Genomic DNA, 135293 nt, shown 5'->3' on the forward strand with positions numbered 1-135293 from the left:
TGGGGGAGTATAGGGGCTAGAATTAACCAGTGATTCAGTTTATTTGACTTACTAGCCATCTGACCATTGATATTTGTATTTTTTCTTCAACCTGTTTTCACAAATTATGTAGTTTTTCTAGAAATTGGTCGTTGAATCTAAATTTTCAAATACACTGAAAAAAGTTGATCATAACATATTCTCACTGTCATTTTAGTATTGATAGCGTCTGTACCTTTGTTCCTTTCATTCAGTTTTAATTTTGCTTGTTTGTGCCTTTTCTCTTTTTTATCCCCCTTGATGAAATTTTTCATTCTTCAATTAATCTTTCCTAAGAACCAGCTTGTGACTTTTCCAGTATTCTCTGTTACATCTTCATTTCCTATTGCACAGGCCTTCCTGGTGGCTCAGGGGTTAAAGACACAGCTCTGTCAAGCTATTGCCAGCCACTGCGGCATGAGTTCGATCCCCGGCCAGGGAGCTGACTCACATGGTGCAGCAGACCTCTCCTGTCTTGCCCACTGCTCCCCTCAGCAGTGCATTTCAGTTGATCTGCCTGTTCTGCTCCCCACTCTGTCTCTGGTGAATCCTCTCACTACGCGCAACTCTGGCCTGTACCTCCGTTCTTATATGCATAGATAAATAAAAATAAATCTTCTATTGTATTATTTTCTGTTCTTCTCTCTATTATTTTCTCCCATGTATATTCTTAGCACTTCCCCACCTATCTGTTGTCTATGTCTACTTTGCTAATTTGAAAACTTATTACTTCATTAGAAAGCATTTAAGGCCATAATTTCCCCTCAAACTTTTACACATGGTATTTTGATCTAATGAACTCCGTATATTTTTTAATTTCAATTATATTTCTTCTTTGACCCATGAGTTACTTAGAAGGATGTTTCTTACTTTTGGAGCACATGACGTTTCTAGTCATCTTTTGTTACTGATTTCTGGCTCGATTTCATCGTGGCCGGAACATGCATTTGTTGGCTATGAAAACACTTAACAGTGGGTCGACATTTTCTGTGAGGAAATTTTGCAAACATTCCATGTGTGCTTAAAAGAATGTGTATTCTTTCCTTATTGGGCATGTTTGTCATTCTTGTACATAGCCAAGTTTAGAACTGTTCTATTTCCTGGTAAATAGAACTTTTACATTGTGATGTCGCGACTCCCTTGACTTCTAAAAATATTTTTTTTTTGCTTTAACATCTTGTTTGTCTGATATTATTATAACTATCCTCCCTTTATTTTATTAGTATTTTCCTGGTAAAATCTTTTTCCAACCTTTTACTTTCATATTCTCATGTGTCAGTTGGGGGAAAAAACCCACCTTTTTTTTTCATCTAATTTGGCAATGTTTGTCTTTTAAATAGGACAGATTACAGACGTTGTGTTTTATTTTATTTATTTTTTGTTTAAGATTTATTTATTTATGCACACAAGAACAGTGGTATGGCTGGGGCGGGGGGGCGGGGTGCGTGGTGTTGGTGGTGGTGGTGAGAAGATTCACCAGAGACAGAGCGGGGAATAGAACAGGCAGACTAACAAAATACACTGCTGAGGGGAGCAGCGGGCAAGACAGGAGAGGTCTGCTGTGCCATGTGGGTAGCTCCCTGACCGGGGATCGAACGCAGGCCATAGCAGTGAGAGCTCTGAGACTTTAACCCCTGTGCCACCAGGGAGGCCCCTCTGTTGTCTATTCTTACCTAACTTTATGCTAATCCTGACAAGTAAGGTGTTTAGCTGATCTTGCTAATCTGGCCATAATACCTGCCTCCTGTTTTCAGTAGATACTGGTTTCCCAGTGTGTTCCTCACACCAGGACTTTTACCCTTGGTGAGAGGCCCCTACCTGACTGTACATTTAACTTGACCAGCAGGAACTCTGGGCACCAAGACAGTAGCCCCCCCCCCCCACCCGAGAACAAGGAGGGCTGGGGATCCCACAGTGAAGATGTGTTTGTAGCAAAATAACTCTGATTTTACTGATCTGAGAGAGTGTGTCGTCCATCTTCACCCTTCCCAGGCCGCGGGGACCCCGTTCTGGGCTGGCACAAAGGGCATCGCTCCGCTGTCCTCTTCTATTGAGAAACCAGCGTTAACCCTGGCTTGATGTCCTGTAGGTAGAGAGCTGCTCTTTTCAGATGCTTTGAAGACCCTCTCATTGTCTGCTGTTCTCTGTTTTCCAGGTATATTTTTGCTTCTCCTTTCTATTTTCTATCTCATTCCTTTTATTTTTATTTATTCGTGCCATGAATGCATTCTTGGGGTTGGTCGGGCTTCCGAGGCCAGCAGCATATTTCAGCTGAGTTCCCAGTGGAAATAATCTTACTGTTGCTCTTCTTTCTTTTGATGTTTTCGTTCAGCTCCCATGCACATGTTTTCAACTCAACTGTTTGGTGGGACATTCGGACGCAGAGCAGTGGAAGGCTCTGTGCAGCGAACATCCCTGCCACTGCCTCGGTTCTGCCACTGTCATTTCACTGGACTTATTCCTCTTATTTTTTTCTACCCCTCCACCCCTGCCCCCAGTCTAATTTTTTATGCATTGAAGGTAAGCTGCAGATGCCAGATCTCTGGCCCAGGTACATCAGCCCTGCACTGCCCTTTGGTTATATGGACCCATGAATGAGGGGGGCTTTCCAGAGCCAGGAGAGATGGGGCAGGGGCGAGGAAGGCTTTCATTTCTGTCTAGCAGGAAGTCTCCTGGTTCCAGTGAAGTGTCCCAGTTAGCAGGCTGGTTAGCCTGGGCTAGGAGCAGCGACAGGAAGGCCTCACAATACACCTTACAATCACCCCTGCTGCCGGCTTCCTGCCTGGACCTCAATGCCAGGCAGTTCCAGGAAAGTTCCAGCTGCCAGGCTATACCTCCCGCCCTTCCCTTTGTATTCTAATCAAGAGGCGGCAGCCTGCCATGGAGATGGGCCTCTGGTGCAGGGGACTCCTGAGAGCACAACACACCCTTGCTTCCCTTCCACCTCCCTCCCTGGACTCTCATTCCTTCCTTCTGGGTCTGCTCTCTTAGTTCCCCCTTGTTAGGCCAAAAGTGGGGAGTGCATTTATGTTGCTAAGTACTCTTTACTGGTTTGGCATAATTCCCGAGAAAAACGCCTGGTAGTCATTTTATTTGTGTGACATTTATTTTTAAATAAATGGGACATTTATAAAGCTTTATTTATTTATGCATACAAGAACTGGGGTGCAGGCCAGAGGTACGGGGTGTGTGTGAGAGGATTCACCAGAGAAAGTGGGGAGCAGAACAGGCAGACTGACTGAAATACACTGCTGAGGGAAGCAGCAGGCGAGTCAGGAGAGGTCTGCTGTGTCATGTGCGTTGCTCCCTGGCCGGGGATGGAACCCACACTGCAGCAGCTGCAGACAGTTTCATAGTTTGCATCTTAACCCCTTGCGCCTCCAGGGAGGCCCTGTTTTGCATTTTTGATGAGTATGAATGGAACTGCGGTTGTCATTCTTGTACATAACTCTGAATGGGTACTGACAGTCTTTTCTCTGGGGTTGAATGGGGGTCCCCAAAAGATAGGTTTCACACACTAAACCTCAGAACCTGTCACTCAGCCTTATTTGGCAAATGGGTCTGTGCTATTATAAGTCAAGGATATGGAGATGATCTTGCCTTGAATGACAGAGATTAGAGAGGTGGGACCTCCTTCCAGAGTGTCACAGGAGGAGGCCCTGGCAGGGTGGTGCCAGCGACAAGCACAGGACTCACAGGATGCTGCAGCCCCACAGGCTGGAAGTGAAGGCAGGATTCTCCCCAGAGCCTCTAGGAGGGTGCTCTGCTCTGCCAATACCTCGGGGATGTCCAGCTTCCAGGACTCTGAGACAATGAACTTCTGTTGTTTTAAACCACCAAGTTCACGGTCATTTTTTTTTTAATTTAAAGATTTAGTTTTATTTATTTATGCATACAAGAACTGGGGTACAGGCCAGAGGTGTGGGGGGGTGGTGGTGAGAGGATTCACCAAAGACAGTGTGGGGAGCAGAACAGGTGGATCCACTGAAATACACTGCTGAGGGGAGCAGCAGGCGAGGCAGGAGAGGTCTGCTGTGCCGAGTTGTTCACCTCCCTGGCTGGGGATGGAACTCAGGCCACAGTGGCTGGAGATAGCTTCATAGTGCTGAGACTTTAACCCCTGTGCCACCAGGGAGGTCTGCATGGTCATTTTTTATGGCAGCCCCAGGAAATTTATCTAGGTGTCATTGTGGTTGTAACTTTGTGAATGCCATTTCGTATTTGCTTATACCACATATAACACTCAAACTGAAATTTTTGAAAACCATTTTGAGGGCAGGTTTTCTCAAACCAGACTCTTTCCTACTATTTCTGAGAACAAGTGGTGGTCCCAGAGGGCTTGTGGGCACCTCCGTGGAGACCTCAGCCACCTGCTCCTGTTCCACCTGACAGCTGGGCCCCTGTGCCTGCTCCTCCTCTCTCGGCCCGGCAGGGGCCAGGCTACTTGTTTCTTATTAAAATTAGCCACATTAAATATTCTAAAATGTTTTTAAATAAAAGCAACAAATATGCACAGTTCCAATACACAAAGCAGAAAAATAAACAAAACCCACCCTATTTGGGGGACTCTCCTCCCTGGCCTGACTGTGGAACAAAATAAAATCATTTCACTTCAATCCTCCTTGGTTGGTCTCTTTGGAAACAAGCACTTGTCATTTTAAGAATGTATCTGACAAATGATGTGGAAAAACTCCCAGAGCTAAACAAAACCAATATGGCGCCAGGACAAGCATCCTAGAATTCTTAGACTTCTCCTAGCTCCATTTCCCCAGCTTCTTGGAACATGTGGTTGCTGAGATCAGCATCTATAGATGCTCCTTCAACCTCCCCAGCCCAGAATCCTACCATCTCCCCAGCCCAGAATCCTACCACCTCCCCACCCCAGAATCCTACCACCTCCCCACCCCAGGATCCCACCGCCTCCCCAGCCCAGGATCATATAAAGACAGCTGAGACACTGACTGGGCACTCACTGTTTACCTCTGTTATCTCAGTAGATTCTCTCAAGCCGCTAAGGTGGGTGCTACCATTTCCCACACTTTACAGATGAGGGACTGTGAGCTTGGTTGCAGGGCTGTGTCTATCTATCCATGGCTTAATTCCATTTTCTAGAAGAGCAGCCAAGAATGTGTGTGTCAGTGGGAGGGAAGACGGCCTAGAAAATCATCGATGTTTATCAAGAGGCTCCCCATCGGCCCTGCTGAAATGAAGCCTCCAGTATCTAGAAGTTTCCTGGCAGAGTTCCCAGTCTGGGTGCAATATGGGCTGGAAGTTCCATCAAGCTTTATAAAATCCCTCCCAAACAGTTCTTTTCTACAGGAAACATTACATGTGGTGCTGACAAGTCCTTGCAGAAAGGAGCCCACTAAGTCAGAAGAAGGCAATTCTTTTTTTTTTAAATATTTATTTATTTATGCATACAAGAACTGGGGTGCAGGCCAGCGGTGCGGGGGGTGAAAGGGACAGAGTGAGGGACAGAGTGGGGACAGAGTGGGGAGCAGAACAGGCAGACTAACTGAAATATACTGCTGAGGGGAGCAGCAGGCAAGACAGGAGAGGTCTGCTGTGCCATGTGGGTAGCTCCCTGGCCGGGGATTGAACCTTGTACTGCAGAGGCTGTGGATAGCTTTATAGTGCCGTGCTTAACCCCTTGCGCCACCAGGGAGCCCCCAAGAAGGCTATTCTTGAGGTTTGGAGAAACAGATCAGGCCAACTTCCTTAGCCGGTGTCTTGGGCCACTCCTTACAGTTCTGAGGATGGGAGTAAAATATAAAAAATGAGAAGACAAGACAAAAAAAAAAAGGTGCTGGGGGCTGGGGAGGAACCTGAGAAGAAGGAAGAAACCCTGGGGCCCAGTCTTCAGGGCTCTGATTGACTAAATGCCGAAATCCCTGCCCTGTCCTGGTTTAGGTGCTGGGCCCTTGGGAACCCAGGTGCATGGAGCTCCCTCTCAACCTCCACAGCCCCAGGTTGCAGGTTGAAGGACTGGCTGTGTTTGCTCAGAGAACAGCAGTACCGACACTTGGCCCCAAGGTGCCGAGACACAGCAGCAAATCCCAAGACCAGAGCCCCTGACAGCATGGCGTGTGCAGGGAAGGTGGAGGGTGGCCGGGAGGGGGCTGTCCACTTGCCCTGCGGACGTCCGGTGAGCACCTGGGATGGCCTCTGTTTCGTAGACACAGAGCTCAGCTCGGAGCTCAATCCATCCAAGAGAGAAAACTCTCACGATGACGCGCACAAAGTACTGAAGAGGGGGACATCAGAGAAGCGGGGACTTCCCAGGGTGAAGAGTGTGGGAAGGGAATTATTAAAATCAGACACCCCTGGGGAGAAACCTTCCGCAAACAGACAGCGTGGGTGAGATGTGGGAAGAAGTCAACACTTACCAGAACCATGTAGACACCCTCAGAGAAGCAACCAGAGGTCACACTTCCCTGCAGGCACAGGCACGGGCAGCCAGGAAATCTTAAAGTATCTGGGGAGTTGAGAGAGCATATTATTGCTTATCACCTGCCAGGGCGCGCACAAGCCCACGCTCAGCGCCCACGCTCAGCGCCCACGCTCAGCGCCCACGCGCGAGGTCTGGTGGGCTGCATCCGGGCAGCAGCTCTGGTGTGGCAGCGCCACGGGAAGGAAGTCTCTGTGGGCAGGCTCATGACCCTGTCCCTCCTGGAATGCAGGGAGGCAGAAAGAAGGGAATCAGAGGCAGGTGGTTGTCAACCCCTGGAGCTTTCAGGAGGTGCAGCCTGCGGGCCGCATGTGGGCTGTCTCCGGGCAGCCCTGTTCTGGTGGAGATTTTACTTCCATTCACCCTTTCTTCCACTCAGTCCTTCCTGTCCTCCAAGGACTTTGGAGTCTTCTCCCAGCCTTAACACCAGGCGTGAGCATATTCAGAAATCTGACCGCGGTGGTGGAAATTAGAAAAGATAAAGAGAACATGGACTGGGCCTCTCTGGTGGTGGAAGGGGTTAAGATGCAGCACTATGAAACTATCTGCAGCCTCTGCAGCATTAGCTCAAGTTCGATCCCCAGCCAGGGAGCTACCCACATGGCACAGCAGACCTCTCCTGACTCACCCGCTGCTCCCATCGGCAGTGTATTTCAGTCAGTCTGCCTGTTCTGTTCCCCACTCTGACTCTGGTGAATCCTCTCACCACCACTGCACCCCCCAACACCTGTGGCTTGTACCCCTGCTCTTGTATGCATAAATAAATAAATCTTTAAAAAAAATGTCCATCAACTAACCAATAACTAAGTAGTGGTGCTTATCCACACTTTACTTCCCTCGTGGAATACGACGTGATAAGAAAAATGAAAATATTTCAGCTATACACAAATAAGGTGGATGATTTGCACACATAAGGAAATGCTAAATGAAAAAAGCCAAATACAAATGCACTTAGAGTGTGTGATTCCCCTTATAGGAAGCTCTGAAACAGGTACAACTAAACTAGGGTGTTTGGAAATATGTGTTCAAGTAGGAAACTCTACAGAAAAGCCAGGGAAGAGGTTCTCACGGACGGCAGGACAGAGCTTGTCTTTGGAAGGTGGGGGGAGGCCTTGTGGGCTAGGAGCTTGTGGCCGTGAGTGTGTTGTTCTTCACACACACAAAGCGCTTTTAAAAGATATGAAATGCCAAAGGAAGGACAGCTATCAAAAGCAATGAGTGAATGTGACAAGAAAGATGATTTTTCAAAGATCTGCCTGGTGTGATGACCACACAATTTGGATGAGCCTGGGATGACAGAGCGTTGTCTGATGGAGTTCAGGTGATGGGGTTCAGTGGTGTGCGTTTTACCACAACTTTAAAATCACCTAAGGGCCTCCCTGGTGGTACAAGGGGTTAAGTCTCAGCACTATCAGGCTAACACCAGCCACTGCAGCATGAGTTCGATCCCCGGCCAGAGAGCTACCCACAGGATGCAGCAGACCTCTCCTGTCTGGCCCGCTGCTCCCCTCGGCAGTGTATTTCAGTAGATCCGCCTGTTCTGCTCCCCACTCTGTCTCTGGTGAATCCTCTCACCCCTTCCACCTCCTCTCACTTCTGGCCTATACCCCAGCTGTTGTATGCACAAATAAATAAAATAAATATTGAATAACTAAATAAATAAAATTACCTAAGCACACAGACAGCGACTGACCTTAACATACCTAGGGCCTGGGGGTATTCTGGAGATCTCAGTAAACACAGCTGTTGGTTCTGATGGAGTTCAGGTGATGGGGTTCAGTGTGTGGGGTTCTCAGGTTCCTCTGAGAAGGAATCCAACAGATGTTCCCATTCATCAGCACACAGCCAGTTTATTGAGGAAAAGGAAAAAGAAAGAGATGCCTGCGTAGACACAGGAGGGCAGTCTTAAAGAATAACTGCTGGGGCCTCCCTGGTGGCACAAGGGGTTAAGCACCGAACTATGAAGCAATCCGCAGCCTCTGCAGCATGAGTTCGATCCCCTGCCAGCCAGGGAGCAACCCGCATGGTGCAGCAGACCTCTCCTGTCTCGCCCGCTGCTCCTCTCAGCAGTGTATTTCAGAAGATCTGCCTGTTCTGTTCCCTACTCTGTCTCTGGTGGGTCCTCTCACCCCGCCACACCTCTGGCCTGTACCCCAGCTCTTGTATGCATAAATAAATAAATCTTTAAAAAAAAAAAAAAGAATAAGAACTGCTTTTCCAGGGCAAGGCTGTACTTTCATAATGTTTTTTGATGGAATTATTGTGGAAAGTTTCCCTTTGGGGTCAAATTGGGTTGCTCTTCTAAGACCCATAATCCTCTCTGCCCCACCTCTGGCTGATAATTTTTTCTGATCCCACCTTAGATACCTGGAAACTTCCATAGCCAGGTTTAGTACAAGTTTCATTAATCACCCCTACCCCCACCTCTGGTGTCTGTCCTTGTGAGACCTTCCGTCCTAAACTTTTCTACTCTAAGATTCCATCAACCCCAGGAACATTCAGGGCGGCTCTGTTCATCAGAGCAGAAACCTGGAAACATCCAGTGGACAGGAAAAACGGGTTCAGAAGTGGTGGTGTGTCCTCCTGATAATGCACAGCTGCAGAAGCCGGTGGGGTCTGACTACCTGCACCTTAGGGAGGAACTCAGAAGTAAGGGAGAGTGAGAAATGCAAGTCATAGGAGATACAAGATAGGATCCCATTTTCTTTTTCTTTTTTTTTAAAGATTTATTTATTTAGTTTTTATGCAAGCACTGGGTACAGTCAGAAGCGCGGGAGGGTGAGAGAATTCACCAGAGCCAGAGCGGGGAGCAGAGCAGGCAGAAGGACCGAAGTACACTGCTGAGGGGAGCAGCGGGAGAGGTCTGCGCGCCATGTGGGACCCTCGCCCAGCGGCCAGGGATTGAACTGGCATTATGGAGGCTGCGGGCAGCTTCGCAACCCAGTGCTCAACCGCTGCACCGCAGGGGAGGCCCAGGATCCCATTTTCTGAAGCTCAGAAGCAAGTAAAACTGAAAAATACATTGTGTAGGGAGCCATACCAATGGTATAAAAAAAAAAAACTATGAAAAATATGATCTTGTGCTGGGCAGCCACATGCAAAAAATGAAATTAGACCACTGTCTCACACCATACATGAAAATCAGCTCCAAATAGATCAAAGACTTGAATGTAAGACCTGAACCTATGAAATACATAGAAGAAAACATAGGCAGAACATTCCATGACATAAGCTTCAGAAACATCCTTGAGGACTCATCCCTAGAAGCAAGGAAAACAAAGGAGATGATAAACAGCTGGGACGACATCAAAATAAAAAGCTTCTGTGCAACAAAAGAGACAGCAAGCAAAACAAAGAGATACTCTACTGCACGGGAGAAAATATTTGCACACCAGACAACTGATAAGGGACTGATATCAAAGATCTACAAAGAGCGCGCACAACTCAACAAGAGCAAAGCAAACAACCCAGTTAAGAAATGGGCAGAAGGGCCAAAAGCCAATTCTCCAAAGAAGACATGCAAATGGCCAACATGCACATGAAAAAATGTTCAACATCCCTTATAATCAGGGTGCTACCACATCACACCCCTGAGAATGGCCCATATTAAACAAACAAACAAACAGGGCCTCCCTGGTGGCTCAAAGGGCTAAGCACCGCACTATGAAGCAATACCCAGCCTCTGTAGCACGAGTTCTATCCCCGGCCAGCCAGAAAGAAAACCGCATGGCATGGAAGACCTCTCCTGGCTCACCCACTGCTCCCCTCAGCAGTGTATTTCAGTCAGTCTGCCTGTTCTGTTCCCTACTCAGTTTCTGATGTATCCTCTCAACCCCACATCTCTGGCCTGTACCCCAGCTGTTGTATGCATAAATAAATAAATCTTAAAAAAAAAACAAACCAGAAACACCAAGTGCTGGCGTGGATGTTGGGGGGTGGGGAAAGAGCCTCTTACACTGCTAGTGGGAATGCAAACTGGTCCAGCCACTATGGAAAGCTGTGTAGAGGACCCTCAAAACACCAAATGGAGCTACTCTGTGACCCAGCAATTACACTTCTAGGAATCTACCCAGACATAAAGAAATTAATTTGAAAGGAAGACTGCACTATGTTTATGCAATATACTCGCAATGGCCAAGATAGGAAACAATCCAAATGCCCCAAAGCAGATGACTGGACCCAGAAGATGGGGTCTGTATACACAATGGAATACTACTCAGCCATCAAAAAAGATAAACTCATGCCATTTGCAGCAACATGGATGGAGCTAGAAGGGAAATAATGCTCAGTGAAATTATGCTCAGTGAAATAAGTCATCTGAAAGATAAACATCAGATGGTGTCACTTATAGGTGGAATACAGAAAATGGATCAAAGGATCAGAAGAAGCTGACATAGACCTGAGGCACACAGCAGTGGAGAGGGAGGGAGAGAGGTCATAACGGGGGAGAGAAGAGCACAAGGGACCTTTGATGCATCATGGGTGCTATGGTGGTGGGAGAACTATAAGGTCTACACCTGAGGGGAGAAATCACATACTGTCCAAAAATTAATAATGATGTAAGGAAATAAATTAATTTTAAAAATATGAGGGAATGATAACTGTCAAATGAGGGGCCATGAAGACTCCTGGAAGGGAGGCAGTGGCCCGATGTGGGAGGGGCCTAGGCAGGTTTGGGGGGGTTACCAGTGATATGCTGGTTCTCACATTGAGTGAGGTGTTGGGTTCATTTTACTGTTATTCTTTGTAACTAAAGGCGTAAAGACATCCAATTATTATGTAATAAAAATGGAAAAGTAGAGGAAAATGCCAGACCCGGCATGGGGAGAACCAGCTTTTGCAGACCAGGTCACGGAGATGAGGATGTCCACAGCGACGTGGTGCTGTCAGCAGAATTGGAGGGCAGCTAGAAACTGGGCCATCTTGGAGGTCGTGAGAACCTCCGAGAAGGAAGAGGGTCTTTAGAACCAGGTGCTTGTTTCTAAGAGCAGGCCAGGAGGATGTAGACTGGAAAACGTCTCATATTTGGTCACCTGGGGGTGACAGCCAGCAATTCTAGGAGAGTCATAGAGATAGAAGCCACCTTGCAGCTGGCTGCCGGCCAACAGAGACACGCGCTAGTTGGGGTGCAGGGTGAGAACAGCCCCTTCCTCAACCGGGCTGTCTAGAAAGAAGGGCAAGATGGCCCCTCATCAGGTCCTTTGTGGTCTGAGCACCCCACCCCCACTCTGTCCTTTCTTCCAGGAACAGCTGGCCAGCGGGGAACTCGACTCCAGCTGAACAAGCTATTCTGGCCTGCAAGGTCGTGACTCTCTGGCCCAGCCAGCGCTCCTGGGGGAGGGAAGGCCCTCCTCTGCTGCTCTTACCCTGGAAATCTGAACCCTGGGCACACAGACGGAGGAGGAAGCCATAAGGTAAGGTGTTGAGGTGCTTGAGAGGGACTCTGGGCTCTGGGCCTGCCTGTAGGGTCTTTCCCAAACCAGGGCCCTCCTTCCCTACTCCCTGGGCAGCTGGGTGCCTGGGAACCCTGGCTGTGTTCTCTGTGAGGACAGGCAGACTCGGCTCCTGTCTCCCCAGACCTGGTGGCCTTCATTATCTCAGTCGCCTCAGCACAAGGGGCCTGGCTCTCTCCCAGCTGAGAGAAGGCTGCCAGGCCTGCCGCCCTCCCTTTGTTTGTTTTGGGAGGGGCAATTGCTGAGCAAACAGGGAGTGAAATCCTGGGTTCTGCCTCTTCACCACTTGTCAGCCGTTACCCAGGCCTCAGGCCTCTGGGCACACTCAGGCCTGGTCCTTTCCTGGTCCTGCCTGCGGAAGGAAGCTGTGGTGACGGGTGTTTAGCAAACCCAGCACTTGGCATTGGTGCATGCTCAGAGAAAATACCCCCTAGTCCAGGGGCTGGGACACACGTTCATTGTGCACCTACTGTGTGCCAGTCCCTGTGCTCCTGGATGCTGCGAGCCACCACAGGATGTTGGTACAAGACTGTCCGGTTTCCAGAAGGGGAATCTGAGACTGGGATTATGAAGGGGGTGTTGGTAGAAGTAGGAATCCCTCCCAGACTTCTCTGTCCCCTGCAGTACGCTCTGAACCTCCATGTCTCTCAGTGGAGTGGCGAAGGAAGGTGGTGAGGGGCAGGCCTTGGTTGGGGTACGCTCTTCACCTCTCTTTTTTCTCTCCCAGAGACCACGCTGTTGTCCAAGACCCCCAGCCCAGCAAGCAGCAGCCTCCCCATGGCTGATCTACTGCCCCTGTTGCCTTGGGCGCCTCCCTTGGCTCAGGAGGGTGCTCAGGACTCGCCTGTGCCCCCAGCCCAGTGGCAGAACCAGCAGCTGCAGGGTGGTGGGGCTGAGGGCCTGGTTCCTGAGCCCTGGAGGCTCCTGGAAGTGCCCTCTATTCACATAACGCCATCCAGTGATGGGGAGTCACCCCCTTGCACCCCAACTCCCCGGCGCTTGCAGCGACTGAGGACCTCCGACCTGGAGAGCTCATCCTGGGACAGGTCAGATCTGGGGGGCGGGATGGGAAAGGAAGGGGTTCTCTGTCAGGACTCAGGCTTGAGGGTGGGTTCCCTGTGGCTGTCATTGTCCAGGTGGGGGAAGGAGAGTTAGCGCAGAGGCTGAGCCCCAGGGGCGCTTGCTGGGAGCTGCTCATAGAGCCTGGAGGTGGACACTCCCTTCCATCTGCTCAGTGTTTTTCAAACTGGGGGGCATGCCCCACTTAAGGGCCATGATTCCAATGCATTGCAATCAGCACTTTTGCTCCCCACGCAGTAAAAGGATAGAGCTGGCAGTAACTGTGTATGAGACACAGGAAGTAAGTGTGGTTTCTGCACCATTTGCGACATTGCATGTATGTCCACGTGTGAACTGGGAGCCAGTGTGAAAGGTATTTCCTGTTGCAGCTCACGGGCAAAAAAAAATTAAACTGCAAAGAAACACTCCTTCTGGCACAAGGAGACAGGAACTGGGAGGTTCAAGGCTCCGGGGAAAAGAGGAAAGAACTCCACTGGCCCTGAATAGAAATATCCACTGTGGCTTCTGCCAACAATGGACCCTCCCTGAGAGCTAAAGTTTATGAAGCCCAGCGCTGTGAGCATGGAGAAACCTCAGAAACAATGAGGGCCAAAGCAAGTTGCAAAATGATACAGTAAGAGCCTAAGTCTGTTATCTTTTCTAAAAGATCTGGGACAATGGGCTGTATGGATGGATGCGTCCTGATACAGAGAGGGGAAGAATACACGGGGGCTTCAGGCACTGTAGTGAGTACCTTGGGGATAGAGACAAGAGGAACGAGGGCCTTTAGCTGTCACCGTAATCTTTTCTTTCTTTCTTTCTTTTTTTTAAAGATTTATTTATTTATTTATACAAGCACTGGGTACAGTTAGAAGCGCGGGAGGGTGAGAGAATTCTCCAGAGCCAGAGCGGGGAGCAGAGCAGTCAGACTGACGAAATACACTGCTGAGGGGAGCAGCGGGCGGCAGGAGAGGTCTGCGCGCCATGTGGGACTCTCGCTGGTGGCCGGGATTGAACTGGCGCTGCAGAGGCTGTGGGCAGCTTCGCAGCCCAGCGCTCAACCGTTGTGCCACCAGGGGAGGCCTTCTTTCTTTCTTTTTTTTTTTTTACAATTTAAATCTTTTTTTTTTTAAAGATTAATCCATTTATGTACACAAGAGCTGGGGTACAGGCCAGAGGCTTGGGGGGGTGGTGTGTGTGAGAGGATTCACCAGAGACAGAATGGGGAACAGAACAGACAGATTGTCTGAAATACACTGCTGAGGGGAGCAACAGGAGAGGTCTGTTGCACCATGTGGGTAGCTCCCTGGCCGGCCGGGGATCGAACTCATGCTGCAGTGGCCGTGGATAGCTTCATAGGTAGCATTTCAACCCCTCCCCACCAGGGAGACCCCATAATCTTTTATTTCTTAAAAAAAAAAAAAGAATATGAAGTAAAAATGGTAAAATGTCCATGTCTGCTATATATGGGGGCGGGGATACAGAGGACTGTTACAATTTCTTGTTTGAAATAAGTATTCCCTAATTAAAAGTTTTAATATATTTCAAAAATAGAAAGATAGAACTAGAGAAAAGCGAGGCAGAGGGAGATGGAAGAGGCGGGTGTTTCTGAGATCCTCAGCCACAGGAATAAGTAGGGGGATTGAGGATAGAACTTCCTTGCAGTGGGAATAGCAAGTGCAAAGGCCTGGGGCAGGAATGTACCTGGTGAGTTAGAAAATCAGGAGAGTTTGTGTGTGTGTGTGTGTGTGTGTGTGTGTGTGTGTGTTAGAGGAAGTGAGCCAAGGGGAGATGCAGAAGGAAAGTGAGAGTGAGGCCTTGGGCACCAAGGTGGGGACTTTGCTTTATTTTATTTTATTTATTTTATTTATTTATATTTAAAGAACAGGTTTATTAGAGAAAGAGGCAGAAGAATAAAGGACGCTTGCATAGACACAAGCTATACACTTTGCTTTTATAGTTGGTTTGAGGTGCCTCCTGGGGAGGGCTCTGAGCCAGGAGGTTTCAGAGTCCTCCTGGCCACTGTGGGGAGCAGGTTATGTGTGTCGGGGGAGGTTGCTGGAGTAGGGAGCAGGGAGACCAAGAAGGAGGCGGTTGTGATGTCCAGGAGGGCTAGATGGAGCTTGGATCCTCTTGGGTGGGACAGTGGAGGGAAGAAGAGTTTAGATTCTGGATAGATTTTGTGGGTCGAGCCCCACAAAATGAGGGCACAAGGGACAGAGAAGGGTTAGGAAAGACAGAAGTTTTAGGCCTTCCATTCACCAAAATTCATCAAAATGGAGAAATCCAGTGGAGTTTTTTTTGAGGGGGGTGGGGAGTAGAGGATGGGAGGGTCCTGGCGAGGGGTGGATGGTGGTCCCTGAGCAGGGCGCCTGTGCCCAGGAGCTGGGGTACACCTCACATTTCTGTGGTGGGGGCAGACTCTGATGCTGGCTATGGCATCAGAGACCTGTGGTGCCCAGGTCTGCAGCCTTCTGCCCGGTGACCTGGAGAGCTCAGGGCCATCCTTGAGGCTGGCTGCCCTGCTCCCCTGCTCCCCTGCTCCCCGCTCCTCCACAGGTAAGTGCTCACTACAGAGCTGTGGGGTTCTCAGGACTGTGGTGATTTCCCCAAGGCCACAGCAGATGCCTGCCCAGGAGTCTGAGTCCCAACCTGGTGTGGTGGGGGGCATGGGACTGCAAGGGGTCTCCCCAACATAGGGGGCTCAGGGACTGGGAGGGGGAGGTGGTGGCCCAGGGGCCCGCGCCCCTTAACCAAGTCCTCAGTTCACACGAGCCCCACATCTCTCTCCCCAGCCTCCATCCCACCCCAGTTACAGCTCCTCCCCGTAACGCTCGCTCTCTCCCCCCCCTTTCCTCCCCCTGCACCCCCAAGTCCCTCAGTCTCTGACTGCCCCGTCTCTGAGTCCTTTGAGCCTCAGTCTGTCCCCGCAGCCCCTCCCAGGTCGTGCCCCCCCCACCTCCCCGGAGCAGCCCCCCAGAAGCCGCCTCCCGCCCCCCACTGTCGGCCTCCGCAGCCGCCCGGAGCCCGCCTCCCTCTAGGCCTCCCGGCCGGCCGGTCCCTCCCGCGGCTTCCCGGCGGGTTGGGGGGCGGCGCCGTGACGCGGCGGGGCGGGGGCGGGGGTTGCGCTGACGCGCCGCGGCCTCCGGCGGCTGCGGCCTTTGTGCGGGCGGCGGGGCGGGCGCGGGCGCGGGCGCGGGCGCGGCGGGGGCCGAAGACGGCGAGGCGGGTGCCCGGCGGGGACCGCCAGCTCAGCCCAGCCCCGCTCGGCCGGGCCCGGCCCTGCCCGGCGTCTGGGCGCGCCCGCCGCGCCGCATCCATGTTCGAGTAAGGACCGGGCGGCGGCGGGCGGGGGCGCGGGGCGCGCGTCGGGGCACGCGGGCTCGGCGCGGGGGGCGCGGCGGGCGCCGGGGCGGGGAGCTGTGCTCTTGGGGCGGCAGGGGCCGCCGGGGGGCCGGGGCCGGGGCGCCCTCCGGGCTGAGCGCGGCTCGCGGGGACGCCCCCTGCAGGACGGGCCCGGGCGGCGAAGGGCCCGCCGGGGGGCGGGGACGGGGTCGGGGCCCGCGTGCACCGCGGCCTGCGGGGAGGGACCCCGGCCTGGAGGCGCGGGCGGGCTGCGGGGCGGCCCCGGGGCGCCGGGCCTGGGCTGGAGGCCGCGGGAGGAGACCAGCCCCGCCGGCGCCTCGCAGGCCGCGGAGCCCGGGGCGCGCCCACCCGCAGCCCCTCCGGGCCGCCCTGTGTGTGCCCGCGAATTTCAGGGCGTCCTGGGGGGCCGGGGGCTTCTGCGGACTCTGTGCCCGGGGGAGGGCGCGGAATGGACGCCTCCTGCGTGTCCGGGCGGGCTCGCCGGCGCCTTCTCCATTGTGAATTGTGGGTGTCTTGGGGCGTCTGCGTGTCAGTGGTCCAGTGTGCAGGGGCTTCCAGCCCCCTTTGGGGTGTGTGTGTGTGTGTCTTAGTCTTATCCCGAATTCCATCTGTGGCTCCATGCGCTCCTGTAACTTCCCTGTGTCTGTTGTGAATGCCGGGCGTGCCTGGCGCTGGTGGTGTGTGGCTGCTGGGAGCTCTGCTTGTGTGTGTGGACCCCGTCTCACCCTGCCTGGGGCTGTGTGTGAATATAAACGACCTGTGTGTGTCTGACTGTTCCTTCCGCGTGTGTGCTTGTGTCTAGTGTGCAACAGCTGTGATCCTCTCGATTCCAGCTGTCACTCTGTCCCTGTACGTGACCTGCGCCTGCAGTTGTGACTTGGTGGTGTGTGTACACGTGTCCGGCTGTGTATACCTGCAGTTTAGCTCAGCACCGCTGTTCGCTCTGTGTGCAAACGTCAGTTGCCTGTATGTGTCCACTGTTGGATGTCTCGGGCTTCTGTGTGTGCAGCGGGACCTCTGGGGCTTTGTGTGTGTGAAGAAGCAGAGAGAGAGAGCGAGAGAGAGAGCGAGAGAGCGAGAGAGCGAGAGAGCGAGAGAGAGCGAGAGAGAGAGAGAGAGAGAGAGAGAGAGAGAGAGAGAGAGAGAGAGAACGCAAGGGCCCTGTGGCTCTCTGTGGGCCTGAGACCCTCCTCCTCCCTGAGATCTTGGGTGTACTCTTGACTTGGAGCTGACATGGCTCCCCCTTTGCAGTTAGAAGGTGTGTGCCACACATGGTTCCGGTGCCTGATCACTTTTTTCCGGGTGCCCGCAACCCCGGGGGCTGTTCCTCTACGCCTGTGTCGTGGCAGGGCTTGTTCACCCCCACTGGCTGGCACCTGTCCCGACCACTTTACCGCAGGCGTTTGCTTTGTCTTCCGCCAGATGGTGAAGGCCACGAGAGCAGAGCTGACCCCTGTGACTTAATTTCCCTTGGCTGTGTGTGTGTTCGCTGGGGTCTCCTGTGGCTGTTTTGTCACTCCGTGGCTCTCTAACACGGGGTCTGTTCCTTGCTGACACCTCCCCTCGGAGACTTTGAGTGTGGCCAGTGTGAATGTCATTTTGCTAGGACTTTCGGTGGGTTTTCTGGGTTCCTGTGGCCTCCTGCAGCCTCTCTTGTGCCGGTTTGCACACTTGCGTGTGTGTGCGTAACTGGGACCGTTTGTGTGACTGTGTCACTTGTACTGCTCTGGGTGAGTGTGAGTGCAGTTACGCTGGAGCTGTGTGGCCCTTTGTGTGGCTGTCATATACCTGTGGTTACAGCCATGTGTCAGTGTGTGTGTGAGAGGAAATGGATAGAGGCTTCTTGCAAATATGGGGAAATACAATTTGCTGGTGACACTGTCTGCGTGTGACAAGTTTCCTGTTTATGCACCCCTGTCTGTACACCTACCCTTCCCGTTAGGCTCAGGAAGCTGGAGGTGGGGTATCTACGATGGCAAAACCCCATTCTTTTCCGGATACCTACCCCCTGTGATGGTCCTCCCTTCCCTTGGATTAGGCGGCCTCAGGCCTGTGCCCGCCCTTGAGTGCTTCCTCTTTGTCCTGACAGAGAGCAAGAACTGGGGTGCGGGACTTGCCTGGTATGGGTGTGGGATCTTGGTGAAGTACCCTGCCTCGAGACCTGCAGGTGCAGAGAACAGGGCAAGAAGATGAGATGGGGGGATGGGGTCACCCCGTACTGCAGAACCCTTCCTAGCTTGTCAGTGCCCTAAGTGAGCCCACACTCTGGCCCAGCCCCCCAGGCCTGGGGTGGGCTTGTGCTTCCTGTTAGCCTTCCTTAGCCCTGCAAGCTTAGTCCAGACTGAACTCACTGTTCCTGCACCAAACACCCCCACCACATACACACACACCACCCTCACCCTCTGCCAGATCTGTCCTTTGTCCTTGGGCTCAGCTCATGTGCCCTGCTTGCCACCCAGTCCCCCAGCCCATCTTTATCTCTGTGGTCCTCAAATTTGAACATGCATCACAGTCTGCTGGCCCTCCTCCCAGTTTTGTAATCAGGAGGGTTCCAGGATCTGCATTTCTGACAACCTCCAAGTGCTGGTTTAGAACACCAGCCAGGCCTGAGCGCACTGTCCTCCCTGGCAGGGCTTGTTCTGGGTTGTCTGGTTCCCCAACCGGGACACCAGGCCCTGGGCAGGGTATGTCTGTTTCACGCACTTCTGTGTCCCCAGTGCCCGGCGCTCAGTGTGTGCTTGGAGAATGGAGGACTGGAGTCTGGGGTCACTGTGGGCCCCAAATGCCAGGCACAGGTGTTGTCCGGTACCTGTTGGGCCCGAGATGCTCCAGGATGGTGATGGCTCCATTTTAGTCTGACGGCTCCTACTAATCAAAGTGGGCCCCCTTCTGCCGTGCTGGGATTTATGCTGGACCCTCAGCTTCTCTGTCAGAAGGCCCAGCGGGTGGATACTCTTGTTATTCCCATTATGCAAAAGAACTGAGGCACAGGAAGGCTAGACACTTGCCCAAGGTCATACAGGAGGAGGTGGCAGCTGTCTCAGCCCCTGAGCAGGTCTGTTCTAGGTTGAGGAGGAGGTGTAGCAGGGAACAAAACCTCCTGGGGGGGGGGAATAAGAAACGGGAAAATACCGACTCTCGGGTGGGGGGAGCACTGGGGAGGACAACCAGGAGGGGATCTGGTGGTGTAAGTAGGGAGGTGAGGGAAGGCATCTTGGAGGCGTGTCCATTGACCAGAGAGACCTGAAGGAGGTGAGGGAGGCTGAGGATTTCTGGGAGGAAGAGTGTTTGGGGCAGAGGGAACAGCCAAAGTAGAGCTGGAGGGAGTGGCCGGAGGGGCCTGCCTGGGCTTTTAGCTGGAGTGAGGTGCAGCCATGGAGGGCCCTGACCTGTGTGGGGAGCTGAGGGAGGAGGGAGCAGGCAGCTTCAGCTAGTCCAGGGGGTGTGGCATGGTCCCGAGTCATCTGTTTTATTTACTTGTTTGACTGCACAAATTCATTTTGCCATATGACTTGAATACCTTCCCTGGGCGCTGTCCTGAGCATCACTCGGGGACACAGCAGTGATGGAGACACACTGGGGCTTGTCACTGGGCACTCTCCATCCACGGGGGTTGGGGGGTGGGGGTGGGAGTTGGGGGGAGGGGGCTGTCATCAGACAGCTGCGGCCCAGAGCCGTCAGGGCTGGAAGGGGAAGCAGAGGTAGAGGGTGAGGATGGGCTGTAGCTGCAGGCTGTGGGGACCCACAGAAGGGAGGCATGGCTGGGTGGGAGGGGACCTGCAAGTGTGCAAGCGAGCGTCCTGGAGGAGGCATAGAAATGCACTAGGGAAGGGAGGGAAAAGATGACTGAGAAAGAGGGAACAGCATGTGCTAAAGCTTGAAGGCATGAGAGAAGTTTGAGAGCCCCTCCAGCTTGTGGGAGCCCACCCACCCAGAACAAACCAGGTCCCCTGCCCATCCTGAGTTGAAGCGTCCACGCCTCCTCGCAGGCGCGGGGTGCTGCTCTGCACCTGCGAGTCCTCCTCGGCCCGTGGAGTGGACGGCGCGCATGCGCAGGGCTGTTTGCGGAGTAACCGGGTGGATGCTGGGCTCGGCTGCCGGACTTTCCTGATTCAGAGTCAACAGTGACCTTTTGAAGTTCCCGACGCTTTGCCCACGGCCCTTTACAATGTGCACATGGTCCTTTGTGCGTTTCTTGTTCAGTGTGGCCGCCCCGCGGGTAGGCTGACCCCCAGCAGGAGCAGATCTGGGGTGTCTGCCGCCCCACTGCAGCAGCGTGGGTTATCCCGTGGCCAGCAGCGTGGACTGAGCGCACACGCAGGCCAGGCACCTCTGTGGGTGCCGAGACGCACGGCAGCCGAGCCCCCCTGAGCCCACAGTGGCAAGCTGGACAAGCAGACAGGGTGGGCCGGGGTAGCTCAGGGCTGGGTCAGCAGAGAGGAGGAGCCTGGGAGCCTGGAATGTGACAGGACTTCCCGACAGAGGCCGTGAGGCGTGAATGCAGAGGTGACCTGTAGGGCCCAAGGAGGCCCGGGTGGCGGAGCGGCAGGCACAGGGGAGGGCACAAGGTCTGAGAGGCGACAGGGGCCATTGGAGGGCTCTGGGTGCCAAGGTGAGCACTTTGCTGCCAGTGGGGGAGGGCTCATCAGGACAGCCTGCCCTGACTCAGGGTCACGGGCCCAGAGTGGGGAGCAGGGCTTCAGGGAGGCCGCTACTGCTGTGGACAGGGGTGAGGCTGTCCGGCGCTGCACCAGGGGGCCAGGGCTCAAGGAATGATCTTGGAGGTGGAGCAGGCGGGACTTGCCAATGGTAGGAAGCAAGAGGTGACGAAAAGGATGAAGGAAATGGTCAGGTTTTGAGCTCAAGCAACCGAGGGGCAAGTAGCCGCTCAATAAACAGTTATTGTCTGAATGAATTGCTCATTTTAAAAACAGCAGGCGCTCTGAGTGTGCGCAGCTCTGTGAGGCTTGCTCCGTGGTATTGATCCTTTTAACCCTCCCACCCCCGGGTGAGGGTCCGCCCATGTCGCCTCTGGTAACAGGTGATGTCCTGAGGCTCCAGTGTTAGGGCGCCTGCTCTGCGTCAACCTGTGAGGTAGTGGAGAAGGCTAGGTGGGGTAATGGGCTGATGGGTGGGCCTCCCAGAACAGGTTGTCCCCACTTGGCCTGCCTTCCCCATAACCAGCACCCCTCTCTCCCCCCCCAGCACCACGCCCCACTCTGGCCGGAGCACACCAAGCAGCTCCCCATCTCTCCGCAAGCGGCTGCAGCTCTTGCCCCCCAGCCGCCCGCCGCCTGAACCGGAACCGGGCACCATGGTGGAGAAGGGGTCAGATAACTCCTCAGAAAAAGGTGGGGTGCCCGGGACCCCCAGCACCCAGAGCCTGGGCAGCCGGAACTTCATCCGCAACAGCAAGGTTGGTGCAAGCCCTGGTGGGGAGAGGGGCGGGAGGCCTGAGGGTCTGGGGTCTTGTCTGACTCCACTCCTTTCTCTTGCAGAAGATGCAGAGCTGGTACAGCGTAAGTGTCTGGGCAGAGGGGCTCGCTGGGGGGCGGAGGGGGTGGACAGGTGCTGCGGTCTGCAGACCCAGGGTCACATCCTGTGCTGTGTGACCTTGAGTGAGTCGCTCAGCCTCTCTGGGCCTTTCCTTACACAACTGAAGGGAACATTCCCAAGGAGTCAGTGATGCTGGTGGGCACTTGTGCAGGGCCTGCCAGGGTAGGACTCAGGAAACGGCAGCTCTTGGCTGGATCCTGCCATGTTGTGGGTAGTGGAGGCTGGAAGTGCAACCTCAGAGAACCCCCCTGGGCTGAAGAGACTGAGGGACATCTGGGAGCTCTGTGGGGCAGAATTCGGGGTGCAAACCCCCACCCAGGTTCTCACCTCCCAAACACATCCCCAGATGCTGAGCCCCACATACAAACAGCGCAACGAGGACTTCCGGAAACTGTTCAGCAAACTCCCCGAAGCCGAACGCCTCATCGTGGGTGAGTGCTCGCCCCAGCCCGGCCCGCTGGCCTTGAGCTCCGGCCAGGCCAGCTGGTGACCGCTGTCTGCCGTCTCTCCCGCCGCCTCAGATTACTCCTGTGCCTTGCAGCGCGAGATCCTCCTCCAGGGCCGCCTCTATCTCTCCGAGAACTGGATCTGCTTCTACAGCAACATCTTCCGCTGGGAGACGACCGTGAGCTGGAGGGGGTGAGGAAGGGCTGGGGTGGCAGGGCCTGGGCCCTCCTGACCTGCCTTTTGTCCTCAGATTTCCATCCAGTTGAAGGAAGTGACGTGTCTGAAGAAGGAAAAGACAGCCAAGCTGATCCCCAACGCCATCCAGATCTGCACAGAGAGCGAGAAGGTGGGTGTGAGGAGGAAGCCGGGCTGTCCGCCTCCCTTCTCTGGTCTTGCGGCCCCTGCCTGGCCCAGGCTCCCCTCGCCTCTGACCTGGGCCCCCACAGCTTGCAGTCTGGCTCCTGACACAGATGCTCAGGGGTAGTATTAATAGTAAAAGTCTTCCCTCCCACGGACCTATCATCTCGGGAGCCCTGTCTCCTTGGAAACCTTCCCTGACACCCCATTCTTGTCCTCGTGATTGTCACATCATGGTCCCAAGATGGCTGCCTCACGTTAGTGGCCCTGACAGGAGGGGAGTAGGAAATGTTAGGAGAGGGCTTCACCGCAGGCTTCCTCTGTGCTTGGTTGGTCCAAAGGACACCACCCCTAACAGGCCAAGGAGACTGGGAGGGCGCCTGTGTGCTCTGCCCACCCTGACCACTGTGGGCGGACTCCGCGCAGGGGTGCACCTGTGTCCCACACTGGACTGTGAACTCTGGGCCCCTCCAGGGCCCGGGCCAGCTCCTCATCATGGTCCCCCGCCATCCAGCGCAGGGCTGGACAGGATAGGCCTTGTGCCGTGAGTGAAGTGATGAACAAAAGCCTGTGTGAGGATGGAGATTCAGGGGTGCAGTGTGGACGGCGCTGGAGCTCCCCTGCCCTCCATCCCCTGACACCCCTCTCTCCTACAGCATTTCTTCACCTCCTTTGGGGCCCGGGACCGCTGCTTCCTCCTCATCTTCCGCCTTTGGCAGAACGCACTGCTGGAAAAGGTAGGACTGGATGAGGCCTGGTCAGGAGGGTGGGGGACCGTGTTGCCAGGGGTGCCAGAACTTGGGGACATGGAGTACTCTGGCCCGTTGTACCTCAGCTTCTTTCCTGGGCTCCACATGGGGGCTGCACGGCTCCGGGGCAGGCCCCGCCCGAAGTAAGCGTGTATACACAGGCCCCTCCCCATTGTCTGCTCGTTGAAAATGCCCTGAAAATGAGGCGGGGTTTTTGTGTGTGTGGCAGCAGAACCTGACCAGGCAGAGATGCTCTTGGGGGTCTCTGCACTGTCGGACGGAACTTTCTGCTATGAGGGACATAGCTTCCATCTTTGGTTCCGATATGGTAGCCGCTGACCACAGGCCTATTAAGGACCTGAAAAGGGACTAGTGGGACAAGATCTGCCTTTTAAATTCAATTTCATTTGTATTATTTTAAATGGAAACGGCACGTATGCTTGTATAATACAGGTCTCCAGCTCTCAATGTGCCTGTGTTTCAGGACAAAAAAACTTAGATATCCTTGTAAGCCAATATGAAGTTATAATCTAGAACATATGGGTGACTCTCAAATGTCACCGTTTCAGGAACCTTTCACCCTCTGAAATAATTTGCAAGCGCCAAAGAGCTTTTGTCTGAGTGCGTTATGTTTTCCAATATTTGCTATCTTAGAGATTGAAGCTGGGAAAATTTCAAACACAAGAATACACGAGCACATTCCATTAAGCAGAACAGCGACTGCATTACTGTCACGGAGTCTCTGGAAAACTCCACTGTACACTGTGAAAACAAGGTCACACCACTAGTCATATGTTTTTTTAAAGATTTATTTATTTATGCACACAAGAACTGGGTACAGGCCAGAGGTGCGGGGAGTGAGAGGATTCACCAGAGACAGAGTGGGGAACAGAACAGGCAGACTGACTGAAATGCACTGCTGAGGGGAGCAGCGGGTGAGTCAGCCGCGCCCTGTGGGTAGCTCCCTGGCCAGGGATTGAACTCGTGCTGCTATTGGCCGCGGGTTGTCTCATAGGCTGCGTCTCAACCCCTTGAGCTACCATGGAGCTACCACTAGTAATATTTTTCAAACGCATGCAATGATTTGACCTCATGGACCCCCAAAAGGATATAGGGACCTCCAGATATCCTTGCACCAGACTTTGTTCATACTCTGCACCAGATACTAAAGAGAATCTCGTTCTCATTGGCATCACAGCAGACAGCATGGGCGCTGTATTATCTTTCTTCAATCCCATTTGCTCTTCTTTTAAATCTCAGGTAGGAATCCATAAACTTCTTCATTTTAAACCATGCCCTACCGGGGATCTAAGAGAAGACCGGTGGGATTCAAGAAAGAGAATACAGTGCCCATACTGTCTGCTGTGATGCCAGTAATAACTAGATTCTATGCAGTATCTTTGAGACTCTTAGCACAATCTCATCGACTTTCCGCATCGGCCCTGCTTGGGCCCTCCCGGAATATCCATTTGGGTTGAGTTTATAGGGATGCATTTGGCTGCAAGTAGTGGTGACCCCAAGCAAGTAGTGGTAACCCAGCATTCAGAATTATTGCATAAGGAAGGAATAGTGGCTAACATTTATAGTGCCCCAGGGTGCCAGGCACGGTTCTGAGCATCCCTGAATGATCTTGTATGATGCTGACGAGGCAGTCTGGTTCTTTTTTCCACCAAGGAGCCGTGGAAGGAAAGACTTCCACATGACCATGGGCTTTTATGTGGCAGAGCTGGGTCTGCCCCATTGCAGTCAGGTTCTGGAGCCCACTGGGCCGCTGGCACACACTGATACACATATAACCAGAGGTCCTGGGTGGGTTTGAGGGTCTCCCTGGTTCATCGAGGACCCATGCTCTTGTCCACCCCTCTGCACATTGGTGTTTTGTCCACCTGCTGGTGGCCGCCTGGTTGCTAGATGGCGGCTGTAGACCCAGGTATCCTGCCCACGCATAGGTATATCCCGAACTTGAAGGAGGAAAGAAAGCAGGCATTCCTCTATCAGGGAGGGAGACGCTTTAATAAACTCCTCTTTGCATTTCTACATTGAGAACTGGGTCACGTGATCACCCTTGGTTACAAGGGCAGCTGGGTATGTGGCAAAGGAAAAATGAATCAGTGTAAACCAGTGTAAACCATCCCTCGGGTTGGGGAAGGTTTTTACCCTAAACAAACCAGGGTTCTGTTGGTGGGAGATGCTGGTGGGGGGGGACAGAGGTTGGGCGGGTGTTACACAGTGTCTGCTGGCCTTGAGCGCCTCAGAAGACCAAAGCCTGCTCCTCCAGGGCCGCCCTGTCCCCCTGGGGCCCCTCCTGCAGTGGCCATCCTCAGCGTGGTGCGGGAGCCTGAGGGTGGGACAGTGCAGCTGGGGTCTCCAAGGAGGGGGTGACAGGGGAGAGTCCAAAGCTGAGTGCTGGGGCTGGACTGCCAGCACCACCTCTGAGGAGCTGAGGGGCCTGGGGTGAGTCACTGAACCCCATGGGTCAGGTGGAGACCACCCTCACTTCATAGCGCCCAGAACTGGGCTTAGTATAAGAGCTCACATGGGCCTCCCCGGTGGCGCAGCAGTTGAGCGCTGGGTTGCGAAGCTGCCCGCAGCCTCTGCAGCGCTGGTTCGATCCCCGGCTGCTCCCCGGCCTCCGGAGGAGGGTCCCACATGGCGCGCAGACCTCTCCTGCCGCCCGCTGCTCCCCGCAGCAGTGTACTTCGGTCCTTCTGCCTGCTCTGCTCCCCGCTCTGGCTCTGGTGAATTCTCTCACCCTCCTGTGCTTCCGACTGTACCCAGTGCTTGTATAAATAAATAAAAATAAATCTTTAAAAAAAAAGAATAAGAGCTCAGGAATGCTAGTGCTTAGCAGCAGGGCAGTGCAGTGGTTAGCACCAGGGACTTGACCAGCCCCACCTTAGCTCTGGCCCTTCCTGACCAGGAACCTTGGGCAGGCCCCCACCCTTCTGGGCCTCAGTATCATTGTCTTAAAATGGTGAGGACGTTTACAGAATTGCTTGGGTGCCTGGGTGCCTTGCGCAGAGGGGCGGAGGGGTGCCTGGCCCCTTAGTGGGTGGCAGTGGCTGCTCTTCCCAGTGCTCTTACTACCATTGGAACTATTGCAATGTCCTCTGCCAGCCGCTCTGACTGTCGGTAGCAGAAAACTCAGGGCTGCTGAGGGTTTGCATCCCAGTTCCCTCTGGTCACCTGTGTCCCTCCCTGGGCCTCCTAATCTCTGTGCAAATGGAAACATTTGCCCTTACCTGGGGCGGGGGTGGGGGGAGCGCAGTGTCCTGAGCTTTGGGTGAAGTCTGAGGGCACCTGGCCAGACCAGGGTGGAGACTGTGATGCCCTCTAGTGGACGCCGGGGGCCCTGCTGAGACAGGGCTGGTGGGGACAGGGCCTGGGCAGGAAGGGCTTGGCCCCTGTGGCATGGAGTTAACCCCAAGTCCTGCCTGCCCAGACGCTGAGTCCCCGCGAGCTCTGGCACCTGGTGCATCAGTGCTACGGCTCAGAGCTGGGCCTCACCAGCGAGGACGAGGACTATGTCTGCCCCTTGCAGCTGAACGGCCTGGGGTGAGTTGGAGGTTGACGGCTGGTGCTTGGGGCTGGGGTAGATGTGAGGGGCCGTTTGCTAAGCTGCTGGAGTCCTGGGTGGACTGAGGTGGGTGTCAAAGTCCGGGAGACCAGGAGAGCCTGTATCTTGCAGGGCTACAGGGGTTGGGCTTTCTCCCTTTCTCACAGGACCCCCAAGGAAGTGGGCGATGTGATTGCCCTGAGTGACATCGCCCCCCCGGGAGCAACTGACCGCAGCCAGGAGCCCAGTCCCGTGGGGTCACGTCGTGGCCGCATCACCCCCAACCTTTCAAGGGCCAGCAGCGATGCAGACCATGGGGTGAGCTGGAGAGGGGATGAGCCGGAAGGGTCCTGATGGGAAGAGACAGAGGGAGGTGGGCTGGTGTCAGGAGATGGAGAGGTTGACAGATGGGGGGCAGGGGAGCCAAGGGGGAGAGGGACCGAGAAGGGGTGGGGTGGGGGAGGTAGGAGGTAGCGATAAGGGGTGGGGATGGAAAGGTGGGCCAGGAAAATAGCGTCAGGTAGGGGAAGAAACAGGCAAAGAGGGGGACAAATGGGTGAGAGGAGAGGCAAGAGACGACCGGATTGGTGCATGGGTGCATGGGTGGGAGATGACAGGCATGGACAGGACTGACAGATGGACAGGACAGGCACAAGAGAGGTTGTGGGCCAGGCACCTGAGACACAGCCTGGTAGGGCCTGAGAGGAAGCCGGACCTGCGTGGGCTCAGGGCCCCCTGGGGCTCAGCATTGCTCACGGGAGCCCCCGGCATTGGTTTTCTAGCCTCAAATCCTGTGGCAGTGTGGCCCGGGGACCCCAGGCTGGGAGGGGGTGTGGTGGGGCAAAGCTGGACTGAGCTGCTTGCTGCAGGCAGAGGAGGACAAAGAGGAGCAGACAGACAGCCAGCCGGACGCCTCCTCCAGCCAGACAGTGACCCCAGTGGCTGAACCCCCGAGCTCAGAGCCCACCCCGTCGGACGGGCCCGCCTCCCTGGGCCCCTTGGACCTGCTGCCCAGCGAAGAGCTGCTGACGGACACGAGTAATTCCTCCTCGTCCACCGGGGAGGAAGGTGAGTCAGGGCGGGGCTGCTTGGTGGGCTTCGGCAGGGGCCTTGGCTGGCACAGGACGAAAATACTCAAGGCAGGCGGGCCGGGGTGGGGCCCAGTGGTGCTGCTGGAAATCTGCGCGCCTCCCGCTCTACTCCGGACCCCGAAGCCGAGCTGCCGGGGTTCAGATCCTGCCACGCTGTGTCACTTGGGAAAGTTACTTAATCTCCCGAGCCTCATCTGGTCAGCAAGAATAATACGCCTCCTTGGGCCGTCACAGAGGCGAGATGAGTTTATATATGTATGGTGCTTGGTCCGTTAGTCAGTGTTAGCTGTTTTCCTTATCTCCCCCCGCCCCTTCCCATTTCTTCATTCTCAGGTGGCTTCAATTTTTTTTAAAGATTTGTTTTTCTTTATTTATGCATACAAGAATTGGGGTGTGGGCCAGAGGTGCTGGGGGTGAGAGGATTCACGAGAGACAGAGTGGGGAGCAGAACAGGCAGACTGACGAAATACACTGCTGAGGGCTGTAGCGGGCGAGACAGGAGAGGTCTGCTGTGCCATGTGGGTAGCTCCCTGGTGGGGGATCAAACTGGTGCTGCAGTGGCTGCAGATGGCTTCATAGTGCTGAGCCTCCTTGTGCTATCAGGGAGGACCGGCTTCAATTTTTGTTGCGATAGTTCCAGCCCTTCTCCCTGCCCCCAACCCAGCCAACTCTAGGGTCGGCTCTGACTGGTCCTGTTTGGAGAACGAGCCCCCTTGAGCCAGTCACTGCTGCTGAGTGGCCGGGCCTGGGTCACACACCCCTCTGAACCTGTCAGCGTCCACGCCTACCTGGGAGATGTGCCTGGCCATGCACCCTAAGGCCCGGGAGTGGGGAGAGCGGTTGCCCGGCGGTGCATCCAGGGGCTGCCCTGGGGAGGAGAGGTGCGGGCGGCCACCCACTGCCCTCTGTCTTCCAGCTGACCTGGCTGCCCTGCTTCCCGACCTCTCTGGCCGGCTCCTCATCAACTCCGTCTTCCACGTGGGCGCCGAGCGGCTCCAGCAGATGCTGTTCTCCGACTCACCCTTCCTGCAGGGCTTCCTGCAGCAGTGCAAGTTCACAGGTCGGGAGCAGAGGTCACCAGTGCAAGGGAGGTGGGCGATGGGGAGGGGGGAGCCAGTTGGGTGCTGATGAGGTATGGGGGTTCAGTGCAGCCCCAGGAGGGAGCCCAGAGTGCTGAGCCTCTCAGCGGCTATGCATCTCTGCTCTGGTTTCTTCCTCCATTAAGTGGGGGTGTCATAAGAGTTCCTACTTTATCAGGGCCTCATGCGGACTAAATGAGTTAGTGCCAGAGAAGCACTTAGAACACCGGCATTTAGTAAAGGTGAGGTAGTGATCACACTCTGAGCACCCACTCTGTCAGGCCAGTGCAAAGGCCGGGACAGGTGGGCTCCAGAGTCCAGTGAGGACGGGAAGTGGCCACACATCAGTAGCACACAGCACAGGAGCGTTGTGAGTTAAGGGGTGGAGGACCCTGAATGTCAGAGGGGAGGCTGGAATGAGGGGTGTCAGGAAGGATGTGAAATGGAAACAGACAGCCCTGGGGAGCCACAGAGTGTTCGAGGCAGCTGCAGGACAGGGTCAGACTTGGCTTTAAGAAGATAGCCCCGAACCAGGGGTAGAGACAGGCCAGTTGCCCAGGGGAGGCTAGAGAGTAGCAGGCGAGGATGGGCTCACACAGGGCTGTGCCTAGGTGCCCCCTGTGAGCAGATGGGGAGGGGCGCAGCCCACCCAAAAGGGTGAGTCTGCTACAGCCTGTGAGCAAGGCTCCGGGGGCTGGTCTCCCTACTCTGCCCTTCTCACCCCCAGACGTCACATTGAGCCCCTGGAGTGGGGACAGCAAGTGCCACCAGCGCCGCGTGCTCACCTACACCATTCCCATCAGCAACCCGCTGGGCCCCAAGAGCGCCTCCGTGGTGGAGACACAGGTAGGCCCGGTGGGTTGGGCAGCTGGGTGGCCGGGGTGGCCGGGACAGCCCTGACTGCCCCCTCCTGTCCCACAGACGCTCTTCCGACGGGGCCCGCAGGCAGGCGGGTGTGTGGTGGACTCCGAGGTGCTGACGCAGGGCATCCCCTACCAGGACTACTTCTACACCGCCCACCGCTACTGCATCCTGGGCCTGGCCCGCAACAAGGCCCGGCTCCGGTGAGCAGCCCCCCGGCCCTCCACTGGACGCTCTGGGGGCCCCAGACCCTGCCCCACACTCCGCTTCCAACACCCCACTCTCCCCACCGTGTCGGTGGCCCCCAGCAGAGGAGACGCGTGGGTTGTGGCAGCTTGGGGCGGCCTGAGTGGTTTGGCCTAAGCCGCTGGAAGGACAGAGCTGCTGTTGTTCTGCTTGGGGAAGGTGGGGGCAGTAGGTTTGGGGGCAATCAGGAGCTCAGTCTGGGATGTGTTAAGCTGTCGCCCCAGCCACAGGCGAAGGGGTGCAGGTCTGCTTGGGGGAGGCATGGGCTCGAGTGGCCGTGCTAGGATCAGGTGTGGGCAGACACGCCCCTGTGCAGTGGGGGCGAGTCAGGAGGCGAGTGGGGTTCCCAGGGAAGCCGTAGGGGGCATTTCTTGTCTGTGGGTGACCAGGGGCCCTGCCCGCATGGGGGGAGGTAAGCGCCCCTGGGAGCGTGGGGCAGCAAGGCTGGGTCAGGCCTCACCCCCGCACGTTGCCCCGCCCCAGGGTGTCCTCGGAGATCCGCTACCGGAAGCAGCCCTGGAGCCTGGTGAAGTCGCTCATCGAGAAGAACTCGTGGAGTGGCATCGAGGACTACTTCCACCACCTGGGTAGGCCGAGCCCGGCCCGCGGGCAGGGGGGCCGGTTGCGGGCAGGCGTGCAGAGCCCTCTGTGTCCACAGAGCGGGAGCTCGCCAAGGCCGAGAAGCTGTCTCTGGAGGAAGGCGGGAAGGAGGCCCGGGGGCTGCTGTCAGGCCTGCGGAGGCGGAAGCGGCCCCTGAGCTGGCGGGGCCACGGGGACGGACCCCAGCACCCGGACCCCGACCCCTGCGCCCGGGCCGGCCTGCACACCTCAGGTGCGCCCCCTGGGACCTGGTGGGGTGGGCCGAGGAGCCTGGTGGGCTGGGCCGGGCGGGGCTGGGCTAAGGTAGCTGACTCGAGTCACGTCCCCACAGGTTCCCTCAGCTCCCGATTTGCAGAACCGTCTGTGGACCAGAGCCCTGGGGCGGGCATCCCGGGCGCCCTGGTCCTCATCAGCATCGTGTGAGTAAGGGCGCTGGGCGTGGGGTCACACAGGCCGGGAGCTGCGTGCTGGCTGTGTGACCTTGGGCAAGCGCTTAGCCTCTCTGGGCCTCTGCTTAAGTGGGAGCGTGGACTCACCTCCTAGCAAGGGTAGAGGAGCCGATGTTGGGAGGTGCCGGTGGGGTTCCTCAAGGCACACGGCTCAGGAGAAGCCTTCCCTTTGGGAGAGCAGGGGCCTTCCATGGTGGTCGCCTGGGGAGCTTCTGGAGCTCAGAGGAGGCAGGGAGGGCTTTCTGGAGGAGTAGGCTCCCAAAGGCTGTGGAATTAGATGAACCAGGAGAGGCAGACAATGAAGTTGTGCCATTTATACATTTCACTGTGGCCAGCCATATGCTGGGCGATGGCGGGGGACCACGGTAGTGACTAACTCCCCTGGGGGCAGGCAGACCTGACCCCAGACCCGAGTGAAGGGCAACACAGGCCGGCAGGGCAGGGCCTGGATGAGGAGGCACAGGCAGAGGGGACAGGGATGGGAGCAGGGAAACTTTGGGAAACCGGTAAGAGCAGAGCCCTCCCGAGCTGGGGCCCCATAGGGCTCAGGTGTGAGACGCACAGTGGCCGAGGTGCTAGAGGCACAACACCCGAAATGAGATCTGTGCTTCTGCAGACCCTGGGGGGTGAGGGTCACACCCCCAAGCGCTGAGCCTCCCTGGGCCTTAGCCCCCAGCGACAGCAGTGCAGGGGAGGGTGTGACGTTTTCTGCTTGGAGCTGCGGGGGGTCAAGGAGGGCGGGGGCCTGGGCCGGGCTGGATGGCACTCATGTCTTTGTCTCTCCTCCCTGCCTCCTCAGGATCTGTGTGAGGTAGGGTTCTGCATCCTACGCCTCCCCTCGCCTCCTGGGGTCTCTCCCCCAGCTGCAGTTCCTTCTCCCCACTCCCTGCCCCTGGCTGGCCCAGGGCAGTGGCCAGCGTGGGGGTTGAGGCAGAGGTGTCAGACAGGCCTGGGCGCCCAGGCATGCCTCTTACCCTCTCTGAGCCTTAGTTTCCCCCTCTGGAAAGGGGGGTAATCATGGTGCCCCTTCAAGGTGGGTGCAAACGTGTGGGAGCGTCCAGGTCCTAGACATCTGACCTCTGCTCCCTGACTTCTGCCCATCGCCCCCAGCCTCATCGTCCTCATCGCCCTCAACATCCTCCTCTTTTACCGCCTCTGGTCGCTGGAGAGGACGGCCCACACTTTCGAGTCCTGGCACAGTCTGGCCCTGGCCAAGGGGTGAGTGGTGGCATGAGGGGGTTGGAAGCTTGGGGCGTTCAGGGGAGGCCCAGGCTCCACTCAGGCCCTGCCTCCCCTACAGCAAGTTCCCCCAGACGGCCACAGAATGGGCAGAGATCCTGGCCCTGCAGAAACAGTTCCACAGCGTGGAGGTGCACAAGTGGCGGCAGATCCTGCGGGCGTCCGTGGAGCTTCTGGACGAGGTATGGTTGCCAGGCCCTGTCTCATCCCAACTTGCAGCAGATACATCTGGGTCTCCATTTCCCCCTCTGTAAAATGAGGAGGACATAATCTTCCTCCCGGGGTTGCTAGAAAAATCAGTGGGGTAGAAGAAAATGTCTTGGCTATCATTCTGGGGAACAAAAGAACCCAGTGGTATCTGACAGCTTCAGGCATGGCTGGATCCAGCTGCTCAGCAGTAGTAAGAATTGGTCTCTAATGTTATGTTCACTCTGCACCCCTTAGCACTAGACTTGTTTTAGGGGCATTCTCTGCCCCAGCAAAAGCAAGGGGGTACCTGAAACTCTAGGCTGACATCCAAAGCAAAGAACTCATTCTCACTGGTGGCTGGGGTCACATGCCTGAACCGGTCACTGTGGCCAGGGTAGGCAAGGCTTGGTTCTTGTATCCCTCTCTCCTTTGGAGTGGTGAAGGGGTGACGTGGTCTAAGGGTAGAGAAGAGGTTCTTCAAAGGATATTGGGGTCTCTTCTCCAGAAGAGGGTTGCCCCACATCCCCCCTGTAGTTCATGTGCAGCATCTCTTTAGAGGATTTGAGTTCTGGTGAGTGACCCTGTGCTGACCTTGACTTCCTCCTCTGAGACTGCAGTAATGATTGGTGTTACCTCAAAGACTATCGTGAGGATTGAGTTGACATTTGAAGAGCGCCAGGCTCTTAAACACCTTATATGTGTTTGCCGTTACTAATGTGAGTGTGGGGTCAAGCACATAGTAGGTGCTCAACAAACAGGCCACCCTCACAAGGTGGTGGGTGGGTCAGTAAAGAGACCAGGTGCTGGGTAAATGCTCATTCAGGGAGGGCGTGTGGGAAGCTGGCAGGAGGGGGTTCTGGCTTCAGCTGGTTCCCAAGGGTCTCAGAATTCAGGGTGTGGGTGATGGAAGTTGTGTCTGGTCACTGCATCACTGTGCCACCTTTTGAGGCCTGTTGTGCTCTGAAATCATGCTGAGAAGGAGGTGCTCACTCTGGGAAGGGTGGAGGGGATGATGCCAGAACCTCGTTGCTCCCTGTCCCGAGTTGGATCCGGGAGATTGTCCTTGCTGTCCGGTGGCCACGGCTGCTGAGCTGACTTGGCGAATCAGTGCCCACGGCAGACGGAGCCAGGCGGGTCTAAATGCTAAACCACGAATAGGTTTGTCCCTCATAGTCAGCCTATGAGGGGGTGCTCTAATTACACCCCCACCTGATGGGCACCTGGGTCGGAGAAGGTCAGACATCCCCAAGGCCCACAACAGGGAGTAAGGGCAGCCAAAGTGCTTCCCGTCTGCTGGGGCCTAGGTTTGCCCTCAGGTACCTGAAAATCCTGCCAAGCAGGCTTGTCACTGACCCATCTTTCAGCTGAGGGTAGTTAGGGACTTGCCCCAGGTTACCCTGCGGGGGCAGGACTGACCCCAGGCCTCCGGGCGCCCCTCCCCCGCTACCTGTGTGAAGATGAACTGGCTGCAGGTGGCTCTGCTCCTGTCACAGGGTGACCTGAGCAAGTGGTGTGACCTCTCCCAGTTTCTCGGCCCCCCAGCACTCATCCTGCCCTGCCCACCTCTCCCTGCAGATGAAGTTCTCGCTCGAGAAGCTGCATCAAGGCATCGCTGTCTCAGACCCTCCCTTTGACTCCCAGCCACGACCCGACGACAGCTTCTCCTGAGGACGCCTGGCCACACAGCCGTCCCCCCAGATGGACACAGAGCCTCGGCGGCCACTGCTGGCACGGTGTGAGCGCCGGGAGGCCCTGACACCCCTCGCAGGGGCCCTCGTGGGGCCACGCAGACATGGGGACCACAGAACTAGATGCACTTTAGACCAGCGTGCGCCAGTCCAGCTGCCATTGTCTGCCCTGCCAGGGAGCTGGCCTGGCCATCAGCAGGCCCCGCTAACTTATTTTGCCCAGCTAGGGCTGTGGGGGGGGTGCCTCCCGGGGTGCACGATTCCCTCAGCTTGGGATTTAATGTATTATATTTATTTGGGGAATAGAAAACCCCAATAAAAATTCGGAATAACTGGCTGTGCCTGCAGGGCCCGGAGAGCGGGTGGGGTCCTTGGCAGGCAGGGGGCTCTGTCCCTTTTCTGGGGCTGTGGCACTGAGGCAGCTGGAGCTCCCCAGCACTCTCCACAAGCCTCAGATCAGCAGGCAGGGTCTGGTGGGGGCCTCTGAGGGCTCATCCTTCCCCAGATATTTTGCAGTCATATGCTTGGTTACCACTCTGAACTCCAGTTTCCTCTTCTCTACAGCGGGGGCAAGAGTAGCACCTGCTTCCCCGGGTTGTTAAAAAGAGTCATTCTCAAACTTTAGCTGCATCAGGAGCACCCAGGTGTCCCAGGCCCCGTGTCGAGACCTGGGTTCATTTAATCCTCCCAGCGTCTCCGGGAGATGGAAGCAGAGATGCCGAGGCCGGTGGGCTCCTGGTGTGTCTGCGTTTCTACGCAAGGTCCTCACCTCTTCGGGCCCCCAGCAGGCCTTTCCGTGTGCAGGCCATCTGTAGCCTTGAGTTTCAGGTGAGGGCACGGGCTTAGGGGCACATCCTTCCGCCCCTGGTAGAACCCAGACCTGCCTCACTCAACCCCGTGTGAGTGAGGGGTGGAGAGAGACCTTTGAGATATCACAGCCCGGCTGTGAGAATCTTCATTGATGAATTACCCACCTCCAGCCTCAGTCTTCCATGCCTGTAAAATGGGCATGGCCATAACACGCACATGAGTTCACATGGATCGTGGGCTCTTAACAGCGCCAGGTGCTCAGCGAACATCAGCTTGTAGGCCTGTCAGTATCTGCTCCTGCCCAGTGCCCGGTGCCTGTCCTCGGTGCCCCCATCTGCCACCCTGGCCAGAGGGGGGGTGGGGGGGTGGCTTGCAACTGCAAGAAGGTTATTTTCTGCAGGGGAATTTCACAGCCCAGAGGTGCTGGCACAGAGACCCGGACCACAAAGGTGTCCGGTGTCCCTGCTTCCTGTCCCTCTGGCCCCGACCAGCCTCACATCCTGGTGCCTCTTGCCTGGAAGCGCTGGCCCGTGGGGATTCTGGGACTTCACCCAGAACTGGTGGCTTGGATCTGAGCAGGGACCCCCAGCCAAAAGGCCCACTCCTACACTGGTGCTGACAGCCCCCAACCCCCCCCCCCACACTAGCCTCCCACCCCCACCTCTCCATGTGGCAGGATTCCAGGCCCACCGCAGGCCAGCTACAGACCCCAGGCGCAGAGTGACTGGCCCAACCTGTTTCCTCTTCTCTAAAATGGGGATAATAATAGAAGTTGCTGCAAATGTTTGGGGAGCAGGAAGTGGGGTCAGCTTAGCGAAGGGAGAATGGGCTTTTTTTTTTTTTAATGATTGAATAGCTACACGGTGCCAGGTGTAGTTCAAGGTGCTGGAGACAGAGGTGCACAGGCCTGTGTGCACCAGGGGAGCTTATATTCCAGGGTTGGGGGGACGGGCAGTGGATGAAGAAACTATATAAAGGAAGAGTCTATAACGTCAGGTAGTGGCAACTGCTATGGGAAAAAAAAAAAAACCCAACTGAGTAAAGGAGGCCAACGAAGGGGGCGGGGTGCTGGACATCATTTCCTTGAATGGACAGACCCGATGAAGGTGACATTGGAGCCAAGAGCTGCTGGAGGTGAGGGAGTCAACCCCTTTGGTCACCTGGGGGAAGAATGGTCCAGACTGAACAGCCAGGCCAAGGTCCTGGGCCAGGAAAAAGCCTGATGACACTGGGAACAGCGGGGGGCCTGGATTGCCAGGGTGGAGAGGGGAGGAGTGGACCATGACATCTGAGACAAAGAGGAGAGAGGGGTCACGAAGGGGCCACCTCCTAAAATGCATCCCCAACCGCACAGTGCAACCTCTGGGGTTTGGAGCCAGGGCGCAGGGTGGGGTCTGGAGTATTAGGGACAGCCCTAGCCCTCACCCCATGCCCACCTGCCTTTCAGCACAGTGACCTCCAGGCCTGCGATGCCAGGGATCCGCGGGGCGGTCACCTGGGCGTCCCAGCCAAGTGTCCCGGGTCCCCTGAGGATGACCTCCACCACCTGGAGTCGGAAGTCCTGCCCCCAAGCCGCCCTCTTAAGTCCTCTGGTGACTCGGGGGGTGACCTTTTGCAGACGCCGACGGTCCCCAGACTCGAGCGGCGAGGGACGCCCGGCCCATCCGCCCCCGGCCCGGAGCCGCGGTCCCTGCGCCACCGGGAGAGGCCGGCGCGGCGGGCGCCTCCCGGGCCGCTGCGGCAAAGGCTGGGCGGCCGCGCCCTCCCCCCGCGGTGATTCATCCCGCCCCCTCCCGCTCCCTCCTCCCGCCCGGCGGCCGCCGCAGCAGTGCGCAGGAGACCGCGGCCCGCGCCAGCGCCGAGCGGAGCCGGGCCGGGGTCGGGGCACCTGGCGGATGCGCCCGGCGGCGCGCGCCCGCGGAGCAGCCCCAGCAGCGGCCGCCGCCCGCGCGGCGGGGATGCCCGGACGCCGGGCCCCGGGGCTGGGCCCCCGGCGGTAACCGGAGCGGGGGGGCCGCGCCCCCCCTCCGCCCCCCCTCGCCGGTCCCAGAGCCGCAGCTGCTGCGCCCGCGCGCTCCCGGGGACATTCTACCCGCCGCCGGGGCCCGCCGCCGCTCGCCCCGCTCTTAATACCGGCGGCCGGGAGGGGGCGCAGCGCGCCGGCGGCCATGGGGACGCTGCTGGCCTTCGTGGTCGGCGCGGCACTGGGTGAGTGCGCGGGGGGCGCGCGGCGGGGGCGCCCCGGGGCACTGGCCGGGCGCCGGGGTTCGCGCTCCGGTGCCGGGACGGCCGGGCCGCGGCCGCCCCGGGCCCACCCCCGGCCCGGCCAAGTCCGCTTCCGAAGTTGCGCGCGGGGCGCGGCGCGGGGCCGGGCAGGGCGGCGGCGGCGCGGGTGGCCGGGGCGGGCGGGGGCCCGGCTGGCGCGGCTCCGCGGCTGCGGGCGCCCGGCCGGGGGCGAGGAAGCGCGGAGTCAGCTGCTCCCGGAGCCCCGCAGGCTGCAATGTGACACCCACAGCCGCGGGAGGGGGTGGGGGAAGGCGGCGCGCGGCGCCGGGGCCGGGAGCCCGGGAGAGCCGGAGACCCGAGGGAAGGGGCGAGGGACGCCGGGGCGCCCCGTGCTCCCGAGTGCTCCCCGGGAGGTGGCCGTCCAGGGGGAGGCAGGGGCGCGCCAGAGCCAGGGAGAGAGGCCCGAGGAGTTCCCGGCCCGAGCGGTGGGGAGGGAGAAACTTGAGAGACCGAGGGGCGCAGGGCGGCGCGGGCGAGGTGAGTTTACCAAGGGCCGGGGGAGGTGGGCAGGGACCCGCGGACGGCGGAGATAATGGCGCGGGGACCGGGAACCGGCTCTGGAGAGGGACAGAGACAGCAGGGGACGCCCAGCCTTCCAGACCAGGAGGGAGGCGCAGACACGAGGGAGCCCCAGAGCCGGAGCTAGGGCAGCGCGTCGGCCGGTGAGCGGTGAGCGCCCGGGCAGGAGGGGGGAGGCAGGCAAGAATGTGGAGGAGGGACCCAAAGGGACTGAAATCCAGTGGGGGTGCCAAGGCCCTGAGGCGGGAAAGGTGAGTTTGGGGTGCTGGTAGGAGGTAGGATCAAGCAGGAGCCGAGGGCCAGGGCGTGGAGACAAGTTGGGGAGGGGGTGATGACACAGGAACTTGTGGGACTGGGGAGCAGAGCTGGAGTGGGGCTCCAGCCCCCACCTTCCCCCTCTGAGATCTGGCCTTCCCCCCCACTCCTCCTGTGGCTGGCGGAGCAAGGAAGTGGGAATGGCTGCTCCCTTGAACTTCCCCTGCCTCTGGGGTCCTCGCCCCACGCTTAGATGTGTGTCGCTTGGGCAAGTGACCCAAGAAAGGGTGTTGGGGGGACAAAGACACTGGGTTGCTGATGACACTGATACCCTATGATTTGGGGCCTCCTGGGGGTCCAGCCCCCTCCTGGGGCCTGGCATAACTTAGAAAAGTTAAGGAAACTGAGGCTCCGCGTGACCGCCGAGGGGGGGCCGCAAGGGCCAGGGCCAGGCAGGGATCCCCTTTTGCCCATTTGTGATCACGATCTAGGGGAAGCAGATGGCTTCTGGGGAGCCGACCGCCAGCAGGCCTGGCACCGCCTGGGGCGACGGGTGCCCCTGCCGGGGCTGAGCCTGCCGTCCCCACAGTGTCCTCCGCCTGGGGAGGCTGCGTGGAGGTGGACTCGGACACCGAGGCCGTGTACGGCATGACCTTCAAAATCCTGTGCATCTCCTGCAAGCGCCGCAGCGAGACCACCGCCGAGACCTTCACCGAGTGGACCTTCCGCCAGAAGGGCACGGAGGAGTTCGTCAAGGTGAGGGGGTGCCTGGCAGGGGTCCCCAGGGGGTGTGTTTGTCTGTAATAATGTGCCGCTCTCCGTGACCTGGATTCAAATTCCAGCTCCCCCCTGACCAGCCGGAGGCTGGGGCCGGTCACTGAGCCTCTCTGAGCCTCAGTTTCCTCCTCTGTAAAGATGGGGTGGCGATGGTCCCCCGTTCGTAGGCTTGTTCGAGGCTTGACTGAGCTGAGGCACCTGGCACGTGGCTGGCACAGCATAAATGTCATTGGAATTGTTTCATGCCAACAGAAATGCCTCGGGTGGCCATCAGGGAGAAGCCAGCTCCTCCTTTGTAGGGGGGGTGCTTGCATAGGAGGGGACACCGCCCACTTTCAGGGTCCGCTGGAGAACTGAGGTCTCAGGCTATCTCTGTCCTTCCACGAGGAGCGTGTCTGGGGCCAGAGAGGAATTGCAGAGAATGGGGGCCAGGAGGCGTGAATGTGTGTGTGTGTGTGTGTGTGTGAGTGTGTGAGGCCCAGGCGTGATCCCAGCCCCTCTGTGTCCTCCCTGCCTGAGGTCGGGGTACCCTAGCCCGTATGTGTCCCTCTATCCTTCTGCGTGTCCCGGCGAGGGACAGAGCAGGGGTGCAGGTGCGGCAGGGGGCCTGGGTGCTGAGCCCGGCTGCTGCCCCCAGATCCTGCGCTATGAGAACGAGGTGCTACAGCTGGAGGAAGACGAGCGCTTCGAGGGCCGCGTGGTGTGGAATGGCAGTCGGGGCACCAAGGACCTGCAGGACCTCTCCATCTTCATCACCAATGTCACCTACAACCACTCGGGCGACTATGAGTGTCACGTCTACCGCCTGCTCTTCTTCGAGAACTACGAGCACAACACCAGCGTCGTCAAAAAGATCCACCTGGAGGTGGTAGACAAAGGTGAGCCAGGTCTTGCCTGCCCCCCTATTCCTGAGCCCGCTGGTGGCCAGATGGAGGGACAGGTGGCAGAGAGGGGACGGGCTGGCTCCACGCCCGGGCCAGCCAGCGCCCACGGCGGCAGGGCGAGCAGCACCTCTTACCCTTAGTCCAGCCCTGGCTGCCATTTTCCCTCCACCCATGGGGAGGTCCCAGCAGGCCTCTCCCCATGAAGTTAGGGGTGCAAAACCCAGCTTTGCCAGCTGTGCTGTGTGTCCTCTGGCAGGTGCCTTTCTGTCTCTGGGCCGAAGGGTTGTCCTGTAGGGAACAGGATAATCCCAGCAGCTACTCGCAGGCTGGTGTTTGAGCCACGGCTGCCTCGTGGGGAGGTTGCGTGGATGGAGCCGCAGGCTGGGTGTCAGCCTGGCTCAGGGGGCCTCCGTATGTGGGGTGATGGGGTGTTCCGATGGTCGACTGTCTTGTCGCCCACCCGGCCCCCTCCGCATGGCCAGGGAAGGGGTATGAGTGTCACGCAGAGCCACAGCCCGCAGCCCCTGTGCACCTGAGCGGGGAGTCTGCCGAGTGCGCTCCAGACTCAGCAGGTGCGGTGGGCCGGGGTGGCGTTGCTCGCCAGCCTCCAGGAGAAGCCCGTGCTGGTCTGGGCCCGCTGAGCCATGGCACCTAAGGTGTTTTGAATCGTGTCATCCTTTTGGCGCTGGGGGCTTTGGATTCCTTGTCTTAGCCAACTTCAGAAACTTTCTAGGGCCTGACGGCACCTTGACTTAGATGGCCAGGGACAGGTCGCTGACCTTGGGCCAGCAAAAATCCAGGGCAAGCTCATCGCGGGGCCAGTGGCACGCTTATGCTGGGGGCTTCCTTCCCAGACCCAGCGGGGTAGGTGGGGGAGACGGCCCTGGCAGCCCCTAACCTGGTCCCACACAGAATCCTGCCACCTGGGGGAGGGGCTCCACTGTCCCCAGGTTACGGATGAGGAGGCCGAGGCCCAGGGGAGAGGTTCTGCGACACACACGTGGGACCTGGCTTTGGACCCCAGAATCCCGTGACTGCTGACTCTGTCCTTGCTGTGATTCGCGGTACTCTGTCGGCAGCCGAGCTGTGGGTTTCTTTTTATAATCAGCATCTTTACGTTTATTATCAAAGTGATCCAGCAGAATTCTGTGCGGAGACATGTGTGAGTGACTCTGGGGTACCCATCATGATGCTGGGGGGCGGCCATCAGCAGGCAGAGGATGGAACCCTGCCCCGGGGAGCGGGGGAGGTGGAGTTGCTGTAACAAAGACGCCCCCAAATACTGTGTCTTAGCAAAGTCTATGTGGATTCTCTCCCCCTAATCAGTGCCGAGGGGAGGGCTGGGGTGGGGCTGGCTCTGTGCTGCCATCAGCACCCAGGTTCTTTCCACCTTGTCGCTCCACCTCGAGCAGAACTCCCTCCCCCTCGCGGCGGAGCTGGCATCAGGCTCGCAGGGGACCCAGTGCACCCTCTCGTTTTAATATCACCTGCCACATTTTGTCCCCTTCCAGAGCCTGTGCTCCTCGCGGTATTTTCCAGAATACATGGTCCTTTATGTTTTCTGCCCAGAAAACATAAAGTTTGCAGACTCAGTTTCCAGCATGTTCTAAGTGTTCATCTACCACATTCCAATATTGCCTTTTAAACATTCATCACCGTGATAGAGCATTTTATATTATATACTAGACTTCTCACCATTACCAGCCATATGACAGTATGTGCTTCTAATGTTTCCCTGGAGTGCTTCTAGTGTTTTCCCCATGTTCTTATGCCTCTCTCCTTACCCACCATGCGAAGTAGTGTTTTATATATTGATATTATCAACCATATTTAGTGTTTTTAATTTTACTTGTTATATAGAATACTGTCCTTGTCACCTGTCATACTAAAGTATTTTTTTTTTAAGATTTATTTATTTATTTATACAAGCACTGGGTACAGTTAGAAGCACGGGAGGGTGAGAGAATTCACCAGAGCCAGAGCGGGGCGCAGAACAGGCAGACTGAGGAAATACACTGCTGAGGGGAGCAGTGGGCGTATCACGAGAGGTCTGCACGCCATGTGGGACCCTCACCGGTGGCCGGGGATCGAACCGGCGCTATAGAGGCTGCAGACAGCTTCGCAGCCCAGCACTCAACAGCTGCGCCACCAGGGGAGGCCCCTAAAGTATTTTTAACATTACTCATCACACCACAGCGCTGCGTCATTACCCGTGCTATTATTGGGTTATGGGCACTGCCCGCCATACCCTATTCTTTTTTATTATACGCCACTGTCTTCCTGCAATTTCCACATGCCCCATCCGTCTGTATTGCCTCTTGGTAATAAGCCCTAAGGGGTGAGCTGAGTCATTTCCAAAGGAGGGGTGCTGGTGCTGAGACTTTCACTGGCCCTGCAGAGGTGTACATGATAGTAGGAAGCTCCTGGGGTCCCCCTCGGGCATGGGGCTGCAGACGGGGATGAGCAGGCAGATTCTGTTTGGACCCAACGTGGATGGTGGGCATCTTGAGGGGCAGTGGAGTCTGAGGCGGGGCCTTCAGGGGGCTGCCTGTCTGGGCAGACAGGTGAAGGGTTCCCAGAGAAGGCACCTTTGAGCCACTGTGTGACCCCTCTATCTCCGTTCCTTATCTGTAAAGTGGGGTGACCACTGTCACAGAGTCTTCAGTGGCGGAAGCTTTACAGAGCAGATGGGCCTTGGGCCCCACGGCCAGGTTGTTCCACTTGGGGTTGAGTCCTGACGCTGAGTCCAGTCCTGTGCATCCCCTCTGTGCCTTGTCTGCAAAGGGGGTGTCAGCGCCACACCTGTGTTAATGTGGCTGGGACACAGGAGATGCCAGTTACCGGAACCCTCTTCCTGTGGCTCCCAGGAGCAGGGGCTGAGTATTGCAATCGCGTGCGCCTCATCCAACAAATATCCCACTGCAGTCAGCTGACCGGAAGCCGGGGCCGTCTCCATCCTTGGGGCTGCTTCAGAGAGTCAGGGAGATGCTTGGAGAAAGCACTTAGCGCCGAGCCTGCCTGGGCGCTGGCATTCAGTGCATGAGCTGCATCAGTGATGTCTCGAGAGTGAAGGAATGAATGAAGGATGAATGAGGGCTGCAACCCCGTCCCCAGCTCCTCCTGCAGGCCAGCAGGGACGGAGCTTCTGGCCCTGCACCCTCCTGCACTCTGGCCCAGAAAACATTGGTGCCATCTGCACCCGGTGAAAAACAGAAAGCGCCCACTCGGGGGAGGAAGCCACGTGAGGACGTGGGGGCGGGGGAGGAGTGTGATCCCGGCCAGCAGGAGGGGGGGGCCGGCATTCGAGGACACCCGCGAAATCCAGCCGAGGATGCCAGAACGGCCTTCGACGCTGGTCCCTGGCTGAGCTGGTCCCTGGCTGAAAGCGCTCCCTTTACAGTTTAAATTTAGGCCCGATGAAAGGCAGCTGCAGAAGGGCGAGTCTGCAGGAAGGATGGCAGTTTCCGCAGGGCACCAGCCCGATGCCAGCCCTTAGGCTGTGGGCCCGTGTGCGCATCGGGCACGTTACACAGGGAAACTCGGTCCTCTGGGGGCAGCGGTGTGAGAGGGCACAGGTGTTATCAGCGGGGACTCCAGGCTCAGAGAGGTGGAGACATTTGTCTAAGGTCACACAGCTAGCGAGAGGCAGAACCAAGCTGCGGCCTCTGAGGTCCGGCCCTTGAGCCCTCGCTCTTGATTTCTGTGATAATAGCAGCAAGAAGAGGGGGCCAGCGAGCAGGTGCTAAGTGCTGTTTACATACTAAGCCTAGTCCAGAGAGTCTCAGCACTTGTTTAGTCCTCACGCGCTCACGAAGGAGGTTCTGTGATGATCAGTCTTTAGTACCGGGGGAAGCTGAGACCAGAGAGGTCGAATCGCTTGCCCGAGAGCACACAGCTGGCAGGAGGCAGAGCCGAGATTTGAACCTGAGCTTTCTGCTTCCAGAGCTCCAGTCCTTGGGCACCTGCTGACAGAGATGCCCACGACTGCCCGAAGACACAGACGTCCCCTCTGTTTACACAGGGAGGCAGGTCGAGGGTGCTTCCGGGGCCCATCCAGGGCCACTTACTGAGACTCACAGTAACAGCAGTGACTGGAGGGAGGCAGCATGATCCTCCCAGCGGCAGCCCAGGCCCAGAGAGGTTGAGCCACTTGCCCAGGCTCACACAGCAGGCTGCGCCGCGCTGGGGCAGGCTGTGTGTGAGGCTGAGCTTGCTGCCGCCTAACCCTGCCTGGCTGTGCAGCCAACAGAGACATGGCGTCCATCGTGTCCGAGATCATGATGTACGTGCTCATCGTGGTGTTGACCATATGGCTCGTGGCGGAGATGGTCTACTGCTACAAGAAGATCGCCGCGGCCACGGAGGCTGCCGCGCAAGAGAACGCGTGAGTGTGGCTGGGGAGCGGGTGGGGCACCCCAGACTTTCCAGAGGGGAGTGTGAGCTGCTTGAGGAGGGATCGGTGCCGTTGGCCAGTCTCACCCGGCCCCCTCCTCCCTCAGATGCTCGACCCCCATTTCTCTCAGGACCCAGAGTTCAGGCCCAGCATCCTTTCCCCAAAGACCGAGGAGTCAGGCCTCCAGCCCTTGCCTCCCCCAGGCCCCGGAGTCTGCCCCTGGCCTCCTCCCTCACGCTCAGCACCACAGGCCGGGGCCTGGACTTCTGGCGGGCCCCTCACTGCCCAGGCCACAGCTCCTGCTCCCGCTAACTCTGCCTGGGCCGTAGCCCTCAACTCTCCTCAGTCCCCTGGGGGTGGGCCAGACTAATGACGGGGTCACTGTACACCTGGCCTTTGCCCCGCAGCTCGGAGTACCTGGCCATCACCTCAGAGAGCAAGGAGAACTGCACGGGCGTCCAGGTGGCCGAATAGCCCCGGTAAGGCGGGCGGGTGTGGGGGTGGCAGGGCTGGGAGGCCTGGGAGGGTGCCAGCCCACGCGGCCCCCATAACCCCTGTGTCTGCTTCACCTGTAGGCCCTGGGCTCCGTCTCTAGGAAGAGCCAGCCCTACTGGGGAACATCCGGGCACAGCCTGCCCCCAATGGGGGTTGGCCATCCCTGGGCCTCCACAAGCCTCAGAGTCCTGCCAACGGAGCCGCGGGGTGGGAGGGGGCAGGGGGCTTGGCTCACACTCCTAAACCAGCCCTCTTCCTCCTGCCCCATCACCCACCCACCGCCATGCATGATGGGTAAAGCAATACTGCCGCTGCCCCCACCCCTGCTTCTGCTGCCTGTTTGGAGGGGGGGACGGTGAGGTGGGGGCAGCGGCTCCGCACCCCTCCTTCTTGCTGATTTGCACACATTGGCCGCTTCAGACACGCACTACTGGGGCCCAGCCCCTCCCTGCCCCACCCCTGCCCTGCAGGGGTCGCTATGGGCGGGAACAGTGGGGCAGGGGGTTCTGGACCCCCTCGGATCCCTAGCGACATTTCCCCTCCTGCTTCCTCTGGCTGGACCTGGGGTCCCCTCCCCGCCATGCACTCTCGCCCCAGCCCGCCCTCTCTCACCAGCCTTGGATCGTGGCCACTTAGAAAGGGCCCGTTCAGCCTCGTCTCTCTTTACACAAGTAGTTTTGTTCATGAAATAAAGGTTCTTGGACTTGATTTGTAGTCTCTCGTGAGCCCAGTCACTCTGTACGACCCCCCCCAAATCCAAGAGCCTCAGTTTCCCCCCGGGTTTCTGCCCTCGCAGCAGGCAGCGGGGCTTTGCACACAGTCAGGGGTGGCGGGGAGTGGAGCTCAGCGCCTGCTGAGGCCCAGCAGGAGTGGAACTTGGTATTTGATTAGTTCTGGGTGGGGACCCATTAGCTCAGGGGCCTGCATGGGGGGGGGAGGGAGCCAGGCGGGAGTCTGGAGGCTGGGGTGGGGGTGCAAGGCAGAGAAGAGACTTTTGTGGGTTTGCTGTGTTCCCAGCAGGGTGGGCCTCTGGTGGGAGCTGGGGAGAGGGGGAGGCGAAGGGGATCTGAATGGGGAGAAGTAGGGAAAGCCGGCTGGGCAGTGCCAGGGGCTCTGTGAGCCGCCCTGCCGCAGCCTGCCCGGGGTGAGCACCCACGGGTGACTGTGCGGGGCGGTCCCCGGGCAGGTGTCTGCTGGTGACCCTGTGTGTTGGGTGTTTATCTGGTGTTGACGTGGAGTGCTCTTGGCCGCCCGGGGGGACAGCATGTCTCTGCCTTTGGACACTTCCGGCCACTTGGCCTCAGCACTCAGTGCTGCTTTCTGCGGGCCAAGCCCCCCATCCCCCCAGTCTGGGCCTTTCCCAGCTCCAGAGGTCATCGCGGGCAGCAGAGAGGCTGCCAAAGCAAACCAGCCCCCGTGACTTGTAGGAAAGCGGTTGGGGGGGAGGGGACTTGGGGGGAAGGGGCAAAGCAGGCTGGGGCTGGGGCAGATGTTGGGGCTGGGGCAGATGTTGGGGCTGGGGAGGCAGCAGAGGCTGGGGCTGGGTCAGAATGGGGGCCGAGGCCAGGTGGCTTCTTCAGGAACTGAAGAGGAGCAGGAAATGGCAGGGGCGGGGGTGGGCCTGGGGCTGGGCAGCGGTACTGGCAGGGCAGGGGTGGGCAGAGAGGGGGTTAGGCTGAGCTGGGGCAGGGCAGAGGCAGGGCTGGAGGCAGAAGTGACTGGGGCAGGGTGGCTTGGGGCCCCTGGGGCGCTCCGTGTGAGTCCTCTTGCCCTCAGTCCTTCCCAGCAGCCCTCAGCCTGCTCAGTCTCCCCCAGCCTGGCCCTCAGGCCAAACCTCCCCTCAAACTGGCACACCTGGGCCCCTCCAGCCCCGAGGCGGTGGGCAGGGCAGGTTGTGGCCTAGTCCGGCCCCTGCAAATCCAGCCCCACCAGCCAGGTGGCCTCCGGCGCTGCCAATCCCTTTGCCCGCCCCTCCCCGCCCCTTCCCCCGCCCCTGGCCCGGCCCCCTCCTCCTCAGGTGAGGCAACCCGGCCTAGCAGGCCCCACGCGCGCTGCCTCTGCTGCCGGCGCCCGCTGCTGCCGCGGGCCACCATGCTCCTGCCCCGGCCTGGAGACTGACCCTCCTCTGGCACCACCTCTCCGCTCCGCCCCAGCTGCCGGACCCCAGGGTAAGGACCTCAGTGCCAGCCTCTCAGCGTGGGTCCCCAGCCCCCCAGCCAACCTGGTGCCCACCTCCCAGTAGACAGGCTCTGGCGACCTCCAGAGCCAGCTCTCTCACTTGCCTCCAGGGGCTCGGCGCCCGGGCGCCCTCTCCTTCAGTCTCAGAGGCTGGGCTCCGGTCTCCCGACCCCTCAGACCCAGGGGTGCAGCCCCCTCTGCCCCTCCTCCCTCATACTAAGGAGTCCTGGCCCCCAAACCCCTCTTGCCCCAGTTTCCAGGAATTGAGGCCCCTCGCCCGCTCCAACCCACGAATTCGGACCCTCGGTCCCTCCAGGGCCCGGGCACGCGGCCCCAGTCCTGCGAATTCTCGCGGCCCCCTGGCCACCGGTCAGACGCTGACCCCATCCTTGAACCCAGCCCGACCTGCGTCCGTGATCACGGCGTGCTCTGGCCGGGGCCCAGTCCCTCCAGCCTCCCTGGATGGGCGCCGGGGACTGGGGGCACCGGGACTGGGCTGGGCTCCCCCAGGCCCTGCCTCCCCGTTCACCTCCCCACAGGTCCTGCCTGGCCCAGGAGGTCAGCCGGGAAATCATTAACAAGAGACTGTGACATGGCGGAGAAGGAGGGTGAGTCCCCCCCGTCCCTGAGCCCCGGCTTTGGCTCGGCCTGGCCTGTTTTGTTCCCAGCCCTCCACCCCCTGCGGTCCCCCTCGCCTGCGCCCCTCCTGGACCCATCCCCACCCCCTCCTGAGGACTCCTCCACCTGATTAACTATTAACCAATTTTTCTGTGGGGCTCTGCCACCACCAGCCTCCCTGCCACCCCATATCACCCTCCTAGGCCTTGCCTCAGTGTCCCCTCAGCCCCCAGCGACCTGTCCTCCACTGGGGGTGCGGGACACTAGCCCTCGAGGTTAAGGGCGCAGACTGGGGCCTGCACTTGAATCTGCCTCCTCCCCCCTTCTGCTGTGTGCTCTCGTGCGAGCGACAGTGTTTCTCTGGGCTTCCGTCTCCCCTGCAGTCGGGCGTGGAGCCCAGCACTGCCCACCCCTGTGAGGTCGCCGGGGGTGCAGGACGTACACAAGGCACCAGCAAGGGGCTCGGCTTGTGAGCCTCACTCCACGAGCCAGGGACGGGATGAGGGAGGTGGCCGACCTGGTGTCCCAGGGATCGAGACCCCCACCGAAGGCAGACATCCCTGCCACTTTCGCTGTGTGCGCACCAGAGCAGAGGGAGAACTTTGGACTCGGCCTAGATGGATGGAGAGGGAGAGGCGACAGAGGAGCCGCCCCAGGGTGAAACCACCCACCGAGGCCCTAGTGGCTGGCACGCCAGGCCCTTCGTGGCCCTGGATGGGGCTCCAGACAGCCTGGCTCCCTCTCAGCCTCTTCCACACCTGGGAGCCATCTGGAGGGGCCCAGTTAGAGGCGACCTTTCCTTCCTGCCTCCCCAGCTGGGACCAAAAACCTCTCTCCCTGCTGGAACCAGGCTAGCTGGGCTCAGTCCCAGGCGGCAGAACGTTCAGGCAGTGAGGATCCTGAGGAGCAGCTTGTCCTCTGGCCTTGCTTCTTCCTCTGCAAGTGGAGCTGGTACTAGCAGGCACCTCCCCGGCGGCGCGAGGGTACCGTTGCCTGATGGGTGGGGAGTGCTGAATGGATGGGCTGAAATGACTGGTGTGGGCCGCTGGCCTCCTGGGGTCTCAGCGCCAACGCCACTGTTCCGCTGTGGCTCGGCGTGAACTTGGGCTCTCAGTCACTCTGGACAAGGCGCCGCGCCCTGGCTGAGCAAGTGGACAGCAGGGCCTGCGCCTTCCGGATGGTCTCCCTCCTGGAGCCCCCGGGGGGAGTCTCCAGGGCTGAAGCCGCTGGAGGAATGAAGCATGGAGGGAAAGCAGAGCATGCCGGGAAGGCTGCCAGATGTGGTGGCCGAGGGAATAAAGCACCGTGGGCTCCAGTGCGGACCAGGCAGCTGGGGCTGGTCTTGGAAGGGAGCCCCACCAACCTGGACACAGATGCTGACAGGTGCTGGGTGTCCTGGAGCAGGTGGCTGCACCTCTCTGGGCCTCCTTTTTGTCTGTGGGCCAGGTTGTCCGGTAGGGGTGGTGGCGGCGACGATTCCTTCTCTCCTAAACAGCACGGGGGACCTACGGAGACTGCAGGTCAGGGCTAGGGCAGGCTGTGAGTCAGCTTTCGGCGGGGCGGTTTGCTGTTGAAGTGGGCCCAAGGCCAGGTGCTGGCTGCTCCCCGGGGACTTAGAGGTCGGGTGGCCATTCAAGGTGGGTGGCTGGGGTGTCCTGGCGGAGGGAAGAGCACAGCCAGATGCTGGATGTGACAAGCTGCTGGGGGTGCAGAGCGCCCCCTACTCCTGGTGTCTGGAAGCGAGGCTGGGTACGGAGCAGGGAGGGCGCTGAGGCGCACCCTGGGCTGGTAGGATTGCTTCTGGGCCTCGGCCACGCTGGGTCTCTCCACGAGATGGCGCTAGTGGGCACGTGCGTCTCCTCCAAGGCCTGTGATTTTGGTCAAGCTTTGGAAGCTCCATCGGGTGCTTGTACCCAAAAGGGGCTGAGGGCCTTAGCCTCTGTCGTGAGAGGCACCAGGGAGTCCTGGAAGGTTCTAGGTAAAGAAGGACAGGTGGGACTTGGTATTGAAGCAGATCCCCCAGGCGTCCATGTGAAGGCTGGACCTGGCTTGGAGGGCGCCGGGGGCAGGGAAGAAGTGGCCGGAGAACTTGGCCGGCTGGGGGGGCCTCTGAGGACCTGAGACTCGGGGACACACTGAGACCACTGTGGGCCCCGGGGCCTGAAGGAGAGCAACTGTCGGGCCTCAGGATCCCCACTCTGGGGCTGAGGAGAGGCAGGCCTAGGGGCATCCAATAGCACTGCGGCGGCTGAGGTGGCCGAGACAGACTTGGCAGTGGCAGGCGAGAGGCAGAGGAGGCCAGAGGCCGCCCTGTGGCGTGGGGAGAAGGTCAGGAGGCGGGAAAGGCGACGTCGGAGTGGAAGGAGAATCAGGTGCACGTGTCAGAATCCGGTGAGGGAGACTTTTGCTTGGAGTTGGAGCTGTGAAGACTGAGACATGGGCTGTCCTTGGGGCACTAGGAGAGACAGGGAGTCAAGGATGTCACCTGTGAGGGCGTTTGCAGTTGACCTGCGGGGGCGGCCTGGCAGCTGACCTGGAGGAGAGAGGGCCGGGGACAGGTGGGGCTGCCGCCTTCTCATTCCTGGGGCACCCCCTAGGGATCCTGGGGAAGAGCTCGCCTCTCACCCAGAGTGAGGACGCTTCTTGTCCCGCCCCTGGGGAACCCTCGCATCAGGGCCCCCAAAGCGAAGGCATCCTGCCCCACCAGGGGCACCCCCTTTGGCCTTGCCCGAGACCCCTGACTCAGAAGACAGATGTCCTGCCTCGTACCCGAGGACTCGGAGGCGCTGCTTCCTGTGGGGCACATCTGAAGGCAGGGGAGGGCCAGCCTGACCCGCAGGGAGCCGAGACCGCCCCCCGGAACCAGGAAGATGGCAAATTCTTAACACACCCAGACAATGGCCATCCAGGAAGCCCTGCACCCCTCCCTGCTCTGACCGTGTGCTGCTGGCCCTGTGCCGGTGACAGGCGGGAAAACCGCAGCTCCTGCAGCCCTGGGAGTGCCCTGCAGGTGCCAAGGCAGCCAGGCTCACGCCACACCCAGCTGCGCCTGAAGCAGTCTTTTCTCTCTGTGCCCCCAGCACCCCTAGTAAAAGGGTGACGTTTAATCCTCAGGACTCCTATTGTACTGAGAATAGAATCCCTCTTCTCCCCAGGCCACCGGGCCTCCCTAGCTGACCCCAGCCTTATTCCCACTGCTACCCCAAGCTCTCACCTCCCCAGCCACACTAGTGGCCTCTGTTGTCCTCCAAATGCTTATTCTCGCCTCAGTGCCTTTGCATATGCTGTTCCCTTTGGCACAGTGCTCTTCCTCGGGGTCTCTGCGTGGCTGGCCTCAGCCTTCAGGTCTCAGTTCAGGCCCCCCCTGAGCATCCTGCAGATCCCCACTGTTGCCCCCCACCACCCCCACCCCCCTTATTCTTCTTAGCCTTGGCTGTACTCTGGAGGTGATCAAGTTCACTTGTTTCTATCTCCCTCACCCACCTCACCCACCTAGACCCCAAGCCCTATGGGTACCAGGCTCTCGTCTGCCTTGTTATAGGGTGCGTCCCCAGAGCCTCGAGGGTGCCAGGGACACAGCGACAGTGACCGAGCAAAGGGCCATCGCAGCGACGGGAACGCTGAGCTCAGAGAGGTGGAGGGCGCGGCCTGGGAGCACACAGCTGTAAATACTGTCAAGCGTTTATTGATGACCTGCTGTACCCGACGCAGGCTGCGGTGACTTAGGGCTGCACGCTCGAGCCCCAGCACCAGATCTGTGGGGGTTCAGGACTCAGCTCTGCCTCTTTCTGGCCGAGTCTCCTTGGGCAAGTGACTCCGCTTCTCTGAGCCTCAGTTTTCTCTGAAAAATGGGAATCGTGATCTGATAAGTAAATGTATTTACAGCGGCGCTTAGCTTGTAGTAAGCATCCGGGCAGTTGGGCTGTTATTATTTTATTTATTTTTTTAAGATTTATTTTAATTTATCCGTTCAAGACTGGGGTGCAGGCCAGAAGCGTGGGGGGCGATGGTGGTGAGAGGATTCACCAGAGACAGAGTAGGGAGCAGAACAGGCAGATCCACTGAAATACACTGCAGAGGGGAGACAGGAGAGGTCTGCCGTGCCATGTGGGTAGCTCCCTGGCCGGGGATCCAACTCGTGCTGCAGTGCCTGGCCATAGCTTCATAGTGCTGAGACTTTTAACGCCTTGCGCCACCAGGGAGGCCCTGTTATTATTTTTTAGTGCTTTAGGGTGACTGCCTGCCCATTCATCAGAGGAGGAGGTGCTCATTTATTGGATGAGGCGACGCCCCTGCCCCAGGCCACTGTCTGCAAGTGAGGCTGGCAGGTTTCCAGGCTTGACACTCCCCTCCAGGGGCAGATCTGATGTTGAAGCCGGGTTCCGTGGGAGAATCTGTTCTGGGGGGTACCCTGGGACGAGGGATCTGGAACTGCAGGGAGAAACGAGGCAGTGAGAAAATGCCAAATGGCCGGGGGAGGGCGGCCATTAAAGGCCCAAAACCGGGGGTTGTGGTCCCCAAGAGGCTCCAAGAACCTTCAGGAAAGTTAGCGGAAGTGGGAGGTGCAAGGAAACAAGGCCATAAGCAATGAGGGAGAGACAAAAGCGCAGCGTCATCCAGGAAGAGAAATCCTGAAGTGCCAAGGTGGGGGCAGGGAGGATGGCACCTGTCCCAGTCACGCCCCTCCCCACTGGAGCCCCTGGGGAGCCGGACACCTGGCTGTCCACACCACAGGGGATGGGCGGCCCTGCCAACGCCTCGGCTGCAGGGATCAGGCCCAGGGCATGGCAGGCCGGGGCAGGCTAAGCTGGCCCTGGGGGCAGGGCAGAGCTGGCTCCATGCCCAGACCCCGCTGCCATGAGGGCAGGCCTGGCGGTGGCCCCAGCATGATGTCTGTTGCAGGTGGCCGGGCTGTGCCATGCTGCTCCGGACCCAAGGTGGCAGCTCTCGCTGTGGGGACCCTGCTGCTGCTGACTGGCATCGGGGCGGCATCCTGGGCCATCGGTGAGAAGTGGCCCCTGAGCCTCCCCCTCCCTTCCCCGGCGGCCCACAGCCGGCCTGCCCTCACCTCTGCCTTCTCTGCAGTGACCGTTCTGCTCAGGAGTGACCAGGAGCCACTGTATCCAGGTGAGCAAAGCAGCCTGGGAGGTGGGGGCCCCATGGGAAAGCCCTAAAGGGGTGTTTTGAATGAAGGCACAGCCCTGTGCAGTGATGCTAATGACAATAGTGCTCCAGATTGAGCGCCTGCCTGCTCTGGCCGGGGCTGTTCTGAGCACTTCCCTGGCCCTGTCCTGTGTTTTTCAGATTGGAAATGTGCACCCATTAGTGCGGTGTGAAATTAAATTAGTGAATTGAAAACCCCATTTTTTAAAAAGCGTGAAAGAGATGAGAAGATATTAGCCTCCCCAGTAAGAAAAAGTTTGAGTAATCTTTTGTTTTTGTTTGGTGAGATGGGACCGTAAAATCTCATCTGTTTTACAGATGGGGAAACTGAGGCTCAGAGCGATGGTCGGGCATTACATTTTACGTCATAACGCAACACTGTGTTTCTGATTGCGGGGCTTGGTCGCAACCACTGCTTGAGGGGCACTGTATGGATTCAGGGAACCCTGTGAGCTGTTGTAGGGGGTCAGGGCTGTTACTACCCCATTTTACAGATGTAGAAAGTGAGGACCAGAGAGGACGTGCGGCTGGTAAATGATGGAGCTGGGGATAGCTCTTCTACCTGCCTGGGAGAGAATCATCTGCAGGCAGGTGGGAATGGCTGTCCACACTCCACTATAGATGCAGAGACAAATTATGGAATGAATGAATGAATGAATGAATGAATGAATGACTTCCCAAAGGCCCACTCCAAGTCGCCATTCCCTGACCCAGAGCAACAGGAAGAGAGACGGTGTAGGTGGGAAGTCTATTTCACTCCGCTGAGTTTCTAATTCCAGGGAAATCCACACAAGCAAAGGCAGCATCCGGGCAGTTCCCCAGGCCAGGACTGAGGCTCTCTTTTCTTGTGCACACAGCCTCAGGGGCTTTACGCACTCACTTTGTTAAATCCTCACCACAGCCGGCTAGTCTGGGGAAACTCAGGTCCAGAAAGGCTCAGGGATTTAACCCATGTCACAGAGCAAATGGCAGGTCTAGGGTCTGGACCCAGGCAGCCTGGGTCTGGTTCTAGGAGAAATCACTCTGTGGTTTCTTAGAAACATCCAGCAAGTTGCCCAGTGCAGGCCGACTTAGCCAGCCAGGCTTGGCCTGTGACGCTAGCTCTTGTCACCCCCGCCCCCCAGCTGTACACCTGTGCGAATGGAGGCCCATAAGTGAACTGACTTCCCAAGACCACCCTCTGGTTTAGTGGCAGGGCAGAGGGATCTTGTGTCTGCTGGATCCCTAACTCTCTGCTGTCTCTCTCGTGTCCTGGAAAGGACACCCTGGGGCTGGCCTTTACTCACCCACCTCTCCCGCTGCCAGCCTGCAGCCAGGTTTAGATCTGCACCGTCACTGCGAGCTTGGGGACCTCACACCTGTTGTGTCCTCTGGGAGTCTCACTGTCCTCATCTGTGAACTGGGGGTGAGAGCAGAGGAGGTGATTATGTGCAGTGCTTGGCTTTTTTCTCACTCTTCAGGCCATCCTGCTCCCCAGACTCCACACCCCGATCCTTCTGCTCCAGAAGACTCCTTATACAATTAATTCCTGACTCCTGCAGAAATCTGGAGGACCTGAATATTTTAGTTTACTGCCCAGAAGCATCTGGCACATAGTAGGTGGTCAGGAAAGTTTGGCCTAAGGAATAACTTGTCTTGAGCCTCCAGTTGGAAACCCATCAGGCCACTATTCAGACCCAGCTCTGCACACTGCCAGCCCCCCGACCCTTGACGTCCACTTGGGTTTATCCAAAATGTTGGGAATTTTTTTTTTTTAAAGATGTATTTATTTTTATTCATACAAGCACTGGGTACAGTCAGAAGCGCGGGAGGGTAAGAGAATTCACCAGAGCCAGAGGGGGGAACAGAACAGGCAGACTGACGAAATACACTGCTGAAGGGAGCAGGGGGCGGCAGGAGAGGTCTGTGCGCCATGTGGGACCCTCACCTGCGGCCGGGGATCAAACCAGCGCTGCAGAGGCTGCAAGCAACGCCCAACCGCTGTGCCACCAGGGGAGGCCCAATGTTGGGAAATTTTAAAAGCAACAACAACCACCCCAAACTCTATCCCCACTTCATTTTTCTGGGATTTTCACACCTCTAAATATATCAGAGAGTTTGGTAAGCAAAGCAGGTGACCCAGAACAGACTTTGCTTTGCTTAAAATAATGCGGGCAAGAATGAAGAGTTTAACAGTGAGAAACAGTGTCACAGAAGGTGGCTTTAAAAATAATTGGAGGGGAGCATTTTATTTCCTCCCCCCTCCGCCTTCTCCAGCACACGCCCATAAAGTGATAATTTTTTCCTAAAACCTCACACTTTCTGGAAATCACATTTCTGGAGCACTTCGAAGTCATTTTAAAGTAAGATTCACCCCTACCCCCAGCTGGTGTTTCAAAGCTCAAGTCAGTTCTGGAACACAGAGTGGGGTGGGTGGGGGATCCCTGCCCCCATGTCAAAGCCCGAGGCCATCACGCAGGCCGACCGGCCAGGAAGCTCTTTGCCTTGGCTGTGGGCGAGCGTGTTCCGGGTGGGAGCTGGGCTGGGGCCACGCTAGACCCACAGCAGGAGCAGGCCATGCGAGTCAGCAGGTCTGGGTTCAAATCCTGACTTTGTGTCTATTCTGACCGGTATGCCCGCTCTGAGACTCAGTTTCCCCATCTGCAAGATGAGCACCGAAGTGGGTCTCCGCCTCCCAGGATAGTGGTGGGATTCGAAAGTCCTCCAGATGCCGTCGCATGTGGCCAGCCCACGGCCAGCTCCATCACGACACTGGAAATGTAGCCAGTGTTGTGATGGCCGAGCTGTCGTCGGTGAACCCCAGGAGGGGAGCAGCTGGGGAGGCCGTCTAGGGGTCCGAGTCACACCCTCTCTTTCTGCCTCTCCCACGCTTGACACTGGCCAAGTCACCCGTCTGTCACCCTCCTGTCTCCCTAAGCTTCAGCTTCCCCAAACAGAAAACAGGCGTGGTCCTTGTGACCCCTGGGGCTGTGGTTGATGGGGGGGGCGGGGGGGGGCGGGAGATCACGGAACCTGGCGCTGGGCACACAGTAGGTTTCCCTGGAAGTCCTGCCTCCCCTGCCTAGCTCTGCAGGGAGACCTCAGCTTAGGTGAAAAGTGAGTCTGCACCCGAGTTTCCCGGCTGTGCCACTGGCCACACGGGGCCTGTCAGTAAAGGCCCAAGAGGGTGACAGTGGCTCTTCCCCAAACCTGCTCCTCCCCACCCACCTCATCTCAGCGATCTCAGCCCCATCCGGCCGAACACCTCTGGGCGTCCCTGACCCTCCCCCAGTCTGTCTCCCAGCCGGTGGGCTCCACCCTCGCAGTCGGTCTAGAATCTCAACTCCTCTCTCCACCGCTACCTTCCTGGCTCCGTCCTCCCTCCGGACTTCACAGCAGCCTCCTCCTTGCAGTCCCTGCTGCCCACTGTCGTCCCCCACAGCCTGCTCCCCACACGGCAGCCTCTGACCCCCGCCAGCCCCTCTCCTCACTGTGGTAAAAGCAAAATTCTAATGCCTATGGGGTCCCGCCTCATCTGTCCTTGCGCCTCTACTCTGGTCTCTGATTCCTCAAGCACCCCCTACCCCCAGTTCCCAGCCTGGGATCTGGGCGCTTTCAGTTCCCCTGGCCCATGCTCTGTTCCCCCAACGATCTTCATCCCTTTCTCACCTGCTTCAGGTGTTCTCTCCCACCACCTGCTGAGAACTGCAGCCTTCCGGGCCTCCCCCGCAGTCCCCTGGCCTAACCCCTTCTTTCCGTGTGACACAAGGTCTGTGTGACTTACCTGTCCTTTCACGGCCCTCACCTGTTGGCCCTCACCATCCCTGGGGCCGGGGTTAGGTTTGATTTGATTCTTGCTCTTGATTCTGGCAATTTGTTCATTGCCCAAAACAGAGCCCGGCACATTCTGTGTGTTCAGTGACTGGAAGTACAAGTCTGCGGGCTGTGACCTGGCTGGGGCGCAGGGTCCTCTGGCCATGGGTGGGGTGGCCTAAGAGGGGGTGAGAGGAACGTCAGTTCTCAGCAACACCAGCCCCAGGCATGAAGAATCCACTGGAAGGCCCAGCTGCTTGAGCCTTCTCAGTTTGTAATGATGCCTTGGTTGGGTGATTTTTTTAAGCACTGTCTTCCACCCATAGACTTAGGCTTGGTGAGGCATAGAGCAGGGTTGTCTCGGTCACCTCTGTGTCCCCACACAGACTAGCGAACGCTGTTGAGTGAATGAATGAAGACTACAGTCTCCCCACTTGGAGGCTACCACACACTTCAGCCAATTAGTATATTCAAGGCACTTACAAGTCCTACAGAGGACATAGCTATTCTTCCCTTTTTTTTTTTTTTAAACCATAGTACTCTTTTTTTTAAAGATTTATTTATTTATTTATACAAGCACTGGGTATAGTCAGAAGTGCGGGAGGGTGAGAGGATTCACCAGAGCCAGAGCGGGGAGCAGAACAGGCAGACTGACGAAATACACTGCTGAGGGGAGCAGCGGGTGCGGCAGGAGAGGTCTGTTGAGCCATGTGGGACCCTCGCCAGTGGCCGGGGATCAAACCAGCACTGCAGAGGCTGCGGGCAGCTTCACAGGCCAGCGCTCAACTGCTGTGCCACCAGGGGAGGCCCTCCCTTTTTTTTTAAGGTTACAGAAATGTCTAAATATTTTTGCAATCTGATTTATTTGTCAAGAATCTCTGGACTGCAAAAGGCAAGAGGAAAAACTAGGAAACTCGCTCAACATAAAAGGGAAATGATAATTTCACGTATGCAACAATTTTGAAGGGGTCAAGCCTGGCTCCAGCGAGAGGCTTTTAAAAATGCTACCAGAAGTCTCTTGGGTTTCCTCCATGGTGACTTCTTTTTCCCCTCATGGTGGGCAGGAAGGGCCCCGGCAGATCTGGTTTCACACGCCAGAGCTCTTGGGAGCCCAGTGTTTAGGTGAAGCTACAGACTGGCCTGCAGCTCACGCGCTGTCAGCTCAGGAACCAGGGCCTCCCAGCAGGCCAGCCTGAACCCTGGGCCGCCATTCATCTGCGTGACCTCAGTCATGTGCCCTTCCAGAAACACCACGAATCAGGGGGCCTGGGGAGCCGCGTGGGTCCTGCTGGGCCCTCAGGTCTGGAGAGCAGGCCGGGCGGGAGGGTGACCCAGGCCGCCCTGTCCTCTTGCCCTGCAGTGCAGGTCAGCCCCGTGGACGCTCGGCTCACCGTGTTCGATGAGACGGAGGGGACGTGGAGGCTCCTGTGCTCCTCGCGCTCCAACGCCAGGGTGGCGGGACTCAGCTGTGAGGAGATGGGCTTCCTCAGGTACTGGGTGTCCCTTGATGGGGGTTGGGGGGCTAGGCAGGTGGGAGCAGCGTCCTGACTGCCGCCCTGCCCAGGGCACTGACCCACTCCGAGCTGGACGTGCGGACGGCGGGCGCCAACGGCACGTCGGGCTTCTTCTGCGTGGACGAGGGCCGGCTGCCCCACGCCCGGGGGCTAATGGAGGTCATCTCCGTGTGGTGAGGAGGGCAGGGGGCAGGTGGGGTGCACCCCGGCCTTGCAGCCCCCCTTGCGCATCTTCCTTCCATCTGTCTTAATTGGCCTCTGCTTTTTGTTGCTCTGTCTCCTTCCTGGCCTCTCACAGCGACTGTCCCAGGGGTCGTTTCCTGACGACCATCTGCCAAGGTGAGACCCTGAAACTAAGACCCTGCACCTTAGACTTCTCCAGGGCAGGGCTGTGTCCCTGTGGGCCCCCCAAAGATGGGACTATGTCCCCAGGGCCAGACAACATCATGTCTGACACCCACGGGCAGGGCCTTGTCTTCTTAGATCCTACAGGATGCGACTGTCCTCTCACACATCCACAGGGCGCTGGCCATGTCCCTCCAAGGCCCCAAAGCCGGGCCATGTCCCCACGGGTTCCCCAAAATAGGGCTCTGTCTCCTCAGGCTCTCCCAGGGGTGGGGCCATGTTCCCTGGACACCCCCCAGGATGGACCCATGCCCCGTGAGGCCCTCGGGTCTGGGTCTGTCTGCTCAGGGCTCCAGGCCCTTGCTGTGCCCTACTGCCCTCCCCACAGACTGCGGCCACCGGAAGCTGCCCGTGGACCGCATTGTGGGGGGGCAGGACACCAGTCTGGGCAGGTGGCCGTGGCAAGTCAGTCTTCGCTACGACGGCGCCCACCTCTGCGGGGGGTCCCTGCTCTCCGGAGACTGGGTGCTGACAGCCGCTCACTGCTTCCCTGAGTGAGTGTCCCCCGTGGTCTGACGGGGCGGCGGAGGTGGGGGGCGGTGAGGTGGGGAGGCCGTGCCCAGGCAGGCCACCTCCTCCGCTCATGTTTCCCGGCAGGCGAAACCGGGTCCTGTCCCGATGGCGAGTGTTCGCTGGTGCCGTGGCCCAGGCCTCACCCCAGGGCCTGCAGCTGGGGGTGCAGGCCGTCATCTACCACGGGGGCTATCTCCCCTTCCGAGACCCCAACAGCGAGGAGAACAGCAACGACATTGCCCTGGTCCACCTTTCCAGCCCCCTGCCCCTCACAGGTAAGTGTGGGCTGAAGCTTGGCCTGGGGCCTCCGGAGGTCGGGGCCAGAGGTGATAAGAGGGAATCCATGGTGATAAAGGAAACCATCTTGTTTTTGGGGGGCTCACACTGGGTGTTCAGGAATGATGGAGGCCGCCGCTTTGGGATGGGGCATTTGGAGAGGACAGACAGGCCACAGGGTTACTTCCAGGGTTGATGAGAGCCTCTGAAATGAAAAACCTTTTAAAAAATACGAATGAGGGGCCTCCCCAGTGGTGCAGCGGTTGAGCGCTGGGTTGCGAAGCTGCCCGCAGCCTCTGCGACGCCTGTTCGATCCCTGGCTGCTCCCCGGCCACCGGAGGAGGGTCCCACATGGCGCGCAGACCTCTCCTGCCGCCCGCTGCTCCCCTCAGCAGTGTGCTTCGGTCCTTCTGCCTGCTCTGCTCCCCGCTCTGGCTCTGGTGAATTCTCTCACCCTCCCGCGCTTCTGACTGTACCCAGTGCATGTATAAATCAATCAATCAATCAATCAATCAATCAATCTTAAAAAAAAAAATACGAATGAGTCAGAGAGAGAGAGTTGGGGGGTATCCCCTCTGCAGTTCTCAGGGCATATCCTTGGTCTCCCTGAGGCTCACTGGATGCCAGTGGGACTTAAAATACTTTGCCAACCAGGCAGAGGTGGTGAAGAGCAGGCCTGGCTGCCGCTTCCGGCCGCCCCAGTGTAAGAGCAGTAATTCGTAACGATGGCAATAGCAGAAGGGGGTGATGATGGAGTAGTAACAATGATGCTGAGCCTGCAGCAGGTGCTGGGCACACAGCCATTTAGTTCTCAAGGCAGCCCAGGAGTGGGCGCGCCTCTGAGGACCCTGTTTCCCCACATGGGGAGAGGTCACAGCGCAGAGAAGGGAAAGGTGCCCCAAGTTCCTGCATCTGGCCGATGGCAAAGACCTGAGCCAGGCTTCCTGGCTGGTGTCGGGTGCGTTACCCCCGGTCTGTGCTGCAGGCAGGTTAGTGCTACTTTGTGGCTTGCATTATGCTGATTTTGATGGTTCTTTTCTTTTTTAAGATTTATTTAGTTTGCATACAAGAACTAGGGTACAGGCCAGAGGTGAGGGGGTGAGAGGATTCGCCAGAGACAGAGTGGGGAGCAGAACAGGCAGACTGACTGAAATACACTGCTGAGGGGAGCAGCAGGCAAGACAGGAGAGGTCTGCTGCTCCATGTGGGTAGCTCCCTGACCGGGGATCGAACTCGTGCTGCAGAGGCTACGGATAGCTTCATAGTGCATGCGGTGTCGCCCCAGCCGCATGGTGCCTGCCACCTCTCAGGACCTTCTCAGGGCGCCTTGTTATGCTTTTCTGCGAGGAAGACGTCAGTGTCTCAAGCTAAGGGCCCCTTTCCTCTGTTTCCCACAAAGGCCCCCCTTAGGCGGGGGCCCCATGAGCCACGCTGGGAACTCAGGCTTGGGAAGGGGGCGAACCTGGTTGCATTTCTGGTTCTGCTGTGGCCCGCTGGGAGACTTTGTTTTTTTTTGTTTTTATTTATATGTTTATTTATTTAAAGATTTTTTTTTTTTTAAAGATTTATTTTTATTTATTTATACAAACACTGGGTATAGTCAGCGCGGAAGGGTGAGAAAATTCACCAGAGCCAGAGCGGGGAGCAGAGCAGGCAGACTGACGAAGTACACTGCTGAGGGGAGCAGCGGGCGGCAGGAGAGGTCTGCGCGCCATGTGGGACCCTCACCGGTGGCCGGGGAGCAGCCGGGGATCGAACCGCCGCTGCAGAGGCCGCGGGCAGCCTTGCAACCCAGCGCTCAACCGCTGCGCCACTGGGGAGGCCCCCGCTGGGAGACTTTGGACATGGGACCTGCCTCGTTTCCCCTCAGCCATGCGGGAACCGTAGCCCCCACTTCCTGGGCTGAGGGAGATTAAAGGCGCTGCCGCAGGCAGGTGCCTGGTGCGTGGTGAGCGCTCAGTGGGCAGCAGCGCCTCTTGTAAAGCAGAGCAGAGGGTGTGCCGGGGGCGCTGGGCAGAGGTTGGACAGGGGGGCAGCCAGCAGAGGCTGGACCAGTGTGGCCTCCCCCACAGAATACATCCAGCCCGTGTGCCTCCCGGCCGCCAACCAGGCCCTGGTGGAGGGCAAGATCTGCACCGTGACGGGCTGGGGCAACACGCAGTATTATGGTGAGTCCGCCCTCGGCCCGCGAGGCCCCAGGAAGGAGGCTGGGCAGGGCTGGGCAAGGCAGTTGTCTGGCTGAGTGATCGGCCCTGGGCTGTGGGGACTCCAAGGAGCCTGGGTGGGCACCAGGAGGGATGGGGGCTATGCTTGCTCCCCAGCTTCGGTCAGCCTTGCCCCCATACTCCCAGGCCAGCAGGCTGGGGTGCTCCAGGAGGCACGAGTGCCCATCATCAGCAATGATGTCTGCAACGGCCCTGACTTCTACGGGAACCAGATCAAGCCCAAGATGTTCTGTGCCGGCTACCCCGAGGGTGGCATCGATGCCTGCCAGGTGAGGGGTGGGAGTGTTCCTTGGTCCCTGCCATGCCGGGGCGGAGACCCAGGGCAGGTGGTGTCCGGGCTCCTAAGCTCAGGGCCGAGGGCTCTTTGACCACAGCCCCCGGCAATCTGATAGGCCTCAGGGCCAGCCCCTGGGTCTCCAGCCAGGCCTCCCCTCCTGCCACCAGGGTGACAGCGGGGGCCCCTTCGTGTGCGAGGACAACATCTCTCGGATGCCACGTTGGCGGCTGTGTGGCATCGTGAGCTGGGGGACCGGCTGTGCCCTGGCACAGAAGCCAGGCGTCTACACCAAAGTCAGTGCCTTCCGGGAGTGGATCTTCCAGGCCATAAAGGTGAAAGTCAGCCCATGTGGGAGTCCCAGGGCAGGTGCCTCAGGGTCTGGCTGGGGGAAAGGAGGCAGGGTTTGATTTTTTCTGGAAGACACCCTAGTAGAGAAGAGGGCGCCCTCTTCTATCTGGGTCTCAGAGGGCTTCTGGGAGATTAGCTGTGGGACTTTGGGGGAAGCCTCTCAGCCCTCAGAAGCCCCCAGTTGTCTTTCCCCAGACTCACTCCGAAGCCAGTGGCATGGTGACCCAGCTCTGACCTGTGACTTCTCCCGACCACACGCCTCCGGGGCCCGAGTTGATCTGGTGGCTCCAGCCCTACAGGTGGGCTCCACCCTGGGCCTGGGATGGAACATTTTTCGTCTTGGGTCCAGCCCTCAGGCCCAAGGTACCCTCCCTCCAGGGTCCTCTCTTCCACAGTGGCGGGGCCACTCACCCCTGGGACCACGCAAGCCTCACCCTCCTGATGCCCGTGTAAATATTGTTCTGCCATCTGGGAACTCCCCCCTAGGGGCCCCTGATGACAGGATCCTCTTTAAATAATAAAGATGGTTTTGATTAATGTGGCCTCTGAGTTTGCAAATGTAAGCAGCAGGAAGAGAGGAATTAGGGCCTGGCACAAGTCAGACTGGCCGTGTGATCCGCCACTTCCCACTGGCTTAGGAGAGGAGCCTTTAATGGGCTCATGGAATTGGAGCCAATTGTGCTGGAGTCATGGCTTCAGGTACTGCTGGATCCAGCTGCTCAAATATGTTTCATCAGGACTGTGCCTCGTTTTCTCTCTTGAATCTGTTTTTCTCGATGTCAGCTTCATTTCCAAGCAGCCTCTTCTATAATCAGAGACAGGGAAGCCTGTCACTTACCCTCCCCCCAAAAACACCTCTAGTCTGACTGGAAAGGGCGCGCTTCGGTCTCGATAGCTCCAGGAAAAATGTTGCAGGCCCAACTCTCATTGGAAAGATTTGAGTCACCTGTCATCAGATCATGTACCTGATGCATTGAGGGGGGTGACCCTCAAGAATCTCTTGACTTGAATGTGGGGGGTTCCCCAAAGGAAAATGGATGCTGTTCCTAGACTAGGGGGATGTACATGTCCAATGAGAGCTGAGGCTGGAGACAGGAGCACCAGGCCCTTGAGCACAGCCGGAGACCCCATCTCTTTCTTCACCTGGGCTGGAGGTTGGGCCCCAGGCTCCCCTGTTCTCACAGATCATGTGGGACCCCCGGTGGCCACCAGGCGGCGCTGCTGCCCCTAACCTGAGAAATCAAGGCCTTTCCTGCCTAGTCTTGTGCGCTGTGATCGATCTGCTCATGGGGTTCTTTGAGGGTCTTGGTCTCCAGAAAGGCTGAATAGCAAAGCTCCTCCTCCCTGTGGTTGCTGTGCACGGAGCCAGCAGTGCTCGGCCCCTCTGGTCTGATTGGCGGGACCAGCGGGAGAGCCAAGGCGCTGCATTCACGGGGGGTTAATATTCACTTTCAAATACAGACACGCCTCGCGCATGCAGCTTGGGACCCCAAGCTCCCATGCGGTTTGCACGTCGGCATCTCCCAGTGGAACTGGAGAAACGTGGTTATTCTTTCCCAGCAGACACCCTGCGGGTTAAACGCAGCCCTGATCACCCACGATGGCCATGGCCGTTCGTTGCCTGGGCAGGAAAATGATGGCGAATGTTCACACAGCGTGTAAGGGGAGACGCATTTTAGTTTCTGCGGAAGAAATAATAGGATTTAAGGCCTGCAGCGAAGTGGGCGGTTGCTCCACGCCTGTCGCTGTAACAGACCACCCAGCCCCGGGGGGTGAACGGGGCGCCCCTTGTGTTATGCTCCTGACGCCGCAGCTCCGAGGCCGGCTGGGAGCTGCAGGGAGGGTGTCCCTGCTGCGCTGTCCGGGCCTCAGCTTGGACACACGACGGGAGGAGGCTCCGGGGACAATATGCCCATCGCCTGTTTTAAATATTAAAGCCTCATGAAACTTCTAATTACAGTAGTAAAAAAAAAAATACCCACAAATACTGTTTTCCTATAAAAATACCAGTCCAGATTAGGCATCCATGTGGCTAATACTGGGGGAAGGCCAGAGACATGCGGGGGAGACAGAGTGGGCAAAGAGTCGGGCTTCATGTATCACCTTATTAAATGATCCCCTGACCCAGGCTCCTGCTTGCGCATAGCCTCGGCCTCATCAGGACGCTCCCTGATGGACTCACTGATTCCACCTGCCCCTCGGACCAAAGAAATTTTAGGTCGCTGGCCCTGACCTCCCTCCTTAACAACCTTGGCTCCCGAGTGCTCGCAACTGCAGCCTGGAGATCCTGGCGAGCACTCGGGAGCCAAGGTTGTTAAGGAGGGAGGTCAGGGCCAGCCACCAAAAAGTCTTTGGTCCGAGGGGCAGGTGGAAACGTGAGTCCATCAGGGAGCGTCCTGATGAGGCCGAGGCATGCGCAAGCAGGAGCCTGGGTCAGCGGATCATCTAATAAGGTGATAAATGAAGCCCCACTCCTTGCCCAGCAGGAAGGTTTAAGGAGGCTTGAATACAAGGACACCAAAGGGCCTCCCCCGTTGGCGCAGTGGTTGCGCGCTGGGTTGCGAAGCTGCCCGTCAGCCCCTATGGCGCAGGTTCGATTCCCGGGCCCTGGGTGAGGGGGCCCACTTGGCGCGCTAGACCTCTCCTGGTCTGCCGCCCGCTGCTCCCCTCAGCTCTGGCTCTGGGAATTCTCCCGCGCTTCTGGCTGTGCTTGTATATAATTGTAAAAAATGGGAGGGTCTCCCCTCCCACCTTCATGGCTCAGCAGCTGCAAACGCTGGGTTTGCCCCGCACACTGCTCCCCCCTCAGCAGTGTACTAAGACCCTGAAGTCCCGCTCCCTTGCACGGGTATTTCAATAAATCCACTATTTCTGTTCTCCACTCTCTCGTATAATTCTTTCACCCCTGTACCCTCTGGCTGCACCCCAATTATTTTTTAAATAAATTTTATTTTTATATTCCCCCTACAATCGCAACCCCCTTATTTTGACCCCAATCCCTCCTTTCCCCGCCCCTCACCCCCATAGAGTGTCTCTGGTTGATTTTCACTTTCTTATAGTTATTCATTTTCCTGGTCCCTTATTTAAGTTTTCTAGATTCCTGCTATGAGTGAGACCATCTGGTATTTTTCTTTTTCTTTTTGGCTTATTTCGCTGAGCATGATCCCTTCCAGCGCCGTCCATGTTGCAGCAAATGGCATGTGTTTATCTTTTTTGAATGCTGAGTAATATTCCATGGTGTATATGTACCACATCCTCTTGATCCAGTCATCTATTTTGGGGCATTTGGGTTGTTTCCAAAGCTTAGCTATTGTAAATAGTGTTGCTATAAACATAGGGTGCACCCCAATTTTAGTTGGCCACAATTTACATAAACGGATGATATCTTCTGAACCCCAGTATCCTTTACTTCTGCTCTGCAAGACCATAACCCGAGGCTGAGAGCTGCAGCAAGGAGCTCTCAGAAGATGCCTGGCTGCGCTGGAGGTAAAGGAAAGGCGGCCAGGGTCCAGGCTTAAGAAGCCAGCAATTGATAAGAAAAGAACAACACACAGCATTTACTACCTGCGAAGGTTTATGCTAAATATATCTTACCACTTTTCCTCCTGCCAAATTATCAGTGACATAAATATTTGGCATTAATTCCAATTTTACAGATTCCCAGACTGGGCTCAGAGAGGTTAAGTGGGGTGTCTGGGGGTCACGCAGCAAGTCATTATCAGTCAGTGACCCCAAAGCCCATACTCCTGATTGCGCATGCGTTGTGCCCTCCTCAGGCTGGTCCCTCATGGGCAGGCTGGCCCCACGGAGGAAAGAACTTTTTGGTCCCTGGTCCTGACCTCCCTCCTTGCCAACCTTGGCTCCCTAGTACTCGCAAGGATTTCATGATGTGTGGAGCCCAGCAATATTTCTTCCAGCTTCTGCAGCTGATTCTCATGCCCATCAGCTCCAAAGCAGGATCTTGCCTTTCCTCCTGACTTTACTGTTGTGTAAAGAGCAAGGGGCGTTTCTATTCCAGATGACACTCATGTCATCTTGCTTTAAGGGAGAGGAAGGTATTCATGAGCGTAGGCCATCGGGAAACCTGTGATAAACTGGCAGCACTGAATCTAGTGGCAACCACCGTCCTTGGCCCCAGCCTGCCCCTGTTTTTGTAAACAGTCTTCTGGGCCCCCAGCCCGCCCGTCATTTGCGTGTCGTCTGTGACAGCTTTCCAGCCACACCAGCGGAACTGAAGAATAAGTACGTACGACCCACGAAGCCTGACACACTTACAGGAGAAGTTTGTGGATCCCCCGTCTCAAGCATGGGGCCCAGGCCAGGAAAGCCTGGAGTTCTGAGTCAGCCACTCTCCCTTACCTGTGCTCACTCCCTGCACACGTTTGTGTACACGGGTGCACGGATGTGTGTATAATGTATACACATATGTATATAAAACATATGATTCAACACATATACCTCATTCTTTTCTTGCTCAAATAATGAATTTTCTGGTGCAGGAAGTTTTAGCACAACAATATTTGAAGTGGGCTCCCCGCCCCCTCTGGCTGCAGGTGCCTAATTAGAGGAATCTGCATTTGATCCTGGGGCACACCCCTAAGACCCTGGGGACCTGGGGAGATTAGTGTCTCTTGTATGCTAATGAGCTGATGGTGTCTGGGTCGCCTGCACAGCTTCAGGGTGAAGGCTGGCTGGTTTCCAGAGAGGGCTCTGCTCTCTGATTGCTGCCAGGAACTTGCGGGTTCTTTGCCTGCCGTGTGCCAAGGAAGCCAGCAACAAGGATGGAGTCTTTCACAGGCGCTTTGGTTAGACCAGACTTCAAGCATCTTCAAGCACCGTGCTCCGAAGGCCCCTCTAGCCCCGCGTCTCTCCCTGGCTGTTTCGGTGAGATATCAGTGAGGGGTGCAGGCGCGGGTGGTGTCCCCACGAGCGGCTGCAGAGGCGGCCCAGACCTGGCCTAGGATGCGTGTGATAAGTCTGAGAGGGAAAGACTCCCAACGGCTTTATGGACCTGCGGAATATAAATAACAAAAAATAAACACCGGCAGCGCACAGCAAAAACACACCTTAGAGGCAGGGAGAACGCAAATGGTGACTGGAGGGAAGAGGAGGAAGGTAGGAGGGGCAGGGCAGGGCGGGGAGAGGGCACTGGCGTGGTGGGGAGGGGCGGCTGGGGAGTGCACGATGGGGGAGTAATAGTGTAACTCAGGGTTATACGGACATACAATTTTTCATTAGAAAAAAAAGATCTTGGGCCTCCCTGGTGGTGCAGCGGTTGAGCGCTGGGCTGCGAGGCTGCCAGCAGCCTCTGCAGCACCGGTTCGATCCCCGGCCACCGGCGAGGGTCCCACAAAAAAACAAAAAAAGAAAAAAAGATCTGGGGCCTCCCTGGTGGCACAAGGGGTTGAGACGCAACCTGTGAAGCTGTCTGCAGCCACTGCAGCATGAGTTCAATCCCCGGCCAGGGAGCTACCCACATGGCGTAGCAGACCTCTCCTGTCTCGCCCGCTGCTCCCCTCAGCAGTGTACTTTGGTCCTTCTGCCTTGCTCTGCTCCCCGCTCTGGCTCTCGTGAATCCTCTCACCCCCACACCTCTGGCCTGTACCCCGGTTCTTGCATGCATAAATAATCTTAAAAAAAAAAAGATCTGGTCCATGTCCCTCCCGTAGCCCCCACCCTCATACCCTGCTTGTAGCCACCTGGGACCAGATCCCCTTTTATGTGACCCGTGGCCCCCAGGTGAGGAAGGGGAGCCATGGCCAGGGCTGAGGGTCTGCGGTGCCAGCCCCTGGGGAAGGCCTCGGGATTCCCGGCTAGTGCAGATGGGGAGGGGGCGAGAAGGGGGAGAAGCCAGTGGGAAGTTTGCGCAGGTTCTGACCTGGACAAAGGTGGGAAGAAGCAGGGGCTGAGAGAGAGGGGCAGCCGAGGGCTCAGCCCCCCGGGGCCACACCAGCTCTCAGGGCGTCCCCCGGCAGGCCGCCCCTTCCAGCCGGTGCTGGCCACGGCCAATGGGCTTTGTGTCTCTACGGGGACATCCAGAGGACCACGGGCAGGACCAGTGGCGGGAGCCCCTACAAGCGGGGGGGGGGGGGCAGGCATGGCAGTTCAGGTAGGTGAGGGACCAGCAAAGGCCGCCCAGCACCCTCAGGCAGGGTCGGGAAGCCCAGGGGACCCTGCCCTGAGTCGCAGCCCGCGGCTTCGACAGCGGCCAGCAGGGGGCGCACCCTCGCGGAGGGTCGGGGATGCCCAGTGACCCTGTCCTGAATCGCAGCTCCACAGCGGCCAGCAGAGGGAGCACTTCTCGGCCCAGCTCTAGGGTTTGAACCTGCGTGTGGGGTATTGGGCCTTCCCACGTTGCTTTTGAGGCGCCCAGTGGCTGTGCCTATAATGGTTAGACGGTGGGGACCTTACCCCAGATCTGCATGCCCCAGGCCCCAGCGCCTTCCTCCTCCAAGATCCAGGGATCTGATTCCCCCAACTCCAACTGCAGAGGGACAGATGGATGGAAAGAATGACAGGGAGGGAGGTGGGCAAGACGACAGAGCAGCAGGCACACGGACAGAGAGAATCTCAGGTTGACAGAAAAACAGCAGGACGGCAGGATAGTGAGAGAAACAAAAGGTGTCGAGACAGAGGTCAGGGAGACAGGTGGACAGATGGACTCATCTGAGGCAGACAGACGGTCACAGGACAGACCAAGCCCCCTCTAGGCCGCTCTTTGCCCACTGAACCACGTCCACAGTCACAGACAGGCCTCCAACTGCATACCCAGAATGTGCTTCTGGAACTAGTGACACCAGAGGCTGAGGTCACTGTCACAAGGGGCCTGTGTAGGCCTAAGGCCCTGACGCCTCTGGGAACACCCCAATGCGAGGCCTGACCAGCCCAGAGCAGCTGGCAGTAGGTGGGGCTGCTCAGCCTGGCCTGGCTGCCCAGATCCCTGAGGGAGACTCCAAAGCCCGTGGGCAGCTCTCAGGGCTGAGACCCCTGGGCCGCCTTGCCTGAACCCTCCCTGGGGGCCCATCTGGGGACAGCCGTGTGAGGGAGTTGTGTGCAGCAAGGGGAGCACGGCTTTCTGTCAGGCCGTCACTGGCCACCTTTGCCTGGGGGCACTGGCATGGCCTGGTGAGCCAGAGGGAGCTGGGCCTATGAGCAGGTGTACAGCTGCACAGGGTGTGAACTGAACAAAAACATCTGGGGGTGGGGAGAGAGAGAGAGAGAGAGAGAGAGAGAGAGAGAGAGAGAGAGAGAGAGTAGGAGGGTAGTTTCTGAGGAAAACAGCTCTGGTGTGGGGTGTGATAAGATTGTCTCGAGTCCAACACTTTGTGCTGACTTCTCCCTCGCTCCTTGCGCTGAAAACAACACTGGGATTCATGTGCCAATATCCTTGGGGCCAGCCGCCCATGAGGAGGTGCCTCGGGCCTAATGTGGTGCATGCGTGGGGGCTGCGTGTGTGTCCCCAGAGATCTGTGGCTGCCCCAGAAGGGCCATGTCCGGCCCCTGGGGACACAGGAGCTGAACCCCAACTGCCTTGAGCTGTGTGAGACCAAGGAAGCCGGGCAGCATCCCACTGTAGCCCCCCACCTTGCAGTGGGGGCCTGCACTGTGGAGTCCCAAGCAGCTGGGTGTCAGGCGTCCCCCATTACCGCACCCGGGGAGGCTCTGCTTTCACGACCCAGGGGGCCTACCCCACATGCTGAGCTGTCATGCCTGTTGAGTCGGCCTGGGGGTGCAAGCACTCATAGAGTAGGGAGGCAATGCCTACCCAAGTCCCCCGCCAGTGTGCCTAGGGCACAGGGAGGGAGGTGGGTGCCCATGAGGAAGACTGACACTGGAGGGAACCGGTGGCCTTGGACAGGAGCTGGGGTTAGAAGCCCTAGGGGGCAGGACCCCACGGGGGTGGGGAGGGGACAAGGGATTGCTGCCTTGCCCCAAGAGTCCTGAGAGTCATGGGCCCTTCTGGGGGTGTATGGACAGAGCCCCATCTGAGCTTCCAGGTTAAGGGGCCGCGGGCCTGCTGCCTCGCACGTGGGTGGTAGCCCCCCGGTGGGTGTTGCAGGCACCCGTAGATCCCTTGTGGTGCCTGACACCCCCAGCAGGGACCCCACATGACTTCTGTGACCCTGATGGCTCCCTGCTGCCTGACACGGGGGACCTGGGCCCCCAGCCGGCTGCTCTGATGGGCCAGCCCCTCTGTGCCGCGCGGCAGGGAGTGCTGGGACCAGGCCTGGCCACTGTGGGCTCCTGAGGGAGCACAAGGCCAGTTGAGGCCCAGGCCCTTGGGGAGAGCTGGTCCCTGACGTGACACAGGGGCTCGTCGGAGACCTTGTGGGGTGTGGCACGGCCACCCCCGCAGCCCGGGGAGGGCTGGCCTGCAGTGCGAGGCGCCAGTGCACTCCCAGAGCCGGCTGGGCTAGCACTCGAGAGCCAAGTCGGTTCATTTTGTTGGAGAATGATTCCTGGTCTGAGAGCAGCCACCCCAGACCCGGCCCCACACGGTATCGGTCATCAGGCCTGGCTTACGGCTCCGGCCACACTGGCTGCTCGTCCAGACCCTGAAAAGGGGTGCCCAGACCTCTCACCAGGCACCAGAGCTATGAGCCAGGAAAGGGGTCAGGGCTACTGTCTTTCTACAGCACCAGACTTTCTCAGCTTGAAGCTGTGCAAACCCCACAGCCGGCCAGGCCTGGTCCGGGCGCCATGGTCAGCCCCCTTCTAGAGCGTCCGCTCCCTGTGGACAGGGGACCTCTGTCTTGGCCACGGCTGTGCCCCTAGAATGGGACCTGGCACATAAGAGCTGCTCACAGTGGAACCAGTCACTTTCTTCATTCTTTCCACACATGCTCATCCGGGCCTGCGTGCGCTGGGCACGGGGTGGGCAGGCGCAGGTGAGAGAGCAGGTGACAGAGCTTGCCCCGGGGGTGGTGAATTAATGTCCTCACGTCAAATGACCCGTGATCCCCAGGGCCCTCCCTGCCATCCCTGCGCGGAGCCTGCCCCGCCCCAGAGCTGCCCCCATGGTGCCAGGAGACGTCAGCGTGACACAGGCCTTGCACTCACTGGCCCTGACTATGTGACCCCCCTCCAGTGCAGGTGCTTCAGGGAGGGGGCAGGCACCACCTGGCCAGGGTGGCCTTCTGGGCTGAGGAGCACTGAGTGATTCTGCCACTGTGAGGCTTGCCCCCATATATGCCCTGCTCCCCTCCGGGACTCAGCAGAGGTGTGGGCCCCTGAAGCCTATCTTGGAGTGCCACCTGCTCTCCCCTGGCACCTTCCAGGCAACTGCTCTTGAGGCAATTTGTCCATGCAATTGTAAGAGGACCAAGACGAGGACTGTTGAGTTTCCAGGCACCTGTGTGTCTGTCTGACGCTCTCCAGCTCTTTGCCTCTTTTGGGGGAGCCCCACACCAGTCATCTTTGTCCAGGTGAACCAGACCAGTGTTCACCTCCAGATGGGTAACCAGGAGCAGCTCAGGTCAGCACACAATTTGGGGGACATGCAAGCTTTAGGAAACCCAGCCTCCACCCAAAGCCTCAGAGCCGGGGAAAAATTATTTCCCTGCCAATGTTTCCATGGTTTTATTTCTATTTTCTGATTCTATCACTTTTCTGTCTATATCCGTCAGAACACATTTGGTTTAAAATAGCAGAGACACAGCTCAAAATCAGCTTAAGGATAAAAGGACTTTGGTGGGTTTTGTGAGCATTAATATTCAGAACCCTGTTTAAGAGAGGTCAGAAGGCTAGAAAGAAGGGGCCATGCATATGCAAATAAACAGCTTACAGCACCCAGCATGGCCTGCACCTTCAAGGGTGGGGGTGATTCTGTTCTCCCCTCCAGAGAAACTGAGGGGGAGGCCCTCCAGGGGCTATTTATGGAGTTGTTAGTCTTGGCTTCAGGGAAATGCACATGGGTCTCACCATCAGTGCACGCGCCAATCTGCCTGCTTTTTTATGTCTTTTCTCCCAAATAAACCCTCAAACCTTTGTTGGAGGGCAACAGCTTATATAATTGGAAAAAAGTTTATAGCCAAAGGTCTCTGGCTTCAGGTATAGCTGGATCCAGGTGCTCAGACAATGTGTCCAAAAATCTGTCCTGATTTCTGGCCTCTATTTCCCTCTGTGATGGCTTCCTTTTTGGACAGGTGGCCCTCTCATGGTGAGGACACCAATCACTGCCAGCTTAGCCAGCCAATGCCACTGACCAAAGAGAACCTTTCCCTCAAAAGTCCCAGGGCGGCCTCTCATTGGCCCAGCATGAGTCACGTGACCATCCCTGCACCAGTCATGTGGGCTCACTGATGGCTGGGCCCAGGTCATGTGCTGACACTGGGGCGGGGTTCACTCCCTCTGCAGTCCGTGGATAGCAACTGGAGGAAATGCATAAAAAGGAGGAAGGAATGCTGGGCAAGATAAAACAAGAACTGTTTCTCGCTGTTGTTCTCTTTGCCCCTTCACTTAAAAATATTTACAGGTATTTGAGCACATGCCAAGCAGCACTGAGTCAAACAAACATGGTCCTGTTTCCTGAACCTTCTTTGACTCTCTCTGTTAGTTGGGTGGATGGCAAGACAGCAGCGCTTGCTGCAAGTGAATGGGGACACTCTCCGGGACAGCCTCTTTGCCACACGCAGCCTGACTTTGGCCTATGACTCAGCACAGACCTCACCTGCAGTCTCCCCAACCATGACCCAATGCTATGAGGATCACAGCTGTGCACTCTGCTGCGACTTAACACCTCCCCCGCATGGCCTGGGGGAGACCAAAGCTTGCAGGGACCCACGGGAGCTGCCTGTTCAGTGTGCAGTGACCAGGGGCAAATTGCCCAGCCTGGCGGTGGTATAAGATCTGGCAAAACCCCAAGGGTCAGGCACCATGAAATCAAGAGGATCCCCATGTACCCAGTTGTGCCGGTTTTCTGTGTCTTGCTGGTGGCAGTGACAGCAGACTCTGCTGGACCCTGCAGATGTGCACTGCAGCCTGCCAGGGTTCAAATGGCACCACTGGGCACTGGAGGATTCTGCCTTCCATGGTCATGGTTGAACGGGGCGGGAACTCCCCCATACACGTCTGTATTCCTGAGTGCCCCCCACGGTTGCCCACACTCCACAGCCTGGCAAGGCAGGGCTTCCAGACTCGCTGCCCAGGATTCAGGGGTGCAAGCTGATCTCAGGAACCTGTATTCCGCTGATGGCCGCATGTCGTGACACCACCCCTGGGCCGGCTCTATGACTCTTTTCCCATCAGTCTGCCCCACCATGGCCCAGAGGTGGCCGGCCTGGTCTTACCCACCCCACACCTCACCTTATTTATTTACTTCTTGTAAAGCAACTTCCAGACATTGTGTAAACCTATAAACACTTCAGCAAGATTCTTGCAAAGATTAGGACTTTAAAAAGAACCGCCCGCCCGAATTGCTCAGACCTGAACAGTAATTCCAATATCATGAATACCTAGTTCAGATTCAGGTCTTTCTGACTGTCCCCCAAACAGCCTGCTCTGCTCCCCTGCATTAGTTCTGGCTGGATCCCTGGTGCTTGGCCAGCAGAGGGTCCTAGCTGTTCAGTTATTAGCGTTACAATAGGGCCAGGCCACGTTCTCTGGGGAACAAGGCCTCTTGTCTGACCATTAGCCCCCTGTGGGGCCATCTGGGGATCTAAACACCCCTAAAACCTTGCCTGCCCCCACTCACGTAAGATCCAGATGTGAATCTGACATCCAGGCACAGGGAGCCCTCACAGGCTTTGGAGTAGGGAAGAGGAGCGGGCACGTTTCCCTGCGCAGGAGAGGTGGGCCCACAGGGGCTGCTTCTGGAATGACCGTAGGTCATGTTTGCCCAGGGCGCAAAGCAAGTCTGAGGCCAGCTCTACAGAAGCTACTTTGGAGATGGAGAACCCAGGAGGGTGAAGCGACCTGACCCCGGGGGTCCAGGGTGGGGTTTGAAGCCCTCAGGCAGGCACCTGGGGCACCCGGCATGCACACACTAGCCTCCCTAGCCCCTTAGCCCCACATTCTCTGCGCCTGGCTGAGACCCTTGCTTTGGGTGCCTCTGCGTCCCCGCCCAGCTGCACCCACCCTGCAAGGCCCCACCTGCGCCGAGGGCTGTGCCTGCCACCACGCACACCCGTGGCCCCCATCTGCAGCTGTGCACGGGCAGCCCCTCATACCTGGTGAGGGAGGGGGTACGGGGAGGGGGCTGGGACCCAGTTTTCTCCTGTGAGGGGAACGGGGCCATCTTGAGGGTCAGGAACCCTCCAAACATGCCAGGGGAAGACCCCCCCAATCCACACACCCCTATTCAAAAGGTTCGGGTGGTGGACTGGAGTGTTACAGCGCGCTGGCCGCTATCACTGACGATGCCAGTGCTACTTCCGACTGACCGTCGCCAACCTTGGCAGCCCTCCTGCCGCCCGTGACTAAGCAGGAGCTTCTCCTGGCCGACCTTCTCCCTGTGCAAAGCAGCAGAGGCAGCTCCCCTCCCCAGGCCGCCCTGGGCTCCCCCAGGTGTCCCTTTCAGGGGCGGCTCTTTCTGCCCGCTTGTGTCTGCGCCAGCGTCCTGTCCCTCCATTCCCTTTTATGTTTTTTTAACAATAAATCTGCCCTTTGGGATATAAATAAATAAATAACATGAGAGGGAGAAGGATCATATCGGCCAGTGCACACCGGGCACTTCTGTGGCCCTGGGCTACTGAATGATCTGTGATCACAAGCGCGGAGCACGCATTTGGGGGTTTCCTCTGCGTGGGATCCAGTCTCCATCCCGCCACGGCCTGTCTGCTGAGCCCGGGTACGTGCCGAGCACAGGCCCAGGGTGTCAGTCACTGTGCGTTGAGCACTACTGGGGCCCGCTGGGTGCTGGGTGCACCGTGCATGCGATCGCATTGACCCTGGAGGTCCTTTTTCACATGAACTGTGCAGAGGAGGAACTCAGCTGTGAGACGAGACGCACAGAGCTGTCCAGGCCTGAAGCAGCTCTGGGCTCCAGGGTTCTCTGCCCCCAAACTATGTGCTTCACCCCGGGGCTGTGTTTCCATGGAGGGGACCAGGCACCCCCGGGCCTTGTCCTCTGGGTGTGCCCTGATGTGATTCCGAGAGTCGCCTTCATGCCTGTCCTTCATGCCTGTCCTTCATGCCTGTCCTTCAGGCCTGTCCTTCATGCCTGTCCTTCAGGCCTGTCCTTCATGCCTGTCCTTCAGGCCCGAAGCGGGTCCGGGCCTCCAAGCTCCCTGCTGAGGTCTGGGCCAGGATGAGGTCTCGCCCTTCTCCTAAGGTGGGGGACCTGGGCTGGCTGAACTGATGCCCCCAGGGCTGCAGCTGTGACCCACCCACGCATTTCTGCTGCACCAGCTGGCTCCCCAGGGGGGAAGTCTGTGGGTGACAGCCTGCAGGGCCCCCCTCCACGGCACCTGTGTGACCACCGGACCCCATCATTGCTTTGCCCACTCGCGCTACCTACCCACAAGCCCCAGCTGTGCTGTGGGCTGGCTCCGGCCCAAGGGGCTCTCCTGCAGCGCGGGGGTTTCCAACAGGAACTGCCGCAGCCTGGCTGTCCTTGCGCCTCGCGGGGTGGAGCGGCCTGGGACTGAGGACCCTGCGATCCTGGGGCAAAAGGGACAAAATCCAAGTGAGGAGGGAGAAGGGCGGGTCCAACTCTCAGCTCTGACCAGGCCAAGCCCTCACCTTGCCAGGCTGCCCCTCTCCGGCCACCAACCCATTCCTTTCCGCATCCTCCACACAGCCCGCTCCACGCCCTCAGCCCTTCCTGCTGCCATCCCTCCGCACAAGCATCTCGCAACCTGTGCTCCACCTTCCCGTCAGCCCTGGCCCAGCCAGCCCCTCCCTCGCCATCCTGTCACCCCTAGGGTGATGCGCCTTCTGTCCCCATCCCTTCACTGAACCACCTGCAGCAAACCATCTCCAAAGACAGAGCACACCACTGACTCACCCCCCACCCTGTCTTCCACTTGTCAAACCTGCACCCCCACAACCTCTGAGGCATCTGCCCATCCCTCCAGCCATATCTTCACCCACCAAACCTTCTGTTGCAGAAATAAATTGTAGCCTTTTACCCCGGCAGGGGAAGAACCAGTGGTACTTCAGGAATAGGGAGGTCAGGAGAAGCTTTATCACTCATGCATGAGGTCCCAGACCTGGGGAGCCCCGTAAGGTCTGAGCACCTCTCTAGAGGCAAAGGTTTTCTTTTCTACACAACCACCTTACATTGATAACATCAACCGAGAACGAGACCAGCTTGGCTGGATGTCCGACCTTGTTGAAATGCCACCTCATTTAGAGAAGCTAAAACATAGATGGAAAGCTCTCGAAGGAAAGATGTATTAAGTAAGCAAACTTGTTATTTACAATTGCATTGGATATTTTACTGCACCAGGCCTACGACCCTTTAGCAGGGAGCTAGAAAGACTTATTTGCTTAGCAGGTTCCCTTTCTTTTTTTTTTTTAAGATTTATTTATTTTTATACAAGAACAGGGGTACAGGAGAGACGTGGGGGATGAAAAGATCTACCAGAGACAGAGTGGGGAACAGAACAGGCAGACTGACTGAAATACACTGCTGAGGGGAGCAGCGGGCGAGACAGGAGAGGTCTCCCACGCCATGTGGGATTCTCACCGGCAGGCTGGGATCGAACCCATGCTGCAGAGGCTGCGGACAGCTTCCCAGTGGGGTGCTCAACCACCTGCACCACCAGGGAGGCCCGTTTCATTTCTATTTATCTCTACACACAGACTGACTGACAGACAGACTGACAGACACCCCTCATCCATTCAACAGCTCTTTACATCATCTTCGTGGCAGGCTTTGTTCTAGGGACAGAACAGAGAACAAAACAGACAGGTTCCTTCCTTCCGGAGTTCCTGTTACAACAGCGGAAGGCGGACGGTCAAAAACACGTATATGAGCTATACAGGAAAATGAAACAAGGAAGGAAGGTTGGGAGCACATGAGTATGGGGTCAGGGGTTATTATTTTAGATAGGGTGAGGTTCCTTTTGGCTTTGTGTGGGGGACAGACTTTGGGGGGCTGGGGGAGCAGGTAGACCAGAGAAGAGGCTGAAGCTATAGTCCTGGGGGGAAGTGACAGGGGTTGGAATCGGGGAGGACCCTGTCCTGTGCGCTGTCCTCCGGTGCGTTCTCTGTCCCCAGCGGAGGACAGAGAAATGGTGGGTTCTGGAAATACGTTATAAGGATCAGCTTTGGGCTGAGAGAGAAGGTGGGTCCCTGAAGGCTGGGTTTTGGCCTCTTCAGCCCGACAGGATGAGCAGCTCCTGCCTAAGAGGAGAAGGGGTGGGGTGGGAACTCTGGAGATGCCCTGAGCTCTCCTGGCCTCCCAGGGAGTCACACCCCCCAGGGGCTGGTATTGTGCAGAAGCAGGAGCTGCAGGAGGAGCAGGCCCCCAGCTCCCCAGGCCCCGCCTCCTGGTGCAGCTGGCCCCAGGCCCCTGTGCAGCTGTGGAGACAAAAGGCTGGCCTGGGGCAGCTTCTCCCTGGGCGCCATAAGCTGTACAGGATCTCTGAGTTGTTGAAAATTCTAAATTCCCCCCAGCCTCCGGGGCCTGTGTATTAAGGTAGAGGAGAAAACACATCTCATTTGACAGCCTGGCAGCCATATCTGAGGCTCTTAACTACGGAGTCAGATGAGATGTGGCCTCCATTTAAATACTCTCATCTGGGTCCCACAAGTGGGGGGCAAATCGACACTGGGGTGCCTAGTGGATGCTCTAGCCAGCAGTGGGGTGATGCGGTGAGGCGTATGGTGCTGGGTTTGAAGCCCGCTGTGCCATTGCTAGCTGGGCCTGTGGCTTTGTCTCTGCGCCCTGGTTCCCACCGTAACATAAGGAATATTGATATCACGATGGTGGGGGTGGGGGGAGAGGGGCATGTCTGTTTTTTTCCTGTACTATTTGCTGCTGACACCGAACACCAAGCAATTCCCCAGTTCTCTGTGGACCCCAGGGTTGGGGGTGTCCTACAGTCCAGTTCAGTTCTGACACTATTTACCTGGGGGAAGCATCAGACCCCACAGGCTAAGGCTCAGCCCAAAACTGCCCCCCCACACTTAAGTGTCATTCACAAGCAGTGGATTTCCAGATGACCCATACTTTTGTCGGTCTCCCCTGCAAATCGGGGGTCGCCCTGGATTTGGGTTAATTTACCATAATGGTTCATGGAAACTCAGGGGACACATTTATTGGTTGATTTCGAAGCACAGGATGTTGATGAATGGTCAGATGAAGAGGAACACAAAGTGAGGTCCTGAGGGGCCCCAAAAGCAGGAGTGTCTCTCCCAGAAGAGTTGGGGTACATCGCCCGCCTGACATGCAGACATGTTCACTGACCTGCAACTTCAGGGGCTTCTCTGGAGGCTTCCTGGGGTAGGTGACTGACACCTGACTCAGTCTCCAGCACCTACCTCCCCAGAGGGTGAGCAGGGGAACTGAAAGTTTCTAACTTCTCAACATGACAAGGTCTTTCTCTGATAAGCCCCCTTGCAGGGGCCCACCCAGAGTCACCTTATTAGGGGGAAAAGAATGTCCTAAAGCTAATTCCATACAGGCTTTGTGGACTCCACCCCCACTCCAGACCAAAGCCAAAAGACACTGGGAACTACAAATCCCATCACCACCAAAGGGAAGGTGGCTGGGACCTGAGGGTGGGGTTAAGCAGCCAGGTTTGGTATAAAACCAGACATGCGGGCTTTGGGGGATTCCCTTTTTTGGCTCTCCGCCAGCTCGCAGTGCGCGGCCAGCTCTGGAGTACCTTTGGGTTTCCGGGTCGGCGGACTGGGTAGGACGCATTAAAGACTTTATTTCCCTATTTTCTCCCTGAGTTGTACATTTCCTTAATTCCCTTCCCTTGTAAATAAACCTTTTATTACCCTTTTGTGTGTGTCTGTAGTGGAGTATTCATAAGTCCCTTTTAAGCGCGCGGGTGAGGACCCACAGCCAGGCAACCTGTTTTATATCGGGGCTGCTCCGTAACAACCTCACTAGAACAAAAGTCACTTCTATTGTCACCAGACAAGGAGTAGGCCCGTGGCCCCTTAGCCAGATTCTTTTTTTTTTTTTTTTTAAGATTTATGCATACAAGAACTAGGGTATAAGCCAGAGGTGCAGGAGGTGAGAGGATTCACCAGAGACAGAGTGGGGAGCAGAACAGGTGGATTGACTGAAATACACTGCTGAGGGGAGCAGTAGGTAAAACAGGAGAGGTCTGCTGCGACAGGTGGGTCAGCTCCCTGGCCGGGGATTGAACTCGTGCCGCAGTGGCTGGTGACAGCTTGATAGCACTGACTTTAACCCTGTGCCACCAGGGAGGCCCTAAAGTCTGTTTCTTGTTGTTAATGGTAAGCGCCAACTAGTTGTAGTATGGCGGTCACACAGGGCTGTAACTATCTTTAAGGCAAACATTTTGTAGAAACTGTGGGGCTCCAGCTCCAGCTCGAATTGGTCTGGTCTTAAAGGTTTGTGACTTTTCTGTGTCTGTGGTCTGTGATTTCCTCTTTTTTTTTTATTTATTTTTTAATAGCAGCGAACTTGACAAGCTGTGGAAAGATAACTCAGGGATGGAAAAGAGTACTAAGAAAAACTCTGCATCAAAGACATTTATGGCAGCTGCTGTCCGGGCCTCAAGTTACCAGGGTTTTTAAACCTGTTTACCCGTCCATGGGAACAGCAAACTTTTTACAAAAGATTTTGAGTCCTGTCCCATCCCGGCATTATCCTGAGATCCTTCTTGTCTCACTATCACCCAGGAAATTCCACGGGGTCTAGGAGCTTGATGTGTTACAGGGCAACCCCAAGGGCTAAGGGAGGGCCTGGGTGTGAGTTAAGAACTCAGGACAAGACTCTAAAGCAGGCACACAGGGAAAAGTGGAAAAAAAGCCTTATTTACAAGGGCAATAAGAAGGGGGAGTACAGAGAAAGAGATTAATTGGTCAGTAAATCTTACCCCGAACGCTGTCTGAGCTGGAACCAGGGACGCAGGCCAAAGGCAGGTAAAACCTAGCTCTATGCAGAGCCACACCTGTTCCGTTTTATACCAAGAATGGCTGCTTAACTCCACCCTCAGGTCCCAGCAATTCCCCCTTCAGGAAGTCAAAGGTCATGGCAGATCCATGGCATGATGGGAGTTGTAGTCCTCGACATTTGAGATCTCTTGGACATGAAGGTGGGGGTGGAATCCATAAAACATCAGTGGGTGGGGTTCATTCAGGACGTACTGTCTCACAACAGGTGTTCCACCTTAAAGGCTCAAGGACCAAATATTAGAACAAAAGATGCTTCTACACCCTTATCCCTCAGGAAATTCCAAGGGTCTTAGGAGCTCTGCACCTGAAACCTGGGGGCAGAGGCCAAATATACATTTCTTCCTATGTCAGAGGTACCACCTACCTGAATGTGAGGATTAGAGATGTAAATCACCTGGAGCAGGGCACGTAGGGCATACACGAGGTTAGATAAATAAGTGAAACCTATGACTGCAAAGTTAAACCAACTTCTTAGCTGTGACTCACACAGGCTGAGTAGAGAGGCAACGTTTAAAAATCCCAAGTTTATCTGTCCAACCACTATGGAGGACCCTCAATTTACTAAAAATGGAGCTACAATATGACCCAGCAAGGTTACTCCTAGGAATCAAGAAATAAAGCCTAGAATCTAGCCAAAGGACACAAAAACATTAATTCAAAAGGAAACCTGCACTCCTATGTTTATTACAGCACTATTTACAATAGGTGATATATGGAAACAACCTAAATGCCCCAAAACAGATGAGTGGATCAAGAAAATGTGGTCTAGGGGCCTCCCTGGTGGCAAAGGCAGTTGAGCGCAGCGTTGTGAAGCCGTCAGGAGCCTCTGCAGTGCTGGTTTGATCCACGTGGCCTCCAAGCAACCCACATGGTGAGCAGACCTCTCCTGTCTCACCTGCTGCTCCCCTCAGCAGTGTATTTTGTCATTCTGCCTGTTCTATTTCCCGCTCTGTCTCTGGTGAGTTTTCTCAACCTCCCGTGCATCTGGGCTGTACCCCGGTTCTTGTATATATAAAATAAATCTTAAAAAAAAAAAAAAGAAAATGTGGTCTAGGGTCTCCCTGGTGGCGCAAGGGATTAAGCACCACACTATGGTGCAATCTGCAGCCTCTGCAGTACAAGTTTGATCCCTGGCCGGCCAGGGAGCTACCCACATGGCACAGCAGACTTCTCCTGACTCACCCGCTGCTCCCCTCAGCAGTGTATTTCAGTAGATCTGCCTGTTCTGCTCCCCACTTTGTCTCTGGTGAATTCTCTCACCTTCCTGCACCTCTGGCCTGTACCCCAGCTCTTGTATGCATAAATAAATAAATCTTAAAAAAATAGTTAAAAAAAAAAGTAAATGTGGTCTATATACACAATGGAATACTACTCAGCAATCAAAAAGGATAAATTCATGCCATTTGCAGCAACATGGATGGAGCTGGAAGGGGTTGTGCTCAGTGAAATAAATCAGAAGGATAAGGAAAAATATCAGATGGTTTCACTTATAAGAGGAACATAGGGAAACCACACAAGGGATCAGAAAAAAAAATAGACAAAAATAGCAGGCAAACTATAAATCAGAGACATTCAGCAGGGAAGAAGAAGGGAGAGGGATCAAAACAGGGGAGGGAAGAGCAACGAGAGTCTTTGGTGATGGTTTATGGGTGTCGTGGTGGTGGGAATTTTATGGGGACATCACCTGAGAGGAGAAATCAAACATTGTACAAAAATAAACAATGAGGTCCTCCCCGGTGGCGCAGTGGTTGAGCGCCGGGTTGCGAAGCTGCTCGCAGACTCTGCTGCGCCGGTTCGATCCCCGGCTGCTCCCCGGCCACCGGAGGAGGGTCCCACATGGTGCGCAGACCTCTCCTGCCTCCCGCTGCTCCCCTCAGCAGTGTACTTTGGTCCTTCTGCCTGCTCTGCTCCCCGCTCTGGCTCTGGTGAATTCTCTCACCCTCCCGTGCTTCTGACTGTACCCAGTGCTTATATAAATAAATAAATAAAAATAAATCTTAAATAAATAAATAAATAGATAAATAAATAAACAATGATGTAAACACATAAGAAAAAAAAATCCCAAGTCTATATTGGAACTTTATGAACAATCGTTGGTATCATTGCATGCTATTCCAATTCCCATATTTTAAAAATAGTGACAATATATGTTGGCAAGATTCTAGGTAAACCATCCCTGATTGGGGGGGGGGGGTGGTTAAATGGGGATCGTGTTTTGGGAGGGCAATTTGCTAATAAATAACTATAAAAATGAAAACATACAAACCTTGGACACACAATCACAAAAAGCACTGTTTGTTCAGTTGTGCTGAATAGGTTGTTACACTAATTGGTGAGGATCAGCCAGTTTTAGAACCATGACTCTTGTTTTTCAGTCCTGTGGTGTAACCACATGGGACTTCTCTGCTGTGTTCCCTTCCATTTCTGTAGCTGTTTTGTGGGATTTGAAAGACGGAGTTAGCTGATCTGGGCATACAATCAATGACTCATTAAATATTTATTGTGTGTAGATTATTCCGTGAGGCTGGGGGGGGGGGGTGGCTGGGGAAGAGGAGGAGGCTTGTAAATAGAAGGTGGGGCAGAAAGAGAGAAGAAAAACAAAAATCCCATGTCAGGTCACAAAGCTCCCGGCTCAGAGCCCTCCCAGAGCTCAATCAACTGGGCATAATACCAGGACCTATGCGGCCCCACACATCTGGGCATTGTCACTTCTCTGCCCTCATCCCCTCCACTCACTGCCTCACTCTCCTGTAGTCACACTGGCTTCTCGTCTGTTCCTCCACCCCACCAGAGAGCCTCCGGCTTCTGAGCCTTTGCACTGGCTGTTCCCTCTCCCTGAAACACCCTTCCTTGACTTGCTCGGAGAGCTGAGGCACTCGTAGCCTTCCAGTCTCAGCTCAGGGGATGTGGAGAGAAGGGAATCCTTGTCTGCTGTTGGTGGGAATGTCAATTGGTGCAGCCATTATGGAAATCAATGTGGAAATTCTCCCAACATTAAAAATAGAAATGCCCTATGACCCAGTTATTCCACTTCTGGGTATTAATCTGAAGACTATAAAAACACTGAATCAAGGAGATATGTACAGTTCATGTTCATCACAGGACTATTCACAATAGCTAAGAGCTGGAAACAACCTAAGTGGTCACTGGTAGATGACCACTGGTAGATGAAGTGGAATACTACTCAGCGGGAAGAGATGAAATCCTGCCATTTGCAACAACAGGGATGGAGCTTGAGTGTATTGTGCTAAATGAAATAAGCTAAATGATGGAGAAATAAGTTAAATGCTGGAGAAAGACAATTGGTATGTGAGCTCTCACATGCAGGAGATAAAGAAGCAAAGCTAATGAATGAACACAACAAAAACAAACTCAGACTACAAGAAATAGGGGTTGCCAGAGGAAAAGAAGTGAGTAAATAGGCACAAGGGGTCATTTGTATGGTGAAGGATAGAAACTAGACTTTATAGGTTTGTAATGCTGTAAATCTAAAGCCTGTATAATGCTATATACCAATGTTCAATAAAATTTTTAAAAGCCACCTCCTCTGAGAAGCCCTCCCTGGCCACTCCCACAAGAGCCTCCCCTCCCAGCCTCTACTGAAGTCTCTTATTCTCTCTTCTTATTTGCCAGCATCTTAAATCAATTTCTGTTTTCATCATTTCTTTGTTTCTTGTCTGTTTTCCTCTCCCCAGAATAGGAATTCTCTAAGGGCAGGGATTTTTTTTTTTTTTTTAGTTGAAAAATAGACAAAACTCTATGGGAAAAAGACAATCAACATAAGTAACCTTATGCTGTGTGATATGTGTTAAATTATATTACACAAGGTAACACAATTTGTTCTGGGGAAACTAAAAGCAGGGAAGGATGCAGTTTCATATAAGACAGGGAGGGCAGGGGAGCGCTGGAGCAGAGATCTGCCAGCGGGAAGAGCATCCAGCCAAAGGAACCTCCAGTGTAAAGGTGCGGAGGTTGGAAAGGTGCCTGGTGTGCAGCTGAGGCAGAGCAAGAAGGGGAGGTGAGTGAGAGGAGGTGAGGTCAGAGAAGTGATGGAAGCCAGTTTTGTAGGACTACTCAGAGCACAGTGAGGAGTTTGGGGTGTATCTGAGTGTAGGTGGGGAGCCGTGGGAGAGTTTTGACCAAGGGAAGGGCAGGATCTGATTTATGACTTCAAAGGACTCATTGGATGCCAAGTGGAGAGTGGATCACAAGGGCCAAGGCAGGGCAGGGCATTGACTGTGTAACCCCATTCAGGGCAGCTACTCCCTGGGGCACAGGCACCACTTGGCCCAGAAGACCTTCTGGGCTGGGGAGCATTGAGGGAGGAATTTTGCCTCTGAGAGTCTTCCATCCACACCATGTGCTGCTCTCCTGCCTGCATAGGCAGAAGTGTGGGACCCTGAGGGACATCTGGGGGTGCTACCTGCTCTCCCCTGTCACCTAGCAGATACCTGGCACATCTGCACCTTTGATGGGAGGACTGTTGGGCTCCAGGAAGCTGTCTGTCTGTCTCTGTGGACTCCTGTGGCTCCTCCAGCTCATTACACTTTTTCAAGGTGGAATTTGGGAAGGAGAACAGGTCCATTTCAAAGATGTCTATCCAGAGAGAGAGAGAGAGAGAGAGCCTTGACCTGGTTGAATTAAACACTCATTGTCCTCTGCAGAAGTTAAAGTTAAACTAAAGGAAGCACAATGATGCAATGTGCCATATCCCAGTGAAAATGCAGTGATTCTGGGTTTACAGACTCCTCTGTAACCAGTTTGGTCAGTCTTGCTTACAAATGATAAGAAACTTTATTAAAACTAAAATAAGTCAGGGGCTGCCCCTGGTGGCGCAGCCGTTGAGCACTAGGCTGCGAAGCTGCCTGCAGCCTCTGCAGCACCGGTTCGATCCTTGGCCGCTGGCGAGGGTCCCACATGGCTCACAGACCTTTCCTGCTGCGCCTGCTGCTCCCCTCGGCAGTGGATTCCATCAGTCTGCCTGCTCTGCTCCCCGCTCTGGCTCTGGTGAATTCTCTCACCCTCCCATGCTTCTGACTGTACCTAGTGCTTGTATGAATAAATAAATAAATCTTGAAAAAAAAAACTAAAATAAGTCAGACGTTTATATTACATAACTGAAAATTTCACAGGGAGATCAGGTATGGTTTGATCAGGGTGCCCAGTGTTTCTCAGCATTGCTTTAGATTTGGGATCTTTTGCAAAGTCAAAATGGCATAATAAGGGCAACTTAAGGCCTCAATGGTGCATTTCCCACTATCCAAAGAAACCCAAATCTTTTTTCCCCCCAACTTTGTGTAGTACAAAATTCCTGTGCTCCACTTTGATTGGCTCTCAGTGAACCAATTGTGACCCAGGGATCATTTTAAACCTGTCTGGTCCTGTCATCAGGAGCTGTAAGTGGGAGAGTTCCTTCTTTTCCTTACAGTGGTTCTTCAGAGGGAAAACGATAAAATAGGAGCCTACACCAGTGGGCTCACAGTCCCCAAACCAGTATTTCTTGTTACAACAACCTTCAAAGATTATACAGGCCCTGGAAAACCTCCCCTCTGAGACCTGAGACTTTGTCTGGAACCCACAGGGGTGGATGTGTTTTCCACGCCCCAGGGCCCCTGCCTACAAGAGTTCCATTGTTGACCGTTGGAAAACACACAGCCTGTCCTTCCCACTCCACCCCCTTCCAGGAAGGGAAGCAGCTTTCAGAATTAGTCATGCTGTCAGCATCCCACACAACAACCCCATTGAATCCAAAGGGCAGCCCTGCAGGGTCAGTGCTATTATTATCTCCATTGTACAGATGGGGAAACTGAGGCCCAGGGCGGGAGACTCGCTGGCCTGAGGTCACACAGTATGAAAAAAGTGGACTAGAATTTGAACTTGGGCTTTCTGACTCCAAGTCCCTTCCCCCTCTACCTGTGTGTGTGAGACCCCCAATGACCCGTGTAAGGAGAGTGCGGTTCCGGATTGATTTGTTATGGGCCTGAGATGTAGTAACTTTCAAGAATGGTTTTCATTTTTTCATTCAACAGATATTTTCTGAGCACCTACTATGTGCTGGTCCCCGGAGAAACAGGGACTGGAATAGTCAAGCCTCCTCCTGCCCAGAGCTGCTGTCCCAGGGGGAGAGATGCCAGAAGAGTATCATTATACAGTGAGTTGGGAGGTGATTGTGCTGGCACTGCAGAGGAAAATCAAGAGGAGGACAGACAGGGGAGTGGGAAGGATTTCCAGGTGAAGATGCCATTTTTTTTTTTTTTTTTTAAATAGAGGCATGTTTTATTTATTTATTTATTTGTTTGTTTTGTTTTATACATGCACTGGGTACAGTCAGAAGCGCGGGAGGGTGAGAGAATTCACCAGAGCCAGAGAGGAGAGCAGAGCAGGCAGAAGGACCGAAGTACACTGCTGAGGGGAGCAGCGGGCGGCAGGAGAGGTCTGTGCACCATGTGGGACCCTCCTCCGGTGGCCGGGGAGCAGCCAGGAATCGAACCGGCGCCGCAGAGGCCGCGGGAAGATGCCATTTTAAAGAGAGCGGCCAAGAGAGCGCTGGAGAAAGGAGATGAGCACATCTGAGGGAGGGGCGAGCTCACAGGGGGACGAGCAAAAGCCAAGCTGGGGCTGGGAAGCTGCCAGGTGCTGGGGACAGCTGGAAGCCAGTGTGGCTGCTGCTGAGGAGTAAGGGTGAGGTCAGAGAGGTGTGGGCAGGGCTGGAGGGGTCTCTGGGTCATGGTGAGAACTAGCTCTGACCAGGAGTGAGGTTCTGAGCTGACTCAGGTTCACAAGCTCCCTCTGGCTTCCGGGAGTAGACCCTGGGGTTGGGGTGGGGGCGGGTTGGGAGCTGGGAGACCAGGCCCGCCCCAGAGTTGGGGTGGAAGGGCAGGCAGGAGGCTAGTTTGGAGGGGGAGCAATATTCTCGGGGCCTACTTCCCTCTCACAACCTGCTCTCTGTCCCTGAGACCTGGTTGTCCCTTGTCAGCCCTCTTCTCTGCACCTGCCTTCCTCGGGGTGCAGAGCCAGAAAGCCTGGCTTGAAACCCCAACTCTGGTGCTTAGGTGACTGCAGGCTTGCAGTTGGTGACACTGAGCCCCGCTGGGCCAGTCTCCGGAGCAGCCCGGAAGCCCTGCAGGTGCTCCCTGGATGTTTAGCTGTAAAAAGAGCCAGCCAGGGTAGGTGAGTGACTGGGGCAGCAGGGGAGTGGCGCTGGCGCTCCCTGGGCACAGAGGAAGGGGATGGGAGTCCTGAGCCACCAGGGCAGGGTTTGCCAGCAGCTGCTTGGTCAGAGCCTCCCTAGGCCAGAGCTTGCCAAGCTCCTAGAACTGCAAACTCATCTCCCTGCCTGTGCAGCCAGGCAGGAGCCTGCCAGGCCTGCGCCAGCCTAGGGCCAGGCCCCACCGGGGTGGGGGTGGGGGGAGGGGCAGAACAACAAAGACCACGGGTTTGTGTCTACACAAAATTCCCTGAGCCCGGTTAAGTTCTGTTTATTTAACTTATAGATGATCCGATTCTCACCCACTTTTCCCTCCACTCTTGTGCTTTTGCTCTTTTATCTTGTGATTTACCATGTTGTGTTGACTTCAACTTAACACTTTTTTTTTTTTTTTAGAGGCATGGGTTTTTTTTATTTATTTATTTGTTTGTTTGTTTGTTTGTTTGTTTTGTTTATACAAGCACTGGGTACAGTCAGAAGCGCGGGAGGGTGAGAGAATTCACCAGAGCCAGAGCGGGGAGCAGAGCAGGCAGAAGGACCGAAGTACACTGCTGAGGGGAGCAGCGGGCGGCAGGAGAGGTCTGCGCGCCATGTGGGACCCTCCTCCGGTGGCCGGGGAGCAGCCGGGGATCGAACCGGCGCCGCAGAGGCTGCGGGCAGCTTCGCAACCCAGCGCTCAACGGCTGCGCCACCGGGGAGGCCCAACTTAACACTTTTTAATTACCTTTTCCCAAACTTTTATTTTGAACATTGTTAAGCGCAGAAAAACGACGCACACAGGAGCAGGCGCGCGCCTACCCTTCTCAGGGATGCACCGAGTCTCAGCACTCGCTCGTGTCCTTTTTCTCTACACCTGCCTCTGCTATTTTTTTTTTCTTTTTTTCAGTTTCTTGCATCTCACAAACCCTCTCCTGCCCCTCTTTCTGCAGCCATTTTGAAAGCCTTGGTCTTCTGTGTCATTGGCCTGCCCAAGCTTTGCTGAGAGGGACACACACACACACACACACACACACACACACGCCCTGGCCACCAGCTGACTTGGGGTGCTGCCCTGTGAATCCTTCCAGCATAAACGGGGTTGCCCTATCCCAGGTGGGCCTGGGGCCACAGAGGAGGCTCCTCTCCCGCACTCCCTCCCACAAAGCTGCCAAGCAGGGAAGAGGGCCAGGGTTATCCGCCCCCTGGGGGTAGGGGTGCTGACCCTCCAGCAACTGCTTCTCAAGAGGGGTGTGTGGGTCCAGCGAGGCCAAGTCGCCCACAAGAGCTGGGAATGCAGCTAGGCCCCGTGGGGCCCCGTCATGTTTACAGGCTGCGGCGCTGGGTGAAGCGGGCGAACACGTACAGCGGCTGGGTGGGCCCCTGGGCTGCCAGTTTGAGAAGCTTGTCTTGGAGTCGAAGGCAGGCTGGGAGGAGGCTGCAGGGGGGCCCCCTCTGAGTCCCCAGCCCCCATCCCAGGTATGCACAGTCCTGCTGGGGAACCTTCCCTCTCCTGCCTGCTGCGCACCCAGTGATGGGAAAACTGTCAGCACACGGGGTCCTCCTGTCCCCCATTGGCAGCCGCCCTCCCCACCCCACCCCACTCCTGCAAAGACTCACCCCCTTATTATTTAGCAGACAGCTTGTGACAGGACTTATTCTCCAGTTCCAATGAAATTCCCCTGGCCAGGCTGTCAGCAGTCCTGCGAGCAGGAGAGGCCCAGAACTGAAAAAGCAAAGAGAACCTTTCTCTGAAGATGATAAGAACAGGCTAAGTCAGGGGGACACGCGAGGCCAGAGGGTGCATGTGATTTTAAACAGGGCGGTCAGGAGGCATGTGAGCCCGGACTTGAAGGAGGTCTGGAATGAGCTGTGTGGCCAGGTGGGCCAAGAATTCTGGGCAGCGGGAACAGCTTTTGCAAAGGCCCTGAGGTAGAAGCAAGCCTGGAGGCTGAGGTGGCTGGAGCAGCATGATCAGGGTTGGGGGGGACCTGAACCTCCCTGCACTTTGCCTAGTGCCTAAAATGAGGGGCCCCAGCTGATGGCCACAGGGCCTGAGCCAACCGTTGCACGCATTTCATCTGGCCCCGGCGTGCCAAGGGAATGAAAAGTCACTGACATGTCAATGGCAGGAGAGTTCATTAAGGCTGGAGACCTTGGCCTCTCTGTGTGCCCCCTCACTGGGTCCTGGAGCCAGGTGGCCACTGCCACGCCCTTGACCACAGGCTCCAGAGCGACAGCCTGGCAACCGCCAGCTCCTGCTCCCCCCACCTCCCCAGCTTCACTGAGTTCTCACCTCCCCAGCCTCCAGCCTCAACCTGGGAAGTTGGTGTCCTGGCTCCCCCAGATGGCCTCTCATGGGTGGGGTGCCTCCAGCCCCCAGCCCCCAGATTGGATCTTCTAGGCACTAAATTCGCCAGGAACCCATGGAAACTCAGCCTGACAGGTGAAGAATAAAATGACACCAACATTAATAAAATTTTTAATCAGTGACAAATCCCTCTGGCCTGGATTTTGTAATTTATTTCAGGGATCCTGAAAACTTCAGCATGTTCCGAAACTCTCTATGTGCTTGGGGTTGTCATTTTATAAGAATCCTCTGGGCCTCTCTGGTGGCGCAAGGGGTTGAGCACAGCGCTGTGAAGCTGGCTGCAGCTTCTGTGGCGCAAGTTCGATCCCTGGCCATGGAGTTACCCACATGATGCAGCAGACCTCTCCTGTCTCACCCGCTGCTCCCCTCAGCAGTGTATTTCAGTAGATCTACCTGTTCTGCTCCCCACTCTGTCTCTGATGAATCCTCTCACCCCCACACCTCTGGTCTGTACCCCAGTTCTTGTAATCATAAATAAATAAATCATCAAAAAAAAAACCCAAAACCAAAAAACAAGAATCCCCAGAATACTAAGAAATACACAGCCAATCACAGTGGGCACGTTCTTCAAGGACAAATAACTTCAAAAGCAAAATGAAGGGGAGACATTTCGATAAACGTTATCTACATAACAAATATGTATAGCATATTTATATGTAAAATATTACCTATATACAAAATATATGTATGTAAATATGCATTCTATATAAAATAAATATGTAAAATGTATGTGTAAGATATAAATATAAAGATCTAGAAAATACTATATATTTTGATATTTTAATGATTTAATATTTATGTATGCTTTAATACATAAATAATATAGAGGCTATGTAATAAATATAAAAGTGATATGCATATATACAAATAAAGAATATTTATAAATGAGTAGGCATGCTTTAAACATGACTGCAGTCAAATTGGCCAGGGAAACTCATCCCCAAGAGGTTCCTCATGGGGTCGCAGAGGCTGCACACACTCCAGCCCTTGCAACATCACCCAGAGTCTCAGTGTACACACCTTACCCACCCACTCGGGGGGCTCAGCTACTTCCTTTCCTGGCACACGCCCCAGTTCCAGCCCATCACACATGCGGGCATGCCACACTCCAGTCCACCCTAGAAGGAGTTTACAGTTGGTCCGAGTTGGGTATAAGCCCCACAAAAATCTATATTGATACCAGAATGCAAGACAATGCATTTCATGGACCAGGAAATGATCTTGGCAGAAGCCTCTGACTGGTAGTCCTCCAGGCCAGTCCTTAGATATATTTTCTTTGACTTGCATAACTTTTAAAAAATCAGAACCAACTTTTCTATTGGCAGTTCTGCATAAAGGTTCAGGTTTCTGACAGTTATTGAAAATAAAGCAACATTGGCTAGAACTGGGTAGAGCAAGCCTACTCCTTACTCTTTTAATCTAACCTTTTTTGCAAGGTAGGACCTTTCCAGGACATAAAATGCAAAGGACATGAGGGTCATGATCATGAGGGAGTCTCCCGCCCACCCTGTCCCCCAGCGTCCCAGTACCCCACTGTGGCCGCCAAGCCCCAAGATGCTTTCCTCATGAACAAGTATCTGCACTTGCATTGTTCCTCCTCAAAAATGGTAGCACTCTTGGGCCTCCCCTGGTGGCACAGCAGTTGAGCGCTGGGCTGTGAAGCTGCCTGTAGCCTCTGCAGCGCCGGTTCGTTCCCCAGCCGCCAGGCGAGGGTCCCACGTGGCATGCAGACCTCTCCTGCCGTGCCCGCTGCTCCCCTCAGCAGTGTATTTCGTCAGTCTGCGTGTTCTGTTCCCCGCTCTGGCTCTGGTGAATTCTCTCACCCTCCCGCACTTCTGATGGTACCCAGTGCTTGTATAAATAAATAAAATTTTTTTTAAATGGTAGCACTCTTCTGCAAATCTAGCCTTTTCTCTGCAGCAGAGGTCTCTGGGAGATGTTCTTATGGTTCACAGAAGCTCGTTCAAGGTTTTGGTGGCAGCTTTCATGCAGGACGACATCCAGTTGCCCCTGAGCCTTGTGATCACGAGCCTGCCCTGCTGGTCTTGGGAAGGACAGGCCCTGGCGATGATCAGAGCAGGCTTTTTTCTCTATGTGTCCCCTTGGTATGTGGCGCCAAGGTCACCTGAGGACTTACCGCCTTCAAACGGAACTGTTACCATTACCTTGAGGAATGAAGAGCTCCCAGACTTAGGGTCATCCCCAGAAGTAACCTTTTTATCAGAACCAACTGAAAGCAGGACAAACATCTGGAACTCTGGTTTTGTCGCATGAGTCATCCTCTCCCAGTCATGTGAGACCCCGCCTCTCTCCTTGACGCCCCATACCATTCTTTAGTGCTTTTGTCTCGTTTACATTAGCATTTATGGGTGTCAATTCTCCAGGTGCCTAGTGAAATTTTCTGCTATGACTCTGTCAGATGTTAATTTGTTTGCTCAACCAGCCAGAGAAGAATCCAGAGAGGGGTGGGGAATTGTTCCCCACCCCCGGAGCCCCTACCCTGGCCATTTGCCATGGAAGTTTGCAGGCTCCAGCAAGGGAAAGTCCAAGGTCCCCCACCAACCCTACAAGGAACGCTCCCCTATCTATTGAATAGGTCCCTGACACCTGCAGTTCCTGATCTTACCAGCAGACGGCGACACCACTCTACTCCAGAGACCACAAAAGGGGGCTTCCCCCGCACAGCAATCTTCAAGTATTTGGGCAGGGGACACTATCTGTCCCGACTCAAGGACACCCTTAGCTGGACTGGGGTCCTCTCCCCTCGACCTCCAGCCCTCCCCTCTCTTCTGTCTCTCCCTGAACTTCCAGTTTTGACTGTGTCCTACCCTGAGTGCCCCTTCCACTCCCTGTCAGGACAAGCCCCTCCTTAATGGGGGTGCAAGGTTGGGGGGGGCTTGTCCTCATCTGCAGCATGGGATGGAGAGAGCATTGCCCAAGGGAATCACATAAAGGAAGCCTGTAGCTGGGCAAGCATTCCTTGCCACCCTGTCCCTCCCTGCTGAGAAGTGGGGGGTCCTTTCTCCCTACCCCCATCAGACAGTACCCAGCAGAGCCTTGACCTCGAAACCCCCTTTCCAGGACCAGCACTGCACACTCCCAGTGGAACCCTTTCCTAGCCGGGCTCCTGTGGGCTCCTCTCCCACCCTCCATGATGGTGTTGGGGGTCGCCCGGAGCCCAGCTGGTGGCCAGCGCAGAGCCACCCCTTTCCTGGCCCTGCCCCTCCCCATGACCCCAATCCTCCGCCAGCCACTCAAAGGCGCCTTGTTCTCCATCCAGCCCCCAGACAAAAGTCCCTCTGTGTAAAAAGGCGGAATTGGGGGGAGGGGGCACCCCAACGAGGACCATGTGGGGGCCTGCACAGACCCCAGCCGGAAGGAATGCCGTGAAGAGGAGGGGCAGGCGAGGGGGAGGGCAGGGAGGCTTGCACAGGGCAGAGGCTTATCCGGGGTGGGAAGCAGCCCCCACTGAAATAACCTCGGCCGATGGTGTAGACCCAGACATTTGGCCCCAGCACCCCTGGGGAGGGCCTAGGCTAGGAAGGTCTGTCCTAGGGCTCATGAGTGAGTCTCCAGTCTCCCTAGGGTGCTATTGGTGTCATGTCTATGGCCCAAGAGGCCCCCCTTGCACCCCTGCTCCCGGGCCCCCTCAGCCCCCACCTCCCGCCTTGGTCCCATCAGCATCTTCTGCTGACCCTTGAGTCACCAGCAACAGAGGCTTGGGAGGGTGCCCTGGGGCTCCGGAATGGCCGACACCTTCTCCAAGCTGACACAGTCCCAGGGAAGACACTAGATGGCCCGCAGGCCTCACCGTCCCCACCCCCTGCCAGACAGAGGCCCTGCCATTAAGCACCCCCAAAATGTCCTCCTTCCCAGCCCAGTTCTGAGAGGCAGGAGGCTGGAGAAAGGCCTCGCCCCTACTGTGAGGGGTGAGGACCAGCCCCTCCCCTCCCCCCCACCCCCCACCCCTCTTCCTCCACCCACCTGAGACAGCTGTGACCTCCAGACCCCAGGGGACCCCAGCCCCGGGGTCTGGGAGAAGGTGGGGGCGGGCAGCTGTCTCTTTAAGAGCAGGGCCTGGGGCCGAGCCCCTGCACTGGGAGTGAGGTTTGTTCTCTACCTGCCCAGGTTTGCCTAGGGCGGGGTGGCTGGGGATAAAGGCGGGCAGGCAGGCGGGGGCAGCCCACTCTCTCCTCGGGAACCTCCTGACTGCCTGGTGAGCCTCACAGGTGAGGGCTGGGGGCCCCTCCCTGCACCCCCTTCTTGGCTCTGCCCTCACAATATCTCGGCCCCTCCCCACACTGGCCGGGCCACATAGCACTCGGCTGTGAAGGACCCTAGAAACTTCCTCCTTCAAGGTTTATTTTAGGGGGACAGGAGATGAAAGGCCTAATGCTATTCTCCCCCCTTCATTCTCCTCTCAGGGGGCTGGGTGAGACACCCCAAGTGAGACCTGATTAGACAAGGGGTATCTGGGTGGGGAGTGGTGCAGAGGGGGTACACCGGGTAGATGGGGGTATCTGAGCGGATGAGCCCCTCGAGGGAGGCCGGAAGGGTGCTGACTGGGTAGACCCACAGTGGCCAGGGGTTTGGGGTGTGTGGGTTCTGGAAACTGGGTGGAGGGAGGGACAGCTGCTTCCTGCAGAAGCAAAGCAGTAAAACGGGGAGCTCGCTAGGCCTTAGCCACCAGGAGGGTGGAGGGTGGGTAGTGGAGGAGAAGCAGAGGGTGGGCAGTGGGTGGGCAGTGGGTGAAGGAGAAGCAGGCGGTGGGCAGCCTTGGGCAGCGCTGGGCCCTCAGGGCGGGAAGGAGCAGATAGGGCCCGACCTGGCAGGCAGGGTCTCCCCAGAGGGCCTGGGGCAGCCAGCGGGGGTGCAGCTTGGGGGGGGGGGTGGCACAAGCCAGGCACCCACTCCCCTGACCTCGAGGGGGCCAGGCTGGGAATGTCAGGTTGAGACCTGCCTGGGGTGCCCTGGGGATGGGGTGTAATGGAGAAGGTCCCGCTGGTCTGAGGGTTTGGAGGCACCCGTGGGAAAAGATGTAAGAGCTGGGACTCTGGGTCCCAAGGTGGCAGGGCTGCCGGCAACATGGGCTAATCATAGTGCTGCCTCCTCAAGCCGCGAAGATTCTATGAGTAAATTAACTGGAGAGCTGAGCCCAGGCCGGCGCGGGGCACACACTCAATAGGCACGGCCTCCTAGGACTGGTATTAGGGTCTCTCGGGGTGACAAGGCCTCAGGAGGCGGCTTCAGACAGCAGCAGCCCTTCCAGGACCCCCTAGGACACCACCCAGGGCCCCAGGGCTGTCCTGCCTACTCTCCAGTTCTCCCCAAAACTCTGCAGGGTCCTCAACACCTTAGCAATGCTCCCCAAAGCTACAGGCCCTCTTTCTGCAAGAAAAACATGTCCAGACCAGAAGCTGGGGTGTGCCCCGGGAGAATGGGGGAGGGAGCGAAAACATGAGGAAGCAAGAAAAAACCTGGGGTTGTAAGAGGGCTGGGGCGAGCCGGGCACCCGCTCCAGCTGTGCGGGCACCCACTCCAGCTGTGCGCGGGAGACCGAGGGACGCAGCAGGCTCAGGGGGCACAGTGTTTGCCAGCAGCAAACCGGAGCTGTAGCAGGTGACCCCCGGGGCTGTCGGGTTGAGGTGAGTGAACATGTGGCAAGGTCATGTGGCGGCGCCAGCACCGGCGGGCGGCGTGAGTGCTGCTGGCTCTTGCCAGGGCGGTGACGCCCCCGTGCTGGTGGCCGCTGGGCCGAGCAGGGACAGGGCAGGGGTTGTGCAGAGGCCAGGGGCTTACTGCAGCCATGTTGGGTGGTGGGGGCATGGACTGATAGCCGAGGAAGGGGCTAGAAGGGTCTAGAAGAGTGTTTTATGCTGGGCAGGCCTCCCAGGAAGAGTAGAAGTGTTTGTTGGCTGCCCAGGGAGAGGAAGTGTTTGCTGCTCGGAGGAGCTTAGCAGGAGCTGGGGTTGGGCCAGGGGCAGGAGCTGGGGTAGGGGCAGAGTCTGGGGAAGGCGCAGGAGCTGGGGTAGAGGCAGTGGTTGGGCCAGGATCAGGGGCTGGGGTTGGGGCAGGCGCTGGGGTCAGGGTAGCGGCTGGGGTTGGGCCAGGGTCAGGACCTGGGGTAGGGGTTGGGGTTGGGGAAGGGCTAGAGCAGGGCTGGGAGAGTGGCAGGGCTGGGGTGAGAGCAGAGGCAGGAGTAGGGGCAGGACAGGGGACGGGGCAAGATGGCAGGGGCAAGGCAGAAACAGGGGTGGGACAGAAGATGGGGCTGGAGCTGAGCCAGAGCCTGATTCCTCTCCCAGGTCTGCCCCCACTCCCTCGCCAGCCTGTGGTCTCTCCTCCCCAGCAGCCGGAAGGGCCCCTCTCTGGCCCTGCCCTGGCCCAGCCCAAGGTCTGCTGAGTGTGGGCAGGGCGGGCAGGCTCTGAGCTGTCTCTGGGAGACACACCCAGGAACCCAGGCTTCCTGCCACTTGGCTCCCACCACCACCCCCTTCCCAAAACACCCCGAGGCCCTGAGAGTCCTGAGTTTGGAACAGCCACGCAGAGACAGGCCCGCTGTAAATACCGCCTCCTAGCAAGGTGACCCCTGCACCCCCTTTCACCTCTCAGAGCCTCAGTTTCCCCGTCTGTAAGATGGGGGTAACAAGGGGCGGGGCCTCCCTCATCTGGTTGCCTGGGGGGGTTCACTTAACACCCCATTCCTTCTCCCTCTGCGGGTCTGCACATGCCCCGCCCCACTTCACTCCGGGGCGCTCTCTCCCAGCCCTGTGAGTTGCAATGCCAGCTTTCTGCCCTGGGGCCAGCTGTGTACCCTGGGTGGCTAGCGAGTAGGAGGAAACCCAGAACCAGAGACACTGGCCCCAGCGTCCCGGTGGCCTTACTAAACCCGGACCCTTCCCTCGACCCTCCAGGCCAACGCCCTAACATGCTCGCTGTGGCGCTGCAGCTGCTCATCCTCCTGGCAGGTAAGCACTGATCCCCAAACTGCCTTCCCTGGAACCCCCAGTGGAACCCCCAGCAGAGTAATCAAGCCTTGAGCTCTGCCCACCCCCGGGGGGTGGGGTGGTGACTGTCGGGACAGCATCTGCTGCGCTTACAAAGTGATTTGAAGGGACAAGCAAAGAGTGATTTGAAGGGACACGGCAGAGGCCACACAGCTAGAAAGTCACTGTTTTGATGTTGCCTTGAAGACATCAGGAAGGCTCAGCCCTGAGGCACTGTGCCTTCAATGCACCCCTAACCCTTTCTGAGGAGGGGTAACAGGGAGACTGATGGGTATGTAGCAAGTTAGGGAAACGTGCATGCCTCAGTTTCCCCATCTATAAATGAGGACCAATGGCACCTACTTGCAGAGAGATTATGAGGATGATTTGAGTCAGAATTTGAAAAGCCCTCAGAACAGTGCCTGGTACAGAGTAGACACTGTGTTTGTGCTTGAAATATAATAAAAAATTAGTAATCTCCTTTTAACAAAGTACAGAGCGTTGGCAGCAGGAGCTAAGGCAGGCCACTGCTTCCGCCAGAATTTATCCCCTGTCCTCGGGTTTTTATGCATTACCTCAGGCTGAAATGGCATTCCATTCAGGGCAGTGATGTGGAGCTACATTTTAAAATAAAGTATATGAAGTTTATAATTAGTACCTCGCCTTAAAGCGGAAGGGTGAGCAAATGCCGGAGCGGGCGGAGCCGGAGTGAGTGGCGAGGACTGGACGTGAAGCTGCCTTTCATCTGGCCGCCAACACTCTCTACTTCCTCAGGGGCCTGTTCTAGCCAGGGGTCTGGAAACACCAGGGCCAAATATTGGCCCAGAGCCACCCAGATGAAAACCTATTTCGGTTAGGGGCCTCCCTGGTGGCACAAGGGGTTAAGATGCAACCTATGAAGCTGTCCGCAGCCACTGCAGCATGAGTTCAATCCCTGGCCAGGGAGCTACCCACATGGCACAGCAGACCTCTCCTGTCTCCTGCCTCTCCTGTCTCCTGCCTCGCTGCTCCCTTCGGCAGTGTATTTCAGTCAATCTGTCTGTTCTGTTCCCCACTCTGTCTCTGATAAATCCTCTCAACGCCGCCCCACACCTCTGGCCTGTACCCCAGTTCTGGTATGCATAAAATAAATAAATCTTCAAAAAAACACACCCCTATTTCGGGTAGCAAATCGCTGGTGTGACTTAAAGGTGTGGGCTGAGCGCGAGCGTCATGGTGTGTGTGTGGGGGGGTTTCCTTGACCCCTGAGGCTCTGTGGCCCTGCCCACACCTTTGCTGAGACCACCCTCCCCCCATTCTCCCCACCAGGCCTGAATGCCATGAACGCCAACAACCCAGAAGGTGAGACCTGATTCCTCCACCCGCCCCACTCCCAACTTCCGCCTGGGACCCTGGATTCATGTTCTTTTTCCTTTCCCTGCAGCCGAAGAGGAAGACAATCCTTTCTACTATGGTGAGAACCAGCGCCCCCCCCCCCCCCCCCCCCCCGTCCCTCATCCTAAATCATTTCCGGCCAAGGGTTCCAGGACCGGGTGAGTCCGATGGGGGCAAAACGGGAACACCCATAGCAAGGGGCTGCTCCGGGCTTTGAATGGTCAGTGTGGTCGAAAGGAACGGAAGGTGCATCCTGGGGCTTGGGAAGATTCTAGACCAGCAAGAGAGACACACGGGAAGGAGGATGAGTTACCAGACACTGCTGCTGCGGTTCAGATCAATGGCTGAGAGAAGGCCCTTCACCCCTCAACCCTTCCCCCTTGCTCCCACCTTGGTTGTGCCCAGGCCACAACCCCCACCCCCCACAGCAGGGACTCTCTGGCCAGCCCAGGGCCCTGACCTCCATACTTGCTGATCCCTTTGCCTGGAGCGTGTCCTTCCCTAGGATCCCAGGGCCCCCCACCTCGGTCTGTGCCAGAGGGCAGCCCCTCAGAGGGGCCGGCCTACCATTGTTCCTCACATTGTTCCTCAGCTCTGTCCCCCACCCTGTTTGCTTTCAGATTGTTTATCTCCACCTGACCCGCTGTAGGTCTCTTGTCCTTGTGTAAACAATCACGTGGCACAGAGACCTGGGGTTTGTCTCTTCTCCCCATTGCTGCACCCCCAGTGCCTGCCCACACACATGCCCAGCCCCTGCCAGTCTAGGGCACGGGTGAGGGGTTGCAGGCATGCACTGAGGGCCCCTCTGGTCTCTCCTAGATTGGAAGAAACTCCGGATCGGAGGCCTCATCTGCGCAGGGGTTCTGTGCGCCACGGGCTTCATCGTCCTCCTGAGTGAGTGGACGGGCCAGAGGGGGCGGGCAGGGCAGGGCAGGGCTGGGCTGGCGTCCCACCTCCTGAGCTCCCTCTTCTGCCCCAACAGGTGGGAAATGCAAATGCAAGTTCAGACAGAAGCCCAGGTGAGGTGTTCCGTCTGCCTCCCCTTGCAGGAGTGAGAGAGCTACATCCTCAGCATCTGGCGTGGCCCAGGGCTCTGTCACTGGTTGGGGTGGGGGGACCGCCCCCCCCCCTTGAGTCTTCAGAGCTGAGACTCCTCAGAGAGCTCTGAATCCTGAGATACTATTGTCCTGGGTTAATCAAACCCCAGGATGGAAAGGGAGCCAAGAACCTGGGGAGGGCAGGCAAGAATCCTCTAGCCCTGGGGGGAGAGGGCAAATGGGGGTGGCCTCAGACGTCACTGCTTTTACTTCCCCAGCCACCGGTCAGGCCAAGGCCCACCACTCATCACTCCAGGTAAGACAGGACAGAATGGGGTTGCGGGAGCACAGATGGGAGAGTGTGTGTGTGTGTGTGTGTGTGTGTGTGTGTGTGTGAGTGCATGCATGAATTCTGGAAAGAACTCATCCGTTCTCACAAGTTGATTCCATCACCTCTCCTAGGCTCTGCAAGTAACTGTTGAGGACTGATAAGAACATGGATGGGGCCTCTCATCCATCCCCATCTCCCGGGTGGCGCAGTGGGTTGAGCGCTGTGCTGTGAAGCTGTCCGCAGCCTCTGCAGCGCGGGTTCGATTCCCAGCCAGCCAGGGAGATTCCCACGTGGTGCAGCAGACCTCTCCTGTCTCGCCAGTTGCTCCCCTCAGTAGTGTAGGGGAGCAACTCCCCCACACTACAGTAGTTGCTCCCCTGATGTTCATTATGTTCTTTTGCCTGTTCTGCTCCCTGCTCTGTCTTGGTGAATTCTCTCACCCTCCCGCGCCTCTGACCTGTGCCCCAGCTCTTGCATAAATAAATGAATCTTTAATAAATAAATAAAATGCTAGAAGCCTATGAGGGTAGGATTGGAAAAAAAGAAAAAAGAACATGGATAGACAGAGGAACAGCTGGCTAGCTACTTTCCCTATGTCGTGACGCAGCACGGAGCTGGAACCGGGATGGAATTCCCCCTCCTCCCCGCTGATTGTCTTGCCAGGAACTTGTCCACCTCACCTTGAAGCGGCATTTCTTTGCTCAATTTTTTTTTTTTAATCTAAATCAGTCTTGCCCAGGGAGACCTCTCCTGACTCGCCCTCTGCTCCCCTCAGCAGTGTATTTCAGTCAGTCTGCCTGTTCTGCTCCTCAGTATGTCTCTGATGAATCCTTTCACTTTTCCACACATCTGACCTGTACCCCTGTTCTTGTATAAATAATTAAAAGAAATCTCAAAAATAAATAAACAGTCTTGCCTCCTGCCTAAACAGCCTCGAGACTCCCTATGTGGGCACTGCGGTGGGCTTGGGGGGTCAGCAGAAGGTGGATGTGAAGCGGGGGGGCGGGGGGCTGGTACAGAAGCTGGCATCTGAGTTTCTGTTGGAAAAGCCCCAGGCCTGTTCTCTGGTGGTTTGGTGGACGGCATGGTGAGCTCTGCACTTTTGAGAGTGCCAGGGAGCTCTAAGCAGAGCAACACTGGGGCCACCGCAGGAAAACGGGTGAGGATGATCCTAGCATGAGTATCCAGATAGCTTATGGTTACAGAGCACCCAAAACCCTCCCAGTCACCCCAAGATCCCACTTTATCAGAGAAGACCCTACCTAATGCCCAAACGTCCCTATTAGGCATTTAGATCATTCCCCAGCCCTGAGATTCCCTTATGCCTAGTAAGAGCTCCAAAATATCCCCATGAGCCACCCCATAAAACCCTTCAAGATTATCTCCTACAGTACCCAGATGTGACCCCAAGAACACCCACGATAAACCTGTGACCTGTTCCTTAATGTCTTTATGTCTCCAACATCCCAGAGGCTCCTGATAATCACGAGTCCACGACTTAGAGACCCTGTTCACTACAAACAGCTAAAATACACCCCCTAGCTCCCTGATACAACTTCTGGGGCTCCCTGCCGGTTGTCATGAGGCACCCCTCCCAATGAGCTCACAAAAACCGATGGGGGCGGATGAACGGCGCGTTTATTGAGCTCACACACTTTCTTGTCTTCTCCCCAGTCACCCTCGAGGAGGGGAACCAGGGATCCGGGTACCCCACCTACTTCCTGCGCTTGTGCAAGAGGACGACCCTCAGGGCTGGGCCTGGGCAGCTGGCAGGCCCATAAGCAGCAGAGGAAGGTCCCAAGCCCAGCTGAGAAACTGCCCAGCAACCAGTGACGTCACGGAGGCGGGCCCTGAACGCGATTGGCCGGGCTGAGCGCAGGGGCGAAAGGAAGCCAAGTCCTCCTCAGTGCTTTCCCCTGGAGCAGGAGCTGGGACGTGGGGCACGCTGCCAGATCTCATAGGGTTCTGCACAGTACCCCCACCCTAGCTTCTGCATTCGGGCTCTGTGCAGTGTCCCAGGCTGAGCCCCAGGTCACCCTTGGTGGGGGAACCTGCCAAGGTGTTACTTTAGACTGGAAGGGCAGCTAGCTCTTGCCTTACACCTGGTCTGCAATCAGTGACTCAGAGGACCAGCTGTCTCCCTCAAAAGGGCCAGTAAAAGGGGCGTGCAGAGGCCTAGGACCCTCCGAGCCTGCTTCCCACCAGCCACCTCCAGTTCCCTCTGCCTCAGGCACTGAGGTCTAACTCATGATGCTGGTAGATCTGTGTGGGCCCCTTGAAACAAGCAGCGAAGAGGAAGCGTCTGCCAGCCGTGGTGACGTGGGCAAAGGCTCGGGGGGCCACCAAGGCGGGGGGCCCCAGCTCCTGCAGCGGCTCCAGGAGCCCCTTGTCGGGCTCAAGGCGAAAGACCCGGCTGAAGGCGAAGTCGCTGCCCAGAATAGCCAGCTGGTCCCTGGCAATGAGCAGTGGCTGGAAGACGTGGGCCCCGCGGGAGGGGAGCTGCTGCAGCAGGCGGAACATGGAGCCGTCCCAGCGCATGACCTGCAAAGCGTGGCCGCATGTTAGGCCCTGGAGGCGGGGCCAGGCCCACCACCCTACTCTAGGCTTTGGAGGATTGAAACAGCTCGGAAGCAGAGCCCCTAACTCCTGCAGTTTTCGTGTCTTCCTAAATGTCACCTCCCAGCTGTTCACAAACTCAGAGTCGTTTCTTGACCCTTCTCTCTCCTTCACACCGACACACAATCCCTGGCGTGGACTCTGGGTTTGCCCTGTGCTGGTATTCATTTCCCCCACCTCCTCTGAGGCACTCCCACCACATCCGTCCTGGACATCACAGCAGCTTCCTCCCTGGCACCCCCGCTCCTGCTTCTGCCCCCACACTTCACCGTGCGAACACCTTCAGTGCCTTCCAGCCTCAGAGCCCTACACCTCACTCCAGAAAGGGTGTTGGAAGGGGTGGGCCATCAGCCCTGGGGGTTCACCTGTGTGCTTGTGGTTAAAGTTTTGGCGTGAGTCGGAGTATTAGTGTCTGAATTTGTGGGTAGATTCAAAATGTTGGGGTTGGCTTCAGTGGTGGGGTTTGGGGGAGTAATTAAGGGTCAGCCAGCTTGGAGGGGTAAGTCTTGGAGTTAGTGCTGGGGTGGGGTCAGAGTTCAAGGATTGGCACATTGGGCGGGGGCAGAGTTTAGAGGTCAGCCTGGGAGACCGAGTAGTGTGGAGAGGCCAGGGTGCAAGGTGGGGTGAGTGGGGAAAGCCGGGCGTGCACTGGGTGGTCATCCTGAAAAGCCAGCCCTGTGCGTGTGGGGGGGTGGGGAGGGGCGTCAGCCGCAGGTCAGCCCGACTCACCATGGAGTCCCCGATGTAGCGTGTGAGGCACAGGAACACGTCCCCACCAGACTGGAAGTGGCGTGTGGCGTAGACGTCCTCGGCTTCAGGGATGTCCGTGCGTCTCTCGAAACGGCCCCCGGACCAGTGGAAGAGCACCGGCCGCTGGGAGGCGGAGGCCAGCAGCAGGTGGGGCCGGCCGTCCAGCTCCAGGGCCTCGGCGTCCGTGTCGCGGTGCCAGGCGTGCAGGCTCTGTCGCGGGTAAAAGCCAGGCCCCTCGAGACACAGCAGGGTGGTGCTGCCCGCCTTGGAGGCGTCCGCCACGACGAAGCAGGGCTGCTTCTCGAGCCATAGGACCTCGGCGTCATTGGGCCGCAGCAGCTGCCGGGGGGCCAGGGCCTGCATGGGGGCCAGGCGCAGGCCGGGGCGGGGCCGGGCCCACAGCTGCGTACCTCCCCAGAGGCGGGCGACCAGCACGAAGAGGCGCAGGCCCAGCACCAGCGGCTTGCAGGACACCACGGAGGGCGCTGGGAAGGAGTGGGGAGCAGGGCTGGTCAGGCCGCCAGGCAAGCTCCCTGGGGCAGGAGGGAGGGTGGGATGGGCTCTGGAGCTCACCGGACAGCTCTTCCTCAGGCCGGAAGCGCTGCAGGCTGTAGTCCCAGGTGAGGATCAGGCAGCGGCCAGCAAAGGGCTGTGCCAGGACCATGTGGGGCTCCCCCTGGTAGGAGAAAGGCTCCACTCCCAGCGCCGACTCCCCGATGGTCTGGAACCAGGACAGCTCTGGGGGTGGCAGGAGAGAGTCAGCCAGGCCTGGGGACCCCAGGGTCCTCATCACTGAGCCTCAGTTTGCACAGCTCTGAAATGAGGACGGTCATGGTGGTCCCCTTGGTGGGGACAGAGAACAATCTTCATTTTGTTGCCCTCACTCCCAACCACATGTTCATACTTTATTTTCTAAGCTGTGTCATTAAACAATTGCTTGGAAAGAGCATATTGACTGATTGGTTCAATTCCACACCACGCCTGAGGTACGCTCCATGGCGACGCCCACTTTACAGACAAGGGAAGACGACTAGCTGGCGGCCAGCTGTCCAACAAAGCCCACCCCTGCATCTCCATGCACTAGGATGGGTCCGGGCACACAGCTGCCCAGCTGGAAGCCACAGCATTTCAGCACCCCCTCCAGCACCCCCTCCATCCCAGTTAGGTGCGGCCATTTCTGTCCAAGCTCCCCTGCTCTCCTTGCCTGCGTGAAAACAGTTCATCCAGGGCTTGGTCGCTCCCCACTTTCTCATAACTGGCATGTGGCCATGCCTAACTTCAACCAACTTCAAACCAGAAGGATGCCCAGGGCTGGCTGCTGCATGTGCCAGGACCGCTCCCCTCAGACCACCTGCCGTAATTCATGGTATTTTCAGCCTCTGTTGCAGCCACTTAACTTTTACGGTAATGAGCCAAGGGCGCTCAGCTGGGGGTGCTGGAGCCAGAGGAGGTCTGCAGGTTATCAGGCTTCACTGCACAACGAACCCAGCCACCGAGGATGCCCGCCCAAAAGGGATCTTTTAAAAAGCACCATCAAACATATCACCCCCTGCCTCAAACCTTTGCTAGTGCTCCTCAGTCCTCAAGATAAAGTCCAGCCCCTCTCTGTGGCTTTCAAAACCCTGCAGGATGCAGCCCCTTCCTATCACCTTCCCCGCAGCTGAGTCTTCTCCTTCACTCGCTCCCCAATTCATATGTGCCTTCTGCTGACCCTCAAAGAGGACAAGCTCTATCTGCAGCCACAGGACCATTGCACATGCTGTGCCCCTGTCTTGGGCACTCTCTGTCTTCTTTCTCCCAGCTAAACGCAGATCTAATGCCACCTCTTCAGAGCAGATTTCGTCCACACCCCATGGAGAGCGAGCTACTCCCTCAGCAGCCCCTGTATTGGTCAGAATGGGTAACATACACCTATTTGTGTGATGCTGTATTTAGCATCTTTTCCTCACCACTAGGGCTGTACCCCTAACACCAGGGCGCGGGGCTATCTTGATCAGTGCAGCATGGGCATCGCCCCTCACAGGCCTGGCACAGACAGGACCTCAGCGGATGACGGTTGAATCACTAAGAGAAATAAGCCCTAAGTTAAATTCTCTCATCCTGTGAGTCCCACAGACAAAAATGAGTCTTACACACAGGTGCTGCTGCAGCTGCTAATATTCACAGCTTTCAGATGTGAATTCAAATGTCCACTCCTCCAGGAAGCCCTCCTGACTGGCTCTGGACTCCCCAACTCTGGGCTGCCCCCATCCTTGTCCTTATCTTTCTGGCCTGTTCCTCTCTGGGTCATCATCTCTGCCTTCCCCTGGTCTGAGGGTCCTGTTAGAGCAGAACCCAGGGGTCCTCAACACTGCAGTGCCCCCCGCACTGCCCGATGCCCAAAAAGGGAGTAGAAAATATTTATGGAAAGGCAAAATGATCATAGGAAACAGATTTAAAATGGTGAGGTTTGTATTAATTACAAGAGTATTAGTTACAGGGCACCCTCGTCACCCAGGCCCGAGCATCACTGGATTCGCACACACAAGCCTATGTGACTGTTTATTGTCCCTGCTTTACAGATGAGGAAACTGAGGCTCAGGGAGGCCATGCTGCCGAGTTGGGGGTCTCACAGCCAGGAAATGGCAGAGCAAGGAGTGCAGCGAGCCCCGTGATGCCAGCTGCCACTCCCCCATCTCCTGCCTTCTCCCAGGAACCCCTGCTGTCCCTCCCACCCCGCTGGGAAAGCCCCCACCTATAGCTCTGCACTTGAATGTCCTGGGGTCCAGGTGGCGGAGCTGCATGTGGGTCAGCGCCGGGGGCCCCGCGCAGGCCCCGGTCCCCACGCTGGCGTTCACGGTGGGCATCCACTGTAGCAGCCAGAGGACTCGGCAGTCACACTGGAACGGGTTCCCGCGGAGGTCCCTGGGGCAAGAGGCAGGGTGGGGCTGTGACCCTCCACCACCCCGGGGGCACCATCCCTGCCCCTCCCCAGCGAGGGCTCAGACAGGGCCCCACGCACGGGGTGAACAGTGCTTCAGAAGCACCACAGCCACCAGCCAATGCTGCCGGCCCCAAATGGACATGCTGTCCCCTCCCTTCCCACACATCCCCAAATCCCACCCAACCACCTACCCAGCCCCCTTGAGCCTCACACATGAGTCAGGGTCTCCAGACCTCGGAACAGGAATCTGGGGAGGGACTCCAGCTGGTTGTTGGCCAGGCTCCTGGTGAGAGGGGAGAAGGAGGAGGCGCCATCAGCAACTACTAGACACCCCAAGTCCCTGGGTGATGGGGTGTGGGGTGCGGGCAGGGTGGGCAGGGCGGTGGAGGAGTGAGACCTGGGAGACACGCACAGGTGTGTGAGTGAGCGAAGTCCTCTGAGGGCGTTCTTGGAGATGGAGCCAATCTTATTGTCCTCGATGAAGCTGTGGAGGGAGGGGGATAAGGGGAGAGCCCTGTGTCCCCTCCCACAGTACTTGAGGTCACTCCCCCATGGATATCTTAGGACTCTGGAACCTGCTGAATTCTCCCCCAGCACCTTGCGTGACCCCAGGGGAAGCATTCCCTGAATCCTCGCCTCACCAAGGTCCTAGTCCACAATCCCCTGGAGCCGAGAGCCTGACCCTCAGCCATGGCCAGGCTCACAGCAAACACTGACAGCACCACGGTGCTCACCAACGCCAGCCCTAGCACTGTGTCTACCAACACCGCCATCCAAGTGACCAACATCCACACCTCTGCCACCATCACCAACCCCGGAACCCGTGATGGCCATAATCACCAATACCATACCATGTCACCACCATCGTGGCCACCACTGTCACCAAAACCATCACCTTCCACTTCCATCGTCAACACTAAGGCCATCATCACCAGATCCCACACCGGCAACACAGCCCTCATGGTCAACACGAAGACGACAGACACCATCTTCACCAACACTGCCACTAGCAGCAGCAGCGGCAGTGGCACTGGCACCAGCACTGCCAATACCAGCAGCACCCCGTCCTCCCAACACTCACATCTTCATTCACGACCAGCCATGATGAACACACATCAGCACTTCCTCCATTGCCACCAAATTCAGTACCAATGACACTGCCCTGACACCAGCACCAACATCTACCCACAGCCATCACCAACATCAATACCCATACCATAATGACTGATGCCCTCAACACATCTAATTATCATAACACCAACCCCTCATCATATCCAACTCCATTATCAGCATCGCCAATACAACATCACCATTGGGTCTGGCATATTTATCAACATCATCCCCACTCCATCATCCTCAATAATGCCATTTCTCCATGAAGAGTAGCGACAGGATCACCAGACACTGTTATCAACATCACCACTGATGCTAGCATGGTCATGCTGTTACCACCACCACCATCACGAACACCAATACCACCACCGCCACAAATACCACCATTACCACCACCATCACCAATACCACCATCACCACCACCACCAATACCACCATCACTGCCACCATCACCAATATCACCACCACCAATACCACCATCACCACCAATACCACCATCATCACCACCACCAATGCCACCATCATCACAACCACCAATGCCACCATCATCACCACCACCAATGCCACCATCATCACCACCACCAATGCCACCATCATCACCACCACCAATGCCACCATCATCACCACCACCAATGCCACCATCATCACCGCCATCACCACCATCAGCAATACCACCATCACCACCAATGCCACCAATACCACCACCATCACCACCACCAAGACCACCACCATCACCACCAATGCCACCACCATCACCACCACCATCACCACCAATACCACCATCATCACCATCACCAATGCCACCACTGCCACCATCACCGCTGCCACCAATACCACCACCTCTGCCACCACCACTAATACCACCACCGCCAGCCCCCGATTCAAACCTGTTAATTTGAGACATCTCCTCTGTCTAGTCTCTGTGCACCCTCCCTGGACTCCCACAGTCAGGTAAGGGCAATATAGTCTCGGGTGACCCAGCTCCTTCGTGGGTCCTGAGCACTGAGCCGGCAGGTGAGCAGGTTGAGATGACACAGAAGCCCCTGAGCCAGGAGGGACCCTGGTCCAGGGCGACACGCCCCTGCCTCCCCCTACTCTGAGGCCCTCAGTCCTGCCCCCACCCCCGCGCCTCACTCACAGGTACTGCAGGTGGGACAGGCCGGCAAAGGCATCATCCTCAACCACGGAGAAGGAGTTGGATGTGAAGAGGCTGGCAAGGGGGCGAGAAAGAAATGCTTTCATAGTCGCTGCACCCAATCTGACATTTAACCTCGGCCCCACCCCCAGCCCAAAGTACACGGCCACAAACACGCATGTGCACACATGTGCACACCTGCACACACACATGCACGAACCCAGGCCCCTCGAGCAGTCGGGGCACTCACAGCAGGTGCAGAGATGGCATCCTCAGGAAGCTGCCGGACTTCAGCTGGGTGACCCCGGTCCTGACCAGGGAGCTGGGGACGTGGAGGGTGGTGGTGGGTGAGGAGAAAACCGCTCTAATGTGCCAGTGGCCTCCTGTCTGGGGGGCCCTGGGATGCCACCCAGACCCGGGGGTACTGCCCTTCCATCCCAGGGGAGACAGGTCCTCACCCCCCAGCTTGGCAGGGAGCCTGGCAGCACTGAGCACCCCCTCCCCGCTGTGCCTCCTCCAGGACCCCAAACATTGCCCCTGCCCTCTGAAATTCCCTCTCACTCCCTTCCAAATCCCAGCAGCCCCCTTTCAGGGATCCCAACATCCTTTGCTGCCCACTTCCTGAGATGCTGATGGGCCCCAGCCCCCCCCACCCGAGGTCCCAGGACTCCCACCCCCTCGGGCCCACGGAGGGCCCGACACTCACAGTGACAGCAGGGTCGGGGAGAAGCTCTCGGGCAGGTCCGGGGAGCCCTCGCACAGGGCGCTGTCTTTGGAGCAGGAGCAGCTCAGAGGACACTTCCCCTTTGGGGGTCTCCAGGCTGCCCCCGCCCCGGCCCCTACCAGCAGCAGCAGCAGCAGCAAAATGCCTGCCCCTCCCATGCCCCCTCACCCCTGCAGAGGTACCCGCTTCTCTCTGCCCACCCAGCTCGGCAACCTGCTGCCACTACATGGCCCAGGCCGGGCGCCCCTCCATGCCGCCAGCTGGCACGCGCGGGCTGGCTCCTCTCCTCACTCTCGCCGCTTTTCCAGTCTGTCTTTCTTGTATCTCTGGCCTCGAGCTTGCGGCTTACTTCGCTTTCCCTCTCTTTGGCTGTCTTCTTTCTGCACCCCTGACTCAGGGAGTTTCCCCTCTGCCTCTACTCCTCTCGCTGCCTCGGTCGGTCTCCCCGTCCCTGTGGGCCTCTGTGTGTGTGTGTCTGTGTGTCTCCCTGCCCTGTGTCTTGCTTTCTCGCCTTCCTACCCCCTCTCTCCACTTCCCTCTAAGTTTCTGCCCCTCCTCCCACGCCCCCTGTCCCTGGAGGTTTGGGAACGGGATTCACAGCGCATTGGGAGCCCCAGCGAGGCAGGCTAAGGAGGAGGGGGTCAGAGGCCATAGGAAGAGCCGCCTCGGGCAGAGAACGAGAAGGCCCCGGGGGAGGGGAGGAGCCACCAGGGCTGGTGACCTCGGGCCACGCCCAGCCAGCCCCCTCCCCAGCCTCCTGGCCCTGGCCAGAGCCAGTGACTGTGCGGAGGCTGTAACTAGGGTGGGGACCAGGGGGCTCTGCAAGCAGGAGGCGGTGGGAGGAGAGGCCACTGGAGGGGATGGAGCCATCCCGGCCGCTCCCAGCCAGCCCCCTCCCCTGACTCTAGGAGGGTGTGGTGGGTGCTGCCAGCTAGGCTTAGCAGGGGGCCATCTCAGGGCCAGCGGCTCCCTCTGGTGGCCATGCCCGGTGTGGCAGCTGTCCTGCCCCAAGCCCACACCCTCTCTGGCTGGCCCTGAAATTAACCCCTTGCACGCCTGCCATTCGTGACCAAGCCGCTGCCGCCACCCCCATCTTCGGTGTTGACTCTGTACCAGCCCTCCTAAAATTTCATCTATGAGCTCATTCTGACTGCACTCTGGTCCTCTGAGGATGATGCTATCATATGGCTGGTTTACAGATGGAGGTAAACTGAGGACAGAGGTCAAGTAATTTGAGGTCTAGGTTACCCATCTGGGGCAGAGCCAGGACTCCGGCAGCTGGCTTCAGGGCTTTTGCATGTGATCTTGCATTCTTTCATTGGAGAACAGAACTCACAGATATTGATTGTTTTCTGGACTAAGCTTTTAGCAATTTGGATGGATTTCGGCCACTAAATAAGATAAACAAATGACACTTGCTCCCCAGCCTGGAATAGTAGTGATCATATTTATCGAGCTGTTATGGTGGGCCAGTCCTCACGTGCATTTACTCACTCAGAACGCACAGCAATCCTCCGGGGCGGGTAGTGCAGCTAATCTCCATTTTATAGATGGGGAAACTAAGGCATAGGGTGGGTAAGCGATTTGTTTCATGGCATCCACGGGGCAGATCTGGATGTAGCCATGCACCCCTGCCCCAAGGCAAGCACAAGTCTCCTCCCACTTCTGCGGGGGCAGGGGGTATGGTGGGCTTCACAGGGCCAGCTTGGATGGTGGTCACACAGACTGGGTTCCGAGACATTCGGCCACCCTGAGCCTCAGTTTTCCCATCTGCCAAAAGAGCAATGGTGGCAGCACTTCCTAGGAGTGTAGGATACCTGGGGAGGTGATGAGGCAGTGTCCCTTGCTTGGGGACTGTGCAAGCTGGGCCCCCGTGGCGGTCAGCAGGTGGGCGGGGGGCACCAAAGACTTGTCCTGTACCCCAACAGCTCTGTGATTTGAGCAAGGCCCTGCAGAACTCGGTCATCTCTGCTATAGAGGGAATAAGTCATTGAAAAGACAAGGACAAAAAGGGGGCCCGGATAGGCCTGGAGCCACACTCACAGAGCACCCAGCACTCCCGGTGACAGTAAGGAGACAGGACAGGACAGGGGGACAGCCGTACTAACTTCTTTTTCTTGCCCACTTACTGTGTGCCAGGCCCTGTGCTAGCTGCTTTCCCTGGCTAATTTCAGACGGTCCTTCCATCCTCCCTCTGAGGAGAACACGATGATTCTCTTGTTTTCACAGGAGAAACTGAGCCACAGGAAGGTTAGTTTGCCCCACATCACATGGCTGGAAAGCAGCTGAGCCTCTCCACTCTGGGGACTGACTAGGGCTGGCCAGGGCCCCTCCCCACTTGTACCCTCGCTCCCCTGTCACCCCTCCCAGAACCACATACAAATCAAGGTTAAATAGGGGCCACTGGTGACCCTGGGCCACAGGGCAGGGAGGCAGAGGCTCAGACAGACAGTGATGCACCTACGTGCTCTACGGCCAAGCTCAAGTGCGTGTGTTTGCACAAGCACGTGCGCGCACTCATGTCCGAGTGTGAGCACAACCACTTGCTCCTCCTCGCTGTCCTTAGCCACTAGGGGGAGCTCCTCCCGGCTAAGCTCTGCTCACTGGTCTCTCCACAGGGGAGTTAATAATAAGACAATGTCGGGTCAGCGGCCCCCAATCTGGCCTAGGTCACATGCATGACCTTAGATTTCTCCACTTCCCAGGACAGGAAACGGGCCCCAAGAAGCCACATGGGCTCCCCAGGGTCACACAGCCCGAGCGGCGGAGCGCAGGCCTGACCAGGTGTCTGTCACCAGAGGCTGTGGCCTGGCCTGCCCGGAGGACGCCAGGTGTGTGTGGTCCTTGGGGGTCCAAGAGGCCATGTGAGCAAGGGAGTGCGAGATTTGGGGTGCCACGCGTCTATGCACCTTTGGTGGGGCCTTGGAGTGTGTGAACACAGTGTGTGGGTCCGTGGTTGTGTGGCCAGCTGTGCACCTGCGCCCAGGCCTGAGGTATGACCATATGTGTGTGTCTGCCTGTGTTGAGTAAGAGCGGCTGGCGTGCAGCCGTGTGTCTGTGTGTCGGTCTGTCTCTCCCACGGCCTCCCTCTTGATGCATGTGCACACGCAATGTGCTTGTCTTGGGTCTTGTGACTCGTGCAGGGGTGCCGGCTGCGCGTTTGTGTTTGGGCTTCTCTGTGGGTGTGTAATTCTGTGTGTGTGTCTGTCTGTGTGTTGCCATGTATGTGTGTATGTGTATTTGTCTGGTTTTGTGCTGGTTTGCTCGGGCCTTTGGGTGTGTGTGTGTGTGTGTGTGTGTGTGTGTTCCCCAGGGGACCTCACAGCTGGCACAGACAACACATTGCACGCTGCTGTGTCCTCTAAGCAGCTGCTAGTCCTGACCTGGGCTCAGCAGAACACTGGGGTAGGGGGGGGCTGGTGGGGTCCTGAGCCCTCAGGCCAGGTGACCTTAGGTCCCAATGTCCTACGAGCAGAGCAGAAAGCAGTGGACATTCACCCTCCCAGCCCAGCACGGGGCTCCCCATGGGCCGGCTGGAGGCTCCCAGGTTGGGTGAGTGTGTGTTCGTGCACGCCCACGATCCAGTTCTCCCGAGCCCTGCCTGCCAGCACCTCCCCTCCCCAGCTCTCCAGGCCAGCGCCTGCTGTTCCCCCATCTGAGCTGAGAGAGTTAACCTAGCGGGCCAGGGCGGTCTGGGCTGGGGGCCGCCCCCTGGCCCCCCTCCAGCCCCGGCTCCAGTTACAGCTGCTGGTTGGGGAGGGCAAGGCCGGGGTGGGGCTGGGAGGGGAGACCGCTGGAGCGGGGCGTCCAGTTCTGGACCTGGGGGTCCAAAGTGCTAGGCCTAGGGGCACAGCCGGACGCTTGGGGGCCTTCTTTCAGCAGGGGACAACTTGATTGGGGTGAGCGTCCCCCGCCCCTCCCCTCCAGGCCGCACGCTGGGCTGGGCCGCCTATTTTGGGAGCAGGAGTGGCCAGCCCGTGGCTTCCCAGGCAGGCCAGACCCAGGAGGAAGGGAGAGAGCGTTGGGACGCTGGGTCCCCCAGGGGTGGGGGTGGGGGTGGTCTCCTCCCTTTCAGCTGCTGCTGTGCACCCCGCTGGGGTGGGCTTTGGACCCTCACATGGGCAGGCCTGGTTCCGCCACTGTTGGGGACACCGAGGCCCAGATGAGGTGTCTATATCCCGTGTCTTGCTCCGAACCAAAAGTTTAGGGAGTGGGCGCTGTCCCACTGCGGTTGTCTCTGTGTGTGTGTGTGTGTGTGTGCACATGTGTGCACACTTGGTGTGTCCCTGCTCCTAGCAACTGTCTTGTCTTCTGCCTCTCAGTGGTTCCTTTGGCCTGGGCCTCATGTCACCCCGGGCGGGCGTTGTCTGCTCCTGAAAGATGTCACTCCCAGGAGGGCGGAAGGGGTGTCTTCCCCTTTTCTCGTGGCTTCCAGGAGAGGAGAGGTGTGGCTGCTCCCCCTAGGGCAGCCTGTGGGGCTACAGCAGTCTGGCCTCAGCCCTGCAGGGCTGAGCTTGACCCCCGAGTGGGGGAAGGAAGGCTGTTGCCATGGAGGCCTGTGTGAGGCAAATTCCTCCAGGGTGAAGTGGGAGATATTTATACCCAGGGTCAGGCAGAGAGCGGGCCGGTTGCCGAGGGCAGGAGAGCCGGGCTGGTCGGACACGGCGCGGCCACGGTGAGCGGGCAGGTGGGCCCTTGGGCGTGTCCTGGCAGGCTGGCTCTTGCAGTGAGCCTGACTCTCCGCCTGGGTGAGGCAAGGTCCAGTAGGGTAGGTGTGGGAATCTGGGACCCGCTTCGGGGGAGGCCCAGGCCTGGGGCTGTGTCTCACACCCCCCCTCGCCGTGCTGTGCTGCTGTGACCCCTGCAGTGTGGGTGGTTTTGGTGACACCTTGTCCCCATGACGTGAGGGTGCCCCCGCCTCTCGGGTGGCCAAGCTGGTGGCTGACTTCTGGAGTTGTTTTTCAACCTCTCTGACTTAACCACTTGGGTTCAGGCCCCCATGGAGGTGGGAGGGTGGTGAGGTCACACATTCCCTGACCCTTGGTGTCCCCCAGGATAATGGCATTCCTCAGCCACATCTTGGTTCTCTGTGTGGGCCTTGTCACCGTGGCCAAGGCAGGTGAGTCTGGCAGCCCGCTACACACTCAGCCCCGAGGGTGGCGGACAGGAAGCCCTTCAGCACTAAGTTGGAGACTCCAACTAAGCTGAATCAGTCGTGGTGCCAGGAAATTGGGGATTTTATGTGAGGTTCTGTCACAAGCTGGTATTGGGGGGAGGGAAGCAGGTGCCCCAGGTCAGGCCCAGCCTGAGAGTGGGGTGGAAACTGGCTTCCCTTGGATGGTGGAATCACAGATAAGCCCTACCCCACCCAGGACAGAGCAGAGTGGACAGTAAAGACCGTGAGAGCACGGGCAGACTGCTCAGGGTCCAACAGCCCCCAAATGCCCAGCCCAGAAAGGTAGCACCCCAAAAGAGTCTCTTTACACCCCTCCTTGTCCGGGACCCCAGGAAGAATCCAAACACCCAATTTCTCTCTCTTTTCCCAGAAGCTCCACAGGAACATGACCCGTTCACTTATGGTGAGGGAGAAGGGGCGTGTGCCTCGCTTGGGGAGTTGAGTTTGGGGGTGCAGGGCTTGGCTGTCCTCATTTCTCTCTTTCTCCATGTTTTTATCTCTCTGAGTCGCACTGTTTACAGATCCCTGTCAGTCTCCTCTGCTCTCCATCTGGCTCGCTCTGTCTTGATATCCCCTGGTCTGTTTCTCTGTATCTCTCTGTGTGTCTCTGTCTCTCTCTGTGTGTGTCTCTGTCTCTGTTTCACTCCTCTCTGGCTCTGATCTCTGCTCTTATATCTCTGTCTTGCGGCCCATCTCAGCCAACACCTGCCCTTTCTCCTCTCCCTGTCGCCCCCTCCATTCCCCCCACCCCATCTCCTGGCTTCTCCGTCCTCCCTGCCCAGCCCACCTCCTCCCCACCCTTGGTGCTCCCCCTACCTCCTCCCATACCAGCTCCCTGTCCTCTCACTGACGTCCTCTCTTTTCTCCCTGGTCCTTCACCCCTACTCCTCCCTGCCCATCCTGCTCTCCTCCACCCTCCCTGCTCCCCCCCAGACTACAAGTCCCTGCGCATCGGAGGCCTCACGATTGCGGGAGTCCTCTTCATCCTGGGCATCCTCATCGTGCTGAGTGAGTCCCCCTCCCCGCCGGCCCGCGTCACTTTCCACCCCAGCCTCGCCCAGTCCCGCCCCTCCTCGCCTCTCCCCTTCGGGCCCGCCCCGCCCCTGCCCTGCCCGCGCGCTGGAGCGAGAGCGCCGCGCGGCGCCGGGCGCGGGAGCCGCCTCAGCCTCGCCCCCTGTCCCCCCGCAGGCAGAAGGTGCCGCTGCAAATTCAACCAGCAGCAGAGGTAAGAGGCCCCCCGACCTCACCCACCTGCCCCCGCTTTGGAGGGGCGCTGGGGGTGCGGCTGGAAGTCCACCCCACCCGCACCCCAAGACCGCAAAGCGCACGTGTCGAGCACTTACTCAGGCCAAGCCCCGGCCGGGCCCCGGGGAGCCCGCGGTGCAGTGAGCGCCTCGCTGCCCGCCGAGCTCGCAGCCCGAGGGGGCGCGGCCGTGGGTGGCAGCGGCCCCCCGAACATGGAATCGCCGAGCGTGCTAAGGGCCGTGAAGGAACGAGCCGCGCGAAATGAGATCACCGCTCCCGCGGCCCAGTTAGCCGAGCCCTGAGCCCAGCTCGTTGCTTCCTCTTGAAATAAAAACCTGAAGCCCCAGCAATGGAGAAATACTGTCTCCATGGTAAACCAAGGAGAGATGTTATTAAAAACTACGGCTGATAGCGATTGGGGGCACCCCACGAGCCAGCTACCGTGGCACTGTTTCACGTGCAACCTCCCGCGCCTCCCCGGGAAGGTAGTGCGGGTCCTGAACTCGCCTTACGCTGAGGACACCCAGGCACAGCCCAGGGAGGTAAAGTTTCTTGCCCAGGATCACCCTAGAATATGAGGAGCTGGGGTGTCTAACCCAGGCCAGTGTGGGGCAGTCTGCCCTCGATCTTTGGGGTCACCCCGCCCCCAGGAGGTCCAGGCCCTTCCCCAGCTTTGGGGAGGTGCTCGCTGCTGCCAGCTGGAGAAGCTCCAGCCGCGCTCTTGAGCCGCCCCTGGGAGCGCCTGATAGCTTGGCTTACCCCAGCCCTTCTTGGGGTGAAACAGGGAGGCACGGGGGGTTTCCTGAGACCAGCTGCCTCTCTCCTTCTGCATCCTCAACCCCCTCCTCCTCTCGGACTCCAGGACTGGGGAACCTGATGAAGAGGAGGGAACTTTCCGCAGCTCCATCCGCCGTGAGTTTGGGGAGACCGCGGGGGTGTGGGGGTGAGGGCCGACTCCAAGAACCCCGTCCTGGCCTCTCTGGGTGCGTGGAGGGAGGACTTGGTCTGAAACCCGCAGGGCGGGCGGGGAATCCTGCGGAGCCCCCCGCCCCCCCGCAGGACCTGGGCGCTCCGCTGAAGCCCGCGCTCTCTGTGCCCCCCAGGTCTGTCCTCCCGCAGGCGGTAGAGACACCTGGCCGCCGGCGCCCAGCCAGGTCCTGCAGCTCCGGCGGGGCTGGGGTGGGGTGGGGGCGGGAGGAGGGGGCGAGGGGCCGGAGGGGGGCCGGGGCTCTCCTGCCGCTCACCCTCCCGGCGCCCGCCCGCAGGATCCGCCTGGCAGCTGACGCCTCCCGCCCCCCGCCGCGCGCCCCCCGCCGCCTGGACTGCTGGCTGCCGCCCCAGTCCTGCCCCCAGACCCCTCTCCGCCGCCCAGACTTCCAATAAAACGTGCCTTCCTCTGTGCCAGTGCTTTGTGCGTCTGTCCGTCCCTCAGCGCGAGCGCCGGGGAGCCCCCGAGGCCCCCCCAGGAGGCGCCCCCACCCTCGGGGAAGGGGCGGGGACGCGGCAGTGGGCGGGGGCGGGGGCGGCCTGGACGGGGGCGGGCTCTCCGGGCCCCCATTGGCTACGGCGCCCCCCACACCAGGGCTCTCCCCCTCGACCACAGTCCGTCCCGCGTCCAGCTGCTGCAGCCGCGCCTCGGCCGTCTCAGCGTCCAGCCCAGCATGGCGACCCCGACCCAGCCTCCCTCGATGGGTGAGCGTCGCCTGGGGAGAGGGCGCAGGGGGGTGCAGGGGGCGCCGGGATCCTAGAGCTTAGGAGAGAGACTCTGGGGACTTTCCAGCCTTGGAAGGGTGGGGAGTGGGCACGGGGAGGCCGCTTCCCCCCCCACCCGGGGAGGAGACCCGGGCAGCGCACCCCTTGGCGCCCCTCGGGCTTCCTGGACACCCTCTCCCGCCGGCGTGGTGCCCGCGCGGGACCCGCGGGTGGAGCGAGGCAGGCTGGGGAGCAAGGATGCTCGGGCCGGTAGCTATGGCAACGGGGTGGTTGGTCCAGCACCGCGGCCGTGGTGGACCGAGAGGAACAGGCTTCCAGGGCGGGAGCTGGCGGGTCTGCAGTCAGCGGTTCTGGAAGATTTCAAGGTTCCTGGGGCGGGGGGGGGGTAATGGGTGGGGGTCTGTATCCCTCTTTTTTTTCCTGCACTGGGTCCTAGGGTGGGTGGTCCCTGCAGTCCCTGACAGGCAGGTTTGGTGGGAAGGGGGTGAAAGAGGACAAGGTAGGCGAGGGAGGGCAAGGAGTGAAAGAGATGGACAGAAGCAGAGACAGCCGGAGGGAGCCTGGAGAGGGACCCAGAGAGCCAGGAGACCCCGGGTCAGAGGCGGGGAGCCCCGGAGAGGAAGACAGTCGGGTGCGAGAATGTGAGACTCAGATTCGGAGACAGTCGGGAGAGGTGGCAGGTGCCAGAGCTGCAGAGACATGGAGAGAAATCAGAGACAGACAGACAGGGAGGGATGGAGGTAGAAGACACGGGGGGGACAGGGACCCACAGTGCGAGGCAGAGAGAGAAGGGCGGCCTGGGGAGGGCCGGGGCAGGGTGCTGAGCCCTCCTGGCCAGGAATGGGGTAGCACGGCCGGACCCTCCCAGCCCTCACCCAGAGGCGCACCTGGGTGTGCAAGAAGATGCCCCTCCCTACCCCCATCCAGCCACACAACCATTTACATTTCGCACCCATTAACCCAGTTACGCAGCCGCTTAAACTCTCTCTCCCCCTGACAGTCCCCTTCCCTGAGCTGCTCCGGCAGTGGAGCGAGGCGACGAGAGCTTGGGGGGGTGGGGGATAGGGATGACTTCCAGCCCCGAGAGCATAGAGCTGGGCTCCTCGGAGCCCCTGGTGGTGAAGGAAACCCCACTCCGATCCCTCCTTCCCTGCCCCCTTTCCGGCAGACGGGGGCTGCTGCACGGAGCCGAGCCATATCTGCAGAATTCAAAGCAGGGCGGGGGGGGGGGGCTGCAGAGGCTGGAAGCCACCCTAGGGAGAGGGGGAGGGCTGAGCCAGCAGGCCTGGCGGGAGCCCAGAGCTTTTTTTTTTTTTTGCAGAGATGATGGTTAGCAGGATCGATGGCAGCAGCCGGGAAGAGGCGGGAGGACAGATGCCTTAGCCTCCTCCCCCACCTTCCCCCCAGGCCCTGTGTAAGAAGGGACCGCAGGTCTTGGGAAATCCCTGGAGGGTGTGGGGTGGGGAAGGAAAGAAAGCCTGTTGTGCACTGCAAACCGCTTAAGGAAACTAATTAATGAATTGTTGGGGGGTGGGGAGGAAGCTGAGTGCTCTGTCCAGCCATCGGAGAGAGGGGGAGAGTTGGGGGCAAACAGCTAAGGGTGGGGCAGAGCAGCACTGATGGGCGGGGGTCACTGTCTTGGACTCCCGGTGAAGGACCCTGCTCTTGGCCAGAAGCCAGCCCTGCAGGGGTACATAAGGAGGTGCGAGGAGACAGGGAGTTAGAAACTCAGCCTCCAAGCCCCACACAGAATCCCACCCAGTCTGGGGTGCCCAGGCCCCTCACCTTTTTTCACCTCTCAAGATGCTCCTATTGCCATAGCAACCAGCTCCACCCTGGTGTCTCCCTGGCAACTGGCCAGGGACCTGGCACCTTCCTTCTTGGGCTTGTTGCTCCACCCTAGCCCTGCCTGGCCCTGAGGATCCAGTTTGCTGGACTAGCAAAGACCAGAAGAAGAGCTTCTGCATGGAACTTGGGGCACCCAGGGAGTCAAAGAAGATTGTGGGACAGGTGCTCACCAGTGGCAGGGGGGAAGGTGTGTGGAAACACAGAGACCAAAGCAGGATAATCCAACTGTTCCACCTCTGATGCAGCCTAGGTTCTCAGTCACACATTCATTCTAGAAAACTTCCTTAGGAGACTTTTATAAACGCCAGGACGAACAGTAAGATATGGAACAGATGTACTCCTGCTCTGGGTGACAGCCTGGGTGTCTCTAAAGCAGTTTCTCTTCTTGCGCTTCTGAATTTCACCTCCCTGACTTTTGCTCCGTACAAATGTCCCCCACACTGCTATTTATCTGCACTATTATTTATTTTGTATTATATTTTATAATATTAAATAGCATTTAATATTTTTCCTTCAAAGGATTCACTTTTAAAATTTTTAATTAGCTTTATTTTATATGCTCACCACAGATGGAAAATCTGGGTTTTTTTGGGGGGGTGTTGCCAGAAAATACCTGATTCTTCCCACCTGCCACAACTGTGGAAACTAAAAGACAAAGGAATTGAGTCTTTAAGATGCGCTTTAATTAGATCAGCAAGCTAATCTGAGAACGGCTGAGCATCATGCTCCAAGAAAACTGTTCTAACACCTCATCTCTAACAGGCTACTTTTGAGTGAGTTAAACAAAGACAGTTAATTATCAGTGAGCTGCCTTCAGTTAACAACTTCTGGGAGTTTTATGGTGCCCTGTCTCCCTGGCAGCTCCCTTTCCACTGGCATCTGGATTTAGAGCTCTGTATGCTTCACTCCTTCTGGGATGGCTGAGTCTCTGACAGAAATGGCGGCCATCACTCTTCCAGGTGCCTCTTAGACTGGAAAGTTCATTTAGAGCAAACAGTTCACAGGTCATCTAGTGTGTGTACATGCAGATTCCTAATCTATGCATGGCGCCCTGCTCATCCCCTTCCCAACCCCCATCGTGGGGGGAGGGCTTGAAATATAAAAATGATTGTAAACAAGTAGCTTCCATCTTCTGTGCCTCAGTGTTGCTGTTTTGTGAGATGAGGATGAAGACAGCCTGTATGTCAGAGAGCTGCTGGAAGATTAAGTGTGCTCTTCCAGAGCTTCAAAGAGAACCTGGCACTGAGCCAGGTTAGATAATGCCATTTAGATAAATAAAGGAGACAACCAAATAATGCCACAAAATTCTCCACAGATATTGTTGCTTGGTGCAGGTTCTGAGTCCGCAGAGGGCTTTCTCTTGGTGGAGAGGGGAGATATTAACAAGGGCTAGCAGGTGTTACAGACACGTTTATTATAGGACAGCACCCCTGTGCTGAATTTGGTGGCAGGAGGACCTACCTGAGGTTTTCTCTATGAAGACTGGGCAGAAAACTGGGAAGGGAGAACTTACATGTTGAGAGAATGGGTGTTATTCAGGGTCTTGCCTAGGTGCCACCAGTATCAGTCAGCATCGGCTAGCATGTGCTGCAGTAACAAATACCACCAGATAATAATCAATGGTTTCTGACAGCCAAGTTTGATTTCTCATACTATTGAGTCCACCAGGGGTGGGCCAGGGGTCTCTACTCACCAAAGAAAACCAGAGCAGCTAACCTCTCTAACAGTCATGTCACCCAATGAAAAGCAAAAGAGAACTCTTGCATAGTCACTGAAGTGCTCTAGCCTGGAAGTGACAAGGAAGTGACAAGGAAGTGACAATGAACTATATCCATTCATAGTTCATTGGCCAGAATTAGTCATGGCTTCATCCAACCTCAAAGCAGCCATCTTTTCCTGAGCCCGGAAGGCGGAAAAACAGTAATGACAACACCTGCATCCCCTCGCACACCTGGGTCCCGTCCCCCTAGGGCTCATGCTTTGAGAATTTGCTCTAGACAAAGTAGACTGTAACGAAGTGTTGGTAGAGGAATCAGGAAGTCATCAGGATGGGTTTCTAGAATGAGAAGGATGTGATGAGCTCTCGTGCAGGGGAATATGATTTGGGTCAGGAAGATGGGAGATGAAGAAAAATAAATCCCCAGACATGTACATATTTTATCTACACATTAGCATTTATGAAATTGGGGTGAGTCTGCCAAAGGAATGGTATTTTCATGTGGTAGAGTTTTATATCTACATATATACTTTATATGTACATACGGTATAGTGTATATATGTATGTACATATGTATAGTGAATATATGTATGTAGGTACACACATGTGTATAGTGAATACATACATACATACATATATATCTTCACTATACACACTTACTGGGAAGGTAATATGAAGTCAATTTTGAATCTTAAAATGGATGGTGTCTTAGAAATAGGTACTGTAGGGCCTCCCTGGTGGCGCAAGGGGTTAAGCACCGCACTATGAAGCAAAAATGCAGCCTCGGCAGCATGAGTTCGATCACCGGCCAGCCAGAGAGAAACCCACATCGTGAAGCAGACCTTTTCTGTCTGGCCCACTGCTCTCCTCAGTAGTGTATTTCAGTCTGTCTGCCTGTTCTGCTCCCCACTCTGTCTCTGGTGAATCCTCTCACCCCCCCCGCATCTCTGGCCTGTACCCCAGCTCTAGTATGCATAATAAATAAATCTAAAAAAAAAGAAATAAGTACTGTAGGATATATTAAATAGTTATATATTATATACAATATTTAATGTAGCATATACTATAATATATAAAATAATATATAAATAATAAATAGTATATACTAAATAACATCGTATATGTTCTATAACGTTATATACTATATGGTATAGTACATAATATAGGACATCTCCCTGGCACTGGATTTGGGGGCAGGAATGAGTGGCAGACACAGTGCCTACCTTTTGGAGCTTTCAGGTGACTGAGAAGTTTTAGGGAGTGCTCAGGGGAAGCCGATACACTCAGCAGCCTATTAACCCCCAGCATCATATGCAAGTGAATACGTGTTTTGCAGGAAATGAGTCCAGAGTTTAAAATCAGACCTCCACAGGGGCCTTGAACTAAACACATGTACAGTTGGGTGGGCTGTGCACTGCACAAGGGAAGGTGCTGACCGGTGGAAAGAGTGGGGACTGGAATCCAGACTGTGCTCCACACTCTTCAGCTCTTGTGTCCTGCCATGGGGCTCTATCACCCAGACTAAGAGTCTTCTTCATCTGATTTCTACAGAGAAACCGTTGGTCCTGTGGCCAGATCTGGATCCTCAAAAATGTTAAGAAACCAGTATTGAAATATTTCCCCTCTTTCTCTGCCTTCCTTTCCACAGTTCCTCAGGAATCTGACCCCTTTCACTATGGTGAGTGTGGATGCTGTGAAGAGGGAACCCTGGGGTTGGGTGGTGGGGTGGCTGCCAGTCCCCATGGGTGCTGCTGGAGTAGCCTCGGCTGTGACTGTGTGACACCAGCTAAGCCACTGTCCATGTGACCACGTGGTTACCGTTCACATAATCTGGGCTTTTGGAGGGCAGAGCCAGATTTGGGGGTGTGGGGTACCCTCTCTGGGCCTCCTTCAGACCATCAGGACTCTGGGCTTGTGCTTTGGGTCATCAAGATGTAATCGCTGAAGCCAGGCTGTCTGGACTGGAATCCTGGCTGATCTACACACTAGCTGTGTGACCTTGGACAAGCAAGCTTGCCTCTCTGTGCCCTTCCATAGAGAAGGGATAACAACGGCTTCTTCCTATAAGGATTGTGGGACAGATTAACCTGGGTAATGCCATGAAATGGTCCCCCACAGCACTGAAGCTCAAAGGAACGACCCCCAGGTCTAGTAGATCTGCCCTAGGTTCCCTCTCAACATCCTCTTGACTTCCCCCTTTGTTCATTCATGCCATTTCTTCAATATGCCAAGTTCTTTTCTACCTCAGGGCCTTTGCACTTGCTGTTCCCACAGCAAGGAATACTCCTCCTCTAGTTCTCCATACGTTGGCTAAGATTCCATTTCTTTCTTCTGGCCTCCAATTAAATACTGACTGCTCTGTAAGGAGAGACCCTCGCCAAGTCCCAGCAAGAGGAGTCTACCCCAATCAGCCATGGCTTTTGGTTTTGTTAAAACGTGAAAGTCAGGCTCCACAAGGGCAGAGGCCTGGATCACTACTGGTACGGAGCGGGTGCTCCATAAATTAGGTTTCCAACAAATATTTCCTGTAGTGCATTAGACAAGAGTAATGCTCATGAAGGAAGGAATGCGATTAGAAAATATTGAGAAGAAAATGGGGAATTCTGAAGAGGACAGTCTGAGGAGGTTTCACTGACATGTGAATAAATTCCAGAAGTCAGTGAGGGAGGGAGCCATGTGGATATTTAGGGGAAGAACTTACAGATAGAGGCAACAGCAAGTGCAGAGGCCCTGCGGTAGATCTGTGCCTGATAAATGCCAGGAGCAGCAGTAAGAACAGTGTGCCTGGAGTAGGGGGGAGGTGGAAGGGGTGAGATCTGAAAGGGAACAAGGACTAGATGGTGCAGGGCCTTCAGCCTGCGGTGGGGACTTTGGCTTTTACCAGGAGTCAAAACGGAGTCAGGTGACTCTGAACTGAAAAGGACCCTGATGTGATTCAGTGTTACCAGGATCCCTGTGCAGGAGGTGGGGAGATCATAGAGAAGCCTGCTTGCTGCCTTATCCAATGAAGAGGTGATTATATAACATATATAATCACAAGTGTTGAACTACATATATATATTCTTGGCCCAAAGAGTCCAGAGGGTAGGGTAGAGGGGTCAAGAGGAGCCCCCAGTGCCCAAGCCCACGCTCTCAGTCCTCACATTAACCAGCCAGAGGGCTTCCAGCCTGACCTGTAGCATCTCTGAATTTGGGGCCCCCACTGGGAAGCCTTGCAGCTGGGCTGAGGCTCTAGGGGGGCAGAGAGGCCCCCTGGCTTGATGTCCCGCCTTCCCTCCCCCAGACTATGACACCGTGCAGACCGTGGGCCTGACTCTGGCGACCATAATGTTCGTGCTGGGCATCATCATCATTCTCAGTAAGTGTGACCCCTTCCTGGGCCCAGAACTCTTCAAGGAGGTTCCCCAGCACCTCCAGTTCCCCTGTTGGGTGTGCCTAGGCCTCACAGCCTGTGTCCTGTTCTGTCTCCCTCTCTCCTGACAGGCAAGAAGGTGAAGTGCAGGAAGGCGGACTCCAGGTCTGAGAGGTCTGGCAGCACTGGGGAGAGAGGGGAGTGGGGGGAGCGGCCCAGGGTGCAGGGGCGCGTCCATAACAGGAGGGTCTCTGCGCTGGTCATGTGTCCCCATAAAACCTGCCGTAATTAAACTGCTTTATGCTTTTCTCTCCCATCTTTGCCTCCACAGCCCAACATGCAAATCCTGTAAGTCGGAGCTCCCCTCTTCAGGTGAGGATAAGAAAGCTCGTGGGTCCGGGGGGAGGGGAGGCGGGAGCAGAAAGGGGTCATGGGGGTGGATTGCACTGGACCCCCTAGGAATGTCCACCAACTGCTGGACACGGGCCAGTTCAGTAGCAGCTGAGACCGTGCAGATCCCAAATGTTGACCCATGGACAGTCAGTGGGATGGGGAAGGTCTAGAGTCCACGAAGCTTCCAGAAACAAGGACAGAGGCCTAGAAAAGCCAGGACGAATCAGCTCCCTTTGGAGAAAGCCTCCGCCTGTGAAGAGAGGGGCCTGCCGGGCAGCGTGGAGACAGGTTGAGCCTAGAGGAGACAGGAAGAGGGAGCGCTGCCCGCCTTGGGGTCCCGTTGGGACGATCTGGGGTGCAATGATGGAGAAGGAAGGGAGGGAGGGAGGGAAGGAAGGAAGAAGAGAGGAGCAGCAGGTTTCTGAATAATTGCATCAAAGTAACGAAAGGGGAGATGCAGAAATACAGATGTTAAAAAAATGAAGCTGGCAAAGAGAGAATAGGGCACTTGAGCATGGGAAGAGGGGAAATCTGGGAAAGGGATAAAGAGTGAAGAGGACCAGAGGGTGGCAAAGCAGGTGGATGGTGTGGGAGGGGTGAACACAGAGAGGAAGTGGGGGAGGGGCAGAGGAGGGGGAGAGGAGGGAGCCCCCGGGGATAGTGGCTGCAAGTGGACAGAAGCTGCAAAGGAAGATGGGGTGATGTCGGCTGTAGGAGGGGGATGAGCTTGTAGATGAGTGTGGCTCTGGAGGGGTGTTAATTTAATTATGTAAAAATCTCCCCCCCCCTCCCCGTTCTAGTGGAATGGCATCCTTGCCTGGGAGTTTTTAAATATCAGAGAAAAAAAAAATCAGAGAAGGGAATCTCTCTGCGTCCTACAAAATTCTTGTAACTAAAACGGGCCTCGGGGCACTTGGTGTCTGGTTTGGGATTGCATGCGTTTTGTTTCATACACTTTTAATAAGACATGTAGCCGTGAATGGGGTAGCTGGCAGGGGATGGGCAGGCGCCTGGTCCTGGCACTGGGCACGGTCTAAGGTATTGGTGCAGGATTTGGCCCCATTCCTGTTAAATGACCTGCCCAAGTGGGTGGGGATGGGCCTTCCTGTTGGCTTCAAGTGCAGGGAGAGGGTGTTGGAAAGGGGTGGGCCGAGGAGGAAGGAGACCCCCTTCCTGGCAGGGGGATGGCCAAGAAAAGCCCAGGCCGGGCCAGGAGTCACCAGTCTCATCGCAGGTGGGTTCCCCTCCACAACAGTGTCCCATGGGGCAGGACAAAGCACCCCCACAAGTGTCCTGATATGGACCAGACATTAGGATGTGGAGAGGCAAGATGGTTCCCCAAGTGCAGCTCAAGGGTGACAGGCCTTGGGGGTCTTGGCTTCTATGGTGAGGGGGTTGCTTCGACCCTGTTAGCTACCAAGGCTCCTACATGTGCTCCTGGTCTCTCTCTCTCTCTCTCTGTCTCTCTCTGTCTCTCTCTCTCTCTCTCTCTCTCTCTCTCCAGCCCCTGGAGGTGGTGGAGTGTAAAACCAGCCTGGGGCACCTCCACTGCTGTCCCTACCTGAGTGCAGGAGCCTGAAGACCAGGTGGAGACGGTGGGGACCCCAGCCTTGCTCGGGGGAGCCCTCCCCAATGAGCCACCCCACCACCACGAGACTGGAGCCGCTGCACCCTGACGCCCCTCCCCAGGCCTTGGCAATGACGACCACCCCAAAGCGCCCATCTGCATCCCAGATCCAGGGACCCAGGCCTCCAGCTCTTGGGGTCCAGGAGTCCACCCCCTGCCCCCCAGAATCCCCGTGTACTGCTCTCCTGCACCTCCTTGTCTCCTTGAAGATCCCTTCTCCTGCACCCTCAGTGTCTACGTCTTGAGCTTAATAAATGTGCATTTGGTTTTTTCCCCTGTTCTGTCTGTGTGTTCTCATCTGTGGGGACAAAGGGGGGGCCAAACTGGGGGACCCCTGTCCCTTAGCCCCAAACTTGCTCCCTTCCTTCTCCCGCTTCTTCAGAGTCCCCCGCGGCCTCCTCTCTGAGCCTCTACTGAGTTTCCATTCCCCTCCCTCAGCGTCCCCCCAAGTGGCCCCTTCCCTTCTACTCTCCCAGAGACCCCAAAGTCAACCCCTTCTCCTTCCCCCAAAGGAACCCCACCCAGCCGAGACCTGCCTGCCCCTGTGCCCCAAACTCACCCTCCCGAGGCCGCGGGTGGAAGCCTCTCACCCCTGCGCCCCCACCGCCCTCAGCATCTCCCCCTCCTGCTCCCACCCGAACTCTGAAGCCAGGAAACCCAAGAGGAAATGACTGCGCCCGTCTGGGTCCCGCCCGCTGGGCTCCCCTGGCCACACCCTCCGCCTGGAAGCAGCGGCGGCCGCAGCACGTCCCCACGAGGCCGCCGCCCGCCGGAGCCGCTGCGCCGTGAGTCTCCCCGCCGCGCCGCCCCCCGCCCCCTCGGGGGTCCGGCTCAGGTGGGGCGCGGGCCGATCTCCGGGCCTCTGCGCCCCATTGGTGCTCTCTCCTCTCCCCCTCCGCGGTTACCCCACCCCGGGAGGCACAGAGCTGCGCCCCAGCTCCCGCGCCGCGCCCCGGTGCCTCCATCCCTCGCCCGGCTTCCCAGGGCCGCCGCCACCGCTGCCCGCCCCGGCCCCGCCGAGGCCCCTGACACCGAGTCACTTTTTCCTCTGAGATCAGGAGCCGATTAGTCACTCTTCCTCCCTGCCCCTCCTGGCGGACTCCTGTGCTCCGGACGGGCGCGCAGGGTGAGCCCCAGAGCACGTCCATCCTGCCCTCCAAGTCCAGGCAGCGCTTACCTTGGGAGGCGCAGGGGCGCCTCTTTCCTGCAGGGTGTCCCCGTGCTGCTACCGGAGCCCCAGTTCAGTCTGATGCTTGAGTTCTTTGGGGACCCGCAGAGGGAAGAAGGGAGTGGCGGGTGGAGTGGGGACCCCCTTTTCTGAAATCCTCCTCCTGCCCCAGCAGCTAGCTGACAGCCCCCCAGGCGGACTCGGAAGCCGGAGGCAGCTGCTGAGGGTTGGGGCGGGGGCTGCAGGGGCCTCCTGGGGTCTCCCCAGGGCTGCCTCCCTGACAGCTTGGCTGATTCCAGTTCCTCCTTGCCCCACAGATGTCGCCTGCTGGTCGCCTCTGTCTCCTCACCCTTGTTGGCCTGATTCTTCCCGCCAGAGGTAAGGCCTAGCCCTGGTCTCCACCCCGCCGAGCCCCCAGCCCCTCCTCTGAGCTGCCGGGTGGGCACCTGGAAGGTCTGGATGCTCCTGTCTGTGTCCTCAGGCCCCCACTGAGCTGGCCCCAGGAAGTGAGCATCCCCATGAGGGGCCAGAGTCACACCCTCTCTGGAACCCTCAGCCTGGGTGGCTGCTTCCAGCAAGTCTGGCCAGGGCCTGTCCTGCTGAGTAGCCTTCACTTCACCTCCAAGAAGAGCACAAGGAGTTTGATTTGGCGGCGAGACAGGTGTTGGTTTTCCACTCGGCAGCCAGGAACCCTGGGTTCCAGCAAAGTCCTGCCTGGATCACTGGGAGGCGCAAGTTAGCAAAGAGGATGGGATGGGGCAGGCCCGAGTAGCAGAGATGCCTTCTCCGGTCCTGGCAGTGTCTCTGAGGGCATTTGCAGGTGCTTTTGAGAAGTCTGGTGCTGGGTGCGTTCATTCGTTTTAGCTTCAGTTCTATTATGTGTATTGTCATGTCCATTTTACAGATGGGGAAACTGAGGCTCAGTGAATGGAAGTAGCCTGTGCCAGAGGTTCTTGAGCAGAGGGGCCAGGATTCCAAGCCTCCTGGAATCTAGAGCATACCCTCCCCTGTAGCTCTTCTCATTTCTCTTTGATAAAATGGTTCTTCAGTTATTCAATTAGTTTTTGTTGAGCAGCTACTATCTACCAGACCTTGTTCTAGGCACTAAGGACACAGCGATGAATAAAACAGGAGTTCACATTCTACTTTGGGAGACAGACATTAAACAGTCTGCCAGAAACTTCTAGGGTGTGCTGGAAGGTGGGACACACAACGGGCAACAAGAAGGGCAGAGGAATGAGGGTGGTTTAAGTAGGGCGGGAAGGAAAGGCCTCAGCAGAAGATGACGTGTGGGCAGGCATTTGAAGGATGAGGGGGTGAGCTGAGTAGGGATGGGGGCATGAGTGCTGAGCGGTGAGTGCAGAGCAGTCAGCCGGCCCGTGATTGGCGTGGGGTCAACAAGGCAGAGTGGGAAGGGGAGAGGTCAGACAGGTGTCAGGGGACCAGCCAGAGGAGGGACTTATGGGCTGGGCGAGGACTTGGGTTTTTCTAGGATCCAGGTGGAGCCAGAGCAGGCTCTTAGCCAGCAGAGCTGCTGGGGGTGCTTCTTGGGCTCCCTTGGCTATGTGCTGGGAACAGGCTGTGGGGACAGGGACAGCAGCAGGGAGACTGGGAAGGACACTGGCAAGGATGGAGACTGGATCAGGGTGGGGGCAGTGGATAGGTCCAGTGCAGAAAACATAAAAGCAGGGGGGTACACCCTTCCCCCTCCCTATATCTCCTTTCCTCCTCTTTACAGCCCTGAGAAGTAGATGCAGGAGAGCACAGGGAGGCAGCCTTTCCTCAAACACTTCCAGCATCAGGGTTGACACTGCCAGAGAAGATCGATCAAAGAGCAGCAGACAGGACCTCCCAAGTTACCCCCGAGTTTTCAGAAGGGAGGGCAGGTGGATGAGAGAAGAGGGATCAGAGGGTCCTCCATGATTTCTTATCCTTGATTTCCCAGGACAGAAGTTGGAGAACACATCCATTTCTCCAGACTACACTGGCAATACGGACATTTCTACCGAGTCTGAACTCCAGGGTAAGGAAAGAGGAACAGATCTATTAAGATCCTATCACTGCAAATCACAGTAAAAGAAATCTCAAGTTTGGACCAAATAGGAATTTTTGGGTTTGTGAGACTGAAAAGACTAAGGCTAGACCTTCAGGTATGGCTGGATCTAGGTGCTCAGCTGATACTATCATGATGGAGTCTGTTCCATTTTCTGTGTTGGCTTTATTCTCAAACAGGCTCTCCTCTTATTGGGCCAAGAGGGCCTCTAAGAACGAGAGAAAGAGAATTTCCCTTTTCACAATCCAACACCCTGGTTCTCTCCCCTGTCTCTGAGCGGCCCCCACTGTAGGCATAGGATTGGGGTTGCTCCCCAGTGATGCTGTATCATGTGGGTATCAACTTTAGAAAATGGACTGAGAGGTGCATTTGCGTGAGCTTAAGAATATTATATGATTGTTTCTGTGCAACTTGCTTTTTTCACCCTCTATGCAATAGTGTTTGGGAGCTCTTCCCATGTCCCTTTATACATTCTGATCTTGGCACTTTCCACAGCTGCATTGTATTCCACAGGGGCTCTGTGCCCAGTGAATGAAGCCCTGCCCATCTCCATGAGCATCTTGGTAGTTTCTCCTGCTACACATAACGCCCCACAGTGAGCAACTCAGCCTCTTCCTCCTCAGGGAACCCCTTACAGCGTGTCTTAAGTGTGGGTTATGGTTCTAAATATTTTCCCTGTGTTTGTCCTTTCAATCCTCACACAGACTCTCTGAGATAGAAATGGCCTGTATTCCCCTTTATAGACAAGGGACAAGGGCTTAGGGTAACTCTCCCCAGATGTTTCAGCAAGTTGGGATCAATCCTGGGATTGGGGTCCACAACCCTTTGGGGCAAAGGATACCAACACTAAAGTTTGTTTTAAAAGCCACTCGGAAAAGGACTGCCCTGCTGTGCACCTCAAACCAGCAGGAGTCCCGTCATGACCCACAGTGACACTTGGCATGTGAATGTCTTTGATCTGGCCAACCCGATGGGTTGTCGATCAGGGATCTACTGTCTCTGAGTCACTGTTTCTCACTCTCCCCTTCTTGCCCTTCCGACTCAAGAAGAAACAACACCGATCCAGTGGGAGACCCAGACCCAGCACCCTAGCGGAACGAATGAGCTTCTAACATCAGACCCCAGCGTGGACAAGGGCCTAATGCAAGGTAGGGCCTGGCACTGAGAAGTGTGGCATAGGAATTTTGTTTATTTTTTTGTCTAGGTCAGCATTTCCCCAAGGACGTTTCTCAGGGCATCTGTTTGGGGAACTGTTAAGATGTTTTCAGAAAAAAAAAATTATTTCAGTTTGTGGTCAGACATACTTGGGAAACTGAAAGTTGAATGTTTCTTTGTGGTGGGATTTCTGCCTCTGCCTCTCTCTGCAGCAGGTGTCTGTAAGGAAGCACCAAGTACAAAGTGCTTCCCCAGCCTGACAATGCAGGACCCTGTGGTTCAGACCCCTACCCAGGACTGGTGCTAGAAACTGTAGCTGTGGGTGGTTCCTAGTGCAGGAGCTTCCCAGTTGCAGAATACAGAACACCCTACTTAAAAAATTATTGGAGGGGCTCCCTGGTGGCACAAGGGGTTAAAACACAACCTATGAAGCTATCAGCAGCCACTGCAGCACGAGTTAGATCCCCAGCCAGGGAGGAGACCCTCATGGAGCAGCAGACCTGTCCTGACTTGCCTGCTGCTCCTCTCAGCAGTGTATTCCAGTCAATCTGCCCGTTCTGCTCCCCACTCTGTCTCTGGTGAATCCTCTCACCCCTCACACCTCTGGCCTGTACCCCAGTTCTTGTATGCATAAAGAAACATCCTAAAAAATAATTATTGGATATAAATGTTCTGCACAGTCCAGAGGTATGGATTTTAGGTATGGCTGTATCAAGGGGCTCCAGCACCTCCACCAGGACAGATTTGCTCCCTCTCATAGCTCTATTGTCCTCATCTACAAGTGACATTTTTCCTCTTGGTGGCAAAGATGGTCTCAGTGTTTGAAGTTTCTGGGCTACGCCTTCAGTAGAAAGATGACATCTCTTCCTTATTACTTAAGGCCCAGAGGCTAGAATTGACTCTTACTGGCCCAGTTGGAATCACATGTCCATGTGTGACCTGGGAGCCAAGGAAATGAACTGCTCTAATTGGTCAGACCTGATTCTTGTGTCCCTCCCTGGGGGGCTGGGGAATGGGGGGGGGCCAACCCTGCTTGAACCACATAGCCCAAGAGTCAGGAAAGGAGTGGCTCCCCTCAAGATAAGCCAATTAGAGAGAGGGGGCTGGGCCCAGTGAAGGTGGCCTCTAATACTTGTGTGTTGATCCATTTTGGAGGGGCAGCCCCCACCCGCAGGGACACACTATAGCGTACTCTGCCACCAAGATGCATGCACAGCTGTGCAGTCTGGGCACTGCACAAGCGCACACCTGGAAGGCCTGCCAGTCCCCTTGTAGATTTTTATAATCGTTACACTTTTCCAGTGCTGGCAGACACGCATCTTCTCCTGACTGTTAAACAATTATACAACCAATAAAATGAAGTGTAGCGGGACGGGGCTTTTCTATTTTGCACAGAAGTGCCCCTGGGGGGACGCAGCCACACCTCCCAACTGAGAAAACACTTTCATGGCTCTGAATTCAATTCCTGGAGTTCTTGCTGACCTGAGTCTCTGTCCTTCCAAGTACCTGGTGGCAGAGACGCACCTGGTGGAGGGAGACTAGGAGCCGAGTGGTAAAAACACTGGGGAGCCTCAGCATCTCTCTCCCTCTTCCTCCTGGTGGGGAACTGGCACCTGTCAGCTGCCAGCTCAGAGCCTCCGAGTCCCCAATGTCCACTCCTAGTCCCTGCTTGGAATTGCAAGGAGACTGAGTCCCGTGCTCCCCCTTGTGGCTGGGTTGCAGCAGGAGAACCAGATAGGCCAGGGAAGCAGGGAGCCGGTCTTGGGACTGGCACCCGCAGACAGCACAGCCAGCGCTAACCCTGCTGCCCTGGCTTCTGGAACACAGCCAGTCCACGCTCACAGCCACTCTATGTATTGGGAACAGCCGCATCCCATTTTACAGGGAAGGAAACCGCAGCCCAGAGAGGTTACTCAGCCAGCCCTAGGCCACACAGCCCAAAGCAGCAGAACCAGGATTTGAGCACAGGCCCTCAAGCTCCCCTGCACATGAGCACCACACACCATCCAGCTGTCCCCCACATTTCCTGGGGTCCCTGCATCTGCCTCTGCTGCTAATCTTGTTTATACCTCCCCCAGCATCTCAGAGTCCCTGGCTGCCAGTTCATAGGTAAGGGTGAGGCACTGAGAGAGACCTTGGGGTTCGGGCTCATGAGGCAGCTTCTTCCCCTGCTGCCTTCCCCTTGGGGCATCAGGCAGGGGTGACCCCTTGTGGGGACACTGCTCTGTGTCAGGGGGCAGGCCTAGAGAGCATCGATGTTTTTTTTATAAAAGAGAAACTCTGTGGAGGTTTTAGGCTGGAAACAGAAGCGAAATTCAAAATGTTTTAATACAAGAATCTCCAGACTCTGCCCCTGGGCCAGCCCCTGGAGGCTGCTGCCTGGTTATGACCCTTTCCTTCCTGGACCACAGGATGGGTCAGGAAGCCCTAGTAGAGGGCCCAGGGGCTCCTTGGGGCCTGGGGCAGTTTAGTATTTCCATATGAGCCATTTCTTCCAGGGGAGGGTGCGGGGGAACCTTGGCCGGGCTCTGAATGTTTAGGAAGAGGAGCTTCTCCCTGATACACGTGTAAGTCGTCCCTTGTTTCTGGCCTCACTGGCTCTACCCCCCATCATTTGCTGGCCGCTTTTTCTACAGATCCAGCTAAAGGCACCACACCCTATGAGAGAGGAGTCCCAGCTGGCAAAGGCAACTTGGATCCTGCCCCCAGGTCAAGTGGTCAGTAACCCCCTTCCCAGATGGAACCTGGCCATCACCTATGCCCTGCGTGTCTTTGGCTGCTGCAGCACTGCCAGCAGACTAGTCTCAGTAAACAGTGTTGGGTGAGCCCATGACGTCACATCGGGCAGAGGGTGGGCACAAGGTAGACATGGAATAAATGTCTGATAGATGACTTGAATGCATAAATGAGTGCCACACGTGTGAACCACCCCAAAACGCCATGGCTTGAAATGACTATTTAGCGCTCAAGTTTGCAATTTGGAATTTAGTCTGGGCTCAGTGGGGTTGTTCCGTGGTCTCAGCAGATCTCTGACTTGTGCATCTGAGCTCAGTTTGAGGTCATCAGGGAGCTCTGCTTTTAGGGCACCTTGATTTTTTAGGGCAACCTCATGGTTTTATTGTTCCCTTTCTGCCCAGCCAAACCCCAATAAATGACTGCAAGAGATAATCCCATGGGTCATGTAGAGAGGTCATTCATTCAAAAAAAATTCATTGAGGGCCTCCCTAGTGGCGCAGGGGTTAAGTCTCAGTGCTATCACGCTATCAGCAGCCACTGGGGCCTGAGTTTGCTCCTCTGCCAGGGATCTACCCACATGGCACAGCAGACCTCTCTTGTCTTGCCCGCTGCTCCCCTCAGCAGTGTATTTCTTCAGTCTGCCTGTTCTGCTCCCCACTCTGTCTCTGGTGAATCCTCTCACCCCTGCACCTCTGGCCTGTACCCCAGTTCTTGTATGCATAAATAAATAAATCTTTAAAAAAAATCTGTACCAGACATCTGTGGATGTCTGGGGAAGGGTGTCCCGGGCAGAGGGAGTAGTCGGTGCAAAGGCCCTGAGGCCAGGAGTCTGGCATGCTCACCCTTAGGGCAGCCAGTGGGGTTGGAGGAAGGGCGAGAGTGAGAAGAAGAGCCAAATTGTATGCCATGTGAGGATTTGGGGTTTTGTCCTAAATTCACTGAGACTGAGACCCAGGGCCTCTTCTCCCTGGCTCCACCATTCGCTGATTTACTCCACAAACCTTTGCTGAACTCTGACCTGTTCCCCATCTGTCCCCTCCAGGTTCAAATGAAGATAACCCTTTCTACTATGGTAAGTTACCCAGGGGAGGGTCGGGGGGACAAGCAGGGAGAAAGGGGAAAGGCCCCTCTCACCATGCTCCCCTGTTTTTCTCTCTGCAGACGTGTACACACTCCGGAAAAGGGGGCTGATCATCGCAGCGGTGCTGTTCATCACAGGCATTGTCATCTTAACCAGTGAGAGGGGGAGAGGGGAAGGGATTTAGGGAGGGAGGGAGGGAGGGAGGAGGACCCTTGAAGTCTCCTGGGTAAGGCTGTTTTATTTTTATTTTAAAAAATTTATTTATTTATACATACAACAACTGGGGGACATGCCAGAGGTGTGAGGTTGAGAGGATGCACCAGAGACAGAGTGGGGAGCAGAACAGGTGGATTGACTGAAATACACTGCTGAGGGGAGTCAGGAGAGGTCTGCTGCACCATGTGGGTAACTCCTTGGCTGGGGATCAAACTCATGCTACGGTGGCTGCAGGGAGCTTCTTAGTGCTGAGACTTAACTCCTTGCGCCACAGGGAGGCTGGGTGAGGCTGATTTAAATGAGGCATATCTGTTGGCTCAATAGCCATATGAACAACCCCAGAATTCAATGACTTCGATGAGAACCATTTATTAGTTCTCAATTCTGCAATTTGGAAATGTAGGCTGGGCTCTGCAGGGTGGTTCTTCTTCTAGTGGCTGCTGGATGTACTCACATATCTAAGGCCAGCTGCAGGTCAGCAGGGAGCTCTGTTTCTAGGGGTGTCTGGGGTCTTTGCCTGGTGTCTCATCCTCCAGGAGCTTAGCCAGGGGTCTAAAGGAATGCGTGAAAGCACACAAGCCCTGCACTTTTGTCCTCCGCCACATTCAAATGGATAAAGCAAGGCACAAGACCCCTTCATTCCAGAGGTCAGGAAATAAACTCCACATCTTAAAGACCAGAGAGGCCAAGTCACATGAAGAGACACGGATACTAACAGGGAGGCGCAGTCACCATGCTGGGGAGGGGGGTGTTCCCCCAGCCTCTGCAAGGGTGTGAGGCATGAGGGAGACCAGGAGGGAGCTGATGGATGAGGATGGAGTCCTCAACCTCAGGGGGCAACCCCTCTCATTCAGCTGAGCAAGAATGAGGGGGACAGGTGGAGCCCCAGAGTAGCCAGCTTTCAACAGCTAATGTGTGTGTAAAAGCTCCCTGGGCCTGGGTGTCGGGGGCCTGTATCACTCAGGTCAGGGCGGTGACAAAGGTTGATTAGAGAGTTTAATGGTGGCATGGGTGTGGGGGTGATGGAGGACAGCACCCCAGGGCCA

General features: G+C 56.7%; 8 protein-coding genes across 18 annotated transcripts in view; 7 read left to right on the forward strand and 1 right to left on the reverse strand.

The window, feature by feature from the left end:
• The first annotated feature begins 11751 nt into the window (after window positions 1-11751).
• Window positions 11752-35872, forward strand: GRAMD1A (GRAM domain containing 1A). 3 transcript variants are annotated; one of them, XM_037517881.2, is made up of 20 exons: window positions 11752-11880; window positions 12647-12965; window positions 21550-21760; window positions 21843-21863; window positions 22247-22331; window positions 22422-22525; window positions 22598-22693; window positions 23361-23441; window positions 26896-27008; window positions 27177-27327; window positions 27879-28077; window positions 29017-29160; window positions 29907-30025; window positions 30101-30243; window positions 30770-30873; window positions 30945-31118; window positions 31218-31305; window positions 32446-32553; window positions 32636-32756; window positions 34339-35872. In XM_037517881.2, the coding sequence occupies exons 2-20, from the start codon at window positions 12697-12699 to the stop codon at window positions 34429-34431; spliced, it is 2424 nt and encodes an 807-aa protein (XP_037373778.1). In that variant the 5' UTR covers window positions 11752-11880; window positions 12647-12696; the 3' UTR covers window positions 34432-35872. The 3 variants fall into 3 exon arrangements, with proteins under 3 accessions (XP_037373778.1, XP_037373779.1, XP_037373781.1); XM_037517882.2 differs by lacking the exons at window positions 11752-11880; window positions 12647-12965 and adding an exon at window positions 12999-13612 and having other exon boundaries at window positions 34339-35871; XM_037517884.2 differs by lacking the exons at window positions 11752-11880; window positions 12647-12965 and adding an exon at window positions 16260-16305 and having other exon boundaries at window positions 34339-35871.
• Window positions 35873-37088: 1216 nt separating this feature from the next.
• On the forward strand, window positions 37089-45578 carry SCN1B (sodium voltage-gated channel beta subunit 1). 2 transcript variants are annotated; one of them, XM_037518000.1, is made up of 6 exons: window positions 37089-37469; window positions 38911-39077; window positions 39736-39976; window positions 44225-44366; window positions 44783-44854; window positions 44951-45578. In XM_037518000.1, exons 1-5 carry the CDS (start codon window positions 37430-37432, stop codon window positions 44847-44849), a joined length of 657 nt encoding a protein of 218 aa, XP_037373897.1. In that variant the 5' UTR covers window positions 37089-37429; the 3' UTR covers window positions 44850-44854; window positions 44951-45578. The 2 variants fall into 2 exon arrangements, with proteins under 2 accessions (XP_037373897.1, XP_037373898.1); XM_037518001.2 differs by lacking the exon at window positions 37089-37469 and adding an exon at window positions 37977-38024.
• Window positions 45579-46939: 1361 nt separating this feature from the next.
• HPN (hepsin) lies at window positions 46940-62716 on the forward strand. The gene is made up of 13 exons (XM_037517950.1): window positions 46940-47038; window positions 47588-47656; window positions 52569-52670; window positions 52752-52793; window positions 57982-58111; window positions 58186-58308; window positions 58434-58474; window positions 58869-59034; window positions 59138-59328; window positions 61402-61497; window positions 61681-61823; window positions 61999-62163; window positions 62375-62716. Exons 2-13 carry the CDS (start codon window positions 47641-47643, stop codon window positions 62411-62413), a joined length of 1254 nt encoding a protein of 417 aa, XP_037373847.1. The 5' UTR covers window positions 46940-47038; window positions 47588-47640; the 3' UTR covers window positions 62414-62716.
• A 31272-nt stretch (window positions 62717-93988) lies between these two features.
• FXYD3 (FXYD domain containing ion transport regulator 3) lies at window positions 93989-100415 on the forward strand. The gene is made up of 8 exons (XM_054697134.1): window positions 93989-94007; window positions 96693-96746; window positions 98073-98105; window positions 98188-98217; window positions 98958-99032; window positions 99121-99157; window positions 99454-99491; window positions 99638-100415. The coding sequence occupies exons 2-8, from the start codon at window positions 96707-96709 to the stop codon at window positions 99655-99657; spliced, it is 273 nt and encodes a 90-aa protein (XP_054553109.1). The 5' UTR covers window positions 93989-94007; window positions 96693-96706; the 3' UTR covers window positions 99658-100415.
• Window positions 100416-101134: 719 nt separating this feature from the next.
• LGI4 (leucine rich repeat LGI family member 4) lies at window positions 101135-109311 on the reverse strand. Its single transcript, XM_037517929.2, has 9 exons — window positions 108750-109311; window positions 108294-108365; window positions 108047-108118; window positions 106208-106279; window positions 106007-106078; window positions 105607-105776; window positions 103446-103610; window positions 102852-103357; window positions 101135-102047 (listed from the first exon to the last, which is right to left on the reverse strand). The coding sequence occupies exons 1-9, from the start codon at window positions 108923-108925 to the stop codon at window positions 101733-101735; spliced, it is 1620 nt and encodes a 539-aa protein (XP_037373826.1). The 5' UTR covers window positions 108926-109311; the 3' UTR covers window positions 101135-101732.
• A 4137-nt stretch (window positions 109312-113448) lies between these two features.
• On the forward strand, window positions 113449-116578 carry FXYD1 (FXYD domain containing ion transport regulator 1). Its single transcript, XM_037518025.2, has 8 exons — window positions 113449-113515; window positions 113822-113886; window positions 114314-114346; window positions 114877-114951; window positions 115132-115168; window positions 116051-116100; window positions 116292-116342; window positions 116454-116578. Exons 2-7 carry the CDS (start codon window positions 113826-113828, stop codon window positions 116312-116314), a joined length of 279 nt encoding a protein of 92 aa, XP_037373922.1. The 5' UTR covers window positions 113449-113515; window positions 113822-113825; the 3' UTR covers window positions 116315-116342; window positions 116454-116578.
• A 231-nt stretch (window positions 116579-116809) lies between these two features.
• FXYD7 (FXYD domain containing ion transport regulator 7) lies at window positions 116810-126139 on the forward strand. 5 transcript variants are annotated; one of them, XM_054697132.1, is made up of 7 exons: window positions 116865-116880; window positions 118223-118315; window positions 122018-122144; window positions 123750-123824; window positions 123950-123992; window positions 124150-124190; window positions 125716-126139. In XM_054697132.1, exons 2-7 carry the CDS (start codon window positions 118244-118246, stop codon window positions 125736-125738), a joined length of 381 nt encoding a protein of 126 aa, XP_054553107.1. In that variant the 5' UTR covers window positions 116865-116880; window positions 118223-118243; the 3' UTR covers window positions 125739-126139. The 5 variants fall into 5 exon arrangements, with proteins under 5 accessions (XP_037373914.1, XP_054553107.1, XP_054553106.1 ...); XM_054697131.1 differs by lacking the exon at window positions 116865-116880 and adding an exon at window positions 117228-117266; XM_054697133.1 differs by lacking the exon at window positions 116865-116880 and adding an exon at window positions 117228-117266 and having other exon boundaries at window positions 123950-123983.
• A 449-nt stretch (window positions 126140-126588) lies between these two features.
• FXYD5 (FXYD domain containing ion transport regulator 5) overlaps window positions 126589-135293 on the forward strand; it is a 10019-nt gene continuing 1314 nt past the window's right edge. For 2 of the 4 annotated variants that reach the window (XM_037518005.2, XM_037518009.2), the window contains exons 1-7: window positions 126589-126623; window positions 127324-127384; window positions 128952-129029; window positions 130106-130207; window positions 132851-132931; window positions 133993-134022; window positions 134112-134186. In XM_037518005.2, coding sequence (XP_037373902.1) covers window positions 127324-127384; window positions 128952-129029; window positions 130106-130207; window positions 132851-132931; window positions 133993-134022; window positions 134112-134186 — 427 coding nt within the window. In that variant the 5' untranslated portion in view covers window positions 126589-126623. Of the gene's footprint in view, window positions 126624-126663; window positions 126674-126902; window positions 126965-127323; window positions 127385-128951; window positions 129030-130105; window positions 130208-132850; window positions 132932-133992; window positions 134023-134111; window positions 134187-135293 lie in introns of those variants that run through there. The other 2 variants (XM_037518007.1, XM_037518006.2) reach the window with 2 other exon arrangements.

The sequence above is a fragment of the Talpa occidentalis genome, unplaced genomic scaffold, assembly GCF_014898055.3.
Source record: "Talpa occidentalis isolate TD23 unplaced genomic scaffold, MPIMG_talOcc4v2.1 talOcc4.17, whole genome shotgun sequence".
Classification (NCBI taxonomy): Eukaryota; Metazoa; Chordata; class Mammalia; order Eulipotyphla; family Talpidae; genus Talpa; species Talpa occidentalis.

Excerpts from the sequence above, each read along its gene's own strand:
- GRAMD1A (XM_037517881.2), top strand. The coding sequence starts at position 12,697 with ATGGCTGATCTACTGCCCCTGTTGCCTTGGGCGCCTCCCTTGGCTCAG. Across the intron at positions 22,526-22,597 it reads TCTTCCGCTGGGAGACGACC|ATTTCCATCCAGTTGAAGGA; the intron begins GTGAGCTGGAGG and ends TTTTGTCCTCAG. Across the intron at positions 27,009-27,176 it reads TTGCAGCTGAACGGCCTGGG|GACCCCCAAGGAAGTGGGCG; the intron begins GTGAGTTGGAGG and ends CCTTTCTCACAG.
- SCN1B (XM_037518000.1), top strand. The coding sequence starts at position 37,430 with ATGGGGACGCTGCTGGCCTTCGTGGTCGGCGCGGCACTGG. Across the intron at positions 39,078-39,735 it reads GCACGGAGGAGTTCGTCAAG|ATCCTGCGCTATGAGAACGA; the intron begins GTGAGGGGGTGC and ends TGCTGCCCCCAG. Across the intron at positions 39,977-44,224 it reads CCTGGAGGTGGTAGACAAAG|CCAACAGAGACATGGCGTCC; the intron begins GTGAGCCAGGTC and ends CTGGCTGTGCAG.
- HPN (XM_037517950.1), top strand. Across the intron at positions 61,498-61,680 it reads GGGCAACACGCAGTATTATG|GCCAGCAGGCTGGGGTGCTC; the intron begins GTGAGTCCGCCC and ends CCATACTCCCAG. Across the intron at positions 62,164-62,374 it reads GGATCTTCCAGGCCATAAAG|ACTCACTCCGAAGCCAGTGG; the intron begins GTGAAAGTCAGC and ends GTCTTTCCCCAG.
- FXYD3 (XM_054697134.1), top strand. The coding sequence starts at position 96,707 with ATGCTCGCTGTGGCGCTGCAGCTGCTCATCCTCCTGGCAG. Across the intron at positions 98,106-98,187 it reads GAACGCCAACAACCCAGAAG|CCGAAGAGGAAGACAATCCT; the intron begins GTGAGACCTGAT and ends CTTTCCCTGCAG. Across the intron at positions 99,033-99,120 it reads GGGCTTCATCGTCCTCCTGA|GTGGGAAATGCAAATGCAAG; the intron begins GTGAGTGGACGG and ends CTGCCCCAACAG.
- LGI4 (XM_037517929.2), bottom strand. The coding sequence starts at position 108,925 with ATGGGAGGGGCAGGCATTTTGCTGCTGCTGCTGCTGCTGGTAGGGGCC. Across the intron at positions 108,366-108,749 it reads TCCCCGACCCTGCTGTCACT|CTCCCTGGTCAGGACCGGGG; the intron begins GTGAGTGTCGGG and ends CCACGTCCCCAG. Across the intron at positions 103,611-105,606 it reads ATTCAAGTGCAGAGCTATAG|AGCTGTCCTGGTTCCAGACC; the intron begins GTGGGGGCTTTC and ends TGCCACCCCCAG.
- FXYD1 (XM_037518025.2), top strand. The coding sequence starts at position 113,826 with ATGGCATTCCTCAGCCACATCTTGGTTCTCTGTGTGGGCCTTGTCACC. Across the intron at positions 114,347-114,876 it reads ACATGACCCGTTCACTTATG|ACTACAAGTCCCTGCGCATC; the intron begins GTGAGGGAGAAG and ends GCTCCCCCCCAG. Across the intron at positions 114,952-115,131 it reads GGGCATCCTCATCGTGCTGA|GCAGAAGGTGCCGCTGCAAA; the intron begins GTGAGTCCCCCT and ends GTCCCCCCGCAG.
- FXYD7 (XM_054697132.1), top strand. The coding sequence starts at position 118,244 with ATGGCAGCAGCCGGGAAGAGGCGGGAGGACAGATGCCTTAGCCTCCTC. Across the intron at positions 122,145-123,749 it reads ATCTGACCCCTTTCACTATG|ACTATGACACCGTGCAGACC; the intron begins GTGAGTGTGGAT and ends TCCCTCCCCCAG. Across the intron at positions 123,993-124,149 it reads GCGGACTCCAGGTCTGAGAG|CCCAACATGCAAATCCTGTA; the intron begins GTCTGGCAGCAC and ends TTGCCTCCACAG.